The sequence below is a fragment of the Felis catus genome, chromosome F2 (assembly GCF_018350175.1).
Source record: "Felis catus isolate Fca126 chromosome F2, F.catus_Fca126_mat1.0, whole genome shotgun sequence".
Taxonomy (NCBI): domain Eukaryota; kingdom Metazoa; phylum Chordata; class Mammalia; order Carnivora; family Felidae; genus Felis; species Felis catus.
This window is the reverse complement of record NC_058385.1, coordinates 198,407-342,585: the sequence shown is the minus strand read 5'-3', so window position 1 is coordinate 342,585 and position 144,179 is coordinate 198,407. Positions and strand designations below refer to the sequence as shown.

Here is a 144,179-nt window from a genome sequence, read left to right as displayed (position 1 = left end):
CTCCTACCGTACACCCTTTACCAGGTTAGAAACACTCCTTACACTCTGGGTTTTACTCCCTACGAGATCATGTTTGGCAGGCCACCCCCTATTATTCCCAAACTTCGAGCTGAACTTCTTGCTGAGTTTAAAGATCAAGAACTTTTTCTTTCCTTGAGAGGGCTCCAGAGGGCACACGAGGACATTTGGCCGTGCCTCCGTGCCATCTACAAGGCTGGCCCAACTCCAACACCTCATCAGTACAGGCCGGGAGACTGAGTCTACATAAAGAGGCACCATCGAGAGACCCTCGAGCCACGCTGGAAGGGACCCTACTTCATGGTGCTGACAACTCCCACCGCTCTCAAAGTAGACGGCATCGCCACCTGTGTCCATCACATCCACGTTCAGCCAGTGGACCCCTCCTCAATCCAGAAGGACTTCATCACACAATGGGCCATCAATCTGGACAACACAACCCGCTCAAGGTCAAGTTACAGCACATTCGACACACCTGATATTGGTAACTCTGTTAACTCTGCTTGTCATTGTTCATGCTGCCGGGAGTCCCCACACACCCCCAAAACATTACCTGGCAGATCATAGACACCAGCTCAGGGACCGCGTGAGGGCCGTCCAACTATTGGTCCTCTGTGCTCAGTACAAGCCCCTAATAACAGGAGAGGACAAAATAGAAATGCAGGCAGTCCCATGATTGGGTCTGCAAGCTACATGACAAGGGGGGAATGAAAGAGCAGACCTAGCCCGGCCGACTCCATCTTGTTCTGTAAAGAAATTCCTGCTCAAACCTCAGACCATGCCTCCTCCCCTTGAGTAACTTCCCACTCACCTGTTTAAACTTCCCAATCAAACCACACCCGGCAACCTGTGTGAAGGCACTCTGATCCTTCTCCAGCCAATTGGCTAAGGCCACGATCCCTATAAAACCTTTGTGCTCTTGAAACCTGCTCTCTCTCCCCGGTATCTCACCGCTGCATCTGTGCAGGTAGGGGATTGAGCTCTAGCTAGCTCGAATAAAGGCTCTTTGCTTTTGCATCAGACTCGGCTCCCTGGTGGTCTTTGGGGATCACGAATTCTGGGCATAACAGGCCCCAACATGCCAGGCAAAATGTGGGGCACGCATCTTCCCAAAGGCAATGGCCTGTACAGAGGTTGCTCCAGTGAGGTTGGAGCCTTGCACTCAGGGAACTGTCTTACCCAGGGTTCCTACACTTTCTGTCTCCAACACTAAGAGCATCGTCACAGAGCCCCTCCTGCATGGCCCATCTCCCCCTCCACACACTGTGACCAGCTCCATCCTTTCCTCCTTGCCTCCTCTTTGTCTCTGCTTCTCTCTACTCCTGTCTCCCTCTGTTTCTTCCTCTCACTCCTTCAGACATGCCCAATTCCCCCATCACTGACTCAGTGTTTCTCTCCCTGTCTCTTTCTCTGCTTCTCCCCAGACCTTCATCCTTCTGTTCTATGCAGCCTTGTCCATGAAGCATGGCACCACATATCCTGTGTCCTCCTCTCTCCTGTCATGTTTAGCCCAGGCACTCATCACAGTGTATGCGAATCCTGTTACTGAAGTTGCTCATGCTGACCTGTACTGCAGCATTGTTGTTCCAAGCCACTCCTGGGAAGCATCTGGACAGCCAGACCTTGACCCCTTGGTGGCCCAGCCATGACGCCAAAGTTGCTGGAGGGCTGGTTGCCTCCACAACCTGGGAGGAAGGAGGGCCCTGCAGGCATCAGGGGCTCAAAAGCAGAATGCATGGGCTTTGAAGACCTGGAAAGAGCCTGATGCTTACAAAAAACTCTGCCTTGGTGATGAGGGAAGAAATGGTATCATGTCTTCGACCTCTGCCCTGCCCAGCTGTCACTAAGAAAACAGTTGGGGGGGTACCTGGGTAGCTCAGTCGGGTAAGTGTCTGACTTTGGCTCAGGTCGTGATCTCATGGGTTATAAGTTTGAGCCTCTCATCAGGTTCTGGGCTGACAGCTCAGAGCCTGGAGACTGCTTTGGATTCTGTGTCTCCCTCTCTCTCTCTGCCCCTCTCTCACTTGTGTTCTGTCTCTCTTTCTCTCCTGCTCAATAAATAAACAACCATTGCAAAGAAAATAAAAGAAAAAATAAACACTGGGAGGAATATGAGACACCATAAGTCTTACCCCAAAAACTACTACCATAAGTCTACCTCAGCTCCCACCTGGATTGGTGCTACTGCGAGGTAGCTGGTGGTTGGGAAAAGTCCACAACATCTGGATTAATGCAGGGTTTCCTCACTGCAAACATTGCAGTATTCTGCAAATATGTCTTCCCTGAGAATTCATAATATTTTTACTACATGAACAGCTGCAGTGACTCTGCAAAAGCACATTTCCCAGAGAAGGGAAAAGTGATGAATTATGAAATTTGGAAAAAAAAAATAACCTTTGACTAAGAGCATTCAAAATTGCTAAGCACATCTCAGAAAGTAGGACTTTTCATGTTTTTCAGTTAGTGAGGATCACAACCAATGTTCTAACCAGGTTAATGACTAACTGTACAGAAAAGGAGTAAAATAACAATTAAACTGTTTCAGTTTTCAGGAATATTCCCATGAAAAGAGGTCTGGAAGAAGCGAGTCAGGCCAGGAGACGTAAATTTGGAGTGAGATGTCATCCTCCTCATGTTATTTCCACAAACGCACAGTGACTGCCCTGTGGTCCTCAGCCTCTAAACACTTAAGGCTTCTGGAGGCACCACCAAAGATGACAAACTAAAAACAGAAAGGTCTGTAGGCTCTTGGGAAAGAGTTTTATTCTTGGTAAAGTAAATAACACCATCGAGTAAATACACCAAGTAAATACTTTACCAAGTTATTTACTTGGTAAAGTAAATAACACAACCTAGAGACAACACCAGGAGAGAGTGCTGTATAAAGAGACAAAAGATTCCAGAGAGAGAGTTACAACTGAATATTGTCACATCATTTCCCTTGACCTTCTCTGTGTCCATAATAGGGACTGAATTCTTGTTACTCACAGAAGCTGCACCAGGTTCTGCATTTGATAGAGGCCAAAGAAGGGATGGAGGTTTATTCCAGTTTGCATAGACTGCATGAAAAAACAAACAGAAGAAACCTTTGTGCCTTCCTCCACCATTTGCACTGCTTCCTACAATCAGGTCCCTTACCAGAAACAGAAGGTTTCTGTTAAGAGGGTTTCTGAGTCTTCTTGGGACTCAGGGGAGCCTTGAGGAAGGCACCAGAAGGCTTTGTTTGGATATTTTTTAATCAGCCAACTGCGGACAGGTCAGGGCTCAATTCACTGGAAATCAACACTAAAAGAAGGGTTTCCTTTTTTTTTAATTTTTTTTAATGTTTATTTATTGAGAGAGAGAGTGAGACACGGAGCATGAGCAGGGGAGGGCCAGAGAGAGAGAGAGAGACAGAATCCAAAGCAGGCTCCAGGCTCTGAGCTGTCAGCACAGAGCCTGACACGGGGCTCGAACTCACAAACTGCAAGATCATGACCTAAAGTTGGACGCTCAGCTGACTGAGCCACCCAAGTGTCCCAAAAGAAGCGTTTCCTAATACACATCATGGGAAACGTCAATTTGTCAGATTAAAAATTAAAATATGAATGGCTTAGGATAATGTCTGCAAATGTCACCATGAACAGCACACTGCCCTTTTCTGCAAGGCATGGGTGGGATTTTTCAAGTGGTGTACTGTATATATCATCTGCCTTATGTATCTGACAAGGGATTATGTAAGTATTCATGAAAAGAAATGACCTTGAAGAGACTAATACTGTAGTAATAAGGAAGGGAAAGGTTAATGCTATGTGGAATGAGCTGCAAAGTTTCAGAGTTACACTAATAAAACAACATTACAGGAGACAAATTTCACAAGACTTTTCTTTACTAATGGAGTACTATTGTTCACAATACAAAAAATAATTAAAGAATAAAGGGACCTCTAAACAGAGGAAGAAATGTCTGCTTTCTTTATACAAAGCATATTTTCTATGGGACATTTATCCAAAAGCCAATTCAAGAAAGCTCATCAGGACATACAGCTTCCAATTCATGCTGTTGTTCACGTTATTCATGAGAAACAAAATAAACAGCCTTCAACATTTTCTCAAGGTGGAAGAGGCGTTGACCCACAATCGTTCTAGCACCCTCGCTCCAGTTAAGTGTAATTGGGAGGTGGCAGCGGGACCCACAGTCGGTGGAGGGGTGTGAGCTTCACCACACACAAGAGACAGACCCAAAGAGCTCTGCTGGCTGGTGCGTCTGAGGGAACTAGTGTCATGTCACCACTGTGAGATAACATGTGCCCTCTATAACCACCTGGGACTCTTTGCATGAGACCAATGACACCCACTCGAAAAAGAAGCCGATTGTGTGGGTATTGCTGTGGAAGTTAAGCTACTGCGTTTCACAATGTGCTCTGTACCCCTCCACGGAGGGATCTCCTTGTCAGGTCCTCGTGTCATTGGTTTGTGCCTCCCGAAATCCTCTGGAAACCTCTGTCTTTGGATGACTTCCAGTCTTGAAGATCAAGATGAATCAGTTTCACTAAGAGTTACCACAACCAGGCCTCTATTGGACACCAAACGGTTTAGCCTTTTTTAAAAACATCACACTCTCTCCCTGGTATCTCACCGCTTCGTCAGTGCAGCTTGTGTAAAAACTGCATTCCATGCCAGGCCTGAAATGTCCCAAAGCTCAGTTCGCTATCAGCATCCCAGGTGGTGCAATTAATAAAGAGCTAGCGTGGGGCCACTGGCACAAACAAGGCAGCTCCTTAGAACCTGAACTTCCTATTTGTTCCACTCCTTGGGTAGATAACGCCTGTTAATTACTCTGGAGTATTTTCTTTTAGAAATTATTTTGGCGAGGAGAGAGGGAAGATGGCGGCGGAGGAGGACGCTGGGCTCACCGCGCGCGCCCTGCTGATCACTTAGATTCCACCTACACCTGCCTAAATCACCCAGAAAACCGCCAGAGGATTAGCAGAACGGAGTCTCTGGAGCCAAGCGCAGACGAGAGGCCCACGGAAGAGGGGCCCCTCCTGAAGTGGATCACCTAAGGAGAAGCGAGCTAAGCCTGCCCCTCCTGCCCCCGTGCACCTTGCCTACCCACCCCAGCTAAGACGCCAGATCCCCAGCACCACAAGCCTGGCAGTGTGCAAGTAGCCCAGACGGGCCACGCCACCCCACAGTGAATCCCGCCCCTAGGAGAGGGGAAGAGAAGGCACACACCAGTCTGACTGTGGCCCCAGCGGTGGGCTGGGGGCAGACATCAGGTCGGACTGCGGCCCTGCCCACCAACTCCAGTTATACACCACAGCACAGGGGAAGTGCCCTGCAGGTCCTCACCACGCCAGGGACTATCCAAAATGACCAAGCGGAAGAATTCCCCTCAGAAGAATCTCCAGGAAAGAACAACAGCTAATGAACTGATCAAAAAGTATTTAAATAATATAACAGAAAGTGAATTTAGAATAATAGTCATAAAATTAATCGCTGGGCTTGAAAACAGTATAGAGGACAGCAGAGAATCTCTTGCTACAGAGATCAAGGGACTAAGGAACAGTCACGAGGAGCTGAAAAACGCTTGAAATGAAATGCAAAACAAAATGGAAATGACGACAGCTCGGATTGAAGAGGCAGAGGAGAGAATAGGTGAACTAGAAGATAAAGTTATGGAAAAAGAGGAAGCTGAAAGAGATAAAAAAATCCAGGAGTAGGAGGGGAAAATTAGAGAACTAAGTGATACACTAAAAAGAAATAATATACGCATAATTGGTATCCCAGAGGAGGAAGAGAGAGGGAAAGGTGCTGAAGGGGTACTTGAAGAAATAATAGCTGAGAACTTCCCTGAACTGGGGAAGGAAAAAGGCATTGAAATCCAAGAGGCACAGAGAACTCCCTTCAGACGTAACTTGAATCGATCTTCTGCACGACATATCATAGTGAAACTGGCAAAATACAAGGATAAAGAGAAAATTCTGAAAGCAGCAAGGGGTAAACGTGCCCTCACATATAAAGGGAGACCTATAAGACTCGTGACTGATCTCTCTTTTGAAACTTGGCAGGCCAGAAAGGATTGGCACGAGATCTTCAGTGTGCTAAACAGAAAAAATATGCAGCCAAGAATCCTTTATCCAGTAAGTCTGTCATTTAGAATAGAAGGAGAGATAAAGGTGTTCCCAAACAAACAAAAACTGAAGGAATTTGTCACCACTAAACCAGCCCTACAAGAGATCCTAAGGGGGATCCTGTGAGACAAAGTACCAGAGACATCACTACAAGCATAAAACATACAGACATCACAATGACTCTAAACCCGTATCTTTCTATAACAACACTGAACGTAAATGGATTAAATGCTCCAACCAAAAGACATAGGGTATCAGAATGGATAAAAAAACAAGACCCATCTATTTGCTGTCTACAAGAGACTCATTTTAGACCTGAGGACACCTTTAGATTGAGAGTGAGGGGATGGAGAACTATCTATCATGCTACTGGATGTCAAAAGAAAGCTGGAGTAGCCATACTTCTATCAGACAAACTAGACTTCAAATTAAAGGCTGTAACAAGAGATGAAGAAGGGCATTATATAATAATTATAGGGTCTATCCATTGGGAAGAGCTAACAATTATAAATGTCTATGCGCCAAATACCGGAGCCCCCAAATATATAAAACAATTACTCATAAACATAAGCAACCTTATTGATAAGAATGTGGTAATTGCAGGGGACTTTAACACCCCACTTACAGAAATGGATAGATTATCTAGACACATGGTCAATAAAGAAACAAGGGCCCTGAATGATACATTGGATCAGATGGACTTGACAGATATATTTAGAACTCTGCATCCCAAAGCAACAGAATATACTTTCTTCTTGAGTGCACATGGAACATTCTCCAAGATAGATCATATACTGGGTCACAAAACCGCCCTTCATAAGTTTACAAGAATGGAAATTATACCATGCATACTTTCAGACCACAATGCTATGAAGCTTGAAATCAACCACAGGAAAAAGTCTGGAAAACCTCCAAAAGCATGGAGGTTAAAGAACACCCTACTAACGAATGAGTGGGTCAACCAGGCAATTAGAGAAGAAATTAAGAAATATATGGGAACAAATGAACATGAAAATACAACAACCCAAACGCTTTGGGATGCAGCGAAGGCAGTCCTGAGAGGAAAATACATTGCAATCCAGGCCTATCTCCAGAAACAAGAAAAATCCCAAATACAAAATCTAACAGCACACCTAAAGGAAATAGAAGCAGAACAGCAAAGGCAGCCTAAACCCAGCAGAAGAAGAGAAATAATAAAGATCAGAGCAGAAATAAACAATATAGAATCTAAAAAAACGGTAGAGCAGATCAACGAAACCAAGAGTTGGTTTTTTGAAAAAATAAACAAAATTGACAAACCTCTAGCCAGGCTTCTCAAAAAGAAAAGGGAGAAGACCCAAATAGATAAAATCATGAATGAAAATGGAATTATTACAACCAATCCCTCAGAGATACAAACAATTATCAGGGAATACTATGAAAAATTATATGCCAACAAATTGGACAACCTGGAAGAAATGGACAAATTCCTGAACACCCACACTCTTCCAAAACTCAATCAGGAGGAAATAGAAAGCTTGAACAGACCCATAACCAGTGAAGAAATTAAATCGGTTATCAAAAATCTCCCAACAAATAAGAGTCCAGGACCAGATGGCTTCCCAGGGGAGTTCTACCAGACGTTTAAAGCAGAGATAATACCTATCCTTCTCAAGCTATTCCAAGAAATAGAAGGGGAAGGAAAATTTCCAGACTCATTCTATGAAGCCAGTATTACTTTGATTCCTAAACCAGACAGAGACCCAGTAAAAAAAGAGAACTACAGGCCAATATCCCTGATGAATATGGATGCAAAAATTCTCAATAAGATACCAGCAAATCAAATTCAATGGCATATAAAAAGAATTATTCACCATGACCAAGTGGGATTCATTCCTGGGATGCAGGGCTGGTTCAACATTCGCAACTCAATCAACGTGATACATCACATTAACAAAAAAAAAGAGAAGAACCATGTGATCCTGTCAATCGATGCAGAAAAAGCCTTTGACAAAATCCAGCACCCTTTCTTAATAAAAACGCTTGAGAAAGTCGGGATAGAAGGAACATACTTAAATATCATAAAAGCCATTTATGAAAAGCCCACAGCTAACATCATCCTCAACGGGGAAAAACTGAGAGCTTTTTCCCTGAGATCAGGAACACGACAGGGATGCCCACTCTCACCGCTGCTGTTTAACATAGTGCTGGAAGTTCTAGCATCAGCAATCAGACAACAAAAGGAAATCAAAGGCATCAAAATTGGCAAAGATGAAGTCAAGCTTTCCCTTTTTGCAGATGACATGATATTATACATGGAAAATCCAATAGACTCCACCAAAAGTCTGCTAGAACTGATACATGAAATCAGCAAAGTTGCAGGATACAAAATCAATGTACAGAAATCAGTTGCATTCTTATACACTAACAATGAAGCAACAGAAAGACAAATAAAGAAACTGATCCCATTCACAATTGCACCAAGAAGCATAAAATACCTAGGAATAAATCTAACCAAAGATGTACAAGATCTGTATGCTGAAAACTATAGAAAACTTATGAAGGCAATTGAAGAAGATTTAAAGAAATGGAAAGACATTCCATGCTCATGGATTGGAAGAATAAATATTGTCAACATGTTACTACTACCCAAAGCTATCTACCCATTCAATGCAATCCCAATCAAAATTGCACCAGCACTCTTCTCGAAACTAGAACAAACAATCCTAAAATTCATATGGAACAAAAGGCCCCGAATAGCCAAAGGAATTTTGAAGAAGAAGACCAAAGCAGGAGGCATCACAATCCCAGACTTTAGCCTCTACTACAAAGCTGTAATCATCAAGACAGCATGGTATTGGCACAAAAACAGACACATAGACCAATGGAATAGAATAGAAACCCCAGAACTAGACCCACAAATGTATGGCCAACTCATCTTTGACAAAGCAGGAAAGAACATCCAATGGAAAAAAGACAGCCTCTTTAACAAATGGTGCTAGGAGAACTGGACAGCAACATGCAGAAGGTTGAAACTAGACCACTTTCTCACACCATCCACAAAAATAAACTCAAAATGGATAAAGGACCTGAATGTGAGACAGGAAACCCTCAAAACCTTAGAGGAGAAAGCAGGAAAAGACCTCTCTGACCTCAGCCGTAGCAATCTCTTACTCGGCACATCCCCAAAGGCAAGGGAATTAAAAGCAAAAGTGAATTACTGGGACCTTAGGAAGATCAAAAGCTTCTGCACAGCAAAGGAAACAACCAACAAAACTAAAAGGCAACCAACGGAATGGGAAAAGATATTTGCAAATGACATATCGGACAAGGGCTAGTATCCAAAATCTATAAAGAGCTCACCAAACTCCACACCTGAAAAACAAATAACCCAGTGAAGAAATGGGCAGAAAACATGAATGGACACTTCTCTAAAGAAGACATCCGAATGGCCAACAGGCACATGAAAAGATGTTCAACGTCGCTCCTCATCAGGGAAATACAAATCAAAACCGCACTCAGATATCACCTCACGCCAGTCAGAGTGGCCAAAAGGAACAAATCAGGAGACTATAGATGCTGGAGAGGATGTGGAGAAACGGGAACCCTCTTGCACTGTTGGTGGGAATGCAAATTGGTGCAGCTGCTCTGGAAAGCAGTGTGGAGGTTCCTCAGAAAATTAAAAATAGACCTACCCTATGACCCAGCAATAGCACTGCTAGGAATTTACCCAAGGGATACAGGAGTACTGATGCATAGGGGCACTTGTACCCCAATGTTTATAGCAGCACTCTCAACAATAGCCAAATTATGGAGAGAGCCTAAATGTCCATCAACTGATGAATGGATAAAGAAATTGTGGTTTATATACACAATGGAATACTACGTGGCAATGAGAAAGAATGAAATATGGCCTTTTGTAGCAACGTGGATGGAACTGGAGAGTGTGATGCTAAGTGAAATAAGCCATACAGAGAAAGATAGATACCATATGGTTTCACTCTTATGTGGATTCGGAGAAACTTAACATAAACCCATGGGGGAGAGGAAGGAAAAAAAAAAAGAGGTTAGAGTGGGAGAGAGCCAAAGTATAAGAGACTGTTAAAAACTGAGAACAAACTGAGGGTTGATGGGGGGTGGGAGGGAGGGGAGGGTGGGTGATGGGTATTGAGGAGGGCACCTTTTGGGATGAGCACTGGGTGTTGTATGGAAACCAGTTTGACAATAAATTTCATATATTAAAAAATAATAATAATTTAAAAAATAAAAAAATAAATAAAAACATCACAGCGCCCTTAAAAGAAATATGTCAAAATCCTGTACCTGCATTTCAAGTAGGTGACCTCCCTGCTCTGCTCCGCCACTGCCCTCTCCAGATCATGAGCCCTGAGCTCGAGAGAGAAACACATCCACATTTAGCTGTGGCAGGGTGTGCACAAGAGGAGGAGAGAAAATATTCTTACCCTGTTGTCCTGAAATGCCTTCTCACAAAGAGCAATGTGAAACCGTCAGCACATCAATAAAACCCATGTGGAGAGATTCAGTGTCCTGTTATGATCCTCTGCGTTAGATCTGCTGAAGCACTCAGGAACTACTAAGGCAGAGTGCAGGCTACCTGGTATCCGAAGGTGAGCTCTGACTGCTGCAGCTGTTCTTGTGTTTCTTCTACTCTTCTCCCGGGCGTGCAATGGCTTTCATCAGATGAAGCACCATGTTGAGGGTGTTGTTTGGCCCAGGTTCCCATTATAAGAACTGAATTCTCATACACATGACCCAATCATAGAAGATACATTTCACACGAGGAGGAGAGTACAGAAAGCTCAAAGCCATCACTCCATCATCTTGGATTTATTATTTAATGCCTGTGGGGCTCCATGTTGACATGGTCTCAACTGTGGTGACAGCTAATTCTGCAGTGAGGATCTTTCGTTGTAAAATTCAAATCTTCTTTACCTTGTATCCTTATCATATTTCTTATGGTTACAAGTGGGTCTCTAAAATGGGATCTTCATACTTGTCGCTGTGATTTGTCTTTGACCAAACTGCTTCCTGAGGTTTGTAATCATTTCCAGCATCTCCAGAAACATGTTCAGGAACCATTTCCACATAGTCTGGCCAGGATGGAGGATCAGGAAATCTTTAGTTACTTAACTTGTTTAGATTAATAGTTTTAACTTAACATGTGAAAAATGTCACATATCTCTTCAAGTCTCTATAGAAATGAATGTCTCCTGAATGTTTGTGTACATTTACGTGCTACATGGCTCTAAACACTGTACAAAGATTCAATGTAATACAATGGCTGCCGTGTGAGCTGCTGGTAGGAGCTGAACTCACTTGTAGTTCCGAAGCTCTTCTGCAGCTAATTTCCCTTTCTCCTCTGTAGCTGATAGCTGCTTCTCCCCTTCCACTGCTCCCATTCTTTCAGTCCCAGCTTCCTATGAGGGGAAAGAAACATATATTACCTGGTAACCCATGTAAAATTCTGCCTTTATCCCGCTCCCTGAAATCTAAAGGCAGGATTTAAATGTCCCCTCTCTCCTTCCCTGTAAATGCACAAACCAGGGGGAAGCAATGACGCCCCCCATTAAGGATCTAAACAAACGCAACTCCAGCATGGGGGCAAGACTTTGGCATCTCTGAACTTCTCTTCACAGCTCTCTATTCATACTCATCAATACATCACATAAATATAAAAAGCCCACATGAGATGCACTAAGAGCCCTTCCAGTCTCAGGCTCTTGTGATTGGGATGGCAAAATTGTATTTCTGTTCAATGTACAAAACTGAGCCTGGCCAACTCATCACAACTAAACACATAAGGATGACGCAGGGGTTTCTGACTTGACTGATTTCTCCAAAGAGCCTTGAACTTTCAATCAAGGCTCAGGCCATGACATTGCCATAGAGACATCTTTCCAGGACATGGTGACATTGACAGTGTACAATGACCTCCTGGATATTTCTACAGTTCACGAGGGAACTCCTGCCTCCTGCCTCAAATACACCAGTTGAGAAGAATGTAAAATACACTGGTGAAAAGAAAATGATGTGAATTGCACGCCTTCATAATATTGTCTGCTGGAAAAGGAATGTGGGGAAGGGAAAGAGGGAAAGGAAGGAAAACTGAGTTCACAGGTTTCAGTAATGCTGGCACTCCTGATCTCCTACCAGACATAACTCCCATATCATCTGCAGCAAGATACCATCACAGTACACCTGAATTTTCCTCCCAGTATTTCCTACCTTATGTCTAGAGTTTAAACAAAAAAATATATACATATGGCAGTCATGTTGCTACAATGGGGCTGAAATGTAAGAGACAATGAAAATGAACCCTGAGGTTTCCACAAAGTGAAGGAAGGTGCAGATCACAGAAATCAGGGGAGAAGGGAGAAACATAATTCTTTACTGATTACTACAGTAAAAGTATGGTTGGTGTTAAATGTGCGCAACGAAAGAAAATTATCCCCACTGTCTGACACATTCATTCTTACAACAGTGTTTGTAACAATTAACTCCTGAAAATCTTACTCTTCTGAGAGCCTCTGTCTTTGTCCACACATTCCATCACGAACGTCTATAGTCCTCTTCAGCGTGTCCCATTTGGTGTCCTTTGCCCCTTTCACACACCTAAGTGCATCACAGTTGTCCCCCAGTTGTCTTTTGCTGACTGTCAAGCACAAAACAGTTTACTTGAGTGTGCACACCTGTTTCCACGAGTGTGGCCATGAAGGGGGTGAGGAGAAAGGACAAGATTCCCAAAACAGGAAGCCACTTTTTACCTTCCCAGAGCAAACTCATTCTACCAAGTGCGGTTTTCTCCTCCCCAAAGCAACACCTATTTCAGGTTACGTTATGAGACGTCAAGACTCCCTGCATCAAATCCTAGATGCATGCAGTAGTATCTCCTGACTTTAAGACATATTTGAGAAAGGTGGAATGACTATAGAAGAACGTACAGTATAGCGAATGTACTTACCAATACTAAAATGTGCACTTAAGTGTTTATGATAGGAATCTTTCTAATGCATGTATTTTACCATAAAGAAGAGAAACTTAAGAAAGTAATGATATTCAGTTCTTTGATTTATATAACATTTGATAGTAAATTATGTTACCTGATTCCTTTGGATCTTAAGCTGAGCATTTTCTTTCTGCAGAGGCTGTTTTCAGATTTCGATTTCACTTCGCTGATATCAACTTCATTAAGGGAGAGGTGAACCTGAACAAAATATTCTCTCCAGTGAATTCTTCCCAAGATCACTCAGTAGATCACATATAAATCGAATATTCTAAGACATGAAGATTTGTTTTTCTTCAAAGCTAAAGTGTACAATTCTTCAGGAAATAGAGGGCATTTACTTCTGAAACTTCTGAAGTATTTACTAAATTAGCACCTTTCAAGTTCTTTGTAGATTTTTCCTTTCCCTGATTTGCAAGTAAGATAGAAACAAAACGTGTACTAGGCTTTCCAAACATACACTGGACAATGTGTCACGAGGAAGCATTGTCAATAGAAAATGCCCCACAGTCAGTCTCTGTATCATTAAAAACAGTCAATCCAGTTTGAGACAAAGGGAAAAGCCAGACACATAAATAAATGAAGGACGAGGAGAATGGTGGAAGGTGTAAATGTTTCAGAGCAACAGTCTTGAATTTGAGACAATGGAACTGTGACTGGATGACAATGAAAAAGTGAAGAAAGTGTAAAATCTTTCAAGCCAAACAACTCCAATGAATGACTTTTCTTTACAGAAGAGAAATTTTGTCACCAGATTCACTTTCAAAATTCTCGGAATTAAGAGGAACACAACTGTTCAACATGGCGAGAAACCTCTAGTGCTCTCTCCTGGAAGAAATGAATGATATAAAACTTAAGCCAGGGTTATGAAAACAAATTCTGCCTCACTCCTACCTAAAAGAGGTACTGTAGTGTTACTGCTTGAAACAGCAGTGAACAGCATGGAAGGTTGAGGGGCTCAATTCACCCAATGACCAAAAGGGCTGAAACATCAAATTATGGTAGGTCAGGAAGCCCTGATTCTTGACATTCTGATTTCTCTCAGACTGCAACAAAGCGTGCACACTTGGAACGATGTCCTAAAAAATTCATTAGTGCGCTCAAGTGTCTCACGGTTATTCTTCAACAAAACACATAGTCACCAGGAATACTTATTACTTTTACTTCCATTTTTAAAGGACAAAAAAGGGATTTTTATACATTTTTAAATTTATTTTTTGAGAGACAGAGCAAGCAAGCAGGGGAAGGGCAGACAGAGACAGAGGGAGAGAATCCCAAGAAGGATCCCCACCATCAGCATGGAGCCTGATGCAGGGCTCAAACTCATGAACCATGAGATCATGACCAGAGCTGAAACCAAGAGTTGGATGTTTAACCAACTGAGCCACCCAGGCGCCCCAGGACAAAGAAGGGATTTTTATCTTATATCTATGTGCTTCATAAGAGGGAAGATTATTTTTCCATATGGTTTCTTGAGCACATTTCTTTGCTCCATTGATCTACACAAATATGTAATAAAGGATTAAGAATTCAAAAACAATTATGCTGACATAAAAACCTATCTCTTGTGGGTAAGTCATTACAGAAATAAAGGATGTGGTATTTTACATAGGTGATGATTGCTTTCAATTTAGCCTGGTAGAGAATGGGTTGAAATCGGACATTAGGATAAAAGAGGAGATGGCAAAATCAGTGAACCATAAGTGAACGCACTTCAAGATGAAATCATGAAAATGAAAAAACGGGATGGGGGGGGGATGGTTATACGTGCTGTTCACAAATGGATATTTTTTTCTGAACATTTTGCATTTTCCTTCATGTAGTACTTAATGTTCTCAGAAATTTGAGCTAAATTAACCAAAAAGATTAATAAAGCAATTTCTTAAGATTATTACCAAAACCAGTAAAATCAAATTACCCATTGTGTCAACAGAAAGGCACATGATCCGGCACTTTGGTCACATATAACATTTTGGCATTTCTGTGGTCCCTGAAGAAAGCAAGTTTTAGTGACATTTTATTTTTCTTAATCTCTTTCTCTCCTTTCTCTCCTCTCTCTGTCTCTGTCTCTCTCTCTCTCCTCTTTCTTTTTCTTTCAGAGAGAGAGAGAACACATGAGTGGATGAAGGGTAGGGAGAGAGAGAGAAAATCTTAAGCATATTCCAGACTCAGCGGGAGTCCAAGTCAGGGCTCTATCCTATGACCCTGGGATCATTTCCTGAGCCAAAATCGAAAGTCAGATACACAACGGGCTGAGCCACACAGGTGTCCCCTAATATGCCATTATTAAGCAAGATTATTCTCAGAATATATGAACACTTCAAAAATCCCTGATTTCACTGGAGGAGAAATGGAGAAAATAAAGTATCATACATACTTATATTCTGTATTTCATGACCAAATAAACAAATCAGTGCAATTACTTTAAAAACAAAAGTCAAACAGAAAAAATAACCTACCTAATTTCATCCAGGTTTCCCCCCACTTTCACTCACACTTTAAAAATAAAGAGACTCCTGGGTGGCTCAGTCAATTGAGATCCAACTTCAGTACAGGTCATCTTTTTACCACTCACCAGTTTCAGCCCATATCAGGCCCCCTTCTGTCAACACATAGCCTGCTTCAAATCTTCTGTCCTCCTCTCCCACTGCCCCCTCCTCACTTGCACCCTCACTCTCAAAAATAAATCTTTTAAATAAATGGATACATAAATAACTATAACTATAACTATAAAAACAACAAGAGAGTCAGGCTTCTGGGTGCATGATCAGTTGATTTTGGCTCAGGTCATGATCTCACTGTCGGTGAGATTGAGCCCCATGTGAGGCTCTATACTGAAAACATGGAGGCTGCTTGCGATTCTCTATCTCTCCTTCTCTCTCTGCTCCTGCACCACTCGTGCACACAATTTCTTTTTCAAAATAAGTAAATAAGCATTTAAACAAATACTGAGAGAGAAATTATTCTAAATGTCACTTTTTTGGCACTAGAGGCCTCCAATGTTTTTCTGCTGTTCCACAGGGTCCCGTCCTTGGGACCCAGGGTGGGATGTTCAGGTGCATATGGCCTTGGAATCAAACACACTTGGGTAAAAATCTCAGCTTGACTACTTAGTAGCTAGAACCCTGGATAACTCCTCATGTCCCCAAATCACAAGATGATGAAAGCCCAAGATGCAAACCTTACCATCTGCGTTATTGGTAAAAACAGCATGCACGCAGGAAAAACTCACCTTACATGTGGATAGCATATGGAAAGCACCTAGAACAGGGCCCAGTACTCCAGAATCTTCTGACAGCCATTGAATTCTATTGTTTAGTCCTAAGCTGCAAGCTTACCTTCTATTTGTACAATGTGAGAGCTCTGCTGCCCTGAGATCACCCTTGTCTATACCAGCAGTGCTGTATTCTCCATAGCAACACCAGCAGTTGAGGACCCAGTATATGTCAGGTCACTAAGTCAGCACAGTCCATGAAGCCCATACACAATCCATTAGCCCCATTTTGCATCTTGTTCACTTCCACTCACTTTCCACTGGCATTAAAGACTCTCTCCACCTAGCACTCATAACACATGTTTACACCTCGCTAGTGACACACATGTGGCCTGGCAATATCTGACCTCTTCTCTAAGCCTTGAGCCTCTTGACAGGCTCAGATAGTACCTTAATCTGTATATTTCCCCCAGTAGGCAGGTCATGTCAAAATACTCCTGCCACTGGATTCTTAAACATTTCTGACCAGAGTTAAATTCATCCACTTCTTTTTGTCTGATTTTTTCCTCTACTTTGTCACCTGTCTCAGTTGCTGGCAAGTCAATCTGTGTTATCACATAGGATCCAAACAAGGAAAAGTCACTGTAAAGAGTTAAGGGACTAACTAGACCAGATATGTCAATGTCTTTACTTCTAGCTGAATTAGAAACCACAGTGAACAGCTGTATTAAAAAAAAGTTTAAGGGGCACCTGGGTGGCTCAGTCTGTTGAGCATCGAACTCTGTGGCTCAGGTCATGATCTCATGGGTTGTGAGATCGAGCCCCGCGTCAGGCTTTTGAATCTTTTAAAAAGAAATTTAAAAACAATAGATTACAAGGAAAATAGAAGCCTGAAATCTTACCTTCATATACTCGATTCTACCTAGAAGAGAGATAAAGAAAATTAAATTTGATGTAGAAACAATATTTTTTATAAAAGTATAACTCATGACAACAATGTCAAAATCATAATCCAATGTGCATTAAAATAAAGGGTGATTCAGCAAAATAATTTTTGTAACTGTTGCAAATGGTATAGTTAACATACAGTGTTATATTTGATTGGGTGCACATATCGGGATTCAACAATGCTGTACCTTACTCAGGGTTCATCCTGGTAAGTGTACTCTTTAATTCCCATCACCTATTTCTCCCATCCCCCCACCCCCCTCCGCTTTGGTAACCATCACTTTGTTCTCTAAAGTTAGGAATCTGTTTCTTGGCTCGTCTCTCTCTCTTTTTCCCCCTTTGCTCATTTGCTCTGTTTCTTAGATTCCACATATGAGTGAAATCATATGGTATTTATCTTTCCTGAGCATTATATCCTATCAATCTGTGTTGTTGCACATGGCAAGATTTCATTCCTTTTTTTGGCTGAGTAATATTCTAGTGTGTGTGTGTGTGTGTGTGTGTGTGTGTGTTAATGTATATATCACCTCTTCTTCATCCACTTATCTATGGATGGACACTTGGGCTGCTTCCACAATTTGGCTATTGTAAATAACGCTGCAGTAAACATAGGGGTATGTCATAGACTCTAAGTCTATACTTCTCTTTTGGCCAGCAAAAGAGCAGACGCAGGATTCAAACTAGAGATGGCTAATGTCCAGGAAAAGGACAAGAGCCCCGAATAAGGGTGCTTGCCCCACATTTATTCAGATCAGAAGGATTGCAAACGTGATGGGTGTGTACAAAGAGACAAAGAAACTAAGAACATTAACTGGTGGATGTGAGGGGGGAAAGGGGATTTTGAGGATATATAGTGTTTGGGGTTTGGGTCGACATAAAACAAAATCCAGGCACTGGGCAGATGGATAGATGGTTGTTAACAGCAGACAGGAAGTGCTGTGCCTGTTTATCTTTGCCAGGCTAGGGGATGAGACAGATAGGGAGAATAACCTCAGAGTTAATAAGCTGCCTTTTTTTTTATTAACCATCTCCACTCCGGGCTGCTTTGCCTGCATCGCAGTGGTCCAAAGTCCAATTCACCAATGTACCTATCCTGGCCCTATTCTGCTAGGAAAGCAGCTTTCTGCTATAGTAATAAATTTGGGGTGCTTCACCCAGAATATCTAATATTGTTATTTCTGTGTATTGGCCATCTTTGAGCCATTTCTGTTTCAGTCCTCTGCCTCTATATATTTTGGGGGCTCAGCACCCCCTCCCTATTTTAGGATACTTTTGCACCTTCATATTACCGGCACCTTTGTTCCTCCCTATTCTCAGGGTGTCTTTGCACCGCCCTCCCCCCCCCCCCCATTCTTGGAGTGCCAATCTGGTTTAACCAAACTCAGTTGTATTATATTGACTGTATTTCTTTGTGCCTTGTTAACCCATTGGTGTAAGCCCAGGGGATTCCTAAGCTTTTCCCATACAGGGGTACTTATATCCTGTAGAAGTAGTTTTTTTTCTTCTTTTGTATCCTTTGGGTAAATACCCAGTAGTGTAATTACTGCCTTAGATTAGTTCTATTAATTATCAGAGGAAACTCCATACTGTTTCAAAATGGCAACAGCAATTTGCATTCCCAGCAGAAGTGCATGAGTGTTCCTTTTTCTCCACTTCTTCGCCAACACTAGTTTTTTTCTTGTCTTATTGATTTTAGCTGTTCTGACAGGTGTAAGGTGATATCACGTGGTGGTTTTGACTTGCATTTCCCTGACCATGAATGATGTTGAGCATCTTTTCATGTGTTTGTTGGCCTTCTAAATGTCTTCCTTGTGGAAATGTCTGTTGGTGACTTTAGTCCATTTGTAGATTGTATTGTTTTCTGGTTGTTGAGTTGTATAATTTACTCGTATATTTTGGGTACTAGCCCTTTATCACCTATGTCATTTGCAAATCTCATCTCCCATTTAGTGGGTTGTCTTTCAGATTTATGATTGTTTCCATCGCTGAGCAGGAGTGATTTATTTTGATGTAACCCCAATAGTTTAATTTTGTTTTTATTTCCTCTGCCTCAGGAAACACTCTAAAAAAGTGTACCCATGACCTAGCATACTAAAACATTAGATGTAGAATAACCTATAGAAATAATTTCCTTTCTACTTGCTGATATTTCCACAACCATTTCTATGGAAGAGAATTAAGGTAGATATCTTATTTTTGACCACAAGCTCTGTTTCCATTCTATGAAACAGATACAAAACTACTAAACTTCAATAATGGAAATGGCAGACTTATTTTAATAACCAATGCACCATTTACTTCCAATTCTTTTTTGTCAAGTCCAGTAGCCATAATAAAAACAAGAACCACAAATATCTCAGAGATTCAGACAAAACAAAAGTAAAAATGTTTGGACTAAGAGATGCCTCTGACTCACCAGAAACACTGGAGAAGTGTCTGCTGCAGTTGGTTATTTTCTGAATTGACAAGCAATTCTGTCAAATCAGGTCCTATGATTTTCCCACATCACAAACAACAAAGGTTTTCAAATCAGAAAGGAAGTAGGAGATGGCTAGAGAAAACACACAAGCAACAACAGAAATAAAAACAAACGTTTCCAGAAAGTGCAAAAGGTGCTTCCTGGACTGGAGTCATTCCCTGAAGACATTATAAAATTAAACAGGTACTTGAGACGTTATCGAGAGATCTGAACAAAGTAAACAAAATCATAGGAAATATGTTCTCAGACCACAAATCACTCAAGTTAGAGATCAAAAACAAAAAGTTCTTAGTTGGACAATGACAAAAAAATGAGATTAAACAACCTTCTTAAAAAGACATGGATTCTAGGGGAGTTGGGTGGGGGGATGGCAGAAATAGGTGAGGTAGATCAAGAGTACACTTGTGAAGAGCACGAGAAATGCATGAAATCACTGAATCATATGGAACACCTGAAACTAATATTGCACTGTATGTTAATTATAGTTAATTTTTTAAAAAGTCCATATATTTCAAAGAAGACATTTCTGCAGAAATTTTAGCATATTTAGTCTAAATAATAATGAAAATTGAACTTATTAGAGGGAAATTTGTAATACTGAGTGAATATAAAAGGTCCAGCTAGTATAGAATTTTCTGCTTACTTATGATTACAGGTCTATCTGTAAGGCACTTGGGTATACACACAGCAAAACCAGTTCACCAGAGGTAAATTAGACAAGCATTAGTTCCCATGGAGGCAGGAATAATGCTATGTTTCCAGTGAATTTCAAACACATCACAGCCAAGAGGAAAATGGTCAGGCAAAATATGGACAGGCTGAAATAATATTGGAGATGATGAGGAATCTTAAAGACGTTTACAATATATCTCTCATAAATAATCATCCTTATAAACCCTCTACCAGCCTCCAGGAGGTTAATAAGCACACCTCTCAAATGTCTCCTCATGGAAGAGCCAGAGGACAGATGGCTTACAAAGGAACAGGAACAAACTTATGGGGGTGACGACTGCGTTTGCTATCTTACTGTGGTCATGGTTTCATTGCTGCTTACCATTTGTCAAATATCAATGAATTGTATTCTTTAAAAAGGTATTGTTATTCTATACAAAGTATACGACACTGAAGCTGTAGGAAAGATATAATTGGCAACACTGAGACGTTTTATTTTGCTGACAAACATATTGCAACTGTGTTTTAATAGTAAGAATTTGTAACCCAATGTAAAGTAGAATAATTAAGAAAATGCAAGTTTATAGTAGATAAGAAGTCAATGACTTCTATTGTACATTCACGAAATACTTGGGTAAAATCCTTTGGAATATCTCCAAACTATGCCCCAAATTCATGGAATAATGGAAGAAAGTAAAAACAAAAAATGTACTAGTGAGGCAAATGAGATTGTTCTAGAGAAAGATGTTTACAGATACGGATATATCTGAGAGAGATGGGCAACTGCTATTATACTAATATGTGATTATTTTTCCAAGAAGAGAACACATTATGGTTCACTTTTTGATGTTTTCTTTCAATGTTCACTTTGATTCTGAATCACAGCTGAAAATGTCAGATTTCCGAGGTAAAAAAAAATTTGCCTAATCAAGTTGTATATTTTGATAATATATGTGGGAATTTAAGTATCCTGAACACACATCTCCAGATAGCCAGTGAAAGGAATTCATGTTTCTATTTCATGGTATTGTGCTAAAATCAATCAATAGCAACTCTGAAAATTGATCTCTAAAAGAACATAGGGGCACCTGGGTGGCTCAGTTGGTTCAGCAACTGACTTTGGCTCAGGTCATGATCTCACAGTCCGTGAGTTCGAGCCCCACATCAGGCATTGTGTTGACAGCTCAGAGCCTGGAGCCTGCTTCACATTCTGTGTCTCCTTCTCTCTCTGCCCCTCCCCTGCTCACACTCTGTCTCTTTCTCTCAAAAATAAACATTAAAAATTTTTTTTAATAAAAAATAAAGAATACAAAATTCCAGGATATGGTCACCAAAACAACAGAACACTATCATTCTACAAAAACTGGACTTAGAAGAACTTTAGGAGCAAAACACTCACAATGCAATTCACACTAATTCTCAAACCAAGTTAATTTTGTTCAAATGAACATGTCTAGAAAGAAGCCTCTGAAACCTGTAACATTTTCATCTTCAGCTGTCAGAGGTGAGGTCACAAAAATGTGTAATGGTGGGAAATATACACTGTCTTTGTCTAGCCAGTGTCTGAAAGAAAGCAGTAGCTGTCAGCACAATGGTTGGTCATGGGGCTCAAATGCACCAAAGACACAGGCCATCTTGTCACGAAGGTAAATCATCTTCAGCTGTGGGCACTCTTGGCGCATCTGGCCACTGTCTGCCTACTGATATCGGTAGTTGACAGTGAACTAAATTAGATCCATTGGAGCCAATAACACTAGGTTTTCATAGTCAACGGCCATGAGTAGTTGGAGGTGGGAAATGCAAGACAAGTTAGTTGGTGGAAGAGTTCAGAGATGAGGTAAGGAGGGAGAGTTGAACCTATCTGTGAGAGGCAGGTACAGGGGGGAAATTCTAATAAAGACGATCAAGAATTTTCCTGCTTCGCAGTCTCAAAAGAAAGAGAATTGATTCCATTTAGATTGGAGGCATTCATGTGGAATGATTCTGTCTCAGTGCTAGGGTTATTCCTTACTACTGGGACTTTTCAGATCTCTCTCTACGGATCTGGTACATGCCAATCTAAAGAAATCTACTTATCTCTATGGTGTTCCCTGTCTGCCTCTCTCACTCTCCTAGGGGTACGAGTTTTGATTAGTCACACTGGGAACCAGGTATTTCATTTTATTTGGACTATCCCAAGGACATTCAAAATCCTTCTTGTTTTGAGTAAATCAACACTCTGCACATACTTAGCTAAAGAAAAGACAACAATTTATTCACTTCCTGATCATGTTGCTCCTAGCGATTTCCTACTGCAAATGTCCAAGCAAGATGCAGTCACTTAATTTCTGCTGGGCTTATAAGGCTCCCAACACATTTGGACACAGAGTCCCTGGGGGAAGCTTCTAAGACCAGAGGCAAAGGGATGACTCAGAAGTTGCTAAAAGTCAACACACCAGGACGTACAGAGCCCAAAGTCATTACACTTTTTAACACTCTAGTACTAACACCAATCCAATGATCATTGTTCCCAAGCCTACCAAACATCACAAATATGAACAATGTGTTGAAAGGAAAATGAACTACATATAAGATGGACCCTAAGCTTACAAAGCTTGAAGCAGGATCTTAACAGGGTTTTCAGGAGACAGTCCCACACCCTTAGTTCCTATTAAAGAAGAGTTTTGACATTTTTAAAAACAACTTTAATGAAATAATTCACATCATAAAAACTCCTATTTCAGTCAATCAACTCAATAGCTTTTAGTATCTTCACAAATCCTTCCTTTTTGACACTATAAACCTACTATGTTCGGGTTTACATCCTGTCCACACTGCTCTTTTTGGACCAAGAAGCACAGACAGGACCCAGAATTTGATGTGGACAGCTGTGGCCACAACCACTTCAGGCTGGTGGAGAAACCTGCCCTGTGGTCCTCAGTCTTCAGGAAGAAATGAAGTTCTTCTGAAGTTCCCATCAAAAGCCCCATAAAAAAGCTGTTGTTTAACCAAGGTGAAAGAACCCAGTAGGAAGGAAGAATCCACCGATGTCCCATGTTTACTCACATTTGTGTCTGGGGAACCCGGACACCCAGGCACAAGGAGCTAGAAACACAGCCTCTACACCTTCTTGTCCCTGTCCTTTAAGGGGACTCTAGGGTTCCAGGCAGGAGGTGGACATGGGGGATGGGGTGTCTGTGGGAAAGGGAGGAGTGGGGAAGGGTGGGAAACAGGGGAGGGTGGTATTTGGGGATGTGGGAGAAGTGTAAAAACAGGGTGGGGTTAGGGAAGGGGAGTGTCAGGAGAAGAAGGGGGTCAGAGACAGTACCAGGATCAGATCAAGTACAAGAGGGGAGGGAGGAAGGTTCAGACAGGTTAGTAGGTTAGCAGGTCAGTAAATCACTAGGTGAGCAGGACACATACAGCAGGTTAAGTGGACTCTCAAAATCAGGTAGAGCAGAGGAAGATCCTTGTTTTTCCAAGCTCTGACCTTTTTGGGTGTTGCCTTAGCAACCCGGAACCTTTATACTCTCTGGACAACCCAGTAGAGCAATAGAGACACCCCATGTGACCTCATTTTTAAAAAGCGACTTCCCACCTGGTGCATCACCACGTGCCATCCCAACGACAGTTCCTCTCTGGAAACTTGGCTGACCTTCTGGTTACCAGGCCCTCCTAACCCAGTTCCCTCTCACCTCTTCTGAGTGCTCTCTCGGTCCTTTCTGAACTCCCATCTCCCATGGGCAATAGCTGAACCACCGAGGAAGCAAAGGAGGACAGAACTGCGAGAACAATCAAATACGCAGACAGGAAGGTTTAACCCTCTCTCAGTAAGTCAAAGCAGATAGAAAATCCATAAGACAGAGATCTTGATAGCAAACCATCTGAATCCCATAGCTATATCCCTATATGTGTACACATGGACATAACACTGCAGAGGACACATTCACTTTAGGCACAGAGCATACAGTTACATTCACCCTATTTATTATGGCCATAAGGGAAATTTCAAAGGAATATAATGATTTGAGAAGAAGGAAATCACACAAAGCATGGTTTGGTATTAGAATGTGCCAGAAATCACTAAGAGAGGTAACTAGAAATTCCCATATGCTTAGAAATTGAAAAAATTCCTCTAGAAGTAGAATATGAGTCAAGAAATCCCAAAGAAACAGAGCTCTATTTGACCTGAATGATAGAAGCATGATAAAATTGTAATCCAAAATGTCTCCTGGCCTGCAATATTCTGGAATATTGGTGGGAGAAGACTGTCTCGTCCCCAAATCATCTCTGACCTAGACATTTTAACATCACAAACAGTAGATTTGTCACTTATCTGTGTGACCCTCCTACCTATTGGGATGGGCTGTAAATTATGAACTTTACAGGGGTGGAGGGGTCGTCAGAAGGGGTCATCAACTGACTCACAAGGGATCTCCTGCGATCTCCAGGAATGACAGCATTTTAAGAGAAATAGTTCATCTGCTTCTCTCTTGGGGGACCCACAACAACACCCAGATTGTTGGCAGCACCAGGTGTGATGGGCCGGAAGGGCCAAGCAGGTGGGCAGGGGCCAGGGACCCAGATGGCTAGACAAACCTACTCTGGTCATCTCTCCTGGGCTCTGTCCTGAACTCAGCTTCCTAGTTTCTCTACATGATTGACTCAATGATTACCCATCTGAAAATCATTGTTATAATTCCTTCACTTTAAATGAAGTAAATTGTAACAGGAATCACTCTGGCACTGCTAAAAGAGCAAAGCAAGGTCTCCAACCTAAGTATAAAGAAAAGATACAAAACAAGCAAAACCAAAACCAAAACAAAACAGGAGTGAAAAACCAATAGTGTTACATTCCCTTTAGATCCTGCTGTCTGCCTAAAGAGCCCCAGTGTTGGGCTGTCCTGGTTATACAAGGAGAGGCCAGTTCCAGAAGGGGTGGAGTCCGCCTGGCCCAAAAGTGAATGGGAGAGAGGCCTTGACTATAAGGGGACCTAGGGAATTCCAAGAGGGGTGGCCAGGGTCACCCTGATTATAACTAGAGGAGGTAACAGGGAAAGTAGAGGCAGTGAACAGAGTTGTGGCAGCCTTGAACAAGTGAGATCATTCATGGAGGTGTCCCCAAAGCCAATGTCAGCCTCCTATCTGGGGAGCCTCTCATTGCCCCTGGCAGCAGGGCCAGGAGCCTAGAGTTTGAGATCCAGTGTGCAGCTTACCATCTGTGTGAGCCTGGGCTGGTTTCCTTCAGTAAAATGGGAGTGTCCATGTCTATGTCCAGAACTGTGCTGAGGACAAGATGAAGCCACGTGCTGAGCACTAGTGGATATCAACGACATCACCTCCCTGGGGCCTGTGTCTTCCCAGTCTGGTGCCTTAAAAAATTGCACAGCTGTTAAAGGCAACAAAGGTGAAAACCGCAGTTCCCTCCAGTTGCAGGCCTGTGCCAAAACTTTGCCTTTGCAGACATCAGCGCTCAGGGCCCAGCGGCAGTACCATCTCTAACCCCTTGCACAGATGGGGTGTGGGACCCAAGGAATTTAACAAAAATTCCCTATCCCTTGACAAGCAGAGCAAGACTAACTCCATTTTGTGCTACACCCACCATCTTATGTATAACCCCCACATGACCTTATTGCTTAAGACACTCCCCCACCCTAGTCAAACCGCTGAGCACACCCTTACTGGAAACTGGCTCATATAGGAATGCGGAACCCCTAACCGCCAAAGAATGTAAACCCCGCCTCTTGCCTGCCAAACTTGCACGCCAGTTCTTAAACCCCGCCTTTTGCCTGCCAAACTTGCATGCCAATTCTGACCAGAGTGATAGGCTAGTTCAAACAGTTAGTATAGGGTAAATTGTAATTCAATTGGCCACCTGCGTGTGGACTGACATGACTATGCAACTTTCTCTGTGTGTTACAATCTCATTGGCCACAGGCCCCTAAAAAACTGCAACGCCTCTTAATCTAGGGTCCAAATCCCTGCTCCACTGTGTCAGGTATACTTGGGCCCAAGCTCGAGCTTGTAAATAAACCCTCGTGAGTTTGCATCGTATCAGCTCTTTGGTGGTCTCTCGGATTCAAAATCAGGGGCATTACAAGTGCAGCCCACTTTGACACACCCAAGGATTCTGGAGAGGCTTGTCTGTCTCCCTCAGTTGACCTGGCCCCATGCAACACCCCCACTCTAAGTGTACCCTGTCTCTACCCTGTCCCCTGTCCCTGTGTCCACCCTACCCTGGCCAATCTCTGGAATCCAGGCCTGGGCACAACCCTCCATAAAGCACTGACATGGGGCTGATGCCCAGGCAAGGGTTGGAACCAGGAAAACACCCTTTTCCATGACAACTTCGAGAGGACAGGTCATGCCAGGGTCTGGACCCCCTTCTTGTAATGTCCTGTCCTGGAGCGCCAGAGCTGTCCCAGAGAGAGAGAGAGAGCGTGTGTGTAATCTGCATTAAGCACCTGTGAGTCTGAGTTCTGTGTGGGTATATTGACTGTGGACATGAATTTCCTGTTATCTGGTTGTTTCCATGTTTTCTGACGAGGTTTTGGATGACAATGGGGTTCGTAGTGTCTGGAGCTGACGGCCAAGAAAGAATTCTTGGTCCTCTTTGTTGCAAAAAGGTGATTTCATTAAACCTCTGGGACAGGACTCTTGGCCAAAGGGCTGGCCAGACACCATGAGGAAAGACTAGTAATACATGGATCTGGGGGGAAGTCAAGTCCAGGGAAGTTTCCAATGAGACTTTCATATGCTAAAGGAGACTCCCAGGATACTGGAGGCCTATCTATTGTCAAACTAAGGTTGTTTGCCCTCTAGCAAAACATTAGCATCAAGACAAAGGGAGATCCTAGAGAAATGTTTTAGTCTGTAGGCCTCAAGTATCTGTCAATTGGCTGCAGGGTATAAGGAAATTTCATTCTCTCTGCCATTTCCTTTTGCCTTTGTTTCCTACATCACTATGGAGGGATGATGTTGGGGTTCTAGGAAACCAAGTCCATAGATTTCTGGAGATTAGTCTATTAAGATTGTGTTTTTCTCATGATTTATTAAGTTATTTGTAAATAGATGGAGAAAGGCCCTGCAGGACTATGATCTCTATCAGTTAACCATTTGTTTTTTCCTTTTCCTTTGTTCTTGGGCAGCCAGCAGTCCCCAGGGATATCACACATATACCACCTGGGGGTGGGAGCTGTGGTTTGAGGCCCTGCAGCTTGTCTCATGCTCCCTCATAATTTTTCTGTTGTTTGTATGCCTGTGTATCTGTGCCTGTGTCTCTGAATGAGCATATATCCACTATGCAAATCTCTGTATCTGTGACAGTACTGTCTCTTTTGGGTACATGTATCCCTGTGGTAGTATCTGTGTGTATCTGTGTTACATGTCTCTGTGTGTATTGGTTGCATGTGCGAATTTGCTCTCACTTTGGGTGTTTCTGATCAACAACCCTGTGTGTGTGTGTTTTCTGTGTGTCCAGTGTGTGTAGGGTGTGTTTCGTGGGAGAGTTGCCATGTCCTTGAATGTGTGTATCTGTGTGTGTGTGTGAGAGAGAGAGAGAGGGAGAAAGAGAGAGATCCTCTCAGGGTGTCTATGTCTGCAGTGGGGGTCTGTGTGTGAGCCTGTCCACGAGCCCCATACCTGAGTCCTCAGAGAAGGCTGTGCGTGGTTCCATGGCTGTGTGACTCTGTGCTTGTGGTGTCTGTTTCTTTCTCTGTGCATGTGTACTTTTGTGCACCTCAAAAATGAGCAGCTGCAGAGGGGACACCTCAAGAGTGACTCCTGGGGTGGGTGAGCAAGAGGCAATATGTGCTTCCCCAACCTCAGGCTCAGCTCCCTCTCCCCATTTTTCTCTCATCCTCCCATAATCTCAGTCTTCAAGGATAGACGGAGTGAAGGGTCAGCTCAGGATCATAGGCCAGCAGCTGGGAGAGCTGCAGATAGCAGGAGGAGGTTGTAACGTGTGTGTGTGTGTGAGAGAGAGAGAGAGAGAGAGAGAAAGTGTATGTGTGTGTGGTTATTCCCCCTTCCCCATCCACCCCAATAGCTCTGGCCCTGGCTTTACCCTCTGTTACTGTCAGGAGTTGTGCGGGGTGAAGGTAGGAGTTGGAGTACAAAAGAATTTTTGCAGTTTAAGGCTTTATTGGGAACTAAGGTTCTGGGCGAGGTTCCGTGACTCAAGGAGGGAGTCAGGGAAGTCGCGCTCGGGTATTTAGGGGTAGGGTTTTTAAGCTGTAGCAGTTCCTGGTTTAGGCTCGGGTGGGTCTTTCGTGCCATGTGCTGTTGCTCGGTAATTGGTTGACCTTCAGTTCGTTCTGGAGAGACGCTGGGGGCTTTCTGTTGGATTGTGCTGGTGCTCGGTGATTGGTTGACCTTCAGTTTCTTCCAGCACGCTGGCGAGAGGGTCGTCCCCTTCCAGGGGCATCCTAACACCCTCCATCAGGGCATGGGAAAGCCAGGCAGAGCCGGACACAGGAGTGTACCCCCTGACCTCTTTGTCCTAGTTTTTGTAAGGCATAAGGAGTCAGCCAGGGACCTTGGAACCAGGAGGGAGATTCTGGCCCCAGAGTCTTCTCCAATGGGGTTAGGAAGAATTGAGGGACAGCATTTATTGCCAGTTTATTCACAGAATCAAAGCACAAGGTCACCTTGGCTGCTGATGTCAGTGTTTTCTTGCCCAGGCCACATTTGACCACTTACCCAAGGACTTGGAGGACTTAGATGAAAAAGAACTTAAAATTCGAAACTCTCAATAAATTTGATATAAAAGGAATTTACTTCAACATAATAAAGGATATTTATGACAAGCCCACAGCAAATACCACTTTCAGTAGTCAAAGCTGTAAGCTTTTGCTATAAGATCAGGAGCAAGACAAGGGTGTCCACTCTCACCACTTCTACTCAACGTAGTATTGGAAGTCCTACCACAACAATCAGGCAAGAAAAATAAAATCTTCCAAATCAGGAAGGAAGAAGTAAAATCACCCATTTGCAAATAATATGATCTTATTATATAGAGAAATCACAAAGGCTCCAGCAGAAAAGAAAGAAAGAAAGAAAGAAAGAAAGAAAGAAAGAAAGAAAGAAAGAAAGAAACATAGTACACGCTGTTCATACATTTACCAAGTCACTGTATTTTAAGGGCAAATCCTGGCAATATGCCATTCCATCCATCCCAAGGCTCTACAGTAGTTGCACTTAATCTGCTGTATGTACTGCAGAGTCAGTTGCTAGGGCTTATACCCAGGCTAGGGATCAGCCTCCTGATTACCAGAGGGTGTCAGTGCGTTATGGCCTTGAAGGAGAGGGACACCAGCAGCTTTAGGAACTTAACCTGGTTTTGCATTCCATACATGTCGGCAGAGGGAAGCAGCACTGTTAGGCATGAGAAGATAGACTGGGGCAGAATATGCCAGACGAGGACCCCCATATTCTCCCCTCTTTCAATGTGGTATGCTCCATTACAGGTATAGTGAATTTCCATAGGTCTGCCTTTCAGCAGAACAACAGGATCCCATTAGAGATTGAGTAGATTCCCCTCACCCAGGGGTACAAAGTAACTCACCTATTATATGGGACATCCCATGGCAATTTCCAGTAGACAACACATTTTGGTGTTCTCAGCAGCATAGCATATTAATCCACAGTGAGAGTGGAGGCCATAACTATCTCCCTAGACTTCTATACCTTTAAAATATTGGGTGCCTCAGCAGGGGTTCCTAGTCTGGCATATGGGGGCACGGACCTTACTGTTTGATCATTCAAATGCATTAAAGTCTATGACAGAACATTAGTACACTGGGCCAACGTCGTTTTACCCGTTAATAATTTAATCTTCTCCTTTAATATTCTGTTTTTCCTTTCTACCAACCAGGGTTTTATGAGCCAGGACTTGGAAAACAGTGAGGATCATGTCAGACTCTTGCAGGTGAGCCCAAATGTCCTGATACCATATCCTGATACCACTGGGCTTAGTTAGAACCCAGTGTTCTAGATGTTTAGAACATCTACCTATCAGTGTAAAGGGTTAATTACTATAGCTCATGAGTGATCACCAGTGAAACCCTTCTGAGTTCAGCCCAGTGACTGCTTAGCTTGTTCCTGTTTCCATCTAGATGCTGTCAGTATTGGCTTGAATAACAACTTGAGTTCCTCTGTGTAGGTTTCCCCAACTATACCTGTCTGTGTATTAGGCATCAGAGGAAATGTCCCCCATTTCTTCTTTGGCCACAGGGGCCACTACACGAATAAGAGTGGGACACTTGAAGGATCTACATATTCTATAGGACCCAGTAGCACCCACATTTCTGGAGACAGTGGGCTGTACACAGAAACTTATAAAACTTTGATGAAAAATTATTGAAGACAGAAACAAATGAAAAGATATCTCATGTTCATGGATCAGAAGAATTAATATCATTGAAATGTCCATAGTACCTAAAGCCATCTTTAGGTCAATGCAATCTCTATCAAGGTTCCAAAGGCATTTTCACATAAGTAGAAAAAAAAACTTATAAAATTTGTATTGTTGCACAAGTGAATAAAATATGCCAAAGAAAGCTAATGGGGCTAAAATGGACTCTGTCTGGTCTCTGGCTTGGACACCTTTCCTCTGTGTTCTTCTTCCTTTGTTTGCTGCTCACGGGAAAGCTCCCACAGATGTGGAAGGTGAGAACTATAAATTATTCTCCCCACTTGCATTTGGTGCTCAGATTTTTGGAGAAAATCTCCTCTGAGCCCGCCTGTTTAAATAAATCTCCGATTACCAAGATCTCCAAGTGTTGCTTGGTTTTTCCTCCAGCGTTCCAGCCTGGTTCTTTAAGAGTATGGAACCACAAAAGGTTCCAAAGAGCCAAATCAATTTGAGGAAGTATATAAAGCTAGAGGCATCATGCTTCCTTATTGAAATTGTATCGCAAAGTTACAGCATCAAAACATTATGGTACTGGCATAAAAAAAGACACATAGACCGACAGAATAAAGAGCCCCAAAATAAACCCATGTATATGTGGTCAATTAACTTATAACAAAGAAGGAAAGAATATACATTGGGTAAAGGAAAGCCTCTCCCATAAATGGTGCTGGAAAAACTAGCTACAGGATGAAATGGAAGGATGAAACTAGAAGGATGAAATGGAACTCATATTTTATACTAGTCACAAAAATTAATTCAAAGTACTTCAATTTTGTACATGAAACTGTAAAACTCCTAGAAGAAAACCAACAGGAAAAGGCCCTTAATATTGGTCTTGACAACATTGTTTGGATGTAATACCAAAAGCACAAGCAATTAAAATTAAGTGGAACTACATGAAACTAAGAAGCATCTCACAGCAAAGGAAACTGTCAATAAAATCAAATGTAAACATACAGAATGAGAGAAAACATTTACAAATCATATGTCCAATTAGGGGTTACTATCCAAAATATATAAAGAACCCCTTTCACTCAATAGCAGAACCCACAAATAATCCAATTTAAAAAAAGGGCAACGAACTTTAATAGACATTTTCCCAAAGATATTTCCAAAGATACACAATGGTACATGAAAAGTGCTCAACATCATGAACATCAAGAAAGTGCAAATCAAAATCATAATGAAATATTGTCTCACACCTGTTAGGATTCTTATTACAAAAAAAGACAAGCAATAACAAGTGTCGATGAGAATGTACAGAAAAGGGAACCATTGTGCACTGCTGGTAAGAATATAAATGAGTATGTCCACTATGGCAAACAGTATGGAGGATCCTCCAAATATTAAAAAAAGAACTACCAGGGCACTTAGCTTACTCAGTCATTGGAGCATCCAACTCTTGATCTCAGGGTCATGAGTTTGAGTCCCATGCTGGATGTAGAGATGGCATAAAAAACAAAAAAACAAACAAAAAAACTTAAAACAAATAGAACTACCACATGATCCAGCAAACCCACTCTGGATGTACAACTAAATCTGTTTATTTTCTTAGGAAACAAAATCATTACTTCAAAGAGATATCCACCCCTATATGTTCATTGCAGTATTACTCAAAATAGCCAAGACATGAATGGATAAAGAAGATGTGATGTGTGTATATGTATGTATGTTTATATGTACAAATGTATATGTACACGTATATATGTGTGTGTTTAAATATATGTGTGTGTATGTGTGATTTATATATATATATATATATATATATATATATATACATACATATAATATGTCATATTTTTTTTTAAACATTTATTTATTTTTGAGACAGAGAGAGACAGAGCATGAACAGGGGTGGGTCAGAGAAAGAGGGAGACACAGAATCTGAAACAGGCTCCAGGCTCTGAGCTGTCAGCCCAGAGCCCGACCCGGGGCTCAAACTCACGGACCGTGAGATCATGACCTGAGCCGAAGTCGGACACTTAACCGACTGAGCCACCCAAGCGCCCCTAATATGTCATATTATATACATGATATATCATATGGATATATGATATGTAATATGAGTATCATATATAAAATGAAATATTCTTCAGCCATAACAAAGGAAATCCTCCTATATGTGACAACATGGATGGACCTTGAGAACATTATGCTGAGTGAAAAGTCAGAAAGACAAGTCTTGTATAATACCACTTATTTATGATTCTCAAAAAGTCATATTCACTCACAGAAAATGAGAGAAAACTGGTGATTGCTAAGGGCTAGGGATGGAAAGATGTTGGTCAAAGTGCACAAACCTTTAAAGTATAAGATTAGTAAGTTCTGGGGATTGTCCCACATGGAGACAACGGTTAACAAAATTGTACTGTGTAAATGAGAGTTGCTAATAAAGTATTTTTACCACCCCTACATACACAAACAGGTAATGATGTGAGGTGTTGGATGTGTTGACCAACCTTACTATGGTAATATATGTTTCACAATATATATGTGTACCAAATCATCACATTGTACATCTTGAACCTACCTGTTATTTGTCAATTTTATCTCAATAAGGCAAGAAAAAAAATCAGGTCAATCATCTAAGGTCAAAGACTAGCAAGGATGGGGGCAGATACTATAAGATCTCATAGGCCACAGGGTAATGACTTTGGGTTTTACTCTGAGAGAGCTGGAAGACAATGTAGAAATTATGAGTGGAAGAGTCACATAGTCATACTTCAGTTTTTAAAGGACCATTTTGGCTTCTGGGTTAAAATTATGATCAAATTATGAGTCAAAAAGGATAAAGCAGGATCACAGTGAGAAAGCAGCTACAATGCTCTAGATGAAGAATCTAGCTTGGACCAGGGTGGTCATTTCAGAGAGGATGAAAAGAAGTCTGATTTAGATATATTTTAAAGGTATGGCAAACAGTACCTGCTGACAGACTGGATATGAGGGTAGGGTATAAAACAAAGTGGGGAGTCAAAAAAAAACACTACAAGATATTAAAACCCTACACATGGAAAAATAGAATTTGTATGTTTTTAAAATTTTTGTAATGCTTCTTTATTTTTGAGAAAGAGAATGACAGAGTGCAAGTGGGGGAGATGCAGAAAGATGGAGACACAGACTCCAAAGCTGGTTCCAGGCTCTGAGCTCTCAGCACAGAGCCCAACATGGGGCTTGAACTGATGACCAAGAGATCATGACCTGAGCTGAAGTCGGATGCCTAACTGAGTGAGCCACCCAGCTGTCCCAGAATTTATATTTACTATGGGAAGAGGAATTTGGAATGAGAAGGTTGTAAGAGGATCACGATTTTGGTTTCGAATATAATGTGTTTGAGAGGTTTGTTAGTCATACAAGCAAGGGCATCAAGTGGAGAAATAGGAGATGGCAGTTTATGGGGAGGTCTGAGCTGGTGATTTAAATTTGAGGACCATCAGGGGAAAAAGTATTTAAGAGAGTGATAACAGTGAAAAGAAGAGCTGTAAGGTTTGAGATGGGGTTCTTCCAATATTTAGGGTTTGGGGAGACAACAGGAACCAGTAAACCCTGAGGTAAAAGGGACTTGATCAATGTGGTATATTGCAAGCTAAGTGATGAAGCTGATTCAAGGAGAGTGTCTTAGTCAGTTCTGATTAATATAACAGAATACCACACATGGGTGGCTTATAAACAATACCAACTTATTTCTCAAAGTTCTCAATTCTAGAGGACCAAGATCAAGGAGCATTGTGGTCAGGTTCTGGTGAGAGCTCTCTTCTAGGGTACATATTTCTCTTGTATCCTCATGTGGCAGAAGCAGAGGAAGGAGGCAGGCTCTCTCCTTACTCATTACAAGGGCACTAATCCCATCCCTAAAAACATCATCCTCATGACCGCATCTAATCCTAATTACTTCCTAAACGTCCCATCTCCTAATACCATCTTATTGGAGAGTAGAGTTTTAACATATAAATTTAGGGTAGGACATAAACATTCAGTCCCTAACAGTGAACATTTGCATTGATCTAAATATTATTGATAGGTCAAGTAAAATGAAGACTGGGAATAAAGAAAGAAGTCTAGTATTGCCCAAGGGACTTAGCAATATGGAGGTCTTTGGTGATGTTGAAAAAAAGAAACCTAATTTGACTAGCTTCTAGAGGTCATGGATGAGAGAAACTGGAAAAAAATGAATGTATCTCTGGTTTTGGGCAGAGAAAAGGGAATAGAAACATGGAATGGGATCTAAGAATGACCAATGGGATCAGGAGAGGAATATTTTTCTTAGGGGAAAAGCAATAACATGTTTATATGCTTTGGGGGATGATGCAGTCAAGAGGGGAAAATTGACCATGCCAAGGAGGTGAGAGTTGCCAACATCCTAAGGGGAAGGAATTGAAGGTCGTGAATCTAATGGGATCTAATGTAAGGCTGGAGGAGTTGGCATCGGGCAGGAGCATGGACAATTCCTCTCTAGGAGCAGCAAGATATACATACTAACTAATCTGCTTTTTCAGTGGAATAGAGAACAAAAGAATCAGCTGAGACGAATGATCAAGACTGATGTATTAGAGGGACACCTGGGTGGTTCAGTGGGTTAAGCAACCGACTTTGGCTCAGGTCATGGATCTCACGGTCCATGAGTTCAAGCCCTGTGTTGGGCTCTGTGCTGAAAGCCCACAGCATGGAGCCTGCTTCAAATTCTGTGTCTTCCTCTCTCTTTGCCTCTTTTCTGCTTGATCTCTCTCTCACTATCTCTCAAAAATAATAAACATTAAAAAATAAAGACTGATGTATTAGAGATTGGAGGAGTGAAGGAAGGCTATGGATCAGTCATGTAGGTGAGTGGAACAGAGAAATGCAGTAGGATAGCAGGGCGGCACCACCCCCTATTTAATATTAGCACGTAGGAATTTCAATGAGACCAAGCAGCTTGAAAAGACGGGGAAGGAACAGGCAAGAGTAAAGAGTTGGAAGATTTGTTGAACAGTATAAAACCCTATTAAGTATTTTATCCTCCAACCTACGAGATAAAGGGAAGCTAATCCTGCTTGTCAAGCAGAGCAATGGTATAATTTAATTGGGCTTACAAGAGAGAAAACTCTGCTGGGTAAGAACATCATGGGCTAAAAGTTTTTAGTAAAGATATGGGCTTTGTGGTATCTAAACCTTATGCTTATGACCAAAAAATTACAAACTTTGCTCTTTAAACCTAGCCAACTAGGGGAGGAGCTTAGATGGTGGAACAGCATGGAAGTTTTTTTGTGTGTCTTGCATCCATGAAATACAGCTAGATCAACACTGAAACATCCTGCACACCTAGGAAACTTATTTGAAGATTAACACAATGATCTGTATAACCTAAACAACAGAACTCAGCAGGTACACAGTGCAAATAGGTGAACGGGGGAGGGGGAAGTTGCAGAGTGCTGGGAAATGTTTTGGCTTCTGGAGAGAGGACAGAGATGGGGTGAGCTTACGGGAAAAGCAGCCCCTTCAAAGCAGCCAGAGAGATAGAGGAAAAGTGGAAAGCATCACAGGGACTGAACTACAAAGGGAGAAATGAGGGGGCTAAAATCCATTAACACTCTATAAACAGGGGGAGTACACAGTCTAAACTCCACAGCAAAATACCTGGCAGTGTTATGGTGGGAAAGGCAAATCCCCAGGAGCAGAGTGGGGTCTGGGAAGTCCTCGGGCCACCCATGGAGAAGCGGTTCCACTGCTGGAAGGACATTTGGTAGAGGCTGTGTGGCCACTTGGTCCCAGCAGACCCCAGTGAACAACCACATTCGCTCTTGCTGGAACAAGGTCATTGAGGGTGAAGTCTGGTGCCAGATGTGTGGTGATTTGCCATGATCCCTGAAATGTCACTGCTACAGGATTGGGTGAATGTTTTCTGGGGCGGGTTGGCACCCAGCCACAGATCTGGGCATTGGCAGCAACACGGTCCTGGGTGTGGCTGGAAACAAGCCATTGCTCGGTGAGACCATCCCCCAAAGGATCTGAGCAGATCAAAACTGCAGTGCCTCAGAGTGAGGGGTTGGGAAACAAAACTGTATCTGAGATGAAACTCAGGAGGGAGGTGGCGCCTGGAAACTTAAAGGCTTCGTCATGAATAATGTTAAATGGGGAGTAGACAGAAAATAGAGAGAAAGGATGGGTGTGCAATTGCCGGTCGGGAAGAGCACAGAGTTCCAATACTAGAGACTGGGTAGCTGGGTGAGAGCATTTTCAAATTTCACATGCATGTGCATACACACCAATAAGCACCACAATATTCCACCTCAGTAAGCTAAGCAGCACCATCTAGTGGAGAACAGATCCGTTACACTAAGCCCTGCCTGACTGGGCCAAACTCACTTTTCAGGAACAACACAAATCTCTCCACCTGCTTAGTTTATGGACTACAAAGTACTTCTTCGTTTGACTTTTAAGGGAAAACAATGTAATATCAATTGTATTTCAGTCTATTCGCTGGTCCATCTATTCAATTTTCTCTTTTTTAGAATCTTTTTTTTTCTTCATACAGAAAAAGAAAAATTTATTTTTGTTGTCATTTTTATTAAAAATATTTTTCGCTAATTTTCTGCTATATTTTTTAATTTTTGTAACTTTTTTTCAAATTCTATTTTACATCCCTCATTTCATTTTATTTCAATATATTCATTTTCTCAAATTTTCCAAAGATTTCCTTTTTCTCCTCATGTTTAATCTAATCTATCAAGTTCAATAGCCAGAAAAAAACACATCTAGGATCTAGCATTTTTTTGATTTGTGTGTGTGTGTGTGTGTGTGTAGTTTTTAATTTTTTTAATTTTAATTTTTTACCTTATTAATTCCTTTTCTTCCTTCAAAACAACAAAACGGGAATTCACCCCCAAAGAAACAGCAGAAACAAAAGACAGCCATGGACAAAATCAACACAGGAACAAGCAAGATGTTTGACCCAGAATTTAGTATCACGATAATAAGAATACCAGTTGAGGCCGAAAATAGGTTATAATCCCTCTCTGTGGAGACAAAAGAAGTAAAAGCTAGTCAGGATGAAATAAAAAAATGCTTTAACTGAGGTGCAATCTCCAATGGATGCCACGGCGGCAAGGATGGATAAGGCAGAACAGGAAATCAGCGATAGAGAGGACAAACTTATGGAGAATCCTGAAACAGAATAAAAAAGGGACACTAAGGCAAAAAAAACATTAACAATTAGAGAAATCAGTGACTCATTAAAAAGAAACAACATCAGAATCATAGGAGTTCCAGAAGATGAAGGGAGAGAAAAAGTGGTAGAAGGGTTATGTCAGCAAATCATAGTGGCTAACTTTCCTTACCTGTGGAAAGGCACAGACATCAAAATCCAGGAAGAACAGAGGACTCCCATAAGATTCAACAAAAACCAACCATCAAAAGGCATATCATATTCAAATTTACAAAATACTCAGGCAAGGAAAGAATCATGAATGAAGCAAGGGAAACTACAAGCAAAGTCCTTAAACTACAAGGAAAGACAGACCAGGTTTGCAGCAGTCCTATCCACAGAAACTTGGCAGGCCAGAAAGGAGTGGCAAGAAATATTCAATGTGCTGAATCAGAAAAATATGCAGCCAAAATTCCTAATCCAGCAAGGCTGTCTTTCAAAATAAAAGGAGAGATTAAAATTTTCCCAGACAAAAAAAATTTAAAGGAGTTCGTGACCACTTAACAAGCCCTCAAGAAATTTCAGGGGGACTCTCTGGGGGGTGAAAAAATGAAAAGAAGAAAAAAAAAATGACCAAGAACACCAAAGACTGGAAAGCACAAGAAAACACCACCACAAACTCCAAGTCTACAAGAAACATAATGGCAATAAGCTCATATCTTTGAGTACTCACTCTAAAAGTCAATGGGCTAAATATTCCAATAAAAATACACAGGTAACAGAGTGGGGGAAAAAAAACCAAGATCCATCTATATGCTGTTTACAAGAGACCCACATTAAACCTATAGACACCTTCAGGTTGAAAATAAGGGGATGGAGAACCATCCATCATGCTAATGGTCGCCAAAGAAAGCCAGAGTAGCCTTATTCATATTAGACAATCTAGACTTTAAAATAAAGACTGTAACAAGAGATGAAGAAAGATGTTGTATCGTACTTAAGGATGTTTGTCCACCAAGAAGACTTAAAATCTGTAAACATTTATGCTCCAAATGTGAAAGCACCCAAATATATAAATGAACTAATCACAAATATAAAGAAGCTCACGTATAATACCATAATACTATGGGACTGCAATACCCCACTTATAGCAATGGAAAGATCATCTAAACAGAAATTCAACAAATGAACAATGGCTTTGAGTGAGACACTGGACCAGATGGACTTAACAGATATATTCAGAACATTTCCTCCTAAAGCAGCAGAATATATATTCTTCTCCAGGATACATGGAACATTCTGCAGAATAGATCACATACTGGGACACGGATCAGCCTTCTACAAGTACAAAAAGATAATGATCATACTGTGCATATTTTCAGACTACAAGGCTATGAACCTTGAAATCAACCACAAGAAAATATTTGGAAAGAGAAATACTTGGAGACTGAAGAACATCCTACTAAAGAATGAATGGTTGAAAGCAAGCTGATGCAGCCACTCTGGAAAAGAATGTGGAGGTTCCTCAAAAACTACAAAGAGAACTACCCTATGACCCAGCAATTGCACTGCTAAGCATTTATCAGGGATACTGGTGTGCTGCTTCAAAGGGACACAAGCACCGCCATGTTTATAGCAGCACTATCAACAATAGCCAAAGGATGGAAAGGACCCAAATGTCCATTGATGGATGAATGGATAAAGAAGATACGATTATATGTATATAATCTTCTTTATATATCTATATCTATATCTATATCTATATGAGAGAGAGATAATTACTCGGCAATCAAAAAGAATGAAATCTTGCATTTTGCAAGTACATGGATAGACCTGAAGGGTATTATGCTAGGTGAAATTAGTCAGTCAGTGCAAGACAAAAATCTTGCAGGCGAGCTAAGCCTGCCCTTCTGCCCTGTGCACCTTGCGGATCTGCTTCGGCAAATACGCCAGATCCTGCAGTAGCATCACCACAAGCCTGGCAGTGTGCAATCAGCACAGGCTGAGGCCACACCACTCCACAGTGAGTCCTGCCCCTGGGAGAGGGAAAGATAAGGTACACACCAGTCTGACTGTGGCCCCAGTGGTGGGCTGGGGGCAGATATCAGGTCTGACTGTGGCTCCACTCACCAACACAAGTTACTCCAGACAGCACAGGGGAAGTGCCCTGCAGTTCTGCGCCACTCCAGAGACTATCCAAAATTATGAAACGGAAGAATCCTCCTCAAAAGAAACTCCAGGAAGTAGTGACAGCTAACGAATTGATCAAAAACGATTTAAGCAATAAAACAAAACATAAATTTAAAATAATAGTCATAAAATTAATCGCTGGGCTTAAAAAAGCATAGAGGACAGCAGAGAAACTATTGTTACAGAGATCAAGAAACTAAGAAACAGAAGAAGCCAAAAATTGCTATAAATGAGGTGCAAAATAAAATGGAGGTGACCACAGCTCAGATTGAAGAGGCATAGGAGAGAATAGGTGAATCAGAAGATAAAATTATGAAAAAAGGAAGCTTAGAAAAAGAGAGATAAAAATCCAGGAGTATGAGAGGAGAATTACCGAACTAAGGGACACAATTAAATGTAATAGCATATGCATAATTGAGATTCCAGAGGTGGAAGAGAGAAGGAAAGGTGCTGAAGTTATACTTGAAGAAACCATAGCTGAGAACTTCCCTGATCTGGGGAAGGAAAAAGGCATTGAAATCCAAGAGGCACAGAGAACTCCCTTCAGACGTAACTTGAATCGATCTGCATCACATATAGTCAAACTGGCAAAATACAAGGATAAAGAGAAAATTCTGAAAGCAGCTAGGGATAAACATGCTCTAATATATGAAGAGAGACTGATAAGACTAGTGACAGATTTATCTACTGAAACTTGGCAGGCCAGAAAGGAATGGCAGAATATCTTCAATGTGATGAAGAGAAAAACTATGCAGCCAAGAATTTTAATCCAGCAAGTGTCATTTAGAATAGAATGAGAGAAAAAGGTATTCCCCCCCCCCAAAAAAAAAACCAAAAAAAGAAGGAATTCATCACAACTAAACCAGCCCTACAAGTGATCCTAAGGGGTATTCTGTGAGTGAAATGTTACAAGGAAAACAAAGTACTAGAGACATCACTACAAGTATGAAACCTACAGAGATCATGACTCTAAACCCATATCTTTCTATAATAACACTGAATGTAAATAGACTAAATGCTCCAACCAAAAGACATAGGGTATCAGAATGGATAAAAAAACAAGACCCATCTATTTGCTGTCTACAAGAGACTCATTTTAGACCTGAGGACACCTTCAAATTGAAAGAGAAGGGAAGGAAAACTATCATGCTACTGGAACTCAAAAGAAAACTGGAGTAGCCATACTGATATCAGACAAACTAGACTATAAATTTAAAGGCTGAAGATTAATTTAATAAATTTAATTTAAGTTAATAAATTAAAGACTATTAATTTAATAAATTAATAAATTAAAGACTATAAATTAAAGGATGAAGAATGGCATTATATAATAATTACAGGGTCTATCGATCAGGAAAGCTAACAATTTATCTTTATCCCCAAAAGATAAAACAATTCATCACAATCATAAGCAGCCTTCTTGATAAGAATGTGTTAATTTCAGGGGACTTTAATACCCCAGTGACAACAATGGATAGATCATCTAGACACAGGATCAATAAAGAAACAAGGGCACTGAATGATACATCAGAACAGATGGACTTGACAGATATATTTAGAACTCTGCAAACCAAAGCAACAGAATATACTTTCTTCTCGAATGCACATGGAACATTCTCCAAGATAGATCACATACTGGACACAAAACAGCCCTTTATAACTATACAAGAATTGAGATCATACCATGCATAATTTCAGACCACAATGCTATGAGCTTGAAATCAACCACAGGACGAAGTCTAGAAAACCTCCAAAAGCATGGAGGTTAAAGAACACCCTACTAAAGAATGAATGAGTCAACCAGCCTTTCCTTAGAGAGGAAATTAAGAAATATATGGAAAAATATACATTTATATATATATAAATTTTACCTCAGTTCTTTCTTAGCACACATAATTATGACTTTTACTTATTATGTATTAGTTAAACAACTCAGAATTTCACCAAATTAAAAGCAACAATTATATCAGATATATGAAACCCAAAGTGAAACAGATAATATAAATAACCTTCCACAAGGAAGTCTCCCTGTAGTCATATGACGGCTGTGGGTTTATGGTAGGAATCACTAAGTTTCCTCTTGGAATAAGGTTTCCACTGAGCACTAAATTATTTTCAAAATGTCCATAATAAGGTGGTTCCAGGCCTGGACTCATAATAAGAGTCCTGAGTAAAGTTCGGTGCTGCTGTCTCTACACAAGAAGTTTTGTATTGCTCTCTGGCAGTCTCTCATTAGTCTGAAGATTAAAAACCACAAATACATTTTCTTTTTCCCAAAATATTTCCTAAATGCCTTATATTTTTTAAGTTTCTGTAATAGTAAATAGCATTTGCCATTGAACAGTGTTTTAACACTTAACATGTGACAGAGCACACCTACTATCTAAAATTATACTTTGAAAATTGTTCTAAAAAAATACTTATGTTTCCAGGGGGATTCCTAACTAACAATTCAAATCAGGGAAGGGAGAGAAGTGGCTATCAGTGATGTACATGGCTTAACAAATAATACTTGCTGTCTTCTGGAATGGCTGTACTGACAGGATCCTTCAGGATGCCATTATATATACATATATTTATAAACCTGTTTACAGATGTAAAACTAAACCATCCCTCAAAGACATTTTCAAGCGTTTGCTTTCACCACTCTTGTACTGAGCATTTGACACTGAGGAATCATTGAGACCAACATCTCTAGGGGAGATAGTAGATGGCAGAGGTGTGATCAGAAAGAACTAAAACAGCCACAGAGGCAATTAGCTTATAACAGTTACCGAGGCACTGGAGGCACTGGAGGCACTGGAGGCCCTTTCTGTCTTCAGTCTTCCAAATACCTCCCTCCCACCATGGTGCTCTTTTTAGCCACTTTGGGAATTATACTACCTTTCAGCCCTGTGTGAGTCTTTCTGTATTTCACCTGGATGCCTTCATGTAAAGTAGAAAAAGCATAAAGGATGGTTTGTCTCAAGGCGCACTCTAGTAATCATACCAAAGATCACAATCAAGAGAATAAATGTACCAAGCTGCCAGGATGAGTAGTAGTAGTACTTGACCTTTTAGGTTAAAGATGTAATCTTCCAAAAAGAAACTCATCGACATTTCTATTTAGGGTAATTCTGACAAGCAATTTTATAATAATATGCTTCTAAATGAGAAAGCTTCAAACAATGCACTTAAAGACTAGCAGATCTGATCGATGGAAAATATACAGGGCGGGGGGTGAGGTGGGGTGGGGGAAGAGTCCCTGTAAAACCGAAAAAAAGAGGAGGGATGCAAACTGTCCTGGACTAACATTTCAAAGGTGAGTTCACTTAGAAACATCATTTTCCAAAATTACACGATCTAGTTGGCTTTCACTTCCTACTCATCTCATGATCTTGGCTCCACAGAAATTATGCTTTAGAGGCAAATTAATAAGCTAAATTTCTTGTCTATGATTCTGTTTTGACTTACGTGTTCAGCTTATTTCTCAAGGACTTTCTAATTCTTCTAGGTAGAGCTGCCTGTAGGTTTCCAACTCTGTTTTACTTTTTTTTTTTTTAAACATTTATTTATTTTTGAGACAGAGAGAGAGACAGAGTATGAACGGGGGAAGGTCAGAGAGAGAGGGAGACACAGAATCTGAAACAGGCTCCAGGCTCTGAGCTGTCAGCACAGAGCCCGACGCGGGGCTCAAACTCACAGACCGTGAGATCATGACCTGAGCTGAAGTCAGACACTTAACCGACTGAGCCACCCAGGCGCCCCTCCAACTCTGTTTTAGTAGAATCTTCTTGAGAAGTCTTCATTGTAGAGATCTGAGATTCCGGATCTTTAATTCTAAGTTCCATTTGACTTCTCGTTGAAGCATGACATTTTCCCTTAACTTGTCCAAGTTTTCTTGAGCTGCTGCTTGTGCCTAAAGCAAATTAACAGGATGGTTTTAAAATAGCTATAATCTGAATAATTAATTATACATGTTTCCTTTAGTTCTGAGTCAATGATTTAGAGAGCAATTTTATTTAAAAAAATTTTTTTTTCAATGTTTATTTATTTTTGGGACAGAGAGAGACAGGGCATGAACGGGGGAGGGGCAGAGAGAGAGGGAGACACAGAATCGGAAACTGGCTCCAGGCTCTGAGCCATCAGCCCAGAGCCTGATGCGGGGCTCAAATTCACGGACCGCGAGATCGTGAGATCGTGACCTGGCTGAAGTCGGACGCTTAACCGACTGCGCCACCCAGGTGCCCCTCAGAGAGCAATTTTAAATGAAAAAAAGCTCAAGCGTAAAATATTTATCATCAATGTCAACTGAATTAAATATGATTTATAAAACTAAAGTTCAATCATTCTTGTATTAGTATTCACACAATCTGATAATTCAAATAATAGAATAAATGACAAAATTTTAAAAGTCAACAATAAACTTAAGAATAATCCAAGTACAGTGCAATTTTTAAATCACAATTTTTCTTTTCCTCTTAATAGTGAGACTAGTTGTTTAAATTATCATTTTTTCTTATCCTCTCGATTTAGTAGGAATAAAGATGAAAACAAATCTTTAAAGGCAGGAACAAATGCCTCCAGAAATCTACAAATTACCATAAAGCAAGTAGAGGAAACACATACAATACATATATCCAAAATGTAATTTTCAGTGAAATGAATTAAAGCACATTACAGATCAATAAATTAACCTGTAAAAACAGGTTGACTTCGTGTAATTTTTCTATGTAATTTTTCTGGACTATGTCAAGTCATGCTCTTTCTTCAATATCCCGTTTATACTGTTCCACTTGACTGCATTCTACCATATTCATTTCCATAAATTGTTTCCATTTGACTACTTCTTGCTGTAACTTCTTGTTATTGCTCACTTCTTGTTATTGCTCTCTAGTTTTTCACGTTCTTAGAAAGATTTCATTGGTAATAACTCTTGTTGAAGAACTTGATTTTTTGCATCGAGGTGCAAAACTCATTTTTATGATGTAGTTTCCAGTTCTGTTGTAAAGACATCAGCCTGCATGAATAAAACACTATAGTTTGGAATTGGAATGAAACCAGTCTCTAACTCAAAACTACTATCAAAATTTTTTTTCAGATTTTAAGTAATCTCTATGCCCACTGTGAGGCATGAACTCACAATCTCAAGATCAAGAGTAACTGAGCCAGCCAGGGACTCAAAATTTAAATAAACTCATTTGCAACAAAATTTTACCTGTGTTAGAATGTGGAACCTTAAACAACTCAGAAAATCAAGAGACATGTTAAAGCCATCAGGTGTTACTGAAATAGATCTTTGCTATCATTGTCTTTACTACACAATATTTGCACTTCATTCTATACTTTTATTTTTCTATGATTTTTTCATATCTTTCTTTCATAAAATAAGTCCCCTCTTAGGAGAAAATCTCTTAGCCCTTCCCCCATCTTAACACTCCATAATTTTTAAAGAAGTTTTAGCAATATCATATTGACTTATGTATGCCCAAGTCAAAAAATACGTCCCAAGATAAGACTCTGGAAATAAGACTAATTCATGAATCTATAAGTAATGATTCTAATGCCACGACTTGTTTCTGAACTGCAAATGTTTATGCTAATTTGAACTGCATTCCCAGGAGAAATGATTCTCCAGGATGTGTTAAGAAATCACATCTCCCAGTATAAAACTTTAATTGGATGATCCACATATGTTTTTGAGGCAAAAAAAATTTTTAATTCAATACTGTTATCTTGTAATCCTTTGTTACTTTCTAGAAAATAAGAGATCATACTAAACAAAAACAACAACAACAAAACTGGCTAGAGTTTCAGTGATGCTGAGTTGGGAAGGACTTCCGTCCATTCTACATGATTGGTAAGACAAGGTGAGTGGATGTGGTGGTTTTATAAATTTGTTGATACTTCTGTGAAAATCCCTCCCCTTAAATATATGCTGGCTTCAGTAACTCATTTCTAGTGAACAGAATATGCAGAACTGCTGTGATTTTTAAGGCCAGGTGAGAAAATGTGATACAGCTTCCATCTGACTTTCTTTCTCTAGGGACCTCACACTTAGAACGCAGCCACCATGTTGTGAGGAATCCCAGGCTACCTAGTGAGTCTTCATGTAGATACTCCAGCTGAGACTAGCCAACGTCCTAGCCAAAGGCCAGCCTCAACAGCCAAACACGTGCATTAACAAGCCTTTAGATGATTCTAGTCTTCAGCTTCCAGTTATGCCAGCTGATGCCAAATGAAGAAGAAATGAGTTGCCCTACTCTGCTTTGCCTAAAGATTGGTGAACAAGATAAATGCTGTTTTGAACTACTAGGTTTTGAGGTGGCCTATAATGCAGCAGTAAATTGCTACCACAGATACTGATACTAAAAATGGTGTGCTGCTATTCAAAAAAACCTAAAACTAAACTTCCTTTGAACCAGGAGGTAGGTGGAACCTGGAAAGATGTAGAAAAGCATAAGAATGAGACCCAAAAAGGGCCTCCACAAGACTCTTAGTGGAAACCTGATGGCCTGTGAAGAGGCTGACAGCAAGGGTTTCTAAGCAAGTGAAGAAAATGACACTGGAGGAAAGGGAAGTCATGCTACAAAATACCTGAAAGTTAAACGGATAGGAAAGAGAAACAAAAGAAAGACTATGCAACTGAAAGGAACCAGGACTTACTGGGTTCAAGTATCTGTTTCTCATTTACAGCCTCTCTACATGTTGAACTGTCAAATAATGCTAAAATAAAGAAATGGCTTTTGGGTTAAGAGAAAATCCAGGGTGCTACCAGGAAAACAGAAAGATTTAAGGTATGCCTCCAATTTCTTTAAGGATCTTAAGAGTATAAGATTTTTTTTAAAGTGGGTTCCATACCCAACATGGGGCTTAAACTCAGCACCCAGATATCAAGTGTCACATGCTCTACTAACTGAGCCAGCCAGGAGCCCCAAGAGTAGACAAAGTTTAAAGGCATTGTCCTGTAAGAGCTTCACAGGAAACCTGAAGCGAAAAACTTATCTCAAAAGGACTTGGGAGGGTCGCTTTGCTAAAACACGGCATGAAATCCAGTAATATTTACAAAAAACTAAAAAAAAGGTAAGAGATTTATAGTAGCAAACATACTATTTGCTACCTTGGACTAAAAGAGACCAAATAGTGCAAAATGAAAAGAGGCCTTTGGGTCTTAGAAGTCCCACAGAGAGAAAACAGGATGAAAAAACAGCTGCAAATACAGGTCATTCCTTATGAAAAGGAAGGAACCAAGAGCTCAAAGAGTAAAGAAAGGGAAGAGACATGGAGAAAGTATTCCCGTGGTTAGGACTAAGTCCTAACTTAAGAACTGACAGCATGCATCAGGCTGTATTTCAAAACTCCTATGGACTAGGGTGCTTCCCATCTTCTTTTTCTGAATGGGAGAGTCTTCAGCAGTTGACTAGAACGTTGCATTTGTGAGTGGTAAATAACTGTCTCTTTCGTTCTCAAGTCCTCATATTGAGAACCCTTGCACTCAAGGAGCTATACTTGAGATACCATAACCCAGGCAGCTTATCCCCACTGCACCTGATTAAGATGGTAAGATCTTGGACTCAAGCCTGAACTTGATGCCATGATAACTGAGACCTGCAGGAGGTATTGCAGGGGGAGGGGATTGAATGTATTTTTCAGGTGGGAGGAATACAAACAATTGTGGCCAGTGGGTAAATTATACTGCTTTTTAAAGGTGTCCATAGGTTTTAAATATTAATTCCATTAAAAAAAAAAAGGTCATGGAACAACCTTAGTGACTTGCTCCTAATGAACAGAATATGTGACTATGATCCTGTGTGTATTCCAAGCCTAGGTGACAAAAGGCGATACAGCTTCTGCCTTGCTCTGTATCTCAGGCTGCTTACTTGGAATCTAGCTCCCCATCTAGTGAGGAAGTCTAGGTCACAAAGAGGGTCTAGGTGTGTCAGTTTAAGTGTTTCTGCTGCCTCCTGAACTGAAGTCCCAGGCAACAGCCAGCATCAACCACCAGACATTAGTGAACAAATCTTCAAATGGATCCAGCCCCAAACCTTTCAGTTGCCCCACCTGAAGCTGAGCGGGGCAGAGACTAGCTGTCCTGGCCACACTTTTCCTAACAGATTTGTGGACAAAAAAAAAATCTAACCTTTGGGGAGTTTGTTAAGAAAAAACCAAAAATGATAAATTGAAATGTGTATGAAAAAAAAAAAAAGAGATAAGACACATAAACTTGTATAGGAGAAATTGGTCTCCATTAAAGTAGGATGTAATAAATGTTAAGATTAATTTATTAACAACCAATGGTGCTAATGAGAAGAAGCAGATAACTAGAAGCAAGATCTAAGAAGTTTTTCTCTCAGTTTTCCCCCAGTTAGGATCATATTAGCTGCTCATTTTCCATATATGGCCTTTATTATGTTGAGGTATGGTTCCTCTAAGCCTACTTTGTTGAGGTTTGTATCATGAATGGATGTTATAGCTTGTCAAATTCTTTTTCTGCATCTATTGCAATGATATGATTTTATGCTTTTTTGAAAATTAATATGAGGTATCACATTCATTGATTTGCAAATATTGAACCACCCCTGCAAACCAGGGATAAATCCTATTTGGTTATAGTGAATGATTTTTTTAATGTTTGTTTATTTTTGAGAAAGAGCACAAGCAGGGGAGGGACAGAGAGGGAGGGAAACACAGAATCTGAAATAGGCTCCAGGGTCCAAGCTGTCAACAGAGCCTGACACTGGGCTCAAACTGACGGACCATGAGATTGTAACCTGAGCTGAAGGTGGATGCTTACCTGACTAAGCCACCCAGCTGCCCCTGCCCCCGGTGAATGATTTTTTAATGTATTGTTGGACTCAGTTTACTTATTTTGTTGAAGATTTTTGCATGTTCATCAGAGATGCTGGCCTGTAATTCTCTTTGTGGTGTCTTTATCTGGTTTTGGTAGCAGGGTAAAGCTGGAATAGAATGAATTTGGAAGTTTCCCTTTTATGTTTTTCTGGAACAATTTGAAAAGGACAGGTTAAACTTTCTTTTTTCTTTTTTCTTAATTTTTTTTTTAACGTTTATTTATTTTTGGGACAGAGAGAGACAGAGCATGAACGGGGGAGGGGCAGAGAGAGAGGGAGACACAGAATCGGAAACAGGCTCCAGGCTCCGAGCCATCAGCCCAGAGCCTGACGCGGGGCTCGAACTCACGGACCGCGAGATCGTGACCTGGCTGAAGTCGGACGCTTAACCGACTGCGCCACCCAGGCGCCCCTAAACTTTCTTTTTTCTTTTCTTTTCTTTTCTTTTTTTTTGTATTAGCTGTTCTTTACATGTTAAAATTTACATCTGAAGTCATCTGGTCCTAGACTTGTGTTTGTTGAGAGTTTTTTGATTCCTGATTCAGTTTCCTTGCTGGTTATTGACTTTTTTGAAATTTCCTATTTCTTCTTGTTTTAGTTTGGTAAGTTATATATTTCTAGGAATTTATTCATTTCTTCTAAGTTGTCCAACTTGCTGGCATACATTTTTTCACAATATTCTCTCATAAATGTTTGTATTTCTGTGGTGTTGGTTCTTATTTCTACTCTCACATTTGTGGTTTTATTTATTTTGGTCTTTTCTATTTTCTTGTTGATTACTCTGGCTAACGCCTTATCAGTTTAATTAATTTTTACAAAGAACCAGCTCTAAGTTTCATTGATCTGTTCTAGTTTTATCTGTTTTTTGTTTGTCTATCATTCATTTCTGCTTTAATCTCTTTTTTTAATTTTATTTTGAGAGACACCACACATGAGTGGGGGATGGGCAGAAAGAGAGAGAGAGAGAGGGAGAGAGAGGGAAGGAGGGAGAGAGAGAATCCCAGACAGGTTCCATGCTGCCAGCAGAGAGCCTAACACGGGGCTTGATCTCACAACTGTGAGATCATGACCTGAGCCAAAATCGAGAGTCAGACACTTAACCAGTTAAGCCACCCAAGGGCCCCCTGCTCTGATCATTATTACTTGCTTTCTTCTGCTGGCTTCAGGCTTCATTTCTTGTTCTTTTTCTAGCTCCTTTAGGTGTAAGGTTAGGTTGTTTGAAATTTTTCTTGCTTCTTGAAGTAGGCTTATATTGCTATGTACTTCCCTCTTAGGACCACTTTTGCAGCATCTCAAAGGTTTCAGACCATTGTTTTTCATTTCCATTTGTATACACGTATTTTTTTTTTTAAATTTCTTCTTGTATTTCCTGCTTAACCCATTCCAGTGTAGTAGCATGTTCTTTAACCTGTAGGTATTGTTTTTAATAATTAAGGCCTATTTTTTGTTTGTGATCCATTCTTGAGAATATTCCATGTACTCTTGAAAACAACATGTATTCTGTTTTAGGATGGAACGTTCTGAAAAAATCTCTTAAGTCCAATCTGGTCTGCTCTGTCATTCAAAGCCATTGTTTCTTTTTTTTTTTTTTTTAATATATGAAATTTATTGTCAAATTGGTTTTCATACAACACCCAGTGCTCATCCCAAAAGGTGCCCTCCTCAATACCCATCACCCACCCTCCACTCCCTCCCACCCCCCATCAGCCCTCAGGTTGTTCTCAGTTTTTAAGAGTGTCTTATGCTTTGGCTCTCTCCCACTCTGACCTCTTTTTTTTTTTCCTTCCCCTCCCCCGTGGGTTCCTGTTAAGTTTCTCAGGATCCACATAAGAGGGAACACATATGGTATGAGTCTTTCTCTGTATGGCTCAAAGCCACTGTTTCTTTGGTGATTTTCTGTTAAAATGTATTTTTTGGTGATTTTTTTTGTTAAGATCTATTGATGTAAATGGGGTGTTAAAGTACCCTATTACTGTCTTATTATCAATTAGTTCCTTTATGTTGGTTATTGTTTTATGTACTTGAGTGTTCTCATGGTGGGTGCATAAATATTTACAATTGTTAGATCTTCCTATTGGATTGCACCCTTTATTATGATATAGTAGCATTCTTTGGCTCTTGCTACAGTCTTTGTTTTTGGTTGTTTATTTATTTTGAGAGAGACAGAGTTGGGAAGGGACATAGAAAGGGGGAGAGAAAATTTCAAGCAGCCTCCATGCTGTCAGCATGGAGCACAACATGGGGCACAAAGCCACCAGCCATAAGATCATGACCTGAGCCAAGACCTAGTCGGTCGCTCAAATGACTGAGGCACCCAGGTGCCCCACAGTCTTTGTTTTAAGGACTCTTGTCTAACAAAAGTATCGCTATTTTTTCTTTTAACGTGATAAATTTTTCTCCATCCCCTCACTTTCATTTTTTTTAATAGAATTTATTGTCAACTTGGCTAACATACAGTGTATACAGTGTGCTCTTGGGTTTTGGGGTAGATTCCCGTGGTTCATCACTTATAGACAACACCCAGGGCTCATCCCAACAAGTGCCCTCCTCAATGCCCACCACCCACTTTCCTTTCTCACCCACCGCCCCCCCCATCAACCCTCTATTTGTTCTCTGCATTCAAGAGTCTCCTATGGTTTCCCCTCTCCTTCTCTGTAACTATTTTTCCCCTTCCCTTCCCCCACGGTCTTCTGTTAAGTTTCTCAAGTTCCACATATGAGCAAAAACATATGATATATGTCTTTCTGTGACTTATTTCATGTAGCATAATACCTTCCAGTTCCAACCACATTGCAAGAGATAGCACGATTTCACTCTTTCTCCTTGCCAGGTAGTATTCCAGTATATATATATAAACCACATCTCTTTATCCATTCATCAGTTGATGGGCATTTAGGCTCTTTCCACAATTTGGCTATTGTTGAAAGCACTGCTATAGACATTGGAGTACATATGCCCCTATGAATCAGCACTCCTGTATCCTTTGCATAAATTCCCAGTAGTGCTATTGAGGGGTTGTAGGGTAGTTCTATTTTCAGTTGTTTTGAGGAACCTACGCACTATTTTCCAGAGTGGCTGCACCAGTTTGCATTACCACCAACAGTGCAAGCATCCCCTCACTTTCAATCTGCCGGTGTCTTTATGTCTAAAATGAGGTTTTTATAGGCAGCATACAGATGGGTCTTGTTTTTTAATCCATCCTGTCACCCTAGGTCTTTTGCTTGGAGTGTTTATTCCATTTATATCCAAAGCAATTATTTATTGTCATTTTACTACTTGTTTTGTGGTTGTTTCTGGAGATTTTCTCAAATCCTTTATTGTTTTCCTCTCATTGATGTCTTTCTAATTTGCTTTAAGGATATATTTGGATTTCTTTCTCTTTATTCTTTGCATGTTTATTAGTGGGTTTTGGTATATGATAAGCATTAATTTGTAAATCACCTCTTCTGCGTGTAGCAGTCTATATTAAGTTGATGGTCACTTAAGTTAGAGCTCATTTTTTTTCTCCTCCCCGTGTTTTGATAAGCTATTATATTGTATATCCTTTTTTGGGGCATTCCTTGACGATTTTTTTTACAGAAATATACATTTTTACTGCTTTTACATTTCCTGCCTTTATACTGTCACTTTTGATCTCTCCTTTCCACTCAGAGTCCCCGATAATATTTCTTACAGGCTGATTTAGTGGTCACAAACTCCTTCCGTTTTTGTTTGTATGAGAAATTCTTTATCTCTCCTTCTATTATGAATGATAGCCTTACTGGATAGAGTATATTTGGCTGCAGATTTTTCTCATTCAGCACTTTGAATATATCATGCCATTTCCTTCTGCCTTGCAAAGTTTCTGTTGAAAAATCTCCTGCTAGCCTTGTGGGTTTTCCCTTGGAAGTTAATGACTTGTTTTGCTGCTTTTAAGATTTGTAGCAGTGGGGTGCCTGTGTGGCTCAGTCGGTTAAGCATGACTTGATCTTAGCTCAAGTCGTGACCTTGAAGTTCATGGGTTTAAGCCCTCCAGTGGGCTCTGCACTGACAGCACAGAGAGTGCTTGGGATTCTCTCTCTCTCTCTCTCTCTCTCTCTCTCTCTCTGCGCCCCTCCCCTGCTTGTGTCTGCGTTCTGTCACAGAAAAAAAACAAATAAACAAAACACTAAAAAAAAAAAAGATGTTAGCAGTATATTTTGCAAATTTAATTACAACATATCTTGGGTGTTGATTTTGATGGAAGTTCTCTGTGCCTCCTGGATCTGGATGTCTGTTTTCTTCTCCACATTAGGGAATTTTTCAGTTATTGTGTCTTCAAATCAATTATCCATCCCCTTCTCTCTGTCTTCTTCTTCTGGGACTCTTATCATATGAATGTTTTTACATTTGATGGAGTCACCGAGTGCCTCAAGTCTATTCTTGCATTGGATAATTCTTCTTTGTCTTCTTCAGCTTCACTGCTTTCCATTACTTTGTCTTCTAGGTCATTAATTTGTTCATCTGCTTCTTCCAGCTTGCTTTTCATTTTTACTTCACTCTTCATCTCTGATTCTTCAACTCTTTTATGTCTGTGGTAAGGGTCTCTCGGATGTCTTCCATTATTTTCTCAAGTCCAGTGAATATCCTTATGATCATGGTTTTAAATTTTCCATTAGGCGTGTTATTTACATCTGTCCCATTTAGGTCTTTGGCCATGGCCTTATCTTGTCCTTTCATTTGGGATAAATGCCTCTGTCTTTTCATTTTGTCTAAGTCTCTGCCAGCTTCTGTGTGTTAGAGAAGCCAGTTATGTCACCTGCTACCGAAAGTAATGGACTTAGGAAAAAGACGTCATGTAATGCCCAGGGTCTAGCACTTCAGGGAGTGCCACCAGTGTGTGCTGCATGTATTCTGCTGTTGTGTTCTGGCTATGCTATCCTTCAGGCCAGTCATCTGCAGAGGCTCTCCTTGCCTGGTCTGGTGAGTGTTTGGTCCCTGGCCTGAATGTAGCGAGTTTTCACTAGATGTACTCTGGTCTGCTTATGAAATGAGACCTGTCACCACCTCTACTGGAACTGAGGCCAAGGGAAACTCTCTGGTTGGGAGATGTGGTGTGGACAGGCATTTGTCTTGGTCTGGGGGACGGGTCTGCTGTGCTGGAACTCAAGCAAGAGTGATTGAGAAAGGTAGTTCCACCAGAGTGCAAGGGGGTGGTGTTTGGTGTAAGCAAGTTAGGTAACCAGAGCTGGCAATGCACTGCTTCCTGCAGGTGGCTTTATGTTTGTGGTTAGGGGCAGGAGAAGGAGATGGTGCCACCCAGCGGCTTTGTTCCTACAGACAGGTCTCTCTGAACTTTGCCTCTGAGGGATGTGCTCTGAGAAGAGCAAATAATCTTCCCACTGTGTGCCCCAGGCACACTTCAGACCACTGTATCCATGCTGTATGCTCCCACGTTGTTTGCCTGCCCTCTGTCCAAGAGCAGTGCAGTACCTCAGGGCTCTAACCCAGCTAAACCGGATGCCCTTTAAAACTCCAGACTTTAAGCACTACTGGTTGCAAGAACTCAAGAAATGCAGCCCCTCTTGTTTTCCAAGCCAGTGGGTATGGGGATATGTTCTCTTTGTGCATTCCCCTGTGCGTTCCTCTCTCTCATCCTTACCCACAACCTCGACTCCCTCCCCTCTGCAGCAGCCAGGATATGTTTCTCTTCTAGGCGACACTTCTGCATCAAGGACCTTCTTTGATGTGGCCTCTTTTCTCCCTTTTGTTGTGGAGTATGTTCTGTCAGTCTTCAGGTCGATTTCTGGGGTATTTAGGGTGAGCTGACTGTTATCTAGTTGTATTCGTGGGATGAGGCAAGCCTAGAGTCCTCCTACTCCTCTGCCATCTTCCTGTCTCCAAGATCTTTTGCTAAGATTCCCTTCAATTTCAACAATTCTTACAAGTAGGCAGGAATGCCTCTTTAGAATTTCCCCTCAAGTTAAGGTAGAAGCACAGAGACATACGATTTGAAGCACAATAGTTGAAAAACTGAAAGAGTCAATTTGATAACCAAAACTGGGCCTTTGATCTGATTTCAATTAAAGGAAATAGGCAGCTTTGAGTATTTTTTAATCCATTGAATACTCAATCTTCATTCTCCTTTCCTCAGTGAGGAAATAAAGAGACTGTTATGGAATCATTTTTCATCTTTTCAGTAGCAAAACAAATGTACTGTCCTTTAGCACTACTTAAATTAACTGCACATTCTCCTTTACCTTACTCCAACCTTGTTTGTGTGGGGAGGTAAGACAATTTCATCTTTGTGTTGTCCCGCAATGCTTCTCCATATCATACAAGTTGGCTTCAAAAATTTTTTTGTCATTCAAATTACCAATCTACTATTTGTTTCTGATAAATCAACTTAATACTACCTCACTTTGTACAGCTGTATTATTTGAATGATGTAATGTTTATTCCGTTAGTTATACGCTGAGCTATAACGTCTATCTTATCTTATCTTATCTTATCTTATCTATCTTATCTTATCTTGCATATCTTTCTATTTAAGTGAAAGAAGGGGATACAGGCTACTGTGTTTTCCAAGAATGTAGGATCTGTGCCAAGAACAGGATTAACACCAGTGTTACACACAAGAACCAGGTCAGAAGAGGATCTCATTGTGAGTTGCAAGATGATGGATTAGCAAGATTGCTTAACAGGAAAGAGGAATAGCCCAGAGTTAATCTTTTCCTTCCTAGATGGTGAAAACTATGGATGCCTCTATGCATTATAATGAGATAATAAAATATAATGAAGTAAACGGTAGACTGAGTCAAGAGATCCTATGGCCAAGATTTGATGGAAATGAAAGTGGGCAGCACTGACTGAGACACTAAAAGTTTGCACAGGCAGGGAACCTGGGTGGCTCAGTCAGTTGAGCCTCAACCTCTCAGGTCATGATCCCAGGGTCATGGGATCAAGACCCCTGTCAGCCTCCACACTAAGTGTGAAGCCTGCTAAAAATTCTCTCTCCTCTCTCTCTCTCCCCACACACCCCCTCGTCCTGCTTGTGCATGCTCTAAAAAGATATATAAATAAATAAATAAATAAATAAATAAATAAATAAATAAAAGTCTAAACACACTAAAGAAAGAGCATTTTATCTTTTTGAGCCTGACTTCACATCGAGTCATGGGGTCAGCAAGGCATAGGCTGGTGAAAGGGTCCTTCAAGAAGCAAAAATCTCTATAGGAGCAAAGTTAAGTTCTACCACATTGACTTTTCATTATTACACAAGTGACTGGTAATTTGCAAGATAACTAGGAAACAGTTTTCATAAAATTTGATATGGTAGTGGCATAAGGACAGACATATAGATCAATGTATTAACATTGAGAATATAAAAATAAACTCTCACATTATAGTGAACTGATTTTCCACAAGGGTGACAGACAATTAAATGGAATAAGAATAGTCTTTGTAGCAAATGGTACTGGGACAAATGGATAGCCACATGCAAAGTAATAAAATCAGACCTCTACCCCATAGCATATATACAAAATTAACTTAAAATCTAAGAGCTAAAATGATAAAACTCTTAGAAAAAAGCTTACGTGTATATGTTTGTGACTGGATTTGGCAATGATTTCTTGGACATGACACCAAAAGACAAAAGCAGATTAAGTTTACTTCATCAAAATTAAAAACTACTATGCCTCAAATATCACCATCAAGAAAGTGAAAAGGCAAGTGACTAAATAGGAGAAAATACCTGAAAATCCCATATCTGCTAAGGGATTTGTATGTAGGATATTTAAATAACTCTTCCAATAATGAAAAGACAATCCAATACAAAACGGGCAAAAGAATGGATTAGTTCTTTAAAGATGATACAGAAATGGATAATAATCACGTTCAAAGGGAGATGTTCGAGGTGCCTGGGTGGTTCAGTCAGTTAAGCTTCTGACGGGCTCAGGTCATGATCTCACGGTTCGTGGGTTCGAGCCCCGATCAGGCTCTGTGCTGACAGCTGGGAGCCTGGAGCCTGTTTCAGATTCTGTGTCTCCCTCTCTCTCTGCCCCTCCCCTGCTCACAATGTCTCTCTCAAAAATAAAAGAGACATGTTCAACATCATTAGTTCTAAGAAAATGCAAACCAAAAACCACAAGATGCCATTTCATACCCACTAGAATTGCTATCATAAAAGCAACAGATAATGACAAACATTGGCAAGAATCAGGAAAATGGGAACTCTCAAAAACTGCTGATGAAAATGTAATGTTGCTGCCACTTTGGAAACAGTCTGGCGGTTCCTCAAAAGGTTAAACTAGAAAAACAATTGTTCTAAACTTATTTGAGAGTGCACAAGTGGGGTAGAGGGACAGAGGAGAGGGAGGGAGGGAATCCCAAGCAGGCTCCATGCTCAGAGCAGAGCCCAATGTAGGGCTCGATTCCACAACCCTGAGATCATGATCTGAGCTGAAATCAAGAGCCGGCCACGCACCCGGCTGAGCCACCCAGGTGCCTGCCCCTCCTCAAAAGGTTGAAAAACCAAAACAAAAACAAACAAAAAAGGTTTATTTAGCAGAGTTACCATATGAACCAGCAACTGTATTTACAGGTATATACCCAAGAGAAATCAAAACATGTTCACATAAAAAGTTGTTCATTACACAAAAAATAACCTCACAATGGATGAAAGACCTCAATGGAAGACAGGAAGCTATCAAAATCCTCAAGGAGAAAGCAGGCAAAACCCTCTTTGATCTTGCCTCTAGCAGCATCTTATTCAAAACATCTCCGGAGGCAAGGGAAACAAAGGCAAAAATGAACTAGGGGGACCTCATCAAAATAAAAAGCTTGTGCACAGCGAAGGAAACAATCAACAAAACTAAAAGGCAACTGACAGAATGGGAGAAGGTATTTGCAAATGACACATCAGATAAAGGGTTAGTATCCAAAATCTACAAAGAACTTCTCAAACTCAACACCCGGAACACAAGTAATCCAGTGAAGTAATGGGCAAAAACCATGAATAGACACTGCTCCAAAGAAGACATCCAGATGGCCATACAAATCAAAACCACACTGAGATACCACTTTGCGCCTGTCAGAATGGCTCACATTAACAACTCAGGCAACAACAGACATTGGTGAGGATGCAGAGAAGAGGATCTCTTTTCCATTGCTGGTGGCAATGCAAGCTGGTGCAGCCACTCTGGAAAACAGTATGGAGTTTCCTCAAAAAACTAAAAATAGACCTACCCTATGACCCAGCAATTGCACTACTAGGCATTTATGCAAGGGATACAGGTGTGCTGTTTTGAAGGGACACATGCACTGCCATGTTTAAATTTTTTTTTTCAACGTTTTTAATTTATTTTTGGGACAGAGAGAGACAGAGCATGAACGGGGGAGGGGCAGAGAGAGAGGGAGACACAGAATCGGAAACAGGCTCCAGGCTCCGAGCCATCAGCCCAGAGCCTGACACGGGGCTCGAACTCACGGACCGCGAGATCGTGACCTGGCTGAAGTCGGACGCTTAACCGACTGCGCCACCCAGGCGCCCCTGCACAGCCATGTTTATAGCAGCACTCTCAACATCAGCCACAGTGTGCAAAGAGCCCACTCTCCACCGATGGATGAATGGAAAAGAAGATGTGGTATGGGGCGCCTGGGTGGCTCAGTCGGTTAAGCGGCCGACTTCGGCTCACGTCATGATCTCGCGGTCCGTGAGTTCCAGCCCCACATTGGGCTGTGTGCTAACAGCTCAGAGCCTGGACCTGTTTCAGATTCTGTGTCTCCCTCTCTCTGACCCTCCCCTGTTCACGCTCTGTCTCTTCCTGTCTCAAAAATGAGTAAAACGTTAAAAAAAATAAAAAAAAATAGATGTGGTATGTATGTATGTATGTATATATATATATATATATATATATATATATTCATTCCATGGAGTATTACTTGGCAATCAAAAAGAATGAAATCTTGCCATTTGCAACTACGTGGATGGAACTGGAGCGTATTATGCTAAGTGAAATTAGTCGGAGAAAGACAAAAATCATATGACTTCCCTCGTATGAGGACTTTAAGAGACAAAACAGATGAACAAAAGGGAAGGGAAACAAAAATAATATAAAAACAGGGAGGAGGACAAACACAGGAGACTCATAAATATGGAGAACAAACTGAGGGTTGCTGGAGGGGTTGTGGGAGGGGGGATGTGCTAAATGGGTAAGGGGCCTTAAGGAATCTACTCCTGAAATCATTGCTTCACTAAATGCTAACTAATTTGGATGCAAATTTTAAAAAATAAAAACTAAAGATACAACAAAAAGAATAACGCCCTGCGCACCACCAAAAAATTTCTCAATCCAGGAAGCCTCTGGTTTGGGGATTCAGGAGATAAGGACCTTCTAGAGAAGTCAGAGCTATGGACTGAGTTGGCTGAAAGATAAGCTTTTCACAGGGAAGACCTTAAAGTGGCAGATAATTTCATGCCATAACCTTAATTCCTTTCTATAGGGATCTACAGAAAATCCCTCGTTATTCTTTAATAAGCTTCATCAGTTTTACATATTCTTACAAATTTTAGTTTTTGAGACCTTAATGATTTCTTTAGGACACAGTAGCAGGACAACGCCTAGCACTCTCCTTCATAGAAGACTGATCAACAGAGTGTCATGTTACTCGCATGAAAATTCCCTAATACAATGTGACTCATTTATAAGAGGTCTAGAAAAGAAAATAATTTTCAGTGTCTCTTCAGCCACAAAAAGGACCAGAATGTTCTAGTTCCCCTGACGGGTATAGCTGTCTAATGAAACTTGCATGTATATTATATAGCTTGTGTGACTGACAGAAACTAGTTGGTCAGTGTATCTACCTCATTGCTCCCACTTAGGATTTACAATGTGAATCCTACAAAGGAGGGTGAGAGTGGGATGACATTAACTGTTCCGCTTAGAAAACAGTTGGGGTTTCACTACATATCAATAAATTAGAATCCTGAATGACACATTAGTCTTTTCTGAGATTGAATTGTGAAATCTCTGAAAGGCTAATTAACTCAAGTGAATGGGAAAAAAATGAGTTTCTGAACTTGCAGTGGTAGGAGCACTATGTTACTAGGTAAGGCCCTGAGGGAGCAGACATTTCTACTTTTTCACTGGCATTTCTTTTCCTTTACAAAATCCAACAAAGAGAAAAGTCCATTCCTTTGAGAAGGACATTTGCATAATGACCTGCTGGTCATTGTTGATGAAGAGAATAAATTGCAAACTTGTAATTACAAATTACAACAAATCATTATTAAAATAACCCATTCTCAAACTCTCACTGAAGGGATGAGATTACAAGAGAATGTCAGAATTCAAGATCAAATGATCACTCAAAGATTGGGGACATTTGAAACACGCTGAAAAATATTAGCAGGGACTCACACATCTGTATGCCAACGTTCACAGCAGCATTATTAACAGTAGCCAAAGGTGGACTAAAACTGAGTCTCAGTGGCATATAAAAATGTTGCTTTTTTAGACTGTCACAATGTTTTTATGAAAATCTCACTATAAACATCATTACTTTATGAGTTTAATCAACTTCGTCTATATAGAAGAATTACATCACTAGTAGCAAGTAGGAACAATATCAACCAAACGTTTGGAGCAGTGAAATTTTCCATAGGATCCAAAACATTCTTATGTACTACTACTAGTCAAATAAGGATTCCTTTTCAGTAGGACAGACATTAAGAGACCGACTTACCAAACTTGTCTTTATCACATTGCTCTCAAGATCTTGAATTTGGGCCGTTTGATGTTTGATGGTTTCTTCTTGCCTGGCATTTTTAACCTGTAGCCTAAAATTCAGACCTTAAGATAATTATTCTCACACATAAATTAAAAAAAAACACCATACACTTTCTGAAAAAATGAGCGTATTACAGAAATTCTTAAAATTTTGTCAAGAGGAAGATTTGGGAATTGTGCCATTTTTCTCATTGTGTTTTGTGGATAAGGTGCAAAATTGAGAGATAATATGCCACAATTCTGCATTTAAAAATAGCTCTATGCTGGAATTTGTATCCGGCTTAACAATGATATACTGGCATAACTAATACATTTCTCATACTACACTGTTTATTTGCTTTATAAATAAACAAGTTATTTTCTGTGAGGTTTAAATTATACTTTTGCATATGATCTTTCATCTCCTTAGCATATCTTACTGCCTTTGCATGTCATTCCTGTTCTTGCAACTAAAATAAAGAAAAAAATAACTTTAACTACTGAAAATCTAGTAGAACACCATCACCTGTTTCTGTAACTGGTTTTTTTTTATTTGAGAGAGAGTCAGAGAGAGAGAGCATGCAGAAGTGGGGAAGAGAGACAGAGGGAGAGACACAGAAAATGGTAAACAGGCTGCAAGCTCAGGGCGAAGCCTGATGTGGGGCTCGATCTCATGACCGGTCTCATGATGTGGGGTTTGGGATCATGACCCGAGTGGAAATTAAGAGTCAGGACGCTCAACCAACTAAGCCGCCCAAGCGCTCCTGTAAGTAAAATCTTTTTGGAGCCAGCCACACTCTCCTCTACATGCTGATTGATGGCTACTTTGAGGTCATAAGAAAAGAGTTCAGCTTCTACAACAGAGACTATGGCCTATAAAGACTAAATGTTTCAATACTCTTACAGAATAGTTTACCAACCTTACTCTCCTACAAAAACATTACACTGTTAATGTTTTTAAATTATATATGATCAGATAAATGTACAAATGTATCTACAGGTCAAATGGAGGAAACAGGAATTTACCTTATGGTAAACATTTCTATTTTCATATTCCAAGCACCACATCAACTATGATTTTACATATTCACATAGGTGAATGATGTTGCTATTCTCATGATTAGAAAACTGAACATGCTGTTTTCAGTGACAACAAGATATTTCATGGAAGAATTTGAGAAGCAATATCCGAGTAGGGGCCAGAATGCCTGGGTCTGAATTCCCAGTTCTGCTCATTATGAGCTGGATGACCTTGAGCACACTACCTAAAACTTCTGTGTCTCAGTCTCTGCATCTGTAAAATGAAGGTAATAACAGCACCTACTGGGGTACCTGAGTGGCTCAGTCGGGTCAGTGTCTGGCTCTTGATTTCTGCTCAGGACATGATCTCAGGGTCATGTGATTGAGCCCCACATTGAGCTCTGCATGGACAGTGAGGAGTCTGCTTGGGATTCTCTCTCCCTCCCTCTCTCTCTCTCTCTCTCTTTTTCTCTCTCTTCCTACATGCCCTTCCCAACAATCTCTCTCTCTCTCTCTCTCTCTCTCTCTCTCTCTCTCTCTCTCAAAACAAAGGACCTGTGGACAGGTCCACATTGTCTGTGGGCAATGCTCACAGACTACGGTACAAATAGCACCTCCTTGACTGAGTAGTAGATCCTTTACATGACCATCAGAGGCAAGGGAAAGCCACTGACATGGAAATAAACGAGTCTTGCTAAAGTTCCTCAATCATTTCATGTCCATACTCTTTACGTTAGGCTGCTTTAGCATGTACTCTGATGAAGAGATTAAGGCTTTGTGGTAACAGCATAGCAGAAAAGCTGTCCCCAGATATTTGCAGTTGGTAAAGTGCTATAAATGTGTAAATCCCAGTCCTGGCTGTGTAATGAAGGAAGACAAATTTAGCGTGCTTTATCATAGTGAGAGGGAAAAAAAACTAAACATTTGATTGAACATTTCTCCTCTATTTGATTAAGTGCTTTCGTTAATAGTTTTACTTATATAAGCGTGTGTGTGTGTATAGAGATATACACACATCTTTTTAACGTTTATTTTTTGATACAGAGCATGAGTCTGAGTGGCGCAGAACGTGAGGGACCCAACGGATCCAACGCAGGCTCTGCTGACAGCAGAAAGCTCGATGCAGAGCTCAATCTCAAGAACGTGGAGATCATGACCTGAGCCAAAGGCAGACTCTGATCGGACTGGAGCCAGCCAGGCACCCCTCAATTTAGTATTTCATTTCTTAGCATACATTCAGAATAAAAGCTTTGTTATACCAATGTTTCCAAGAAGAATTTATTGATACAGTATAAATTACTTAATTTTATCGGAAAAAGTGTCAAGTTAAAATATTTTCAATTTATACAAGGATAAGTACCACATGTATCAAATATTATTATCCCTTAAATTTATACTTAGGAAGACGAAATTACCTGTCATGAAAAAAATAAAAACAATGTCAAATAAAGGACTAAATTGTTCTGCACAGGCTAGATGACAAGTGTCAAGAGAGTTAAAACTAATGGGAGTTAGGGGCGCCTGGGTGGCGCAGTCGGTTAAGCGTCTGACTTCAGCCAGGTCACGATCTCGTGGTCCGTGAGTTCGAGCCCTGCATTGGGCTCTGGGCTGATGGCTCAGAGCCTGGAGCCTGTTTCCGATTCTGTGTCTCCCTCTCTCTCTGCCCCTCCCCCATTCATGCTCTGTCTCTCTCTGTCCCCAAAAAAATAAATAAACGTTGAAAAAAATTAAAAAAAAAAAGCTAATGGGAGTTAGGTCAGAGAAAGTTCATTGGAAAGGAGACTGTGAGCCAAGTCTGAATAACATAGGTTTACTCAAGAGGAACAGAAACTAAAAAGACAGTAAGGACAGCATGAGTAACGGCTGAGAGATGGTGACATCAACCCAATTAACTCCGAGGATAAAATCTGATGGCAGAGACATTAAAAATGGATGTCCACACAGGAACTACATGAATGTTCATAAGCAGCAGTATTAATAGGCAAGAAGTGGACACAACCCAAAGGTCCATCAACTGATGAATGAACAAGGGCCTTAGCCCACAATGGAGTACTGGTTGACAATAAAAAGAAATGAAGCACTGATATAAGCTGTAACCAACACAGATGAACCCAGAAAACATTAAGTGAAGCTAGCTAGTCCCAAGGGACCACACGTTGTGTGACTCCATTTATATGAAATATTCACAAGAGGCAACGCCATTGAGAGACCAAGTAGTAGACTGGTGGTTGCCTGAGGCTGTGGGCAACGGGTAAGGGTTTCCTTTCAGGGTGAGGAAAACATTCTACTTGATGGCAGTGATGGTTGCACGAGTGTACACAGAGACAGTGAACTGTGCGTGGCAAATGGGTGACTTTCATGGTATGTGTATTGTACCTCAAAAAAGCTTTTAAAAAACCCAATGGCAGGACACAGAGAGTGTTCTTAATTCTCGCTTTTGGGCATCCATACTATACATGATCTGAATATTTCCGTGCTTTGACAATATGTCTAAAAGGCAAAGAAAATGAAGGAAATGCTTAAGTTCAAGTGGTTTGTTAAGTGATCTTTCTGTACAAGTCATCCTGAAATCAATACACATTCTTCCCAAAAGGGAAGATGAGAACTAAGACAATTATCTGAAACATTCCATTAAACATTATCTTCTGATCTGATCCAGCTCGCCTCATCATGGTAATAGAGATATCGTTAAAAAACATTGTTTAGTAGGGGACAAAAGTCTCTTGGGGCACCTGGGTGGCTACATCAGTTAAGCATCCATTTCTGGCTTTCAGCTCAGGTCATGATCTCACGGTTTATGAGACTGAGCCTCACATTGGCTCTACACTGACAGCATGGAGCCTGCCTGGGATTCTCTCTCTCTCCTCTCTCTGCCCCTCCCCTGTTAACATGCATGCACACACTCTCTCTCACTCTTTCTCTCTCAAAAAAAAAAAAAAACTGTGAAAAAAATTTTAAAGAACGAAAGAAGTCTCTCAATTTCTGTGAGGAAGGATACAAAAGCCTCAACTTTCCTAAGAGTATTATAAGAAAACAACGTATAACACAAATAGTAGAAGGGAAGGCAGAATTTATGAAATAAATGCATTGTAAAGATACTAAAATCATAATAAATTAATTATAATGAAAATACCAAAGAAAGCGGTCCATGGACATTAGTATCCTAAAACACTTTATATTATTTAACCAGCTGTAAGTTAGCTGTTGACAAGTTATATTTATTACATACCTGACTTCTGATTTGACCTAATTTCTTCTTGAGAGCCCGTGTTTCATCTTCCAGACGAAGATGGGATGTAACCTCTGGGGAAGCCTCTGACATAGACTGTTTCTTCAGAGTATCAGCCAGTTCTTGTTGAAGTTGTCTCGCAACTACCTAATAAGACATTTCTGTTACTGATTTTCTAAATCATCTTATTATTAAATGTTAATAACAGACAACTCTCACATACGTACTTTGAGAAATATCAACACATACATCAATTCACCATCTTTTTGTAACACACACATTCCTGTTCACTGAATTCAGTTAAAGACACAAAAGGTGTTATCTCCCTGCCTAGTTCTGATTTTTTATGGTGTCTCTTTCTAGTCTTAGCACGACAATTTCATCCTGCAACATGTGGTTTTTATGCAACCGATCTTGTGTTTTCTCATGATTATCAGAATGCTAAGTAAAATAAAGCACATTTTCAGATAGCACTCAATAAAATGGCATTATCATGATTTTCTTTGAAATGAGAGTATAATCTATGTTTAAACAATGAAAAGGTTGCAGGGGGTGCCAGGGTGGTTCAGTTGGGTAAGTGTCTGACTCTTGATTTTGGCTCAGGGAATGATCTCACATTCTGTGAGTTAAAGCCCCGCATCAGACTCTGTGCTGACAGTCAGGAGCCTGCTCAGGATTCTCAATCTCCCTCTACCTGCCCCTCCCCTGCTTGCATTCTCTCTCTCTCTCTCTCTCTCTCTCTCTCTCTAATGAGTGAAGAAACATAAAAAGAAGGAAAGGTAGGAAGGAAGGTTACAGTAAGTGAATATCCAACTGGAAAAAAATAAAGTTGGCTCCAAATCTCACATTTTATACAAGCATAAGTTCCCAAAAGTTCAGAACTTTAACTGAAGATAATGAAGGCATGAAAGTAAAAAAGAATTTGTGGGAAAAGTGTTCAGAATCTCAGAATTGGAAAAGCCTTTCTCTGATTTACAACAAACCCGAAGGCCTGAAATAAAAGATTAATAAATCTGACTACACTTAAAAATTGAGTTTATAGTAGATATCGAATACAGCTACCTCACAGTAAAATCCTTAGCTCTGCATATACTAGGACAGATCAAATTTCCTAAAATTCTTCTTTCCTGAGAATATTTCATAGATATCTACTTTGCTACCATTTCTATAGTCAGTTATAAGAATTATATCTATTGATAACTGACAAATCTAGGCACTGTACTATAATAGAGACACTTCTACATACATCAATGAACTCATTTGGTTATCACAATTCTAGAATGGAGAGATTAAAATGGTGAGCTGCAGGACTCTCCCCAGGTCTTCTCACTCCACAATTAGTGCTCTTGCACCAACCACTGCCACTTCTCTAGTGTAAATACACAAGTACGAAAGAAGTCTTGTATTTCAAAACACTGATAGGAAATAAGGTGACATTTATACATCTCTTAGAAAATCATGAGATTATTTACCACTGCAATAACTTGTATTTCCTCTTCATGTTGAAAACAGTAATAAATATAAAAGAGGGGAAGTACACTCAACTATTTTATTAGGAATAAAATACCTAGCAATAAATTATCATTAAGTATATACCACAGCATACCATTGTTATCAAATGTTCCTTGTAATGAAATAGGATGCTACTTGAAGCAAAATTACTTTTCTCAAAAGTAGGAGACTTGATACCGAAAATATGATCAGTGAACTGGCTACACTCGTCCTCCTGTCCATTAGCGGAAGTGTTCAACTAACCTATTAATATATCAAGGCAGTGAAGTAACTGTTCAAAACCAAAACACATGTTGCTAGTAGCAATAGTTTTGAGATTAGGGAAAGCTCATCGATTCCTACAGAAAGTAATACAAGCCTCTCCCTTGGATGAGGACATTATGAATGTCACTAGTTGTTGCAGACAAATGCATTTAATCAAGAATATTATTTTATCCAGTGAAGCAAAAATGCCACCGTCCCCCATGCCCCTCCGCAAAATATATGTGCTTTTAAAATCCTCTATAGTTTCCGTGATGAACAGAGTTCAGTTTCATATGTACATATATATATATATATGTATATATATATATATATAGACACACATACACGGAGATAAAAATAATAACTAAAAAATAGAATGCATACAAATACATACACACAGGTACTTCAAAATAACTAAAGAAGACATTTTAGAATTAGTTTTCTTATGAGCCATTTCTAGCTCCTTTTGCTTGCAAAGGTGATTGTTTAGACTTCTATCTTGTAAGACTCTGGCCTTCTGTTCTGGAGAAAGTTGCCACTCAGTGTCACTGCACTCTTCTACAACCTGGAGACACATTTCATTATGATTCTGGTCTCATACCGTTAAAAAAAAAAAAAAGGTCAAAAGCTGAGGAGGAGAACTTTAAAAAAATGTTCAAAGGAACATGATCCCATGTTTTAATTTATTTTAAACCTAAATAATATATATTGAGTCATAGGGATACTATAAAATATATATGTATAATATACCAAACTATGTAATATTGATGGAAATACAGTTTTTATCAAAAACTGATCTACCTGATTTTTTGCGGCCTTCAATTCCATGTTTAGCGTTCTCAGAGCGAGTTCAACTTGTTGTTTTGTTTCAACTTCTTTCTTATATTCATCTTCTTTTCTTCTTAACTTTTCCCTAATTTTTTCATATAACATATCAGCATTTCTTCTTTCTTCTTCTTCTTCTTGTTTTAAGGTACATCTGCAATTACATGTGCTTCTTTTAAAATTTGCTTTGTTAGACATAAAAAGTTCATTTTATGATCTGGTTCCACATAAGTTGGCTTATTATCCAAATGAAAAATTTCTATGTTCTCCAACTGTTTTCCTTGTAGGGCTCATGTTTTTAATTTCTCAGTTCAATCTCTTCCACACCATATATACAGTTGAAAAGAAGCCAGGAGAAAGCATTATGCAACTTAGTTTCAGTCAGTAATAACTCTGATAGATGTTGTAGGAAAGGAAGTTTGAAATTATTCAGGAAAGTTAGAGTTGAAATTTACCCCTTTTCCCACAGGTATAACTATTCCTCCATAGGATAGATAATTCAGTTACTCATTAAAAAGAGAAGTTGCTGTCTATAAGCAAGTTTATCAATTCACTGGAAATAAAATTTCCACTTGACAAAACCTTACAGATACCTCTAAAAATGATGTGCAGTGAAAGACAGCATCTGTGGATGTTGTTTCCACAACATACACGTGTAGATTACTGTCATCCAAGACTAGGCTGACGAGTCTAATATCTGTTGCCTATACTTTTTGTTTCTTCTTCCACAACACTTGCAACTTACCTTGTTGATGATTACCTACTTTAGGAATCACTTAAACATCCCTTCTAGAACAACACAGGATACGTATTAATTAAGTAAACAATAAAGAGTAATATGACCTTTCAGCATACCCTTTTGAAATAATTTTATCTACCTATGACAGAGATGTTGAAAAACTTCTCAGTAATCACTTTCTTTATTACTTTTTTTTAATGTTTATTCATTTTTGAGAGAGAAAGGGAAAGCCCACGCAAACAAAGGAGGGGGAGAGAGAGAGAGAGGGAGGCAGAAAATCTGAAGTGGGCTCTGCACTGACAATACACAGCTCGATGTGGGGCTCGAACTCATGAACCCTAAGATCATGACCTGAGCCAAAGTCGGACGCTTGACTGACTGAGCCACCCAGGCGCCCCCATTTTACTTTGTTTAAATTTTTTATTGAGACAGAGATGATGCAAGTGAGCGAGGGTGGAGAGAGAGCAAGAGAGACAGAATCCCACGAGGGGCAGACAGAGAGGGAGAGACAGAGTGTGAGAAGAGGAGCTCACCCGAAGCGGGGCTTGTGCTCACCCAAAGCAGGGCTCGAGCCCACCCAAAGCGAGGCTCAAACTCACGAGATCATCACCTGAGCGGAAGCCAGATGCTTAACCAGGTGAGCCATCCAGGCACCCCCACTTTACCTTTTAACCCCTGCATGTTAAGAAGCAAATGGAATCAATTTTGGGGAATTTTACTGTCTTGAGAAAAATGACCATTGTATACTCTGTTGGTAGGTACAGAAAGTAATATAAACTTTCCTGAGAACAATTTAAAAATATGGATCAAAGACCTTTTGTAAAATTTTTATACTTTAACCAGATTATATTATATTGAAGAATTGATTCCAAGTAAGTAACCAGACATGTAGAAACAGATTTATATAAAAGACATTCCTGACAGCATTAATTAAAATACAGAAAGATGAAAAACAAGCAGAATTCAATCTCTTAAATAATGATGTTTCTTGGACTATGGTGGACTTTTATATGGCCATTAAAATTGTGATTTGGAATACACATTAAATTATTATAAGTATTCACTGTTAAGAACTTGCTGTGTTATTGCCAAGAATCGCACACCTCATAACACTAAACAAGAATTCTTTCCAGGAAAATCCCATAAGGTAAGTCAGCAATTACAAAACTGCCCCTACACATCTGTAGTATAAAAGGAAAGAGCTGAAATATTTCCTTAAGGCCAAGATGCTATACCTCAAACTGCAGAATTCACATTCCCATTCCACTTTTTGATGCTCTAACCGTGATATCATGTCTTTGGCTTCTCATAGCTCATTTTATAGTGCACTAACCATTTTTTCCATTTTTGTCATTTTTCCTGTAAGAAGTTTACAGTGATTTTGTTAAGTTTCCGTAATTTCTCATAGGAAACAAGTATATCTTGGATTTTCAAGAAGCCAGCAGAATCTGCATCAGAGAAGAAACAGAAATAAAATATATGAGTACTTTTTGCATATACAGGACTGTGCATCTTCAATTCACTCATTCACACATTGAATAAATATATACCTTCAATGGAAGATGTTATACTCAGCTCTACAGATACAATAGAGAAGAGCCTTGGCTCTCAATTAGCCTAAAGTCTAGTGAAGGAGAAAGACAACTCAAATGGTAATTCTAAATTCAGATAGTTCCCATTAGAAGACAGAGTTCTGTGATCATAACTTGATCTAGATTGGGCCCAAGGAAGATAGATTTCCCTGAGAAAGAGATAACTATACTGAGGAATGAAGGATGAGCAGGAGGCAATTAAGCAAAGGAGGAAGACAAGAACTCTCGACAGTCTAGAGCATGTGCCGAAGTTCCACTGTAATCTGCTTCTGGCCAAGGTGGGGTAACATGTACTGGTTGATCTTCCTACCTGAAGCAAGCAAAAACAAAACAGACAAAATACAATTTTAACATGATTTTCAAGACACGGAACTTCAGACAGTGAAGGACAATGATCCCTGAAAACAAAACACGTTAGCCTAACACGTATGCCCAAGCTCACTGCCTTGAGAGAGTTTTCAGGCTATGACACAGGAGACATAAATTATTTAAATAGATTTCACCAGACTCCTTGAGTCGAGGTGGCAAAACTGAGAGTCTGGTGAAGTCAAGGCAGATAGAGATGACAGGTCAGCATCCAGGAGAGGAGAAAGCAGGACACAGAAAGAACCCTGGGCATCTGCACAGGGTCCCCTTTGGCTATTCAGCAGAGTAACAACCAGTGCATACATGGAAGGAAGTCATCAAGGGAAAAAGATCTGAAAAGAGTAGAGGAAACACTGCCTGGTGCTCCCACAGCACAAGGGACAGTATCTATTCACATTAGCTAAGATCGAAAAACTCATAATTTGCCTTAGGCTGATCACCACTCTGGATTCATCCAATAATTCGTAAGAGCAAGACTAAAGGATCCAACTGTTTGTAAGTAACTTAGCTATATCTCCAAACAAAGCATGAAAAGATAACTAGAGGCATAGAAGCTATTGTTTTCAAAACCAAATAGCACTTACAGAGACGTAAATTATGTTAGCCATGAACAATACGATGGATAGGAACAAACACATATTAGACCTCACCAAAAAAAGACTGAAGTTTAACATTGGAAACCTGGGAGAAAACTTCAAGTGGGAAATACACAATTGCCCAAAGAGGCAGGGGAAAGGGACAGGAAAAAAAACGGCCCAAATCTTCCTAAACTTCATGAAAATTATAATCCCACTGACCCAGGAAGGATATGTCTAGGAAAGAAGAAATGGAAGTCAACTCTTGTGATTTGCCTAAACTCTATACGATGTGGTATAACATTACTGGAAGGGAGACTGTGATGCTGAAGCCATAGACTATAAACCCTAAACCAACCACTAAAGCAGCAAAACTGAAAAGTTCTAGCTAGGAAGCCTAAATAAATAAGTGAATAAATGAATACATGAATAAATGAATACATGAATAAATAAATAAATGGATAAAACTGAATCATAAAAATTACTCGATTAAAAGAAAGCGGGGGGCGCCTGGGTGGCCCAGTCGGTTGAGCGTCCGACTTCAGCTCAGGTCACGATCTCACGGTCCGTGAGTTCGAGCCCTGCGTCGGGCTCTGAGCTGAAGGCTCAGAGCCTGGAGCCTGCTTCCGATTCTGTGTCTCCCTCTCTCTCTGCCCCTCCCCCATTCATGCTCTGGCTCTCTCTGTCTCAAAAATAAACATTTAAAAAAAAAGAAAAAAAAAGAAAGCGGAAAAAGAAGAGAATGGTAACAAGGAGCAGATAGGACAAAAGTAAGTCAAACAGCGTGACGACAGATTCAAATCAACTATCTCAAAAATCACAGTAAATGAAAACTGTCTAAAAGCCTCAACTAAAATTCAGACTGTCAGAATGGATAAAAAAGGAAGACTCAACTATATGCCACCTATACAAAATGCACTTTAAATGTCAAGACAGAAATTTGTTCGAAAGACAGAAATATGATACACCACACTAACACTTGACCAAAGAAGGCTGAGCTAGAGTGGCTCTATGAATACCAGACAAAACAGTTTCAAGCAAAAAATTATTACCAGCAATAAACAACAGGTCATTGTATAATCATAAAAGGGTCAATTAAGAGCAATCTTAAATGTTCATGTATCTGTTAATAGCTTCAAAGTACATGAAGCAAAAATTGATAGAACTGAAAAGAGAAATAGGCAAATTCACAATTATAGTCTGATATTTCAACACGCTCAACATCAGCAAGGGCATAGTAGACTTGGCCGCCACTATTCTTCTCAAGGATCTATGGAGCACTTACCAAAAAAGACTATGTTCTGGGTCAAAAATAAATCTTAATAAAAGGAAGAAGTCAAGAGGCCTGAAGTCATAATAGTGTGTTCCCTGACCACAAAGCAATCAAATCAGAAATCAAGCACAAAAATATCTCTGGAAAATACTCAACTATTTGTGAAGTACAGAACACATCGAAATATCCCCTGGGTCAAAGAAGTAATGAAAAAAGAAAAAAAAATTAGAAAGGATTCTGAACTGAATGAAAATGAAAACATAGTAGAATTTGTAGAGTCCTGCTTTAGTAGCACTCACATGAAGACTGATAGCACTGAATGTATACATTAAAAAAGAAGAGGGAAGTGCGATGCTCCTTGCTGCCTTTGTGGCTCCTCCCCCAGCTTCCCGAGAGCCCCGCCCTGCCCCGCCCCACCCTGGCAGTGGCTGGAGAGCAGGTGCTTTGTTCACAGGCCCACAGCAGGCACTTGGCAGGGTGGGGGCGGGGTCCGCCACCTGCCGGGAATTGAAGGTCGGGGAGTAGCTGTAGGAGGCGACCCCCCTAGACTGAGGTGGGCATGGGCCGGGCCGGGGCTCTGCTGGAGCGGGAGGCGGCGGCGGTGGCAGAGGCAATGCCCTCTGGAAGGGAGACCCCAATGCCTGTGCACCTGTCTCCCTTCCCTTCCTCTCCGCTCCTGCCATGAGTTGTGTGTTCTAGCTCCCCATCTTTTTCTCACTACCTACATCATCACCCTTCTTCCGACTTCGCTTCCCAGCTTCTTGCTACCCTTTCTCTCACTTAAGCTTCAGTTACTCAGGCTCTTTTCACCCTAGTCCTGCCGGAGACTTCATATGCCAGCAGTCTCTTTCATGGGATGTCCCCATCCTTCCCCTCTCCCCACATCCTATTCTGGGCTGATGGCAGCCAGAAATCCTTCCTACTGCGTTTACCGGCAGTTTCCACCTGGCCCTGAAGCTTGGCGCAGATCAAGTCCACCACACACATGCTGAGAACGACCCCTAAGAGAACCACTTGTCCCATAGTGGTATCGAACAATATGTTCTCGATTTTCCTCTGGTTGCTCATTTTAGTCTGAATATTTGTTACTCTCTACCGCTATACTTTACAAACGTATGTTTTGGTTGCATGACAAGGAGTTAGAAATGAGCCAGAGACCATTCGCAGGTAAGGAGAAGATTTAGACATTTAGGATTAAAGGAAGAAAGGAGAAACAGAATGTTAAGGTTAGATTCCTCAAAGTATTTTGATATCTTTTGTGATCTGAGGAAGTGGAGATTACTGAGCCTACACAGATTGACATTTTGGGAGAAAATTTCATGATGCTTGATTCGCTCTTGGAGTAATGTAAACACAAGTTATCAAACCTGCATATTCTCTCAGTTGGAACCAGCTGTATATCTGAATGTTCACTTCCATCAGAACTTGTATCAGAGAAAGAATGGGAGTCTGGTTCAACAAAAATGACTACGTCCGGGACCTGAAAAGGGTCATTCTGTTTCCTAATAGTGTATATGGCCATTTTAGTGGGCACAGATCAGGATTTTTACAGTTTACTTGGAGTATCCAGGACTGCAAGCAGTAGAGAGAGAAGACAAGCTTTCACGAAGTTGACATTGAAGCTACATCCTGATAAAAAACAAAAAACAAACAACAAAAATGAATAACCCGGGGCGCCTGGGTGGCTCAGTCAGTTGAGCGTCCAACTTCCGGTCACTGGGGTCATGATCTCACAGGTCGTGGGTTAGAGCCCCGCGTCGGGCTCTGTGCTGATGGCTCAGAGCCAGGGGCCTGCTTTGGATTCTGTGTCTTCCTTTCTCTCTGCCCCTAACCCACTTGCATTCCATCTCTGTCTCTCTCAATAGTAAATAAACACTAAATAAATAAATAAATAAATAAATAAATAAATAACCAACCAACCAACCAACCAACCTACCAACCAAATGAATAATCCTAACGTACAAAGTGATTTTCAAAAACAAATAGAGCATATGAAGTGCTCAAAGATGAAGATCTGTGGGAAAAGTATGACAAATATGGAGAAAAGGGACTTGCAGATGATCCAGAAGGTGGTCTGTATGAAAGCTGGGATTATGATCATTATGATTTTGGGTATTTATGATGATGATCTTGAAAGCATGACATTGAATAGAAGAGAATTGGATGCTGCTGTTCATTCTGGAGAACTGTGGTTTGTGAACTTTTACTCCCCAGGATGTTCACACTGCCATGAATTAGCTCCCACATGGAGAGACTGTGCTAAAGAAGTAGATGGATTACTTCGAATTGGTGCTGTTAACTGTGGTGATGATAGAATGCTTTGCCGAATGAAAGGAGTCAATGGATCTCCCAGCCTCTTCCTTTTTAGGTCTGGAACGGCCACAGTGAAATATCACAGGCACAGATCAAAGGAAAGTTTGGTGAGTTTCGCCATGCAGCATGTTAGAAACACAGTGATGGAATTATGGACGGGAAATTTTGTTCACTCCATAGAAACTGCTTTTGCTGCTGGTATTGGCCAGCTGATTACTTTCTGTTGCAAAGGAGGAGATTGTTTAACTTCATAGACACGACTCAGGCTCAGGGGCATGTTGGATGGTCTTGTTAATGTAAGATGGATGGTCTGTGCCGCCCAGGACAAACTTTGTGAAAGTCTGGATATTATAAGTACTACTGCCTATTTTCCTCTGGCGCCACATTAAATACCAGAGAGAAAAGCAGCGTTTTGTTCCTTAACTCATTGGATGCTCGAGAAATATATTTGGAAATCATGCACAGTCTTCCAGATTTTGAGCTACTTTTGGCAAATACACTAACGGATCGATTGGCTCATCATCGGTGGCTCTTATCGTTTAGTTTCAGAAAACATGAAAATCCAAATGATCCTGAGTTGAGGGAACTAAAAACTCTACTCAAAAGTGAACATATTCAAGTTGGCAAGGCTGACTGTCCCTCTGCACCAGACATCTGTAGTAATCTCTCTGTATTTCAGCCATGTCTAGCAGTATTTAAAGGACAAGGAACCAAAGAATATGAAATTCATCATGGAAAGAAGATTCTATATGATATACTAGCCTTTGCCAAAGAAAGTGGTAATTCTCATGTTGCCACACTTGGACCTCAAAATTTTCCTGCCGATGACAGGAACCATGGCTTGTTGATTTGTTTGTGCCATGGTGTCCACCATGTCAAGCTTTATTGCCAGAGTTACCAAAAGCATCAAAGCATCCGTGTGGTCAGATTAAGTTTGGTACACTAGATGGTACGGTTCACGAGGGACCCTGTGACACGTATAAGATTCAGGCGGATCCAACAACAGTGGTATTCAACCAATCCGAGGTTCATGAATAAGAAGGACATCACTCTGCTGAACAACAGATCTTGGAATTCATAGAGGATCCTAGGAACCTTCAGTGACCTCCCTGACACCCACCACTTTCAATGAACTAGCTAAACAAAGAAACCATGATGAAGTCTGGATGGTTGACTTCTACTCCCATGGTGTCATCCATGTCAAGTCCTAATGCCAGAATGGAAAAGAATGGCCCGGACACTAACTGGACAGTTACCGTGGGCAGTATAGACTGCCAACAGTATCATTCTTTTTGTGCCCAAGAAAATGTTCAGAGATACCCTGAGATAAGATTTCCCCCCCAAAACCAAATAAGGTTTTTCAGTATCACAGTTACAATGGCTAGAAGAGAGATTTGGGGTCCGGGATTTCTACCTCAAGCATCCACAAATCTAATGACTCAGACTTTTGATGAAAAAGTTATACACAGGAAAAATCACCGGGTGATTGAATTCTATGCTCCTTGGTGTGGACCTTGCCAAAATTTTGCTCCAGAGTTTAAGCTCTTGGCTAAGACGATGAAAGGAAAAGTGAAAGCTGGAAAAACAGACTGTCAGGCTTAGGCTCAAACATGCCAGAAAGCTAGCATCAGAGCCTATCCGACTGTTAAGTGTTATCCCTATGAAAAAGCAAAGAGAAACATTTGGGGAGAGCAAATAGATGCCAGAGATGCAAAAGCAATCGCTGCCTTACTAAATGAAAAATTGAAAAATCTCCACACTCATGGAGAGAGAGATAAGGATGAACTTTAATGATGATGAGAAAAAAGAGAAAAGGAATTCTAACCCATGACATCAGAGGATCATCTTTGTAGGATGTCGCTACATTCTGGGTCAGAATGAAGGAACATTATCTCGGAATTGTAATTGCACCGTCTGAATTCTGTACAACATTGGTATAAATGAAGGGTCTGCAAGATTTTTCTGTACAATGCCAAAATGTAAATATTTTAACCTTTGTAGACCATGTACTTTTGTCACATAGTACTTTGTTTTTGCTTTGTTTACAACCCTTTAAAAAATATAAAACTTTTCTTAGCTCAGGGCCATACACAAACAAGCCAAGCCACATTCAGTCCATGGGCCATAGATTGGAAATGATACTAAAACTGCCTGGCTCAAACAGGAGCCTGCTTTGTCATGTACATACATGTCTAGGGTCTATTCCTTAAAGTTTTGTGGCTGGCCTGAAACGAAATAACTTGGTATTTAGTTACCTGTCTTAAAAATTGTGTGAAATGGATTGTGGCCATAGTTTCATTAAAAAAAAACCACAAACACACACACACACACACACACACACACACACACACACAGAATGTGGCAAGCAGATACCTTATTTTCATGGTGTATTATAGTGAAGAGATTTTCTTCTTTTTTCTTTCTAAAGGTTGAAGAACTGATTTTAATTTTTCACAATTGAGAAAAATTTTGGTAAAATAATGCCAATAGATTTCTATAGCATCTAGAAGGAGAAGAAGAAGCAGCAGCAGCAGGAGAGGAGGAGGAGGAGGAAGAGGAGGAAAGAGGAGAGGAAGAGGAGGGAAGGAGGAGACGGAGAGGGAAAGGGAGAAGAAGAAGAAGAAGAAGAAGAAGAAGAAGAAGAAGAAGAAGAAGAAGAAGAAGAAGAAGAAGAAGGAGGAGGAGGGGAGGGGGGAAAGAGGAGGAGCAGCAGAAGACGAGGAGGAGAAAAGAGGAGGAGGAAGAGGACAGAGGAGGAGGAGGAGGAAGAAGAGGAAGAGGAGAGAAGGAGGAGAGGGAGATGGAGAGGGAAAGGGAGAAGATGATGAAGAAGAAGAAGAAGAAGAGAAGAAGAGGAGGAGGAGGAGGAAAGAGGAAGGGGAAGAGGAGAGAAGGAGGAGAGGGAGAGGGAGACAGAGCGGGAAAGGGAGAAGAAGAAGAAGAAGAAGAAGAAGAAGAAGAAGAAGAAGAAGAGGAGGAGGAGGAGGAGAAGGGGGGAGAACGAAGAAGGAGAGGAGGAAGATGAGAGGAAAAAGAGGAAGAAGAGGAAGAAGGGGATGAGTAAGAAGAAAGGTCTGAAATCTATGCCATCGGGTTTCATCTTTTGAAACTAGAAAACGAAAACAAATTAAACCCAAACCAAGCAGAAGAAAGGAACTCAAAGACAAAAATCACATGAAAGAAAGCAGAAAAATGATAGAGAATAATCAGTGAGACCAAATGCTTTCCGGAGGTGAAAAAAAGGGATCAATTTCTACCAAGACTGATCCCAAAATGAAGAGAAACAAGGGAAGTATTAACAATATATCAGAAATTAGTAAATGTAGCATTACTGGAGATTCACAGATACTAAAAAAGGAACAAAGTAATATTATGAACTTTATATAATTAATTTGACAACTCAGATGCAGTGGGTAAATCCCATGAAAGACAGAAATTATCAAAGCTCAATCAAGAATAAGGGGTGCCTGGCTGGCTCAGTGGGTAAAGCTTGTGACTCTTGATCTCTGGATTGTGAGTTCAACCCCCACTTCGGGCTCTGTACTGACAGCTTGGAGCCTGGAGCCTGCTTCAGATTCTGTCTCCCTCTCTCTCCGCCCCTCCCCAACTCATGCTCTGTCTCTCTCTCAAGGGTAAACATTACCAAAAAAATTTAAATTTAAGATATATTATTTACAACTGCACTGAAAATAAAAAATAATCACAGTTAATATCATAAAAGACAGAAAGACCTATACATTAAAAACTACAAAAACTACTGAGAAAATTTTAAAAGACCTATATCAAGGGAGAGATATATACTCTGTTCAGGGGTTAAAAAATTCAATACTGTCAAGAAGTCATTTATGTGTGGGACATAAACCCACACATATGTGGCCAACTGATTATGACAAAGGAGCAATGGCATAAAGTGGAGAAAACACAGCCTTTTCAATAAATGGTGCTGGAACAACTGGATATCCATATGCAAAAGAATGAACTTGTATCCATACTTTTTTTATCATAAATAAAAAAGAATATAAAATGGGTCACAGATCTAAATGTAAGACCTAAAACTATAAAACTTCTAAAAGAAAGCATGAGAGAAAAGCTTTGTGAGCTTGTGCTATGCAAATATTTCTTAGATATGAAAACCAAAAGCAACAATCATACAAGAACAAATGAATGTGTAAATGACTTCACCAAAAAGAAAAACTGCTCTTCAAAAACATGGTTGAGAGAAGGAAAAGTCACAGACTGGGAGAAGAAAAACCTTGCAAAAAAAGAGAGGTGAGAAAGGAACTGTATCTAGCCCTTTCCACCATCTTTCTGTGCCACCATCATGATGCATGTGAATGTCGTGGCACATGCTCCCCAAAGCATCACAATACTGAAGAGAGAAGCAAACGCCAGGTCCTTACTAGGCAATGCTCCAAAGACATTGTCCACTTTCTAACTGTGATGATGAAACATGGTTACACTGGTGAACTTAGATTCATTGATGACCACAAACTTGGGAAAATTGTTGTGAACCTCACAGGCAGGTTAAGCAAGCATGGAGTGACTGGCCCCAGAATTGATGGACAATGCAAAGATCTAGAAAAATGGCAGAATAATCTGCTCAGTTTGGTTTCATTATACTGACCTCCTCAGCTACAGTCATGGACCATGAAGAAGCAAGATGAAAACACACAGAAGGGGAAATCCTGGGATTCTTTTTCTAGGGATGTAATACATATGTGCAAATAAAATGCCTCAGTGGAAAAAACAACAACAACAACCACAAAAAAAAAAAAACAAAAAGAAAACAAAATAAGGAACTGTGTCTAGAATATACAAAGAATTCTGAAAACTCAACAACTAAGAAAACAAACAAACAAATTTTTAAAACAACCAAAGATTTGGACAATTCAAAGAAGATACACAGATGGCAAACAAGCACATGAAAATATTCTCACCATCATCTGTTATTAGGGAAATGTATATTGAAACCATAATGAGGTACATACTAAATGTCCATCCAAATGGCTAGGATTTAAAAAGCTGACAATACTAAGTGTTCATGAATATGTATGCAGGAATTGGTGCTCTCACAGACTGCTGGTGGGAATGGAAAACCATACAACTCCTTTAAAAAACAATTTGGCAGCTTCATAATAAGGGACTATAAAGGGACATGAGATTTTTAAGGGCGACGAATATGTTAACTGTCTGGATTATGGTTATCGTTTCATACATGTAAACATATGTCAAAACTATCAAATGACACACTTCATACATGTGCAGTTTACCTAACTAAAGCTGTTGGAAACAAAAAGCTCTTTCACAGGAAGAAACATCTAAAACAGTGGATAAGACACAGATGGAAAGAAGGATGTAAAACCATACAAGATGAAGCCAGAGGACTGTGGCCTTTAACCTAATAGCAATGAGAAGTAATAGCTAAGCTTTAAGCAAGGGGGTACCATGATGAAAGACACTTTTTAAAACATATACTAATTATGGTTGCAGTGTAGACCAAGGTCCTGAGAGGTAGAATGGCAGGGAAAACAGTCCTGAGGTTATTTCAGTCATCTAGGAGAAAAATAATGACCTGACCTGGGTGAAGGCACAGAAGAGAAGCAGAGTTAAACATATTAGATGTGCCATTCCCACTAAGAAAGGTACAGTAGAAATGATGACTCTCTGGCTGGGAGGATACAATAGTTCTCCTTTTATTTTAATATAAAACATATTTCTGAGATGAGCAGCTCTATAATACAGCAGTGCTCTATGGGGCAGTAGTAGGCAGGTGTGCATGTATTACTACAGCAATATACGTAAAAAGGCTTCCTACCTTTACAATCCATGCCAAGTTGTTCAATCAGCAACATGAAATTCTTAGAGTAAGACAACTCACAATGCTCTGAAGCTGTTTCAGATGACTGAATGAAGCCGACAAGGTCATCCATAGAAGTAATTTGCTTTTTGACCTACCAATGAATAATACCATTTCAAAATGTCCCCCAAATATTTATAAAATATACTAGGTGTAGAGAAGTGATAAATACCCGTCTTTTTATAAAAGCAAAAACAGGGGCATCTGAGTGGCTCAGTCGGTTGAGCATCCGACTCCATTTTGGCTCAGGTCATGACCTCAGGGTTCCTGAGTTTGAGTCCCACGTTGACCTCCACAATGACAGCATGGAGCCTGCTTGAGATTCTCTCTCCTTCTCTCCCTTGGCCCCTCCCCCACTTGTGCGTGCTCTCTCTCAAAATACATTTTAAAAATAAGTGAATAAACATTTAAAAGCAAAACCACAGAGACTTTAAAAGAACAGATTTTTATCAAAAAGACACTGTTATCCATAGCTAGTATTTTTTTTTTAATTTTTTTTCAACGTTTATTTATTTATTTATTTTTTGGGGGACAGAGAGAGACAGAGCATGAACGGGGGAGGGGCAGAGAGAGGGAGACACAGAATCGGAAACAGGCTCCAGGCTCTGGGCCGTCAGCCCAAAGCCCGACGCGGGGCTCGAACTCACGGACCGCGAGATCATGACCTGGCTGAAGTCGGACGCTTAACCAACTGTGCCACCCAGGCGCCCCAGTATAGCTAGTATTTCTAAGCAACTTTTTCACAGCAAATGTCTCTACAACAAAGGAAGATTTTCTATTTTTTCACTACATCTTTCATAAAGTATTTTTTTGCCACTGAACAATATTCCTAACAAATATGTATCAAAATAATATAATAAAATAAAAATAAAATAAATAATAAATAAAATAAAATTACAATGTCTATTTTGCTTAACTTGTTCTTTTTCTTAGAAATTTTCTTCACAGGTCTGAAAAAAACCAACAATTCTTTTCAGGCAAATAGTAAAGACTTAAAATACAAAGCATATCTAAACCTATTGTTTCTGATATAAAATCTCTGCACTTGAAACTAATTTTCTACAAAGGGGATTAAACAACAGAGTAACATTAAACAACATAAAAAATACACTACTGCTAATATTAACAAAGGATTAGGTGTATCCAGTTGTAGTATATGTGCTGCTGAAGCGAGCACAACAAAGTACTAAAGTTAGATAAAAACTAACAAAAGCAAAGGAAAATCCTAATGCTACTTGCATTATTTGATAGGAATGATACCATTGTTTCTCTTGTTGTCATTTTACTAAAAATAAGCTTTTATTGGCACTAAAACCTACTTGGAAAGTGCAAGTTAAGTCCCTATGTGAAAGAACCCCTTTTTAACAGTCATGATATTAACATGTTGAAGACTCACTATGCAACTACTCTCTAGGCATTACTATGAGCACTTTACATGTCTTCAAGGTATTTGAAGGCCCACAACAATCCTATGAAGTAGGTTATTATATTAGGTATTTTACACAGGAAGAAAATGAGGCACAGAAAGTCGAAGTGACTTGCCCAAGAAGCCCTAATCTCTGGCTAAGAACAGAACCTGAATTCAAACCCAGGAATGTGCCTTCAAAGCATATGTTTTATACTATGTGGTTAAAGTAATACTCCAGTGTTTCTAACTAATATGACAGCAAATGAATCTATATTATGATTCGATTTCTAGCTATGGTGATACATAACAATTTCTGAATCTTACACATTTTTTTTTAATTTTTTTTCAACGTTTATTTATTTTTGGGACAGAGAGAGACAGAGCATGAATGGGGGAGGGGCAGAGAGAGAGGGAGACACAGAATCGGAAACAGGCTCCAGGCTCTGAGCCATCAGCCTAGAGCCCGACGCGGGGCTCGAACTCACGGACCGCGAGATCGTGACGTGGCTGAAGTCGGACGCTTAACCGACTGCGCCACCCAGGCGCCCCGAATCTTACACATTTTTTAAGAGACTTTATACTTGGCAAGATGGGAAATCTACTTTCAATAAACTAAAGATTTGCTTCTTCTAGAGAAGTTCCTCAACAGGCATTCATTCGTTCATTCATTCATTCATTCATTCATCCATTCATTCCACTGTTTATACCCACATTCAACACATACTTATTGAGCATACAATCTGTGTCAATGGCACTGTTGGTACAGGAAGCATGGTTTTGGTAATTTAGAGCTCTCTAGTCCAAAAGGAATAATCTGTTATGGATTACTAGTTTCTTTTCCAATTGTAAATAAACAAAATCTTCCCCTTTCCCCAGAACCTAAATAATATTAACTTAATAGAACCAGAAACTTTAAAGTCCCTAACAAAATCATAGCTATTTGTGATATTATCAAAGGCACTGGATATCTAAAATCATCAAGGAAGGATTAGCTTTATTCAGAATGGCCTCAGTGTTTGCATACATTTATGATAAGTGTGTGTGTGTGTGTGTATGTATGTATATATATATATATATATATATATATATATATATATATATATACATACACTTATATATACATATAGAACTCATACACATATACTTATATATACATAGAGAACTTACACAGCCATATATATACATGTATATGTATATATATATGTATATATACTTGCATACATACATATATATTTTTAAATCTGCACATTCAATTGTATGAGAATACCCCATTGTGGAACCAATTCAGAATAAACCAACTTCTTCCACAAAATTACATGAATAAGAGTACTAAAGACAATTACTATAATCTTTAAAAGAGAATGTAATACAATCAACAAACTTCCTAATGTTTGGAAACGCAAACAAAATTAAATTAACTAACCATGTCTATCTCTATTGATCATTTCCAACACTACACATACTCTAAAAGCTCCCATCTTAAAATAAAAAGAGAAAGAAAATGCCTTTGTAATTCACATTCTTTTTCAGTTATCATCCATTTCTCTATTACTTTTCCCAATTAAAATGCTCTAAGGAGTTGTTTACACTTGCTCATCTTCCATGCTTCCATGGTGACTACTGAAACTGCTCCTTGACAAAGTCACTTACCCTCATCACAACTTTTCAAGCAGTGTGTTTGATATGTTGAGTATTTCTTGCTTTAGCTTGGACCTACCTACACTACAGCATTTTATTTCCACAAAAGGTAATCACTGCTAAAATTCCTTCACAGGCACATAAAGAATTTATAGATTTTACCTGCTTTCATGCTGATCCTTTTCACTGAAATGGCTGCCATCATTCTTTTGTAGTGGACTACCAGTTAGGGAATCTGCCTTCTGCAACACTGGTGTGATCACAGATCCTTTTGATGTCCCTTTTTCATTTTCACCTTTATTTATCTTCTTCATATGTAAACCAGGTTCCCTCCTTAAAAAAAAAAAGCCATTAAAAAGCCATAAAAAAGCCAATGTTTTCTAATAATTTTACTGATAAAGAATAAAAAGACAATTTTCATCAAGTTCTGAATTTTACCCATCTGACTTAAGTTGATTACTTCAGAGAACAATGCTGAAGTACCAACCATACACAAGGAAATACTCATCTGTTGCTTCAAACACAGATAAATATACAATTAGAATACAATGTGATTTGTAAGAATGGACATGTGAAAAGCTGCAAGTGAGGACAAGAAAGGCTTTACTGAAGAGGGAAAATAAACAGCAGAGGTCACCAGGGAAAGAAACGGGAGAAAACCGTTTTCTTAGAGATTAGAATGTGAGCACAAAGATTACACAGATGGCATCTAGGTGCCTTGAAAGGAAAAAGTATAAGCTTTTAGGAACTTGGAAAAAAGCATAAAATACATGGAAGCAAGTAGTAAGAGATCAGTCAGGAAAGAAACTCTGAAGAACCTTGAAGGTTACACTAAAAAGTTAGAGTTCATTTCCTAAAGGCAGTGACTCTTAGACATGGGAGTAATAACTAGATTTATGCTATATTTTCGGCTTTGCTTTTAAATATAAGAATGCTTAATTTCAACAAAGTTTTAAAGCAGCATGAGGTCCATATAACATGAAAGAAGAAATCAAGGAAATATCTTAGGGGAAAACTACTTTTAAAATACCCATATGTCAGAGCGATATCAGTATCATAGCTGAATAAGATGTACCTTGTTGCGTCTCCCCACCTACAACTGGCATCTTATCCACCCACAGGCAAAACTGCCTTTGCAGGAGCTGTGGGAATCTAGCACCATTTTCCAAGGGACCGAGGAAAAGTCTTGCCTACCCGTGCATCAGGTAACAGGCATACGTACTACAGTCTAATCTGTGGACCTAGCAATAGCCCATAAAGTGCCTCCAGCTCCTCCCTCTCAGCCACATCTGGGAGTCCCTCCCTAGAAAACACTGTCTAGGATAATAGCCCGTGGATGAGAGAGCCTTTTTGGAAAACCAGGTGTCCTGCAGAGAATTTCCAGCATACCACTGGAGCAAAAAAATCAGGTTTGGACACACTGAAGAGGTAGTCGTTAAAGACTGGAGGAGGTAACTGCTACTTCAAATGCAAAGACAGCAATGCAAAATTGCAAAGAATATAAAATATCAAGGAAATATGATACCATCAAAGGATCACAATAATCTTCCAGTAATCAATCGGAAACACATGGAGATCTGTAATTTATTCAAAAGAGAATAGCAATTTTAAGGAAACTCAGTGAGTTACAAGAAAAACACAAAAAGCCAATTCAGTAAAATCAGAAGAACACTCTATGAATAAAATGAGAAGCTTAACAAAGAGCTGGAAATAGTAAAAACTAACTAAACAAAAATCCTGGAGCTGAAGAGTATAATGAAGGAGATGAAAAAAGCAAGAGTGATCACTGACAGGAAATGGATCAACCAAAAAAAAATGTGAATTGAAAGACAGGAACTATCAAATTAGCCAGTCAGCAGAGAACAAAGTAAAAATAATGAAAAAGAGTGAGGAAAGACTATGTGACTACAAGCGAACCCTCATAAGGCTATTCGCAACTTCTCAGCAGAAACCTTCCATGCCAGGAGGCAGTGGGATTACATATTCAAAGTGCTAAGAGAAAAAAGACTACCAATCAAGAATACTTTACTCAGCAAAATTATCCTTCAGAAATCAAATCGAATAAATACATTTGATACACCGCATTAACAGGATAAAAAAAAATTATATCATCATCCCAGCATGTGAGGAAAAAGCATTTGACCTAATTCATCTTTTCAGGATAAAAACTCTCAACAAAGTGGGTACTGAATTGTCACACCTGGACATAATGAAGTCCAATATGATAAGCCCATAGCCAACATCATATGCAGTGGTAAAAAACTGAAAACTTTTACTCTAAGTTCAAGAACAAGGCAAAATTTCCCACTTGACCACTCCTATTCAACAGGATAGAGGAAGTCCTAGTCAAAGCAGTCAGGCAAGAAAAGGAAATAAAAGGCATCCAAGTCAGAAAAGAAGAAATAAAACTGTCTTTGTTTGCAGATGATATGTTCTTATATATACAAAATCCTGAAGATACCACCAAAAAGCTCTTCCAAGGATGAAGCATAAAAAATCAACATAAAGATGCAGGGGTGCCTGGGTGGCTCAGTCAGTTAATCTTCTGACTTCGGCTAAGCTCATGATCTCGTGGTTTGTGGTTCAAGCCCCCTATTGGGCTCTGTGCTGACAGTTCAGAGCCTGGAGCCTGCTTTGGATTCTCTCTCTCTCTCTCTCTCTCTCTCTGCCCCTCCCCTGTTCACACTCTGTCTCTTCAGCCTCTACTACAAAGCTGTGATCATCAAGACAGTATGGTATTGGCACAAAAACAGACACACAGACCAATGGAATAGAATAGAAACCCCAGAGGTGAACCCACAAATGTATGGCCAACTAAACATTGACAAAGCAGGAAACAGTATCCCATGGAAAAAAAAGACAGTCTCTTTCTTCTGGGAGAACTGGACAGCAACATGCAGAAGAATGAAACTAGATGACTTTTCTTACACCATACACACAAATAAACTCAAAATGGATGAAGGACCTGAATGTGAGACAGGAAACCATCAAAACCCTAGAGGAGAAAGCAGGAAAAAAAACCTTTTTGACCTCTGCCACAGCAATTTCTTACTTGACACATCTCCAAAGGCAAGGGAATTAAAAGCAAAAGTGAACTATTGGGACTTCATCAAGATAAAATCTTCTGCACTGCAAAGGAATCAATCAACAAAACCAAAAGGCAACCGACAGAATGGGAGAAGATATTTGCAAATGACATATTGGATAAAGGAAGGGCTAATATCCAGAACCTGTAAAGAACTCACCAAAATCCACACCCACAAAACAAATAATCCAGGGAAGAAATGGGCAGAAGACATGAATAAACACTTTTCCAAAGAAGACATCCAAATGGACAACAGACACATGGAAAGATGTTCAACGTCACTCCTCATCAGCGAAATACAAATCAAAACCACACTGAGATACCACCTCATGCTGGTAAGAGTGGCTAAAATGAACAAATCAGGAGACTACAGATGCGGGCGAGGATGTGGAGAAACGGGAACCCTCTTGCACTGTTGGTGGGAATGCAAACTGGTGCAGCCACTCTGGAAAACAGCGTGGAGGTTCCTCAAATAATTAAAAATAGAACAACCCTATGACCCAGCAATAGCACTGCTGGGAATTTACCCAAGGGATACAGGAGTGCTGATGCATAGGGGCACATGTACCCCAATGTATACAGTAGCACTTTCAACAATCGCCAAATTATGGAAAGAGCCTAAATGTCCATCACCCGACGAATGGAGAAAGAAGATGTAGTTTATATATACAGTAGAATACTACTTGGCAATGAGAAAGAGTGAAATCTGGTCATTTGCAACAACGTGGATAGAACTGGAGGGTATTATGCGAAGTGAAAATAAGTCAGGCAGAGAAAGACAGATACCATATGTTTTCACTTATATGTGGATCCTGAGAAACTTGACAGGAGACCATGGGTGGGGGGGGGGGACGGGGGAAAATAAGTTACAGAGAGGGAGGGAGGCAAAAAATAAGAGACTCATAAACACTGAGAATAAACTAAGGGTTGATAGGAGGTGGGGGAGAGGGGAAAGTGGGTGATGGGCATTGAGAAGGGCACCTGTTGGGATGAGCACTGGGTGTTGTATGGAAACCAATTTGACAATAGATATTTAGTTAAAAAAATTACAAAATCAGCATCAAGAGATCAGTTGCATTTCTAAACAATGCATTTCTAAACAATGCATTTCTAACAATGAAATAGCTGGAAAAGAAATATAAGGAAAAAATCCCCTTCCCCAAAACACCAAAAAGAACAAAATACTTTGGAAAAAATTTAATCAAGGACTTTCTGAAAGATAGGTACAGTAAAAACTACGAGGCATTGGTAAAAGAAACAGCAGAGACACAAACAAATGGGAAGATAGCCCATTGTTCATGGATTTGAAAAATTAGTATCATTAAATATCCACATTACCTGAAACCACCTACAAAGTCAATGCAATCCTTGTCAAAATTGCAATGACCATTTTCACAGAAATAGGAAAAGCATTCCTCAAATGTGTAAGGAACAAAAAAGACCCCAAATAGCCAAAGCAATCCTAAGAAAGAAGAAAAAATCTGGAAGCATCACACTTGCTGGTGTCAAACTATTACAAAGTTATGGTAATAAAAACCATACGAAGTTGCACAAAAACAAACACAAAGATGAATGAAACAGAATAAAGAACCCAGAAATAAACCAATGCATAAAGTCAACTAAAAACCCATGCATAAAGTCTTTTTGTTAAGAGACCCAAGAATACTCAAAAGAGAAAAGGTAATCTCTTCAATACATGATGCTGAGAAAACTGGATATTAACATGCAAAAGAAGAAAACTGTGCCTCTACCTTATACCACTCACAAAAGTCAACCCAAACTCAAATAAAGACTTCTATATAAAATCTTAAATCAAAAAAGTCCTAGAAGAAAACATAGGATAAAAGCTCCATATTTCAGACAGACCCAGTCCTGGCAATGAAACCACTGGAATAAAGGGATGACCTACCTGACATATTTTTCTCATGTTATATTATTTATTTTTGACAGTGATAGAGACAGAGCACAAGCAGGGGAGAGGCAAAGAGAGAGGGAGACACAGAATCTGAAGCAGGCTCCAGGCTCTGAGCTGTTAGCACAGAGGCTGACGCAAGGCTCAAGCTCGTGAAGTGCAAGATCATGACCTGAGCCGAAGTTGGACGCTTAACCAACTGAGGCACCCAGGTGCCCCGACATATTTGAAATTTGGAAATACACTGCTAAATCACCTTTCAGAAAGGAGTTACCAATTTCATCCAGCCACAGTGTCTAAGAATGTCATTTTCCTCACATTTCCTAACTTTGGTTATTTTTTTTAATAAAATATTTATCACTATGACTGCAAAAAATGGTATCTCATTGGTATTTACATTTTTCTCATTAGCACGTAGGATGAAATATCTCCACGAAAAATACGAAAATTGTTCATTATGAACATTAGCTCAAACTAGAAAAGTTTGTTGCATAGGAAAATAACAATTACCTACTATTTAAATATTGCTATATAGGCTTACCTATCAGAATCTTTATTTTCTGTAATAGGCAATTGATGGTTATCAGTTTTTCCATTCTGTCTTTGTGGAATTAATCCAGCAGCCGCAGCATCATGTATGTTTCTGATACTTCCATGTCACTTCTTCTGTGCTTCTTTTTTTCTTCAACCTTTAATGGAACTTGATACTAAAGGTAATTGTTACTTTAGTCAATAAAAAGTTTTTTCATTCATTTTATCAGTTGACAGTTTGTCATAGATTCAATGGAGGAAAATATTCTGTGTTTACTTTATCATTACAAGTAATTGTAATTTTTATAAACTCGGCTTCATTTCTGTTGGAATTTTAAAAAAAGCAGAAGTTAACAAAATTTCTAAAAGGGCTTTCTTAATTTTGTACTCTTATTCATATCCACACTTTGCTACCGAGAATTCCCCACCCACTCCCACCCCATCTGACCAAGAGATACAAAGAAATAAAAAGACGAGACAAAATTTATCCTTTTCTATCCTTACCACCTGGGTTTTACACAACAGCCAGATTTAAAACATGGGACATGGAGGTGCTCCAGTAACAAAAACAGGAAGCTTTCCTTTTTCTGCACGGAGCTATTCTTTCCCTGACTGCCTTTTACAGTTCTTTTTCTTTTGGATCCTAAGGTTCTCAAAAAAAAGTGACAGTGTCCCCTAAATTTATGAACCAAAGTTTGCCACAACACAAAAGGAACAAAGTGAAATGGACGTTAGGGTGGAATTCTGAGAAATTAGTAACGCTCTCCGAATCTCACATTCAATAACCCTAAAACTTTATAGGGAGAGGGTATAAAAGTAATGATCACCTTTAATCCCATTTGCTACTGATAACATGAGTAAAACTCAAAAAGGTTAAATGATTTGTCCCAAGTTCCTAAAGTGGCATTCCCTAGCATTTTATGGCACCAAAAGAGATGATACGATTCTTGAATGCTGAATCAGAGAAATGACCACAAATTCATTAAATTAATCAGATGCATGAAAAGTGTGACTTTGGCACAGTAAATTAATACCTTGATAGGGGACGAGGAGATTAGCTACTTATTCTTTCAAAGGAGGGTATCTCTAGATTTTGTCTATTTCTAAAGTCCACACATCTCAAAAGTCAGTTTTCTCCCTTGGAGTTAAATACTGAAGGTTTGCTGAAGGTTTATGCTACCTACATGGTAAAAATCATACAGGCCAGGGGCGCCTGGGTGGCTCTGTCGGTTGAGCGTCCGACTTCAGCTCAGGTCATGATCTCGCGGTTCGTGAGTTCAAGCCCCGCGTCTGGCTCTGTGCTGACAGCTTGGAGCCTGGAGCCTGTTTCCGATTCTGTGTCTCCCTCTCTCTCTCTCTCTGACCCTCCCCCATTCATGCTCTGTCTCTCTCTGTCTCAAAAATAAATAAACGTTTAAAAAAAATCATACAGGCCAAAAGGTATCATATTTTATTGAACATAAAGTGAAGGTTTGACTCAACAGAAACATCTGAGAATGATGATTAAAAAATGTGGAAAAAAGGGGTTGACAATACAAATAGCTGTTATTAAGCCTATCTCAAAGGGGTCATGTAGAAATTCTAAGTTCCAAGATTGTGAGTAAAGCAGACAAGACTGCATATATTTGTGGGGAATAAGCTTAGGAATTCCCTGAGACTGCACTGATGGGTTAACCAGGTGTAAAAAATTACAAAGCCATAGGATGCTCACACCCAAGTTTGGGTAAACAAGATTAGGTATCTAGGTATAGAGAGGGCGGGGCAAAGGCTCTAAGACCAAGGTGTGTGAGGTAAACAAGATTAGATATTCAGGAGGACACACTCCCCAATTTAGTACTATGGCAGAAAGCTGCTTTCACAGGAAGGAAGGACCAAATTAGGTAAACAGGTAAATAGGGCTATAGGCTGTAGGCTGCAGGGTGAAGATGCCCAGAGGGGAGCTAATTAGCAAAAGAAAGGTGCCTTGTGGATCCTGAGGCAGCATCTGTCTTCTCCCCTAGACTAGTTAAGATCAACAGAGAAGGTGCCTCAGGTCGGCTGTTAACAACCATCTGCCAGGGGCCAGGCTTTTGTTTTATATTGACCCAAACCCCTAACACCCTATATCTTCAAACCCCCTTTCCCTCATGCCCATGAGTTCATGTTCACAGATTGTCTCTTTGTGCACATCCATCACCATGTTTCGAAGCCTTCTGATCCTAATAAAAACAGAGCAAGGACCCTTAATCGGGGCTCCTGTGTTCTCTGGGACATTAGCTGTCTCTCCCATTGTAATCCTGCATCTCGCTGCTGTCTTGCTAGACAAGCAAGAACCCTAGACCCAGAGTCTACAGACACATACTGAAGCAATAAATAGATTGCTTTAGCTAGGAACATTTGTTTATATTCCTTCTCTTAGTTATTGCTTCTTTCCCATTTTATTGTTTATGGAAATGCAATTTATATTTAAGTCAATGTATTTTTTAAAAACCTGGAGATTATTATGTTTTTTAAGCAGTTTCCTTATGGTTATTCTGGTTCATGAGGTCACATGGTACTTATATAGCTAAGTTAGTTTCCCAGTTCATATACTACTTGGAAGACTGACACAGAAACTTTAAGGAAAACAAATCATACGAATGTTTTCCTGAACTCCTATTTGTTAGATAGCAGAAATAATCTATTTCCAGACACAATTACTTATTTAGACAATTCCATTTTATGCAACTCTTGTTCTCTTAAGTGGAAAATCAGAATGGATTAGATAATTGCTAAAGAGAAAAAAACAAGAGTAACAGCAAGGCAGACCTCCTTCTCTTTTGGAGGTTGAACTTTCTCTCTTTCCAAAGACAGGAACTCTGAGACATGCTTATCTCATTCTTAAACCTTTGCATATCTTGATGTAATTCTTCACTTAGATATACTTCAGATGCTGGAAAACTAGATGCTGAAGAAGAACTCACAATTTCTAATTCAGAATCAATACTTTTATAGTTAGGAGTACTGTCATTATATGCATATAAAGCCTTCTGGAAAAAAGTCTTGTACTGGTTTTGTTTTCTCGTGTTTGTGACAGCAGAAATATCATGCCTTTTTGTTTGAACCATGTGTTTCATCACATCGCAGCAGACAATCCACAAATGAAAAAGGCTCTCTGAATCACTAGACTGAGGTCTAGTTTACAATTGGTGGTATTTTGGTCCATATTTTTTGCCATTTGCATGTCAAACTCTTGGTCTTCCTTCACTTTAAATGTAACTAGTGGTTTCCTTGCTTTTTTATTTTCTATATCATTTTAAAAATCCTCATTGTTGTTAAAAAGATGCTCAATGTCTGGTTTGTTCTCATTTTCATAGTCTGATTTACTTTCTTTCTTTCTGTAATATGAAATTTATTGTCAAATTGGTTTCCATACAACACCCAGTGTTCATCCCAACAGGTGCCCTCCTCAATGCCCATCACCCAGCCTCCCCTCCCTCCCATCCCCCATCAATCCTCAATTTATTCTCAGTTTGTAAGAGTCTCTTATGGTTTGGCTCTCTCCCTCTCTAAGGTTTTTTTTGTTTTGTTTTGTTTTCACTTCCCCTCCCCCATGGTCTTCTGTTAAGTTTCTCAGGATCCACAAAAGAGTGAAAACATAAGGTATCTGTCTTTCTCTGTATGGCTTATTTCACTTAGCATCACACTCTCCAGTTCCATCCACATTGCTACAAAAGGCCATATTTCATTCTTTCTCATGGCCAAGTAGTATTCCATTGTGTATATAAAGCACAATTTCTTTATCCATTTGTCAGGTGATGGACATTTAGACTCTTTCCATAAATTTGGTGATTGTTGAAAGTGCTGCTATAAACATTGGGGTACAAGTGCCCCTACACATCAGCACTCTTGTATCCCTTGGGTAAATTCCTAGCAGTGCTATTGCTGGGTCATAGGGTAGATCTATTTTTCATTTTTTGAGGAACCGCCACACTGTTTTTCAGAGTGGCTGCACCAGTTTGCATTCCCACCAACAGTGCAAGAGGGTTCTTGTTTCTCCACATCCTCGCCAGGATCCATAGTCTCCCGATTTGTTCATTTACCCACTCTTGACTGGTGTGAGGTGATATCTCAGTGTGGTTTTGATTTATATGTCCCTGATGATTTGCTTTCTTTTAAAGAAAGCTTAGAAGATGACTGGCGAGCATATTCTGGGGACCCAGAGTATGAATAAGAGAGAATGACATTTTCAAGACTAGGCTCATTTTGTTCAGGAAATGCCTGAAATACTACCGAGACAGACACTCCAAATGCATCTTCTTCCTCACAATCAACTACAGTATCTGTCCAATTCAAAGGTATCTCCTTTCAGTTGGTTCCTTCTTAGAGTGACCCCGTGGTGGTTCTTCAAGATGAGTAGGAATGCTGTATTATTAACAAATTTCAACAACTTCAGCTTTCATTCACTGGTGATGAGTTTTAAGCTATTTTTCCAGTCTAATTTGTCTTATTTGATCCACATTTCCTCAAAGTTTTGCATAGAAGCATGTCTTAAATATACAGATATATCATGCTCCCTATCACATTCCTTATTCATTGCTGGTTCTTGAGTCATTTTTTGCAGTTGCAAAAACGGATGGTTAATTTCCTTGTTTTGATTTTCACATGTCTTTTCTGCCAGGATACATGTTTGTAAAAACACCTTATCCTTAAGTAATCAAGTATGGACAAAGAAAAATGAGAAAATAATTACAATTTAACTGTTAACTTTCTTAACCTATGTTTAGCTGTTCCCAAGTCACTGGATTGTAACTTCCTGTAAGAAGTGAAAACTAACTTGCCTTAGCCTAAGGCAGAAGAAAAATATGACTCATAAACTTAACCTTGTCAGTTTTTGGAACTAAAAAATCCATTACGTGTTAAATCGACCAAAAAATAAGTTAGATAATTTTTAATGTCACAAACCTTAAAAACTATTTAGCTTACCATCCCTTATAACGAGCACTAAAGTACATTTGAGTACTTTTTAAAGATTAATAACTAGAGAATTGGAAAACTTTAAAGTATTAGCAGCCAAATCAATTAATATCAAAGAGAAAGAAATGCGCTGGCAGTGTGAATCGGCTTAAGATTCTCTCTCTCCCCTGCCCTCACCGACCCACATGCTCTGTCCTCTCTCTGTCAAAAGAAATAATTAAAAGAGAAAGAAATCATAAGGAACAGAAAATACATTTACAGGATAGTACTCTATTTATTGAAAAATATCTGTGTGTAAGTGGACTCCCACGGTACAAACCCACCTGGTTCAAGGGTCAACTGCATACCTGTATGATGTCTCCACTAAGAGATTACCAGAACTTAACATTAGAGCCAAATTAGAAAATCAAAACCCCGATCCTACTTTCCCATTCTTTTCTGGACACTATGGCCATTTTATTGGCCTTCAGACATCTACACATTTCAAACAAGTATTTTCTTGGGGGGCCTGGGTGACTTAGTCGATTAGGCGCCCAACTTTGGCTCAGGTCATGTTCTCAATTTCATGAGTTCGAGTCCTGCATTGGGCTCCTTGCTCTCAGTGCAGAGCCTGCTTCGGATCTTCTGTCCCCCCACCCCGCTCTCAACAATAAACAAACATTCACCAAACAAAGTATCCTCAATATATAGTAAGTCACTAAAAGCCACTGTGATCATTTTGTCTTCTATTTCTATAACACGCTTTATAGTTTACAAAACGTTGCCACATTTGTTCATTCCACATAACCAAGAGGTGGGTATTGGTGCCATTTTTAGGAACAAGGTCATTGACATTCAAGCAAGTTTTTCCAAGATCCCACAGCTAGGAAGTGACGGAACCAAGATGCTAGCATGTCTTTTGATTTCAAATACAGTGCTTGTAGCATTATGCAGCAGCTGCCTGAGCCTAAGAGATCAGGACCTTTGCACCTCCTTCCCTAGTTGTCACCTTAGAATAGGTCATCATTACTTTACTTACATTACCACAAGTAGGACTGCGAAGTTATTTTAATTATCCAAAATGGGTTTTACTTATTGAAGCACCACTAAACCAAACTGTGGTCATCATAATCCCAATGCTCCTTGTAGATCTACTTGACAATCCAAATACATTATCATCAAGTCCCAGGCCTTATCTTTGGAAGGTTCAAGTTGTAAACACCATAATCCAAACTCTTTCTGGATGTCAGTAGGAGTCTGACACATGATCCCGTATACACCACAGGATCATACACTTGGCCATAGGTTGATCTAGAGTAATTCTTTAGTGTTTCAGATAACTTAACTTCAAAACCCAAACTCATTCCCTCCAAGCCTTCGTTTTCTGCACTAATACTACACAACTTTCATTACATCTGCAAATTAGCAGAACTCTACTATGCTGTATGCTCATAATTAACACATAATTATTTTATCACATATAGGAAAACATAGAAGGAAATCATTTCTGTGGGCAAATGCAGAGATGAGAGAGTGAAGTCAAAGCATCTCTTGGACGTTTTAACATCACTCCATGCTTATACTTAAAAATAAGAAGAAGACAGTACCTCAGGAAGAGAAGGTGATTCTACATCTTCCTCTTCTCCTAATTCTAATGCTGACATCATATCTAGAGAATACGGTCACAGATAAATTAATGAAAACATGTGTTACTATGAACTTTAAACACATACACAAGTCTATCTCCATTCATGAATATTTCAATAAAATAAAAGCAATAGCAGAAAAGATGTTCAGGGGGTTCAAGATTTTCCAGAAGTAAAAGGGGGTTGTACTTGGGATACTTATAAAGAAAGATAGCAACAGAAAAATATCTTCATGAAAAAAGGATAATATATTTGGATCTACATACTTTTAGATTTTTCTCATACTAGCATTGAATCATAGGAAAACAACTCACAGAGATTCACTAGCTTACCACTTCTGTAATTTTTATGCACTCCACCAGCAGAAGTCACACTGTCATTAACTGTTTGCTCTGGTGGCACATTTTCAATAATACCAACACCATCTTCCTTTGCTTCCATCGCTGACTTTGCTGTTCCTTCCCAGAAAAACAGCACAAAACAAAAACCCAACTTCAGAAAAACATCACATTAATTCATTTGGTCATGCACTCACCCACTCAGAAAGACAAGCACATACTGTATCTGTCAAGTCACAGCCACGATCCGGGGAGGAGCTGGAAATAGAAATAAAAGACAGAGTCTGTTCTATATGCTAGTAGCGGTAGAGATGCATGAAAACAGGTAAGGACAGAAAAATACCATCCTCTAGTTCTACAAGGGAAGTGAATAACATACAGTGAATGCACAAAGGAGGAAACACGTACATTTGGGAAGCTCAGCACACGTTGGTAAGATAGGGCTGTATCTTAAAAGACAAAGTGCACGGGGAGGGTGTGAAGGGCATTCTAGAAGGAGCAAAAGGATCAAGTATGAAATAACATAGTAAGTGACAACACCTATGCAATATGGCAAACCTGGAACAGAGTTATTGGGAATGAGATAGACAGATATTACTGGAACATCAGGATGAAACAAAACAAAACAAAAAAAAAGAGCAGTGTTATGCTAGAACATGAATTTTCTCCTTCAGGTACTGGGGATCCATTGAATAAGCAGAGGAGTGACATTGTCCCAAGTATATTTTAGAAAGGTCACTCTGGCAGCAATGGAGGATGAACGTAAAGACAGCAAAACCAGAAGAGTACTGCAAAATTATAGGTGAGAGAGTGAATTACAGGAATAACATATGAAAAATGGTATGCAGGTACAGACTATCGAATGTGGTGAGTGACAGCATGCGGTCATTTCAGGGAAGTTTGGAGTCCAGGACTTTTCCTGTTTCAGGAATGCTATTTATTAGACTAGGGAACACAAATGACAGAGCAGATTACAAAGAGTCAGGAAAGAGGAAAGGGAAAGCATCAGAAACAATGTCTTTAAACGAGGGCATATTAAATTTAAAGTACCCAGTGGACGTAGGAAGAAAATGTTAGGGCCGCCTGGATGCCTCAGTCAGTTAGCACCTGACTCTTGATTTTGGCTCCGGGCATGATCTCACAGTTCATGGGTTCAAGCCCCCCATCTGGTTCTGCACTGACAGTGCAGGGTCTGCTTGGGATCTTCTCTCTCTCCCTCTGTCTCTCTGCCCCTCCCCATTTGTGCTCTCTCTGTCTCTCTCTCCAATTAATAAATGAATAAACTTAAAAAAAACAAAAAGACAGAAAATTCAGATCAATACAGTTCAAGTAAGAAAAAAGCCCATCATAAATATCTATAAAACATATTAAACTGATATAATAATGCAAACCTACACAGAACTCTGAAGTTGTGAAAAGGAAAGTAAAAGGAGGCAGGAGGAGTTAAGATGGCAGGGGAGGGGGATCAGAATTTCCCTTGTCCCTCAAACACAGCAGTATTGAGGTCACAGCACTTGGAATGCCAGAAATACAGGCTGCAGAAGGACAGAAAAATCTCCACAAGTGCAAACAGACAGCTTGGCGGGACAGAAGTGTGTGTATGTGAATTGGAAGAAATAAAATGGGCAGCACAGGCATAGAGTGGGGGAAGCCCTTTGGTGGAGAAATGAAAGGAAGATAGAGAGAGAGGCTGTGGGAAGTGTATTTGGATAAGAGAAAACCTGTCCGGACCACAGACCAAGGAGAGGTTCAGAGAGCCAGTTTCTACTTTGCAAAACATCCTTAGAAGCCAAAAAACAGAATTTTCAAGGTTGCCAGACTTTCTCTAGACCAGAGCTACCACCTCCCATGCCTGGTGGGGAGGGAGCTGCCCCTAGACTTGGTAGCAATCCCAGGGCTACACTGGGGGAGAACACCTTGAGTATGGTGGAAAGAGGAGGTATTGCAGCCAGGTTGCTCTCACACCCCGGTTTACAACTTTAATTACCTTTCCCCATACAAGACAACATTGGGCAGATTCCAAGGATTAGAACATGAGTATCTTGGGGGGTGGGCATTATTCCGACACAGATAACATTGCCCAGGAGTGTCTGGGAGCAAGTACTATTTGAATGTAGAAACCCCTCCCTCCATAGGTACCCAGGGAGAGAATAAGAGACACTTGGCCGTTGGGGGGGGGGGCACTGGAGTCTCAGGGGGGCAGAACCATTGAGTATCTGCACCATGTCCTGTGTTCCTTTTGCCCTTGTCCTCCTCAGTCTGCACAGGTGACAGCCGACCTGCCCTGGGTGGAAGATTTGTGGGGGACCTCTCAGCCCTGTTCCACCCCATCACTCCCCTGGCTTTCTGTTCCACCTGTTCCTTCCCATGCCAGGGTGTGTGTGGCCCAGGCAGGGCTGACTCAGCCACCCTCTGTATCCAAGAGCCCAGGACAGATGGCTACCATCACCTACACTGGAAACAGCAACAGTGTTGGCAACCAGGGAGCAGCTTGGTTGTAGAAACACCTGGGCCATGTTCCCAAACTCCTGATCCACAGAATTATAACAGATTTTAAGGGATCTCAGAGAGATTCTTAGGCTCCAGGTTAGGCAGCCCAGCATCTCTCTCTCTGCGGCTTGAGCCTGGAGATGAGGTTGAGTATTACTGCCCAGCACAAGGCAGTGGCTTGGGGCCTGCATTGTGCTCAGGGCTCACAGGGAAGTGAGATTAAAACCCATGGGCTGCCTGCACCTATTCACTGCCCAGAGCCTTCCTTGTCACTGTGCTTAGTGGGGTAATTGGCTGCTGAGTTCCAGGGATGTGTACGTGGGGTGGGGTAGTGGAGGGTGGTCACGCATGGCCATCCTTTCTCTTATGGTCTCCTGGAACTGGGTGTGTTGCTGCACCTCCATTTCTAAAGTCCTGAGTGTGGCCTGCTGACTCAGCCGTCCTCACTGTCTGGGGCTCTTGGTCAGAAGATCACTCTGTCCTGCACTGGAAGCATGTTAGTTCCTAGGACCAGCTTGCCTAGGGAAAAAGCTCTCCCCTCAAAACTCTTGCTCACTCCCAGTCTCCTGCTTCTATATGTACACCCCCAAAGAGTAGACCCAGTTGATCCCTGGGTCCGATCTTAGGCTGAGGGTAACTGGCTTGTTACAAGGAGGGCTCAAGTCTGCCAGAGTGGAACACCCATGAAATATGCTGAGAGCTGTCTCTCTGTCCCTGAGGACACATCCTTGCATTGTCCTCTCCCCCTAGTCAGGGATGACAGCATGGGAGGAACTGCAGGGTGAGGTGAAGATTGTCCACCCCTCATGACTGCCATAGTGGGAAGCTGGTTGGTCTTGGCCAGTCCATCACTGTCCTTTGTCCTTCTGATGTCCTCAATCTGGAACAAGTGTTGTCTGAGCACGGCTTCCCTCTGGCCCCCCTCTACAGGGATCTCCACCATGGAGGCCATTTCGCTGAGGTCAGGGCTTCACCACGGAAAAGAGGCTGCAGCCTGAAGAGGAAGCTCGTGGGCAGTAAGGAGACCCCTGACTGTGAAGAGGGGGCAGTGGACAGAGCATGGGGTGCAGTTCTGTCTCTCCAGGGTCCCCTTTGTGTAGGTGCCTCTGGCCCTCAGGCAGCAGGGGGTGCGGTGGGCCTGCCCTGCTAGAGCCCCTGGGGCACAGTCCTGGCTCAGAGCTCGGATGGGGCTCCCTCCAAGGGTAGGAGAAGGATCTGCATGTCCCATTGAATAGGGCAAGTGGGTTCCTCAGGAAGCAGAGCTCCAGGGGCATGTCCATCAAAGCCTACGAGCTCCCCTCCCCTCCTCCTCCCTCTCTGTCCAGGTGATCTGCTGTCCATGAATCAGGGGAGGCTCAGTCATTTCCTTCTTATCTGAGGGCACAACAGGACAATGACTTCAGCCTCACCATCCCCGTGTCTCTCTGCCTTTATTGCAGGGCCCTGGGCACAATCTGCACTGTCCCAGGAATCTCAGTGGTGGGGTATCCTGGCCAGAGAGGTCCCTATCTTGCACTGGGCAGGGCAGCATCTTTAGACTGTGCTGTGCAGGCTGGTATCAACCGCTCCCTGGTGCTGCCCCCAAAGCTGTGATGCCCAGAAGTCCTTGGTGCTCACTTCCTTCTGGGATTATGGTTAGGCTTGCCCACTTCAATTAGCTGTGGAGTGAACCATCTTGCATTCGATGGAAAACTCTGAGTCTGTTTAGAATGATATATGTTCATTGAAGGAACGACGTAGGAAGTGACCACTAAGGATTCAAGTGTGAGTTCTGTTCCTTAGGAAGTTGTCTTGGTGACTTATCCCATGTCTTCAGTGACTGTGGGGCTAAACAGGCTTTTCTGCCTGGTTTTGGACGAGAAATTTACTAACCTCTCTTCAGACAGGCTGCGGGCATAGGTGACTAAACTCACTTTACAAGTTTGGATTAAATGGACAATTGCCAGTTAAGTGCTGGGACACGTGGGCGAGCATGGGGGGGGGGGTTGTGTTCTTTGGAAGAACCTGAGAGACTGTACAATGAACGTGCCAGGAGGGCAGGGACACCACAGCACTACTGTGTATCCCATGTCCCCAGTAGACATCCAGCCCCTAGACATCTGTGCTTTAAGGAAAACAAAAGGCAGGCACACAACGTAGAACTGAGAAAAGAATGCCCATGATAGAGGCTGACTGGTACTGGCACGAAAACACTCAGATCAATGGAACAGAATAGAGAACCCAGAAATGGACCCACAAACGTATGGCCAACTAATCTGTGACAAAGCAGGAAAGAATACCCAATGGAATAAAGACAGTCTCTTCAGCAAGTGGTGCTGGGAAAACCGACAGCAACATGCAGAAGAATGAACCTGGACCACTTTCTTACACCATACACAAAAGACAGAGTTTGGGATTGGCTGTGGCAATGGCGGGGGGGGGGGGGGGGGTGACAGCTGTGGTGACAGTGGTCCTAGCATGGACCTCAGAGCTGCATGGAGGCTCAGGCCTGCTGAGTGAGGTCGTGACCCAGTAATGCGGGGCCAGGCCTCCACACGTTTAGTGATAACAGGACAAGCACCTTGCGAGGACATTAGGCAAATACTACTTCTGTCTTCACAAGCACCCCTTGAGGATGGTACTGGAATGACTGTCACTCCTATTTTAGACATGAGGCAAGGGACTCCTAGAGAGGTTTGTTGAGCCTGCCCTGGGTCATGCGGTGTGAAGGACAGAGCTGGGCATGGAGCAGGCTGCGCAGATACAGATCCTGCACCCTCCCCCATGTACACCCATTGTCCTGTCTCTGGGGAATCTCTGTCCTGTTCACCAGGTGCAAGGGGGTGTGTGCAGCATGCCTGTGTGAGTAAGAACTTTGCAGTCTCTGCCTCCATCGATCCTAATTATTCTCTGGAAGATACATATGAAATAAACACACAATAAAAAGTCACCTAGGAGGAGATCCCTGAAACAGATCACCTGAGCACAGCTCTAGTCAGGGAGCACTTGGGTGGCTCTCTTGGAGGGGCTGACTAAGCCCCCAGCTGAGGAATGTATTCAGCGTAACTGGGGTGCAGCATGGGTCACGGCTGGGGTGAGCAGTGGTGGAAGCAATGTCTCCTGCAGAGGAAAAAGCATATGGATGGAATCAGAAGGTGACAAGGAAAATTTGAGAAGGAAGTGATGGGAGGCCTATGTGACAGGAGCTTTACCTCAATCAACAAGACAACTTGTAACCAACCCAGCAAACTGCAGGGTGTGCTTAGACACAGCTCAGGGCACAGAGTCAGCTTGAAGCCACAATAACAGTGTCCTGAGGCTCAGACTTCCGTGATAGGAGATACAGTGAGAATCTGAGTCCTCCCCAACCTCTGTGCCATACACACATCTGTGTGATACAGGTTTGGAATGGTCTCTAGGAAAACAGGATACAAAAATCAGCTGCATCCTCTTGGCTGCTATAGACAGCTTTGAGCAGTTTGGAGCAATTCTGCATGTATTTTAAAGATGCAACATGGAGGGGCACCTGGGTGGCTCAGTCAGTTGAGAATCCGACTTTGGCTCAGGTCATGAGCTCATGGTCTGTGAGTTCGAGCCTCGAGTCAGGCTCTTTGCTGACAGCTCAGAGCCTGAAGCCTGCTTTGGATTCTGTCTGTCTGTCTCTCTCTCTCTCTGCCCCCCCCCCCCACTCATGCTCTCTCTCGCGCACGCACATGTGCACTGTAAAAAATAAAAACATTAAGAAAAAATTTTTTAAAGGATGCAGTGTGGATCTCCAATGCCTGGAAGCTTTACGTTGTATCTTGGAATCCCTGGATATGTTCACATTTCTTTTCCATATATCACAAGTCTCATCAAGATAGTTTTTGATAAAACATTCCTGGCCAAAAGTAATTATTTTATTTTATTCCAAAATATCCATCTCTGTGACTGTGAGGATGAGTGAAATTTATAAGTGAAAGAAATCATAAATATCCAAATTTGACCACTACAAAATAATATATATAATAAGCTTTGAACAATTGTTTACTTTTTCCAACCTAAAAACAACACAACAAAACCACATCTAATAACCTAAATTCAACTGGAGGATACTGTCAATATTAGCCACAGGTGCTGGGTTACACTATTCAGTATACCGTATTAAGAAAATTCCTTTTATTCATTTATTTATTTTTAACACTTACTTAATTTTTGAGAGAGAGGGTGAGCATGAGTTGGGAAGGGGCAAGAAAGAGAGGGAGACAGACCATCTGAAGCAGGCTCTGCACCGAGAGCACAGAGCCTGACAAAGGGCTCAAACTTATGAACCGTGAGATCATGACCTGAGCTGAAGTGGGATGCTTAACCAACTGAGCCACCCAGGTGTCCTTAAGAAAGTTCCTTTTAAGCCGGGGTGGAGGGGCAGCCTGCTGGCAAAGCAGAGCCCCCGAGTCTGGCTTGCAAAAACGGAGGGGCCGGACGGAGTGTGTTCTGACAGCAAGCAGGATTTAACATCTGGAAGGTTATAAGTTAACAGATCTGCTCGGAGAACGAGGCGGGGGGGGGGGGGGGGGGCTGGAGGACAACGGGAGGGAGAGTTGTTGAGCCCCGGACAACAGAGCGCAGCTTGGCTGGGAACAAAGGTGCTTGCCAGCGCCATCTCCCTCACCCATCCCCCAGCCAAAATGCCAAAGGGAACCGGTTCCTGCCAGGGAACTTGCTGGCACCCCACAAACACCCAATGCTGTGCTTCTGTGGATCCATCCCTCCGAAGGTCTGACTCCTTCCCGGTGCCGCAGGGCCCCTCACGAAGCGGATCTCCAAAGGAAAAGCGAGCTGAGCCTGCCCCTCCCGCCCCTGTGCACCTTGCCGATCCACCCCAGCTAATATGCCAGATCCCCAGCACCACGAGCCTGGCAGTGTGCAAGTAGCCCAGACGGGCCACGCCACCCCACAGTGAATCCCGCCCCTAGGAGAGGGGAAGAGAAGGCACACACCGGTCTGACTGTGGCCCCAGCGGTGGGCTGGGGGCAGACATCAGGTCTGACTGCGGCCCCGCCCACCAACTCCAGTTATACACCACAGCACAAGGGAAGTGCCCTGCAGTTCTGCACCACTCCAGGGACTACCCAAAATGACGAAACAGGAGAATTCCCCTCAAAAAAAATCTCCAGGAAATAACGACAGCTAACGAACTGATCAAAAACTATTTAAACAATACAACAGAAAGTGAACTTAGAATAATAGTCATAAAATTAACCGCTGGGCTTAAAAACAGTATAAAGGACAGCAGAGAAGCTATTGCTACAGAGATCAAGGAACTAAGGAACAGCCAGGAGGAGCTAAAAAATGCTATTAATGAGCTGCAAAATAAAATGGAGACAACCACAGCTCGGATTGAAGAGGCAGAGGAGAGAATAGGTGAACTAGAAGATAAAATTATGGAAAAAGAAGAAGCTGAGAAAAAGAGAGATGAAAAAATCCAGGAGTAGGAGGGGAAAATTAGAGAACTAAGTGATGCACTAAAGGGAAACAAGTACTAGAAGAAATAATAGCTGAGAACTTCCCTGATCTGGGGAAGGAAAAAGGCATTGAAATCCAAGAGGCACAGAGAACTCCCTTCAGACATAACGAATCGATCTTCTGCACTACATATCATAGTGAAACTGGCAAAATACAAGGATAAAGAGAAAATTCTGAAAGCAGCTTGGGATAAATGTGCTCTAACATATAAAGGGAGACCTATAAGACTCGTGACCGATCTCTCTACTGAAACTTGGCAGGCCAGAAAGGAATGGCAGGAAATCTTCAATGTGATGAACAGAAAAAATATGCAGCCGAGAATCCTCTATCCAGCAAATCTGTCATTTAGAATAGAAGGAGAAATAAAGGTCTTCCCAAAAAAAAAAAAAACTGAAGGGATTCATCACCACTAAACCAGCCCTACAAGAGATCCTAAGGGGGATCCTGTGAGACAAAGTAACAGAGATATCGCTACAAGCATGAAACCTACAGACATCACAATGACTCTAAACCCGTATCTTTCTATAATAGCACTGAATGTAAATGGACTAAATGCGCCAACCAAAAGACATAGGGTATCAGAATGGATAAAAAAACAAGACCCATCTATTTGGTGTCTACAAGAGACTCATTTTAGTCCTGAGGACACGTTCAGATTGAAAGTGAGGGGATGGAGAACTATTTATCATGCCACTGGAAGTCAAAAGAAAGCTGGAGTAGCCATACTTATATCAGACAAACTAGACTTTCAATTAAAGGCTGTAACAAGAGATAAAGAAGGGCATTATACAATAATTACAGGGTCTATCCATCAAGAAGAACTAACAATTATAAATGTCTATGCGCCGAATATGGGAGCCCCCAAATATATAAAACAATTACTCACAAACATAAGCAACCTTATTGACAAGAATGTGGTAATTGCAGGGGACTTTAATACCCCACTTACAACAATGGATAGATCATCTAGACACACAGTCAATAAAGAAACAAGGGCCCGGAATGATACATTGGATCAGATGGACTTGACAGATATATTTAGAACTCTGCATCCCAAAGCAACAGAATATACTTCTTGTCGAGTGCACATGGAACATTCTCCAAGATAGATCATATACTGGGTCACAAAACAGCCCTTCATAAGTATACAAGAATTGAGATCATACCATGAAAACTTTCAGACCACAATGCGATGAAGCTTGAAATCAACCACAGGAAAAAGTCTGGAAAACCTCCAAAAGCATGGAGGTTAAAGAACACCCTACTAAAGAATGAATGGGTCAACCAGGCAATTAGAGAAGAAATTTAAAAATATATGGAAACAAACGAAAATGAAAATACAACAATCCAAACACTTCGGGATGCAGCGAAGGCAGTCCTGAGAGGAAAATACATGGCAATCCAGGCCTATCTCCAGAAACAAGAAAAATCCCAAATACAAAATCTAACAGCACACCTAAAGGAAATAGAAGCAGAGCAGCAAAGACACCCCAAACCCAGCAGAAGAAGAGAAATAATAAAGATCAGAGCAGAAATAAGCAATATAGAATCTAAAAAAAAACTGTAGAGCAGATCAATGAAACCAAGAGTTGGTTTTTTGAAAAAATAAACAAAATTGATAAACCTCTAGCCATGCTTCTCAAAAAGAAAAGGGAGATGACCCAAATAGATAAAATCATGAATGAAAATGGTATTATTACAACCAATCCCTCAGAAATACATGCAATTATCAGGGAATACTATGAACAATTATATGCCAACAAACAGGACAACCTGGAAGAAATGGACAAATTCCTAACACCCACACACTTCCAAAACTCAAACAGGAGGAAATAGAAAGCTTGAACAGACCCATAACCAGCGAATAACTGGATCACTTACCAAAAATCTCCCAAGAAATAAGAGTCCAGGACCAGATGGCTTCCCTGGGGAATTGTACCAGACATTTAAAGCAGAGATAATATCTATCCTTCTCAAGCTATTCCAAAAAATAGAAGGGGAAGGAAAACTTCCAGACTCATTCTATGGAGCCAGCATTACTTTGATTCCAAAACCAGACAGAGACCCAGTAAAAAAAGAGAACTACAGGCCAATATCCCTGATGAATATGGATGCAAAAATTCTCAATAAGATACTACCAAATCGAATTCAACAGCATATAAAAAGAATTATTCACCATGATCAAGTGGGATTCATTCCTGGGATGCAGGGCTGGTTCAACATTCGCAAATCAATCAATGTGATACATCACATTAATAAAAGAAAAGAGAAGAACCATATGATCCTGTCAATCGATGCAGAAAAAGCATTTGACAAAATTCAGCAACACTTCTTAATAAAAACGCTTGAGAAAGTCGGGATAGAAGGAACATACTTAAACATCATAAAAGCCATTTATGAAAAGCCCACAGCTAACATCATCTTCAATGGGGAAAAACTGAGAGCTTTCCCCCTGAGATCAGGAACACGACAGGGATGTCCACTCTCACCGCTGTTGTTTAACATAGTGTTGGAAGTGCTAGCATCAGCAATCAGACAACAAAAGGAAATCAAAGGCATCAAAATTGGCAAAGATGAAGTCAAGCTTTCACTTTTTGCAGATGACATGATATTCTACATGGAAAACCCAACAGACTCCACCATATATCAGTTCTGCTAGAACTGATACATGAATTCAGCAAAGTTGCAGGATACAAAATCAATGTACAGAAATCAGTTGCATTCTTATACACTAATAATGAAGCAACAGAAAGACAAATAAAGAAACTGATCCCATTCACAACTGCACCAAGAAGCATAAAATACCTAGGAATAAATCTAACCAAAGATGTAAAAGATCTGTATGCTGAAAACTATAGAAAGCTTATGAAGGAAATTGAAGACGATATAAAGAAATGGAAAAACATTCTGTGCTCATGGGTTGGAAGAATAAATATTGTTAAAATGTCAATACTACCTAAAACTATCTACACATTCAATGCAATCCCAATCAAAATTGCACCAGCATTCTTCTCAAAGCTAGAACAAGCAATCCTAAAATTCATATGGAACCACAAAAGGCCCTGAATAGCCAAAGTAATTTTGAAGAAGACCAAAGCAGGAGGCATCACAATCCCAGACTTTAGCCTCTACTACAAAGCTGTAATCATCAAGACAGCATGGTATTGGCACGAAAACAGACACATAGACCAATGGAATAGAATAGAGACTCCAGAATTGGACCCACAAATGTATGGCCAACTCATCTTTGATAAAGCAGGAAAGAATATCCAATGGAAAAAAGACAGTCTCTTTAACAAATGGTACTGGGAGAACTGGACAGCAACATGCAGAAGTCTGAACTCAAGCTGTAGGCTGGGAAAGAGGTGGGGAATTATCCCTCTTCACCACTATCTTGCTTTCGCTATTTTTCTGGAAACCCATGGCTTTCCTTGGCTCATATCAGCAGTTCTTCTATCTCTGCCTCAGCCAGCACATGACATGGCCTTTGCCCCTCTGTCTGTGTGTCCAAACCTCCCTGCTCTGGTAAGGACAACAGCCTTTGCATTAGGACCAGCCCCAATTCAGGGTTGATGATATCTGGGAAGACCTTACTTCTACTTTCACAAGTACTGGGGGTTAGAGCTCTGATACATACTTTGGGATGGGATACAGTTAAATGCGCACCAGAGCTGAACAGCAGATTTGAACAAGAGGAAGACAGAACCAGCAAATTTGAAGGTAGGAAAATTGAGATCCAGTCTGATTGACAGCAAGTTAAGAAAAATAAAAATGGGGGGTGGATGAACAGAGCCCCAAAGACCTGTGTAATACTATCAAGCATACTAACACACTAACTGAGAGAGAGAGTCCCAGAAAGACATAAAAGAGAGAAAGGACAGGGAGAATATGCAAAGTAATAAGAGCAAAAGTCGCACTGAATTTGATGAAAACATTAATCAAAATATTCAAGAAGTTCAATGAACACCAAATGGGATAAACTCACATCCCACTAAAATGGTTCAAGGCCACAGACAAAGGATTGTGAAAACAATACAAGAAAAGTGATTATGTATAGAGTGTCCTCAGTAAGTTTAATGGCAAATTTTCATCAGAAACCATGGAGGCCAGAAGGCAGTGGGATGATCTACTGAAAGTGCTAAAAGACAAAACCTGTGCACGAGAATTCTGTATCTAGCCAGGATGTCCTTCAGCAATGGAAGAAGACATGAAGACATTCCCAGGTAAACAAAATATGAGAGAATCCATTGCTATCACCAGCCTTACAAGAAACCCTAAGTCCTGGGGCACCTGGGTGGATCATTCCATTTCATATCTGACTCTTGATTTTGGCTTAGGTCATGATCTCATGGTTTGTGAGTTCAAGCCCTGCATTGGGCTCCACATTGATAGTGTGGAGCCTGCTTAGGATTCTTTCTCTCTCTTTGCCCCTCCCCTGCTAATGCATTATCTCTTTCTCAAAATAAATAATAAACCTACAAAAAAAAAAAAAAAAGAAGTCCTGAGTCCTTCCATCTAAAATGCAAAGACATTTATTTCTACATGAATAGTTACATAGGTAAATATAAAAGAGTACAAATGTGTAAGTGCATAAGCACAAGTGTATTAGCACATAAACTATATACAGCCTAAATATATAAACAATAGATTTTCTTCTAATTTAAAACTGTGAAGTTAAAATTACACATATATATAAATTGCATATATTATAAATACATAAAACGTAAATATATATGTTAATGAGCACAGGCTGTATAAAGAGGTAATTTGAGTGAAAATAATGGCAAAAAGAGAGAACATCAATTAGATATATTAAGAGTCAAGTCTCTAGGGGCACCTGGGTGTTCAGACAGTTGAGCATCTGGCTCTTGATTTCAGCTCAAGTCATGATCTCAGCATCAGGGGGTCAAGCCCAGAGTCCACAATCAGTGCAGAACCTGCGTGAGACTCCCTCTCTCTCTCTCTCTCTCTCTCTCTCTCTCTCTCTCTCCTCCACTCCCCCACTCATGCTCTCTCTTCCTCTAAGATAAGTAAATGAAAAAAATTTTTAAAGGGGTCAAATCTCTGTATGCCATTGAAATTAATCTGGTATGAATCCAATTAGAATGTTGGAAATTTAAGACATTAGTTGTAATCTCCAGTGAAACTACTAAGTATTCCCTGAATATATAGTAAAAGAAACAACATGGGAATTTAGTTGGTACACTAGAAAATAACACAAAAGAAAGCAGCAATGGAGGAATATTAGAACAATAAGATATAACATATACAGAAATAATGAAAAAACAATAGATTTTGATGCTGATGAGTAATTAAGGGTACATGGATTTTACATCCAATTAAGAGGCAGATATTGACAGAATGGGTAGAAAACAACAATCTCTCTCTATGCCATCTACAGGAGAGTCATGCTTTAAACCTAAGACACAAAGGCATTGAAGGTAAAAAGGATGGAAAAATATATAGCAAGCAAATAGTAATCAAGAGAGCTAGACTGGCTTTGTGAAGACAAACTTTATGACAGTTTTTTCTAGAGACAAAGAAGGACATGGTATAGTGACAAAGTGTGCATCCTTCAAGAGATCATTGTAAACACTTTGCACTCAACAGGAGAGCGCCAAAATACATGGTGAAAGGGCAGGCCTATGCTGGCGGACTCCATCTTGTTCTGTGTCCTTCACCTTGACCACACCTCCTCCCCTTGAGCCACCCCCTCCCCCACCTGCCTAACAGAACTCGGACCCTTCCCCAGCCAATCGGCTGAGGCCATAGCCATTACCTCACCAACTGCCCCTAGGCCCCAATAAAACCTTTGTCCTTTTGAAACTCACTCTCTCTCCCCGGTATCTCACCGCTGCCTCGGTGCAGGTAGGGGATTGAGCTCGAGCTAACTCGAATAAAGGCTCTTTTGCTTTTACATCGGACTCGGCTCCCTGGCGGTATTTGGGGATCACGAATTCTGGGCATAACAATGGAACTGACAATTAAAAGGAGAAACTGCTCTCTCAACAATAAAACTAGGAGACTTCAATATTACACTTCTAATAGTGAAGAAAACCTGTTAATTCTGGTGATGCTCATGAAAGGACTGTGGGGTGGGCAGAGAAGGGGCTGGGACCTATATTTTATGGTTCAGGGCATTGACATTTAGAGAGGTTAAGTGGCTCACTCGAATCACAGCACTGGTGACTTATGGTTCAGAGGCGGGGGATACAGAGAATTCCCTGAGGACAGAGATCTCTGATCACCTGGATAGGAGATCATGCCCTGCACACTGAAACCAAGCCCTTTCCTCACTCCCTGGCCCATATCCTTTGGCCCCAAGGTTGCTGAAGGGAGACAGCTGTCTCCCTAAGGAGGTACTGGCCCAAGAGAATGGCCCAAAACCCAACCCAACTCCCGCCTATTTCAATCCCTGACCCAGAAAACAATGCCTTATCCCCCTGATGGATGGGGTGTGAGAACAAAAAAACACATCCCCATCTCCCCATCCCATGCCCCCCAGTGCTTGATGCTACTAGCTGCCTTGCTGGTGGCCAGGTGACCACCCTGAATGACCACTTGTCTGTTTGACTCCCAACTGTCTCAGAACCCAGAACATTCCAAACCAACTGCCCACAGGACAGTTGCCCAGTGATTAGCGTCATCTTCAACTGACCAAACCTGGGTGATGAGCAGTTGATAGTAGCTAGGAGAGGGGTCTGCTAGGTTGGTGCTCTGGCAGATGAAGTCTAGAGGCCCCAGTGTCTCCCTGACGAACGATCTGACCCACCATTTGAGCAGCCTGGACAAAGCCATGGCTAGGAGCGGGCAGGGGCTCCCTGCCTCTGCGTGTACACCTTCCCTGCTCCTTCCATCCTCACCAACATCCAGTCTCCACTGTACAAACTACCCTTACTCCTCTTGAATCTACTTGCTGATTTTATACACACACTAACGTCTTCAATGGAGTAGTCATTCATTGGAGTGGTATTTGTGGCTCGACCCTGTTGTTTGGAAAGATGTCCATCTTGATGCTGCTGAAGCACTGCTGGGGAAAGCCAGTAGATTGTCTTGAGCACAGATGCCTTTCTTGTGAGTTCTGTGTTTGAATCCCTTAGGATCCTCTTTTTGTAATCTGAGCCATGATCCTAGAAAATACACTAAAAAGGGAGAGAGCTGTTAATATGCACCTGGAATATTCATGCATCCCTAGGTCACACTCCCATTCTCCTTGTTCACCAGTGACTGGGGAGCCAGCTGAGTCTGAGCTGGGCTTAGAAGAGGGGTACTGCGATGTGGTATGCACTTACCACCCCCAGCAGACTTGTGCCTAGGGACCTGACATTAGATGAGACCATGCAGAAAGGACAATACAGAGGACAGTGACGGAGAGCCTGGGAGCTGGTGCCTGATAACCTGTATCAGATCATACTAGAAACCACACATACCTGGGAAAGTTACCTAACCCCTCTGACCTCAGTTCCCTGTTCTGTGATATGGGACCTACTTACTAGTATTATACAGCTTACTATAAGAAAATCCAAATAATGCCTAAGGAAAATGATAGGGACCGCCTAAGGGCTCCATATGTGACCCGATATTACATGTCTGGAAGAACAAGCAAGAAATGTAGGAGTGGTTGCCTGCAGAGAGGAAACCTGGATGGCCACAGGGCAAGGGTGGGTGGAAGGTAACCCTTCCGCCTTAAGGTGGGCATGAGGCTTTCCTGCTCGTGGAGAGTATCTGCCATCATCTCCTGTGATCCCCATCAGACTCCATGGAATGCACAGGGCAGGGTAGTAACCCATATTTGGTAGTTCATGACACTGAAATTCAGAGATTTTAAGCAACTAGAGTGAAGAAGCTGATGACAGGACAATCTGGGACAGGAATGTAGTTGGTTTCTAGGGACAGAGATCCTGGATACCCCAGAGTTCTCTAGCTCCTGTTTTCCCTCTGATCCCCAAACTCTCCTGCCGTGAAACTGCAAAGGGAGCACATGCCTGCCTCGGCCTCCACCCGTAGGTTTCGATCCCTGACCCAAAAGCGATGTCGCTTTCCGCAAAGGAAGTCCCTTGAAGGGTCAGGGTGTCCAATCTAGGTCTCTCCGCCTGCAGCATCTTCACACATCAGCTGTCCAATGTGAGCTCCTGGGCATCTGACCAGTGGTCTACATGCCCCCATGCAGCTCAGAATGTGGGCATTTCCAAGCCCACTACTCACATGACAGCTCTCTAGTGATGAGCTTGGTCTTCAACGGCCAACCCTGGATGAACAGCACTGATTCATGAGGGCATGACTTGCTGGGCTGGTGTTTGGTGCTTTAATGGATGAAGCTGGCATGTCCCCCACTACCTACTGACCACTGATGTGAGCAACTGTCAGAGCAGCCTAGCTGAGGGAGGGCAGGGGCTGCACTGACTCTGAGTGCACACCTTTCCTACTTCCCTATGTGACAAACTCTCTCCAGACTCCTTGTCCTTCTCTGGCCCTGGCAGTGGAAGGGGACAGAGTCCCCTGTCCTCTTAGAGGGTCCCCTCCATAGCCACAGCCTGTGAAACCCACCCCAGGGCTCTCCCTGAGAGTCACTCAGATTCTCCTTCCCTCTGTCATCAAATATTTATTCCGCCAACCCGATGGCACTGTCCCTTCTCACCACCCCTGGGGCAACACGCAAAGTGCCACTGACTCTGTCCACATCCCCCCATTGGAACCCCACTGTGAGATCTCAGTTGGCTTCCCAAATCTCCAGATTTATGCTGTATGGTTTTGGATTTTGACATCTACATCCAGGAGAGTTGACCTGTGTGTCCCCCTTTCCTGTCATGCCTACTGCTGGGGTGGCATCAATTTTCTTCTGATCCAATGAAAGCAATGTGGGCATATTCCCTCTGTATCTGTTCTCTGGAAGAGTGTGTATTTCCGTGTCTGGATGGAAGTTTCTCTCGAAGAGACAGGCATATTTCCATCTTCGTTTGTTTGAAATTAAAGGAAGCCACCTGGGCTTGAAGTGCGCTTCATGTGAAAATTTCTTATATTGCCTTTTTTTTTAAATGGCTGCTTTATCTATTGTATGTATAGTGCACACATCTTAACTACAGCTTTATGGTTTCTTATAAACATATCTGCTGCGAATCCTAGTTCCACATACAGGATGGCTCTAGCACCCTGGCAGCCTCCTGGAGAAGGAGATACAAAATAACTGCTAACTTATTAGGGTAAGGAATGAAATCGGTTACCATGTATTTCCCAAGCATGATGATTATACATAATTAGGGCACAAAAGAGTGTGGTGGCACCCTGGGAAGGTAGTGGAACAAACTGGGGAGCTGGGAGGATCCCATTTCCACTGTGCAGCACGGGGGCAGGGCAAAGAAGCTGGAAGACGCTTCTCAGAAGCATTTGTCTGAATCTCCCTACTTCGCAATGAGAAAGAATGAAATCTGGCCATTTGTAGCAACGTGGATGGAACTGGAGGGTATTATGCTAAGTGAAATAAGTCAGGCAGAGAAAGACAGATACCATATGTTTTCACTCATATGTGGATCCTGAGAAACTTAACAGAGAACAATGGGGGAGTGGAGGGGGGGGGGAATTACAGAGAGGGAGGAAGGCAAACCATAAGAGACCTTAAATATACTGAGAACAAACTGAGGGTGGATTGGGGTGGGTGGGGAAGAGGGAAAGTGGGTGATGGGCAGGGAGGAGGGCACCTGTTGGGATGAGCACTGGGTGTTGTATGGAAAGCATTTTGACAATAAATTATATTTAATATAAAAGAAAAAATAAAAAAAAAACTAAAAATCTATTAAAAAAAAAAAAGAGAGAAGCATTTGTCTTTCACAGAGGAAAAATCACCACTACAAAGTGTGGTGCCCACGGTAATTCAGCTTCTGCTACCTATGCATCATGTGCTTTTGTCGGTTTTATTTTACATAAAAACGAGTTCAAGATAAAGCAGGCAAAAGATAAATTTTGCTTGATGTAAAATCCTCCAGAATTAACTATAAAATATATCTCTGCAACTAAGACAGAATCTATACAATTCACATGCTCAGAGGCTGGCACTGAGTTAGTGGGTAGCCCTTTGTCCATGACCTCCTGTCTTCTTCTTAAGGTTCTAGACACTTAGGTGCTCTGAGACCCCAGCCGACACTTGCTTGGTGCTTCCTTCACAGGTGTCAAAGCAGCAGCAAACACAGGTGCCCTATTCCCTGCAGAGGCACAGAGGTGGAGGGAGGAGGGGTGCCTGGGGTGGGTGTGTGGGACCCCAAAGACTCCTCCAGTCTTGGAAGGTAACCTTGGGCCCAGACACCCCCAGGGGCCTGTTTGGGGCTCTTGGCTAAGGGCATTGCTGTTGGCTGACAGTGTTAAGTGTCCTCCAGGTGAGATTTAACCTGGGCATGTGGCCGTGCAGCCCTCAAGCGTCTGGTCCCTTGAACAGGGTATTGGAGCAGAAGAAAGGGGAGGCTCCGGACTGCAGGAGGAAAAGCCCAAGTCCCACCCCTGGCATGTGAGGAGCAGGAGGTCTGATGACACAGGGCTGGAGGGGGGAGGTGATGATCCCCTCATCCACCTGTGATAGGGCCTAGCATGACACCTGCACCATCGAAGTGACACTTAGAGGGCTTCCCTTTTCTTCCTCAGTATCTTTTCTCCCCATTACATCCAAATGCCTGACATGTGCCTTTCCTTTTAAAGAAGCTTATGATGAGGTAGTAAAAAAATAATAATCTTTATGGCTTAACGTGTTTCAATGCGAAAAGGCTACAGAAGACACTACTGTCTAAGATGTAATGAAACCTAAAAAAAAATAAAAATAAAAATAACACAAATGGAATTAAACCAGTTATATTTGAATTAATTTAAAAAATTGAAAAATAAAAGAAACATAAGCAATTTGCAATTCTACCTCCTTACAAATTCCCTAATGGACACTGCACTGAATTTCCCTTCATTTCCATGTGTGTTTTGATTTTTACATATATATATATAAACAAAATTTATATATATATATATTAAAACAAGAAATTATAGAACCCCAGTTTGAAGTGATCCAGGCTGTCCACAGGGCTCCGCAGAAGCTGACTACCCCAAGGGCTTGGGCTACTCCCAGCCCGGGCTGGAGGCTGCGGTGGCCCCTACTTGATGCCCAGGCTGCTGTGTGGTCACGGGTCTGCAGATCTGGACCTGGGGAGCCGCCGTGCTTGCATGCCAGGGAGCGCAGGGCCTCTGTCTTCACTTTTCCCAGGAGGCCCGACTTGGGCAGAGTCAGGGCCATGCACCCCTGGAAGTATGGAGCAGGTATCCGTTTCCAGGAGAGATGTGCTCAGGGCATCCCTCCCCTTCCCTGTGCTGGTTCTTACCACCCTTCCATCTCTCCCTTGCACGATCACGTGCAATATGGCCGCCACAGGGCTCCCTTCCCTTTGGTTGCCTTTCCCAAAGGGCCCAAGACAAAGTCAGGGAAGCCACGGAGATGTGGGCCCTTATTTGCCTTCTGCTTTTCCTCCCGTCCTCTCCACATTCCACATTTCCTCTTACTCTTCCATTTTATCGCCTCTCACCTTCTTCACCCACCCCCCTCTTGAGCCTGGGGGAAGAGACTTTCTGACCCCTGCCAGCTGGTGGGAAGAGAAGGATCGAGTCTGTCCAGAGCACCACACCCGTCCCTGGGGCAGGAGAGCACCAATTGCGAGGTTCCTGGAACCCCCAGTCTTCTGGGGGAGCCTCTCAGGCAGGTGGGCTCATCCATCCTCTGCCCCCACCCTGCTCCCAGTCCACCACTCAGGGTGGCTGAGCAGGATCCAGGAGTGCAGACTCAGGTCTGGGCCCAAGGCTCTGCTCGGAAAGCAGGTGAGGGGGTGGCGGGAGATCTTACAGACACTGGAGATGTGAGGATGTCCTGTGCCTGGACAGGACCAGGTTCTTCAGGATGAGAATTGTTCAAAGAGGGAGTGGTGAAGAGCCACAGAAGAAGGAGCTTAAGGATGGGAATGCAAGAAAGTGAAGGACATGACAGAGGAAAGAAATTAGGTGCAGAATTCTGCTCTCTTTTTCTGAGTCTTCATAATCTGCAATTAATCTTTGGCATGGACCATGGCAGCTATGGCCCGGAAGGAGTGGCCTTGGGAAAGGACAGGGGACAGTGAGAACTCATACTCACTGCTCCTGGCAGGATAAGGGCTGATCTCAGGCCCCATTCTGACCTCAGCTCTGCACTCCTCCCTGGGACCACAATGAGGGACTGGGTCTCTGATCTCCAGTGTACCTTTCCAGCCCTCACATTCCATAACTGTGGCCTGGAATGAACACTGGTGTCATCTTGTCCTTCTTAGGAGGCAGCCGCTGTCTCCATGCATTTCTGTGCGTGATGTTGCCTTCCTCAGTACTCACAACCTACTGCTTCCCTTCTATCTCCCGTGATCAGTGTCCTTTCCCTTTTCCTGTCACCTCCACCGACCAGACTGTTGTGTCATACGGGTGGAGAAGGGGGAATGATCACGGGTATACTGCCAGCCTCCCTAACCAATCAGTTGATCAAGTAACCAATGCAGCCACCACCCCCCACCCCGGGATACCTGCCACAGGTCTGGGGTTGCGCTGGGCCCTGTCAGAGAGAAAGGCAACCCTTGCCACACACACAGAGTGTCTGTCCTGTGCCTGGGGCGACCTTAGGTACTTGGAGATACTTAATCCTCAGAACCCTGTACCTTTCCTAGCCCTAAGAGGATAAACATGAAATTAAAAGTACTTGGTCCAGGGGCGTCTGGGTGGCGCAGTCGGTTAAGCGTCCAACTTCAGCCAGGTCACGATCTCGCGGTCCGTGAGTTCGAGCCCCGCATCAGGCTCTGGGCTGATGGCTCGGAGCCTGGAGCCTGTTTCCGATTCTGTGTCTCCCTCTCTCTCTGCCCCTCCCCAGTTCATGCTCTGTCTCTCTCTGTCCCCCCCCCCAAAAAAAACAAAAAAAAGTTGGAAAAAAAGTACTTGGTCCAAATTCCCCTAATCCACAAGCAGCGTGACAGGGGTTCTATAGTAGGTGAAGCCACATGAACACTGTCCCTGCCAGCCTTTGCCTGAGCCCTGGAAAGACTGGGGGGAGACCCCGGGCAGGCCTGAACGAAGGTCACAGGATGGGCCAGGACTGTGTGGCTGGAGCAGCAGGTTGTGACAGGGGCAGGGACTCCTGTCTGCTGCTCGGAGTCTCTGGGCCTGGTCAGTCCCAGGAGAGAGCTCAGTGGGGGCCATGAGAGCCAGGGTGTGTGGCCAGCCCAGCAGCCTTCACACAGGCTTCGAGAATTCCCGCCAACCAGGGAGGGTCTCAGGGCAGCTGCACACAGGCCTCTCTCACATGGACTTACATGTGCAGGATTTATTCTGATCCTGAGAGAAATGTGCTCCAGGGTGCACCTCCCACCTCACTTCTGCAGGAGGCTGAGAGGGTACATTTTCTGTGATGCCCACTCCGGGAGCATCCTTTCACCCAGGGGCAAGGCTGAGGGTGTCCCAGGCAGGTGCTGGTCTGAGACCTGAAGGTGCAGAGAGAGGGTCCCCACACCCCAGCCTCTGGCTCACATGGTAGCACTTGGTCTCCAGTTCAAGTATGTGTGACAGTGTATCTCCCCAGACTTCTTCTGTCACAGGTCATACCAAACCCAATGTAGTAACTTCCCTGTTCAATTCACAAAACGTGCAAACCAAATGTAATTGAGGCTTTGATGCTCAGTGGAGGAGAAGCAGAAAAGAGCTGGTCTTGGGGGAAAGATAATCTTGAAGAGCAAAACACACTTGAAGCCCACACCCAGTATCTCCTACTGTTATGACGCTGACATATGAAAACCAGAACAAAACAATGCTTCACACATATTTCCTCCTTCTCTTGATTTCATACCCCATTCCTCAGTCTCCAAAGCAGCAGGGATATTCAACTGCTTGAATGTTTAACTTCATTTACGTTAATTAACTTAAGCATAAGCAGGCACATCTGATCAGTGGTTGCTCCCCTGGATGGCGCAGTTAGGGACACTGGTGTATGGATTTCTGTAGAACATGGTCACGGTGATGCACGACATTATGCATTTGTCAAAATTCATAGAATGTCAAAGCACAAAGAGTGAATTTCAATGGAAGCTGCGACTTTAATGAAAATGTATCATTATGATTTTGCTAATTATACCAAAGGTACTACACTTGTGTTAGATGTTATCAATTGGGGAAACTGGAGGGGTAGAATATGGGAACTTTCTACGTTATCTGTTCAACTCTTACATTCATCTAAACCTCCTGTTCTAAATAATGCCCATTGAGGTTTTTAAAAATCTGTAAACACTGTTTCAGGAAGAGATCTATTAGAGCCAATGTTCACAAGTCAGCTAAAGGTCTATACAACAGCGAGAGATGTTGTTTAGTGTAAAACGTGTGCCCAATCTTGAGTTAGAAATGTATCTTGACTTCTATACAGTTACAGCACAATTGATTGCCTTGATCATTCCCCTTTGCATACAGAAGAATATGGTTTAGATTTTATGGTTTTCTATTAAATATGGGACACTGACTAAAGTAGAATCCTTCTTCTTGAATGAGCTTAATGAGTGAATTTTCACATACCTCAATGGGGTCATTTATAGAGTACCCCCTGTTGTTTGCCAGATGTGGAGTTTTCTGAAGCACTGCCTGGTGCCAATTGATATTCTTGACCTCAGGGGAACATTTCTTCTTCTTCATCCTTGAAACAAGATCCTGGGAAATGCATTGCAATAGAGAGAACTGTTGACACCTTGCTGTAGAAGTCCATAGGGAAATCAGCGATAATGTATTCACAATCAATCTTTTGATTCCATTATTTGCCAGCTGACCAGCAGAGCCTCGTGAAGCCAAGTTGGACGTCTGGAGATTGTGCAGATGGGTGTACGCTTAGAACACCCAACAGACAGATCTTGTGAGCAAATAGCTTTATTTCCCTGAGGCATTGTAGAAGCACAGCAAGTACACAGTCCATGACTGACGGCCTGGGTCAAAACTCTGCTTAGAAGCTCCACGTACCTGAGAAGGTTGTATAGACCCCTCTGTGACTCGTTTCCCTGTTCTGAGATACTGAAATGTTAATAGGGCCTAATTTTTAGTATTAAGTTGTGAGCTCAAAATGACTAAACACAAGTAAAATCTTCAGAACAAGAAGTGGTGTTTCATAACTTCCCTAGGTGTTCAATCACTGAGCAAGGTAGACCCTTGGTAGTGGTTGAATCCAGAGAGGGGATGTGGCTGGTTCCACAGCAGGGGGGGATATAAGCTGCCTGATAGCCTTTATATGGAGAGATGCTCTACACCTCAAAGAGAGTATCTGTGATCTCCTGTGGTTTCTGTGTCAGCCCTGTTGAGGTGGGAGGCGGCAGAGCAGGGCCTGTCCTCTGTATTTTACAGTGGGGGCGTTCAAATTTAGAGAGAAAAAGTGATTCGCCAAAAGTCACTACACTGTTGAGTTGGGTGTTCAAGACAGAAATTTAGCTAGTTCCCTGGAGAGAGAGATCTCTGAACACCTGAAATCATGCCCTGTACCCCTAACCAGGGACCCCTAAGTCTCTTCCTCAAATCCTCCCGCCCCATTTTCTGTGAAGGAGACAGTTGATGCCTTGCAGGAGGTGCCTGAGCCAAGAGAAAAACCCAGATCCTAACTCAGTCTCCCATCTCTAGGTTTCAATCCTCGACCCAAAACACAATACAGTTGCCCCCAAGTGAAGCCCCTCTGAAGGATGAGGGGAAGCCCAACGTGGGCCATCCTTCTCCGGCATCTTCACACCATCAGCCATCTCACGTGGTGCCTTCCAGGTGACCAGTTGAACACCCTCAGTGACCAGGGTTGTTTGGCTCCCAAGCTGACTCAGAAGCCAGGACATTCCAAACCAATGGTCACATGATGGCTCTGCTAAGAATTAGCTTCCCTTCAACTGACCAGCTCTGGCTGAGCAGGTATTGTGAAGAAATTGGGAAACTGGCCACCTGGGCTGGTGCTTTGGTGGCTTCATAAATTGTCTGTGGCCTTCCATGTCTCACTGGCTATTGACTGAAGTGTCTAAGCTGCATGGACTAAGCCTAGACTTGGCTGAGAATGAACACAGGGCTGTTCTGGCTCTGAGTATCCACCTTCCCTGCTCCTTCCTTCATCCCTCAGATCCAGTTTCTACGGACTCATCATCCTTTTGATGAGTCTAGACCCTTTTGTGGCAGGGGACAGAGCCTTATCTCCTCTGGGAGGGCCCTCCCCATAACCACATCCTAGATACCCCCTGAATACCCCCAAATAGCACACAGTGCTCGAGTCAAAGGTCCCCAAAAGCAAATGAATAGGATGCCTATCAGGAGTTGTTTTTTCCTGGGGATGTGTCTCTCAAGACCACTTAGGGTGCAGACTACAAAATTCCTCACCCAAGCAAGAAAAATTGCTACTCAGGAAAAGATCCTATGACACTGTTTATTAGCAGGATTGGCAATGCCAGCAGTTAATGTCCTCTTTATCAAGTTACGGTTGGCAAGAGACAACCACTCACCAATCTCCCTACCAGGGAATGTAATGCTATCATGTAAAATGTACATTGTCCTATGTCACCGAATATGACTGGAGATACTCTAAGTAATCAACTTGTCTTCCATAGGCAAAGACAGGCAAGTTCACCTCAGCAACACCTTGGTGTCTTCTTACACGAACGGCCCACACTTTTTCCTCCTTAGGGACACCTAGAAGGAAACAGAATATACGTCAGTACATTGTTGGCACTGCTCAAGAATAGCTCTGGACTGTTCTTTAACATGAACATGGGCCAGAGCATATGGAGGCTTTGCCTCCATGGAATAAATGTTACTGCTGAGCCACGCTCAGCAATAATCCTTATAGTGTGCAGTATGAGGAGTTTTTTTGAGAATGTAAACATGAGTCTTGTCAAGTGTCCATGGCACATATCTACTGGGGAAAACACATGTCTCTGTCACCTCACTCTCTCACGAGTGTGTCTCATACTCTGTGTGTGTTTCCCTTTACCTCATTTTCTGTCTCTCTCAAACACACACGTGCATGCACACACACACACACACACACACACACACATACAAAACACACAGTGAATACATGGTCTTCCTCACACTGTAAATAAACATGCACACAGGTTTTCCCCTGGGAAATCTGTCTTTTCTCCACACCCTCAAGCCTCTGTCCTACAGGGAACCTGGAGTCAGGGTAGCTCTCTAGACTGATGCCAGCAGGAATATCCCAACTTCCTGACTATTTAGATTATTTCATCGGCAGGGGACTGAACCCAAAAAACATACCATATTCCATTGCTCCCGTGGCGACCTGAATATAGAGAAAAGAAACCCCATCAGGGTCAGATCATGATGAACACGCATTGCACTGGTCTTTGGTTCTCCTCTTGACTTTCGGGAACCAGATGCACACGGTGCTCGAGTCAAAGGTCTCCAAAAGCAAATGAATAGGATGCCTATCAGGAGTTGTTTTCTCCTGGGGATGTGTCTCTCAAGACCACTTAGGATGCTGACGACAAAATTCTTCACCCAAGCAGGACAGATTGCTGCTGACGAAAAAGTCCTAGGACACTGTTTATTACCAGGTTTGGCACAGCCAAGTGGTTAATGTCCCCCTGACCAAGGTGACAGCTGGCAAGAGGCAACCACTCACCACTGTCCCCATCAGGGAAAGTAACAGGATCCTCGAAAATGTAGACTGTCCTATTCACAGCAGAAGTTGATTGGAAAGACCCTAAGAAAGCACTTGTGTTCCTCAAGGAAAGACAGGAAGCTCACCTCAGCAACAGCCTGGCGACTCAGGACAGGAAGGGACCGCTGCTTTTTCACCTTAGCGACACCTAGAAGGACACAGAATACGTGTCAGTACCTTGTTGGTGCTGCTCAAGAATAACTCAGGGACTGTTCCGTGCTATGAACATGGGCCAGAACATATGGAGGCTTTGGTTACCTGCATGGACTGACTGTTACTGCTGAGCCACACTCAGCAGTATTCCTTGAAATATGCAGTAGTATGAGGAAATTTTTGAGAATATAGACATTGGTTATTCGGCAGTGTCACTGGCGCATATCTCCTGGGGAAGGACACATCTCTTGCTGTCTCTCCTCTCTCCCTGTCTCTCTAATGAATGTGTGTGTCCCTTTCTCTTAGTGTGTTTCCCTGTCTCCTTCCCTGTCCCTCAGTTTCTGTCTCTCTCAAACACACACACACACACACACACACACACACACACACACACACACACAAAAGCACAGTGAATACATTGTCTTCCTCACACTGTAAACATGGACATAGGTTTTCCCCGGGAAATCTGTTTTTTCTCCATACCCTCAAGCCTCTTTCCTACAAGGAACCTGGAGTCAGGGTAGCTCTCTAGACTGATGCCAGCAGGAATGCCCCATCTTCCTGAATATATGCAGTCTTTCATCAGGAGAGACAGATTCCAAAACACATACCATTTTCCATTGCTCTTACGATGACCTGAATGCAGAGGAAAGAAACCCCATCAGGGTCAGATCATGATGAACACGCACTGCACTGGTCTTTGGTTCTCCTCTTGACTTTAGGAAACCAGATGGCACACAGTGCTTGCGTCAAAGGTCTCCAAAAGCTAATGAAATAGGTGCCTGTCAGAAGTTCTTTTTCCTGGGGATGTGTCTCTCAAGACCACTTAGGATGCTGACGACAAAATTCTTCACCCAAGCAGGACAAATCGCTGCTGACGAAAAAGTCCTAGGACACTGTTTGTTACCAGGTTTGGCACTGCCAGTGGTCAATGTCCCCCTGACCAAGGTGACAGTTGGCAAGAGGCAACCAGTCACCACTGTCCCCATCCGGGAAAGTAACAGTATCCTCGAAAATGTAGACTGTCCTATTTACAACAGAAGTTGATTGGAAAGACCCTAAGAAAGCACTTGTGTTCCTCAAGGAAAGACAGGAAGCTCACCTCAGCAACAGCCTGGCGACTCAGGACAGGAAGGGACCGCTGCTTTTTCACCTTAGCGACACCTAGAAGGACACAGAATACGTGTCAGTACCTTGTTGGTGCTGCTCAAGAATAACTCAGGGACTGTTCCGTGCTATGAACATGGGCCAGAACATATGGAGGCTTTGGTTACCTGCATGGACTGACTGTTACTGCTGAGCCACACTCAGCAGTATTCCTTGAAATATGCAGTAGTATGAGGAAATTTTTGAGAATATAGACATTGGTTATTCGGCAGTGTCACTGGCGCATATCTCCTGGGGAAGGACACATCTCTTGCTGTCTCTCCTCTCTCCCTGTCTCTCTAATGAATGTGTGTGTCCCTTTCTCTTAGTGTGTTTCCCTGTCTCCTTCCCTGTCCCTCAGTTTCTGTCTCTCTCAAACACACACACACACACACACACACACACACACACACACACACACACACACACACAAAAGCACAGTGAATACATTGTCTTCCTCACACTGTAAACATGGACATAGGTTTTCCCCTGGGAAATCTGTTTTTTCTCCATACCCTCAAGCCTCTTTCCTACAAGGAACCTGGAGTCAGGGTAGCTCTCTAGACTGATGCCAGCAGGAATGCCCCATCTTCCTGAATATATGCAGTCTTTCATCAGGAGAGACAGATTCCAAAACACATACCATTTTCCATTGCTCTTACGATGACCTGAATGCAGAGGAAAGAAACCCCATCAGGGTCAGATCATGATGAACACGCACTGCACTGGTCTTTGGTTCTCCTCTTGACTTTAGGAAACCAGATGGCACACAGTGCTTGCGTCAAAGGTCTCCAAAAGCTAATGAAATAGGTGCCTGTCAGAAGTTCTTTTTCCTGGGGATGTGTCTCTCAAGACCACTTAGGATGCTGACGACAAAATTCTTCACCCAAGCAGGACAAATCGCTGCTGACGAAAAAGTCCTAGGACACTGTTTGTTACCAGGTTTGGCACTGCCAGTGGTCAATGTCCCCCTGACCAAGGTGACAGTTGGCAAGAGGCAACCAGTCACCACTGTCCCCATCCGGGAAAGTAACAGTATCCTCGAAAATGTAGACTGTCCTATTTACAACAGAAGTTGATTGGAAAGACCCTAAGAAAGCACTTGTGTTCCTCAAGGGAAGACAAGAAGCTCAACTCAGCAACAGCCTGGCGACTCAGGACAGGAAGGGACCGCTGCTTTTCCTACTTAGGGACACCTAGAAGGACACAGAATACGTGTCAGTACCATGTTGGTGCTGCTCAAGAATAACTCAGGGACTGTTCCTTGCTATGAACATGGGCCAGAGCATATGGAGGCTCTCTCTGCCCCTGCCCCCGCTTGCACTCTGCCTCTCAAGATAAAATAACGACATAAAAAATTAAAATAGATAAACGTCTTATTTATTTATTGTGTGTGTGTGTGAGAGAGAGAGAGAGAGAGGGTAGAAGGGTAGAAGGAGAGGGGGAGAGAGAATCCCCGGCAGGCTCCATGCTGCCAGCGCAGAGCCCAACACAGGGCGTGAGCTCACAAACCATGAGATCATGACCTGAGCTGGAATCAAGTCGGACGCTTACCTGACTCAGCCACCCAGGTGCCCCAACACCACCCTCTCCTTAACAGGAGTCATTTATCTGGCATCATTTTGGCCAGTCTTAAGGGAGAACAAGAGGGCAGCCGAGTTCTATGCCCCATCCACAGACGTTATCCTGAATCTCCTCCTCCAAACACCCACACCATACTCGCTGCCTGGCAGCCTGACCCTCTGTGTTCCCCATGAGCCTGTAGAACTTCTCACCGGCTCCCTCTGCTTTATCCCAAGTGGGGTGTGGCGGAGGGGGGGGGTCCTCTCCAAGCCTCACAAATACAGGACGCAAATTCACCTCAATGACATGTGGAGATGGACAGCCAACATTTACTGAGCACCCAGTGTATACCAAGCCTGTCTCAGCTTTACCCACACTGTCTCAAGTTAGCCACTCATGCCTGCAGCCCCATGATGGAGCACTGCTGCCCTGGGTCATGAACGTTTTCCATGTTTTCCTGTACCTGAAGTGTGGATGTATCTTACAGCAGGTGGCATCTCACCATCGTGACACAGTGGTCATTGCCTGACCTCCTGCAAACTCGGTCCTAGCTGTTCCTATGTTGTTACTTCACATGCGGAGAACAGGTGCTATTTTAAGTGTCTTCAGAAAGATTAGACTGTGAGTCATCTTCGACTTAAAAGGTTTTTGTGTATGCAGAAACACGGGCAGCAGAGAAGTAGAGCACTGATTTGATATTGGCAAAGGAGACACATTATTCACCACTACAGCCATGCCCACAATTCCAGATGGCCTTGCAGAGCAACAACCAAGGACATGCACTTGTGAGAAACGCTGGGCCTCCTACACTCCTGATCAGAGGTCAGCAAGCTTTTTGTATAAAGGGTCAGACGGGGAGTAATTTTGGTTCTGTGAGACATACAGACTCAGGTGCGACCACTCAACTCTGTCATTACAGTGTGAAAGCAGCCATACACGATAGGTAATGGGCATGGCTCTGTTACAATAAAACTTTATTTGCAAAAACAGGTGGAGCGCTGCATTGGGCCCATGGGTTATAGTGTATTGACCCCTTCTTTGGATGAACAGTAAACAGTATTTGGGGGTCCTTGGGTGGCTCAGTTCAGTTAAGTGTCTGACGCTTGATTTTGGTGCAGGTCACGATCCCAGGATCATGGGATCAAGCCGCACATCGGGCTCTGTGCTGGGCACGGAGCCTCCTTGGGATTCTCTCTCTCTCTCTCTCTCTCTCTCTCTCTCTCTCTCACTCTCTCCCTCCCTCCCTCCCTCCCTCCCTCTCTCTCTCTGTGCAAGTGCACATGCTCTCTCTCACAAAGAAAAAAAAAACAGTATTTACTAGAAAAATACAAGCAGTGATGACTCTAAGTCAAAAGTGATATAGAAAATTAAACCCTGAAATGTGAAGAAATTCTAGGACTGTCTTAACTAATGAATGTCAGTTATAAGTTCCCTTATGCATAGTTAAAAAAGCAACGTATGATTTAAAAAAAACCCTTTTACTTTTTTTTTTTAAGTTTATTTATTTACTTCGAGAGAGAGAGAGAGTGAGCTGGGAGGGGGCAGAGAGAGAGAGGGAGAGATAGAATCCAAAGCAGGCTCCACACTGCCAGCCTAGAGCCTGATGCAGGGCTCGATCCCACAGACCACAAGATCATGACCTGAGCCGAAATCCAGAGTCGGACACTCAACCGAGTCACCCAGGCACCTGTAAAAAAAAAAAAAAACTCCTTTTATCCAAATCAAAGAGCTCAAAGAGTTCTTTCAAAAAGTTTCAAATAAAATTTCCAAGTAATGAGAAAACATTTTCTAGAACTTAGTATCGTTTTTTTACTTCCTGATGGTTATGTTTAAAAATGGAGCATCTTAAATCCATAGCTTCTTAGATCTGAGGAGATAGGATCTTGTACCCATTGTGATGTGGACATTAAGGCTCACAGGGAGAAGTGACTCGCTCGGGGTCACCTCGTGATCACAACTGCGACCACAGAGCTAGAGCGACTGGCAGCTTCCTCTGCCTCCTCCCAGCTGAGCCCAAACACCACACTGATCCACACAGTCTCAGGAAGGGAAAGGCAGAGGGGTATCTACTCCATGAGGGTAGGGGTTTCGTGTGCCTGGCTCACCACCCATCTCTGGGGCTTGCACCAGCCAGGCCTAGAGGTGATTGATAAATGATTCAACTCCCACATCAGGCAGCCTGAATTCAAAGCATGACTCTGCCACTTACTACCCCCTGTGCACATCTCAGCGTTATCATCTTGGATGATACTACTTGCATCAAATAGTTGCTGGGAGGTTAAATGAGTTAATATAGTTAAAAGCACTTATCATGGTGCTTGACACAAAGAAAGCACTCCATAAATATCAACTGTGAAGGGGGCGCTGGGGTGGTTCAGTTGGTTGAGCATCTGACTTCAGCTCAGGTTGAGATCTCACAACTCGTGAGTTCGACTCCGCATTGGGCTCTCTGTCAGGGTGAAGCTCACTTTGGATCCTTTGTCCCCCTCTTTATGCCCCTCCCCATGAATGTTCTCTCAGAAAAATAAACATTTAAAAAATATATCAACCATGAAGATACTTATCCTGATATCCCAAACATCCAGCACAAGGAAAGTTCAGTATAAGTACTTGCTGAATGAGTGAGTGATAACAAAAGAGAATGGATGGATGGACAGCTAGGTGGACAGGTGGGTGGAGAGATGGACTGGAAAATAAATGGATAATTAAATAGATGGATGGACAAATGGATGGATGCAGGTAAAGATGGGTGGATGGATGGATGGGTAGATGGAAGTAAACATGGGTAGGAAGATGGATTATGGGTGGATGGATGGATGGATGGACGGACGGATGAGTAGATGGATGGGTAGGTGGATGGACGGAAGTAAACATGGGTAGGAAGATGGATGGATGGGTGGATGGATGGGTGGATAGATGTAAAGATGAGTGGATGAATGGATGGATGGATGGATGATGTAAAAAAGGATGGATGAATGGATGGGTGGGTGGATGGAAGTAACATGGGTAGGAAGATGGATGGATGGATGGGTGGGTGGATGGATGGATGGATCGGTGGATGGATAAATGGATGGATAGGTAGATGGATGGATGGAAGTAAACATGGGTAGGAAGATGGATGGATGGGTAGACGGATGGATGGGTGGGTGGATGGATATAAAGATGGATGGATGGATGAAAACCTGGGTAGGAAGATGGATGGATGGGTAGATGGATGGGTGAATGGATAGATGGATGGATGGGTGGATGGATGGATGGATGGATGGATAGATAGATGGATGGATGGAAGTAAACATGGGTAGGAAGATGGATGGGTGGGTGGGTGGATGGATGGGTGGACAGATGGATGGATGGGTAGTTGGATGGATGGAAGTAAACATGGGTAGGAAGATGGATGGATGGGTGGGTAGATGGATAGATGGATGGATGGATGGATGGATGGATGGATGGGTGGATGGATGGATGGGTGGGTAGAAGTAAAGATAGGTAGGTGGGTGAATGGATGGACTGATGGATGGATGGATGGACTGATGGATGGATGGATGGATGGAAGTAAACATGGGTAGGAAGACGGATGGATGGATGGGTGGGTGGGTGGGTGGATGGATGGATGGGTGGATGGATAAATTGATGGATAGGTAGATGGATGGATGGAAGTAAACGGGTAGGAAGATGGATGGATGGGTAGATGGATGGATGGATGGGTGGGTGGATGGATATAAAGATGGATGGATGGATGGATGGATGGATGGATGGATGGATGGATGGATGGCTAGATGGATGGAAGTAAACATGGGTAGGAAGATGGATGGATGGGTGGATGGATGAGTGGATGGATAGATGGATGGATAGGTAGAAGTAAAGATAGGTAGGTGGGTGAATGGATGGGCAGATGGATAGAAGTAATGCTGTCACATGGAGGAATGGATGGAGAGATGGAGATGTGGACAGATGCATGGATGAATGGATGAACAACCTGGAACCAGAGGGAACTCCTCCTGTATAACTGGAAGCCAGACCCCCTGTGGAAGATCTGGGTCCCAGATATCTCTCACCGGCTGAACCAGAACATTGTTCTTGCCATAGAGGAGCGTGGCCCGGGAGTTCTGGTGCAGGGACTCAACACAGTCACGGGCAGAAAGGGATGGTCGGTCGTCCATGCTGCCACTTTAATGTCTCTTCTGGATCTGGAAGGGTGACGGGAGGTGGAGGGTGAGGCCTGCGGTGACCCTCAATGTCCCATTCCATTCTCCACCTCCACACCAAGTGTGGCACTCAGCCCAACTCTCTCCCAGGGCCCCAGAGTCCACCCCTACTCGCACAGAGGGCTGGACGCTTGGTGGGTGAGTCCTGCCACAGGTGCGAGCTGTGGATGCGGTGCCTCTGGACAAGCTCGTCGGCCGAGGAGTCAGTCCAGAAGTGATCTGCAGTCTTCATCTTGTGGTACTCCAGGGCACGGGGCCCCACCGTGGAGCATACAGGGGCTGGGAATCCATAGCCCTGCAAGTCCACCCTCCTGTCTACCCCCAGATGGGCCACCAACTTCACTGCCTCTCCCCTCCAGCCAGTGAGTATGCCCCAGGGTCCTGCTAAGGAGAGTCCAGCACAAGAGCCTGAGAGCAAGAGCCAGGGAACAGGTAAGTTTTGATGGAGAAGGCTAGAGGAAAACGAGAGAGGCCCTTAGGAGGTACACCAGTGAGCCAAGATCAGAGATCCAGATGAAGCTCAGAGCCCTGGACCACTTACCCAACAAAGACGCAAGGATGGGGCCATCCACCGGGTCCATCAGGAGGGCTTCCTTCTCATAGTATTTACTAGCAAGAGAAAAGGACAGGCAGGTCTGGATGGGAACCAGCAGAGGGCGCACAATTGACACTGACCTGATGCTTAAGAGCAGACTGAGTTCAGCCTCCCTCTTGTTACCCAGTTAACGCTGTAAGCCTCAAATGTCCCATCTGTAAAATGGGGGTAATAAAAACGTATATCCTAGGGCCGTCAGAAGGACTTTAGAGGGGCACCTGTGTGGTTCAGTTAAGTGTCTGACTCTTGATCTCAGCTCAGGTCTTGATCTCAGGGTCGTGAGTTCACGTCTCACGTAGAGCTCCATGCTGGGTGTGAAGCTTACTTAAATTAAAAAGAAAAAAGGGAATTTTGAAAGACAACAGACGTGGGCACTTAGTACCATGCTTGGCACGTAACTGCTTAATACATGGCTGTGATACAGCCTTAATGAGAGTAACGGGAATAGTAATTAGAAGGCTGCTTCTGGCTGCTTCTATCAGCTTCTATCACATCTTCCATTTCAGGAGCCAAGTGGCTTGGGAGCTCAGATGATGTCAGCTCTTCTAATATTATTGAGGCAATAAAAGGCTTTCTAGCTGTGGTGTGCACGGAAAAGCTATATTAACAGGACATCCTGCGCGGATAACTATGTGGATGACGCTGGCCTGACGTGCTCGCAAGCGCCCCCTGGCTTCTGGCTCTTCAAAATAACTTGTCATATGGGCAAGACAATGTTTGTGCTGAGTGTTTTCGGGTTTTGCTTCTTTGTTTGAGTTGTTGTGTAGTGCCTTCTAATTCTCTGCCAGCTCCTACAAGCCTGGAACCGAATTTTAGAGTTGGAAAGGACCTTGTTCTACCTTCCCAAGGGATGTCAGGCTCAGAGAGGGTAAGTGACCTCTTGGAGGCCACACAGCAGGTGGATGCAAGCTATACCCAGCCGGCATGGGTGTTCCCATCCTACAGTAGGGGTCGAAGAACACAGGATCTGCAGCGAGGCAGACTGAGTGGGAGCCCAGGTCGGCCAATCCCACTCTCACTGTGTGTCCCTGGGCATGTGACAACTACCCTCTCTGAGCTTTAGTGTCCTCAGCTATAAAATGACAAGAATGACAGAACCCACCTGCCCAGGTTGTTGGGAGGATTAAATATTGACCTGCTTTTACAGCAACAGCACAGACTCTGACACCAGTTCTTGCTAAGGGGTGGCAACATCACTGTAATTTGACCCCAGAGGAATCGTCTATCCACCAGGATACTGGCTGAAGCCGAATGGACATGCTCTGTGTGTTCTCAGCAGCAAGTTTATCCATTCTGGTGTCAGATCTGAAGGCAAAACTTCAAGACACTTTCCACTCTGCCACTCAGTCTCTGTGCTGAAAACCAGCACTGTTGCATGATCATAAACCCTGGAAATAGTACCTTAAAAACTAGCAGGTGGGACTGGGGGCAAGATGTGACCATCGAGGGTAGCTCGAGGGAACTTCTTTGGGGTGGTAGGTTTCATTGGAACAGTTCTGTGTCGTGACTGTGGTGTTGGTTATACAGAAATATAGACTGTATTTATACTAGGAGTATAATACATATACATATGTAATTTTTATTAAATAGTTGAATACATATTTAATTAAATAATACATATATGTATTTATACTGAATTTAACTATGCTAAAATTCCATAGAACTAGACAGAAAAAAATGAGTGTACGTAAAAACTAGTGAAATCCAAATAAAGCATGTAGTTTAGTTAACAGTATTGTACCAATGTCAATTTCCTGTTTTGGTATTTGTGCTATGGTTATGTAGGATGTTATCACTGAGGGCAGGCGAGAACTCTTTGTGCTAATGCTACAACTTCTATGCGAATCAAAAAAATAAAAAGTTTAGACACAAAAAATAAAGAGATAGTTTGGCATTGCTGCTCAAATAAATTACTCATTCCTTCTACCGACTCATTCAGCAGAAAACACAAGGTCATATGCCAAAGGCAATAGCTACAGAGGCCCGCACCCATGCGAGGGCACGGGGCAGAGACGTATCACATTTTACTAGAAGGTGAAGAGATTAATTGGACTCCAGAGCCTGGATTTCTTCCAATTTGTCTCCTGCCTCCTGGCTTTGCACCTGCTATTCCCTTGGCTGGGAACACTCTTTTCCCTACCCACTTCACCTGGTTAATGCCTACATGCCCTTCGAACTCATGATTAACTGCCATGTCTTCCAGGATTCTTTTCCGGACCACCCAGAGGAAATTAAACACCACCCACCTGACTTGGAATACTCACCACATATTACCACAATTACTATTTTCCTGTTTTCCCTGCAACGATGTGAGGTTCGTGAGAGGAAGGACTCTGCTCTCTCCTTTCATATATATTTTCCTAGCAAACAGGCAAAGAATAAAAGGTAATCATAATACCCACTGCATGTGAAGATGTGGTTAAACAGGCACTTTCATATACCGAGAGATGAGGAGATTCTCAGATATTTCCCTCATCGTCTTTTCTCTTTCCCACTCCCCCTGTCTATCTCTGTCTCCCCATCTGTCTATGGCTGGAAGGAGTGTTAGTCATGAAGAGTCTCAGGTTATACAAAAGCCCACATTCTTCACTGGCTCCTCTGTGCTCTTAGTACAATATCCAAGCTCTTAACATGACACTTAAGACCAATGTATCTCCAACATCTCGGTTAGTGCCTGGCACATGGTAGGTGCCCAGCAAATAGTTACTGGATGAATGAATGCATGGATAAATGCTTGCCAAGAGTACTCATAGTCTAAAACCTTTACACCAGGTTAATCTGAGCTAGAAGAGAAAATGTAAAAAAAAAGTATCATACATTTCCAAAACACTGTGTAAAAAAAAAGTATCATACATTTCCAAAACACTGTGTACTCACTAACTCCCCTTCTCACCTCTTCTCCCGAATGGCAACAATCCCTGTCCCATTTATTAAAAGAGCAGCAAAGACACAGAGAAGCTACATGACTCTTCTAGGACCACAGTTAGCAAGCAGACTGTAGGCTTCATTCATGGGAGGAAAAAGATCCCTAAGATTGCAAGATCCTTGTTCCTCATTCCAAATTTGAAGATCCTATATTAGCAGGAAGCACCTGAATAGTCCCAGGTTCTAAGCTGGGCTCATTTAGAGGCAAACATCCAGAAGGCCTTTATCTAATTGCTTTCAAATCAAGTGCACATCAACAGGAGAGAAAAGAAGGTTGCTTTGTGCCATAGGGTGCAGTTCCCAAAATGGGAAGAAGGTGGCACCAGAGCACGCCACGGCAGCTGCTCTCTCTCACTCACCTGCTGTTTTCCACCAGGTAATGCACAATTTTGTCCAGGACCTTCTCAAACAAAGCAGTGCGGATCCACAGGTGCTTGATGGCAAGTGGGGATGGGCTGGGCAGCTTCGGCAGCTTCCGCACATTCTCCTGGAGGCCCTGAATCTGGTTTCGCCTTCAAGACCAGGACAGAAGGAGGAGGAATATTCGCAAAAAAGGAGATCCAACAGGACCAATGTGCAAACAGCAAAATGCCCAACCTCTCGAGGGAATGAAGGAACGGCGACTAAAACAACAAAAGCCCACATCGCTCCTGGCAAGTGGGTGACGTGTTGAAAAAATAACACCCAGTGAGTGTGAAGATGCGATAAAACACCTTCATATACTGTTGATGGGCAAGCCAGATTCTCATAGCGATACTTCTCTTCCTCTCTCTCTCTCTCTCTCATTCCCTCTCTCCCCTTCCCTCTCTCATGAATGAGCGACTGCATGAATGAAATGAATGGCTCTCCCTTACCACCTGGCATGGGTATCTCTAATTCCTCCATGAGAAAGTCATTCCCGATATTATGGAAGGCCCATGGAAATCGCTCCCTTTCGGAAGTTATCAGCAAACACTTGGGAATTTAGCATACGGACTGGAAGGCACTTTGAAGGCCAAGTGGCTGAGGAGTCTGATTCCGAAAGGGAGGCGGTGACGCTAAGTCCACAGCCTTGTCCGTCCCACAGTTCTGGCCAGCAGCTCTGGGCTGGCACAGCCTGCAAGGGAGGGAAAGGACCATCTCCCACCTGCTGAGGAGGAGTGATCACCCACGGCACACACAGCACGTGCGCCTCTCTCTCCCTTCTCTTGCCCGTCACACACACGGCGAATCAATCCACACATTCTTTCCCGTGAAGCCCAATCACGGCTCCGGAATCTTTCACAACAAGGTCCTGTGGGCGGCTGCTAGCACCAACGGGAGCTGAAACCTCTTTGCCAGCCCTGACCAGGCTCCAGACCGCGGCTCTGGCGTAGAGTCAAACTGTGCGGTCGGGACTCTGGTGGGAGGTTCTCACGTACATGCTCTCAGGCCCTGAGCCCCCACCCCCCCGCCCCCCAGGAAATCAGCCCTCCAGACCTGTGAGTGAAGTCACCGTTCCCCTTGTTGCCTCAATGTCAGCATCTGGTCCATGCAGATGAAGACCACAGTAGTTTCATTAAACCTGGTCTTCCTGCATGCGGAATGGGTTTGGCTAACAGCAGACACTTACTCATTCAACATTTCTTGAGCATTTTACCAGGTGCTGGGCACTGTCCAGACACTGGGGACAAAATGGGGAATAACAGATTTTAGTGGCCTGTTCTCATGGAGTTCAGAGCCAAGGAGGAGAGATAGACAACAATCAAGTGAAAAGTACACAAAGGAATGAATAATTAGAGGTGGTGATAACCACAGAAGAGAAAATAAGCAGTGATATGTAAGAGAAATGGGGTGAGGGTTGGAGTTTACCCTTAACTGGGGAAAGGCCTGAATGATGACCAGGCACCAGCCCTGGAAGGTGAGGCGTGTGAACCGGGTGGTAGGTAGAGCATGTGAAAAGGCCCCGGGGTAGGAAAGAGTCTGGCGGGTTTGAGGAGCGAAAGCAGAGTGCAGACAGTGCCAGGAGGTGCGGGTTCTGGCAGAGCTCAGGGAGGAGCCTGGACTGTCCCCTGCGGAAACGCTCCAGCCCATGCCCCAGGCTTCGCACTCACACGCTCTCGATCAGCTGTTCCAGGTCCTGCACCTTGCAGCTCAGCTCTTCGGCCGGTGGGAAGTTCTTGCCCACTTTCATGAAGAGAGCTGCAATCTTGTTGCTGTGCAGAAAGCCAGCCGCCCGCCGCCGCAGCCCATGCAGGACGCAGGCCTCTACAGCTGCTGCAGGGACACAATGGTCAGCAGGCCCTGCCCTACCCGTGCTCCCCAGCACCCAGCCCAGCTCAGGTCTTCAGCCACACAGAGGCGCCTTGGAGAGCGGGGCGCCCCAGAATCGCAAAATCCACGAAAGCATCAAAGGAAAATCACGTACGTCTGTCTGCCTTCCACTCCCTCAAAAGGGAACAGGAGAGCTTAGCAGTGAACCTGTGTTTGCTGCCCAAGGTCAGACTGTCTGTGTTCATATCCTCTCCCAGACACTAACCGGCTGCGTGACCTTGGGCAATGACTTCCTCTCTCTGTGTCTCAGTATCCTCATCTGTGAAATGGGAAAGTACGAACAGGCATCTGACATGGTTGCAGCAAGCGAGGTGGGGAAAATGCATGGCAAGCGCTTCACATGGTTCGGCACATAGTGAGCGCTTCAGGGACGTTAGCTACTACTCCTGTCAGTGGGGGAGGGGAGGCTGACCACACGACTGGTGGGCTTTATCTGGGCTGAAGAATCACATGATCGGCACCACCATTGTGACTCCAGGAACAGCTAACATTATGGATCCCGTTCCATCTCTGCCACAGCCAAGGAAGAAAAGGAACGCCATCTCCAGTTCTCAGATGTGGAAACTGAGGCCCTAAGAGGGGAACTGAATTGCCCAGGGCCACCCAGACGAGCTGGGATCCAAAGCCAGGTCTGAGCCCAAGGTGTGCTCACAGCACTTGTGCCGCCACAAAGGATCTGAAGAGAGGACTGTCATCATCTTCCCATGTCTGTGTTTCCCCTGGACACCCCGCCCAGCCCTGCTCAGAGCAGGAGACCTGGGCAGTAGCCTGGGCTCTATCACTAACTTGCTGTGTGACCTCAGGCAAATCGCTTTCCCTCTCTGGGCCTTAGTGTCCCCCCCACCCCCCTCCCCCTGGGAAACAGTCCCTGTGCAGGCCATTCGGATGGCCCCAGTCTTATTTCTGGTACTTTCAGCAGCACTTTATTGAGTATTTTCTTATCTTCTGTCTTACACAGCAGACTGGGAGGGAGCTCACTCTGGTGTATCATATGCGCATAATCGATGTTGATGGAAAAACTGAGCATCTTATAAGGGCTACTCTTTATTGGGTATCCGCTGGGTGTGAGACCAGTGTTAAGGTTTACCTTACCTAATCCTTGTGGAAAAAACCCAAGAAGTGAGAGTTCTAGTTACTGTGACTCCACAGAAGGAATACTCCAGCAGCCTGAGGGTTAAGAGCCTGGCCCAGGTTATGCTGCACACAAGAAGAAATACCGAGAGGTTTGGTGCAATTGCTTGTCTTGGTTTGTTTTTGTTGGCAATTATTTGACTTTTTTCAAAACCTTATGATTATACTTTTTCTTTTAAGGAGGCTCCACGCCCAACGTGGGGCTGGAACTCACAACGTTGAGCTCCAGAGTCACGTGCTCTACTGAATGAGCCAGCCAGGTGCCCTGATTACGTGGCTTTGAACGGATGCCCACCCTACTGCCTAATCTGCCCATAGGTTTAATATATTCTGGGTGAGCATCTCGGAAATATCTTCATTTTTGCTTGCACACACTACACTTTGGTTTAGACTGCAATAAGTTAATTAACTGTTCAAGCACTGGAGACAGGCCTCGCGTCTTTCTGACAATGGCTCATGAGGCGCAATGGAGCAGAGACACCACAGGGAGCCCCTGCAGGCCTCACCCTGCAGTGACATCACCCTTCCTCCCTCATCCAAACACTGGGGTTGGAGGTAGAGAATCATGATTTTTATCCTGTTCTGTTCCTCTAAATCTTCAACGGGTGAGCATGGTCACACACTCTGAAGTATGCCTATTATTTTCTTTGCAAATAGAGATGTCCAGGATAAAAAAAAAATTAGGCATATGTACATTCTCACATTAACATTTATGCATATATACACATGTACATATGCAGACATATATATATATATATATATATATATATATATATATACACCTATATATACACATACAAGTATATAAACACACACACACACATATATATGTAATTTAAATAAACACATCTCACTTTAAAAAGAAATTTGGGGGCGCCTGGGTGGCTCAGTCGGTTAAGCGTCACCTGAGGTGACTCAGGTCACCATCTCATGGTTCATGGGTTCGGGGCCCGCATCAGGCTCTGCGCTGACAGCGTAGAGCCTGCTTGAGATTCTCTCTCTGTGTCTCTCTTCCTCTCTCTCTCTGCCCTCCCTCTGCCCACACACTCTCTCTCCAAATAAACTTAATTTTTTTTTTTTTTTTTTTTTTTTTTTTTTTTGCCAAGGTCACCCAACAAACAAACGGCAGAGGAGGGATTCGAACCCAGGTCTGCCTGGCTGCAAAGGGGCTAACCTGACAGCAGTGGGCTCCCAGGTCACGGCATGTGCTCCCATGGGTAGTGCCTCCAGCCATCTGGATGAAGCTGAGGGCCGACCAGGTCTCCTCGCTCTGGCCTCTCCTCGGGGCCAAGAGCGCGAGATGGGAGACGCAGCACGTCCTCCATTGCCAGACACTCCAGTCATGGAATGAAAAGGTTTTCAGGCAGAAAGAAACATCCCTGCTTATACATACACATGGATTAGAAGCTGAACCCTGACTGTGGGGACACGTAAAACATGTGTCTGCAGCCATTGTGGAAGGACAGTTAAGAACCTGGCAGCACGGTTATTTATTTCTGGAATCTCGTGAGCACAGCTGGTTCAAGAATACAAGTCAAGGGGCGCCTGGGTGGCGCAGTCGGTTAAGCGTCCGACTTCAGCCAGGTCACGATCTCACGGTCTGTGGGTTCGAGCCCCACGTCGAGCTCTGGGCTGATGGCTCAGAGCCTGGAGCCTGTTTCCGATTCTGTGTCTCCCTCTCTCTCTGCCCCTCCCCCGTTCATGCTCTGTCTCTCTCTGTCCCAAAAATAAATAAAAAACGTTGAAAAAAAAATTAAAAAAAAAAGAATACAAGTCAAGCTCTGAGCCCTGGGCCCACCTCCTCTGCTGAGCCAGCTGGACATGATCCCTTAGCATGGATCAATGGCTCCCGATTCCCTATGTCTTTAAAGCCCATCCATCCTCCCCCTTCATTTGGCAACAGCCACAGGCAGGGTGAGGAAAGGGTGCAGAGTCTGTCGTCAGATGCACGACCAACGTCACTAGGGGGATGGGTAGCCGTGAACTGAGCCCACAGGAGGGGAAGACAGTCCCTCCAGCGTCAGCAGTGACTAGCTCTTGCTGGGTACACAGGCCATTCTTCCTTTCTTCTCTCGGCTTCTCCGTGGTTCCAAATTCCCTCACAGAGCCCCCCGGGAATCCAAAAATAACTTCAGAGTCACAAAGTCAAAACACGGTGTGAGAATCCTGGCACAAAGACGCCACTCCCCCAAGGCAGCCCACAGAGAAAGAAGCCCCTTTCCAGGTCAGGGTCCACGGACTCCCCACAGAAGGAGATGATGTGGCTGCCGTCCTCATGGACGAACTTCCGTGTGGCTGCCTCCTCCGTGATCTGCTTCACCTAGAAGGGCAGAGGCAGTTGGACGGGGAGACCCATACGCGACCCAGGGTGCGGTCATCCCCAAGGGCCGTGTCGCCCTTCCTGGCCCTCTGAGGCCATCTGGGGTGCTTTGATAACTTCTCTCCTTCCATGCCCTCCTCATGGCGCCTTCTGTAAGTCTGAGGCCTGGGGCCTGTGAGAGCATCATGTTTTACTGAATTATTTCTTCGGGCTCTCTGCCTGGCTGGTTCTTCTCAGGTGTCACACGAAATGTCATCTTCCTTGAGCCCCTTATCTGACACAGCCCTCCCCTGACACCACTCACACACCGTTACAGTCCCTTCTGGGTACATATGCTATTCCTGTCCTGTTTACTTGCTTACTATTACCTTCTTCTAAGATATAAATTCCCTGAGGCCAGGGCCTCACCTATCTTGTTCACTTCTGTATCCATGGAGACTAGAACAGTGCCTGGCACAGAGAAGGTACTCAATAAATATTTTTGGAAGGAAGGAGAGAAGGAGAGAAGGAGAGAAGGAAGGAAGGAAGGAAGGAAGGAAGGAAGGAAGGAAGGAAGGAAGGAAGGAAGGAAGGAAGGAAGGGGAAACAAGTATATAAAAGAATCAGGAAGGTATAGTGATAAATCAGGCCTGGAATCTAGCAGCTCTGGGTTCCAATCCCTGCTCAGGCACCTCCCAGTTGGGTCTGTGACCTCAATTTGGGAAACCAAGGCTCAGCAAAGTGAAGCAAACTTGCCCAGAGAAGTAAAGCTGGCCCAGAGCAGACACCGAATTCCAGGCTGTCTGACTCCCTGGGGGTGTGTTTTCCTACTATCCTCACACGCTCAACAAATCTTTTTTGAGCGCCCCTGATGCACCAGGAGTGAAGGACACAGTGCTGAAAGGGCAGCCGTGCCTCTGCTCACAGAGATGACTCTCCAGTGGCCTGAACACCCTTCTGCTTTGCTGGATTCTGGCCCCTGGTCTGCCCAGCCCCCAGTCACCATGGGGCTTTAGCCATGCATTTCTTCTCTCTAGAGGCTCAGTTTCCCCACCTTGAGGTTGAGGAGACCAAGAGAGATGACCTCAAAGGCCGGTCCCAGCTCTACATCGCCAGGGCTGCGACATGGGGTAACAGGAGCAGTTCTGAATCCAACCCATCCATGAGCAGCGGCTCCCTTCCTGGCTGCCCCGTGACCTACTCGGCCTCAGCCAGGCCAGCTCAGCAGTGCACCCACTGGAGAGCGATCGCAGGCTCTCCCATGCCCCTCTCCCCTTCCTTGCGGGTGCCTCCTGGAGGGGAAAACAGAACTCAGAACATCCCTGGCCATGCCCTGCAGTGTCTGCCCCACACAACCGAGTCAGCACTCGCCCCGTGAACAAAGCTGACCTCTGAGCTCAGTGAGCTCTAAGCTGGGCTTCACCAGCAGCATTTCCAAGTCTGAAAACTATCTAGCCAAAGCCCTGGAACCGGCCCTGTTTACAGGTGTGGAAACTTGAGGGTCGGGAGGCAAACTGGCCTACTGAAGGCCACAAAGCTAGGAAGCCATGGCTGGACTTTTGGCTTAGGACTTTTTTTTCCCCCATCTCAGCTCCAGCTGCCATATCCTGGCCACTGTGGCTACTGATTGTGTTTCCACAGTCAAATCACATCACCTCTCTGAACCTTAGTTTTCTCGCTGGGTGAAGGGCGTACAGGAACAGCACCTGCCTCATGGGGCTATGGGAAGACTGAACAAGGTAACGCACACCATGTGCTGAGCACAGAGCCTGGTGCACAGGGTGCCTGCAGTGTTACTTGCCTAAAACCTCACCTGGTCTCTCTATTCTGGCTGAAACAGTAACCTGTTCAGAAGAATAAAATTCCCCTGCTTCAAAGGTCCCCACAGTGGCTGCTCTCGAACACCCATCAGATTGATAAGCACAGAGCGGGGCTTGAACCCATGACTGTGAGATCATGACCTGAGCCTTAAGACACTCTTTTTTTATTTTTATTTTTTTAATTTTTTTTTCAATGTTTATTTATTTGTGGGACAGAGAGAGACAGAGCATGAACGGGGGAGGGGCAGAGAGAGAGGGAGACACAGAATCGGAAACAGGCTCCAGGCTCTGAGCCATCAGCCCAGAGCCCGACGCGGGGCTCGAACTCACGGACCGCGAGATCGTGACCTGGTTGAAGTCGGACGCTTAACCGACTGTGCCACCCAGGCGCCCCAAGACACTCTTTTTTTAAAAAACGCTTATATATTTTTGGAGAAACAGAGCACAAGTGGGGGAGGGACAGGGAGAGAGGGAGGCACAGAATCTGAAGCAGGTTCCAGGCTCTAAGCTGTCAGCACAAAGCCCAACGTGGGGCTCGAACTCACGAACCATGAGATCATGACGTGAGCCAAAGTCAGTCCCTCGACTGACTGAGCCACCCAGGTGCCCCCATGACAGACTCTTAAATTCAGAGAACTGAAGGTTGCTGGAGGGGAAGTGGGTGGGGGGATGGGCTAAATGGGTGATGGGCATTAAGGAGGGCGCTTGTTGGGATGAACACTGGGTGTTGTATGGAAGCCACTTTGGCAATAAATTATATTCAAAAAAAAAAGAGAGAGAGACACTCAACTGACTGAGCCACCCAGGTGCCCCAAACCATACACAGTCTCCAACAACCAACGGGTCAAAGAAGAAATCACAACAGAAATCAGCAAGTATCTTGAGACAAATGGAAAGGAAAAGGCAACGTATGAAAATCCAGGGGATGTAAAGAAAACAGGGTACAAGGGGCATCTACAGCTGGAAGTGCTTATGTTCAAACAACAAGGAAGGTCTCCAATCAACAGTCTAACTTGACACCTCGAGGAACTACAGAGGAACAAACAAAACCCAAAGCTAGCAGAAGGAAGGTCATCACAATGTCACAGCAGAGATAAACAAAAGAAAGAAAAGAAATACAAGGGTAGGTTTTAACAAAACCAAGAGTTGAGTCTTCCAAAAGATCAGCAGAATTGACAAACCTTTAAGCCAGACTGACTAAGAGCAAAAAATGAGAGAGACAGAGAGAGAGAGAGAGAGAGAGAGAGAAAGACTTGACAAAAATCAGAATTAACACCAATCCTCAAATTCTTCTAAAATAATAATAATAATGGAAGAGGAGGGAATACTTGCGTTGCATGAGGCCGACTTACCTTGGAAAGCAAAGCCAAGCAAGTCATGACACAAACACTGGAGACCAATGTCTCCAATGAGTGACTCCATCAGAAGGCTCAACAAAACACTGGCAAACAGAACTCGGCAGGATCCGGAGAGCTCCACATGCGCCATGACCAAGTAGGACTTTCTGCTAAGATGCAGCGAGGGTTCAAGGCACAAAAACCGACCAACGCAAGACACCAGCATTAACATAACGAAGAGAAAAGTACCACATGGGCATCGCGGCTGATACAGAAAAAGAATGTGGCAAAATGCAACACCCGTTCACCATAAAAACTCTCACCAAACTAAGAACAGGAAGAAACTACCGGTCACGTATGAAAGTCATGTAGGAAAAACCCAGAGTTACCATCCCATGTGATGGTGGAAGACAGAAAGTTTTTCCTTCGAAGTCAAGAGCAAGTCAAAGACACCTCTGCTCGCCTCTTTTACTTCACGTAGCATTGGAAGCTCTAGCCAGATGAATTAGGACAAGGAAAAGAAACCAAAGGAATGCAAATCGGAAAGAAAGAAGTGAAATGATCTCGGTTGATCTTATGTCCGGAAAACCCTAGAAACGCCACAAGAAAACTGTTAGCAGTCATAAATAAATTCAGCAATGTTGCAGGATACAAAATCCATACGTGAAAATTAGTTGTATTTCTAAACACTACCGATAAACAATCCCAAAACAAAATGTTAAATATTCTGTTTACAATAGCATCAGAAACAGGGGTGCCTGGGTGGCTCAGTCAGTTAAGCGTCCAACTTCAGCAGAGGTCGTGAGCTCGCGGTTTCTGAGTTCGAGCCCCGTGTCGGGCTCTGTGCTGATAGTACGGAGCCTGCTTCGGATTCTCTGTCTCTTCCTCTCTCTCTGCCCCTCCCCTGCTCATGCTCTCTCTCTCTCTCTCTCTCAAAAATAAAGAAACACTAAAAAAAAAGTAGCATCAAAAAGAATAAAATACTTAGGGATAGGATAAACTTAACCAAGGGGGTGAAAGACCTGTATATTGAAAGCTACAGTAAACCTGCTGAGACCTTTATTATTATTATTATTATTATTATTGTTGTTGTTGTTGTTGTTTTTAATGTTTATTCATTTTTGAAGGAGAAAAAGACAAAGCATGAGCAGGGGAGGGGCACAGAGAGAGAGGCAGGCTCCAGGATCTGGACTGTCAGTACAGAGGCCGATGCAGGGCTCGAACCCACAAGCTGTGAGATCACGACCTGAGCTGAAGTTGGATGCACAACCGACTGAGCCACCCAGGCACCCCGACAGAACTTTTTAAAGATGCAAATAAATGGAAAGGTTTCCCATGTGTTCAGAGATTGAAAGACTTAATATTGTTGTCAATAAAACCCAAAGCAATCTATGTGTAATCGCCATCAAAATCCCAATGGCATTTTGTTGATGTTGTTTTGGTGTGGTGTTTTTGTTTTTTGTTATTGGTTTTGTTTTTTTTTTTGCAGAAAAAGGAAAATCTATCCTAAAAGTCATAAGGACTCCCATGAATAGGCAAAGCAATCTTGAAAAGGAAGAACAAAGCTAGAAGTTTGGTATTTCCTGACTTCAAACCTCATTATAAAACTATGGTAATAAAAATACTAGCACATTTTGAGGTACCAGCATAAACACAAGTGGTGAAGAACAGAGAGCCCAGAAATAAACCTTCACGTTGGAACGATTTTGACAAAGATGCCAAGACCATTCAGTGGGCGGGGGGGGGGGGGGGGGGGCAGTCTCCTACAAATGCTCTTGAGAAAACTGTATGTCCACATGGAAAAGAATGAAGTGAGACCCTCACCTGTACCACACACAAAAATCAACTCGAAATGGATCAAAGGCCTAAATGCCAGAGCGAACACTACAGAATTCCTCAAAGAAAACATAGCAGAGAAGTGCCAGATTTGGCAACGATTTCTTGGCTGTGACACCAAGAGGAGAGAAGGCAAAAGTAACATGAAATAAACTGGACCACGTCAAAGTAAACAAACTTCCGTACATCAAAGGACACAATAAACAAAGTGAAAAGGTAACACCCATGGAATGGGTGAAAATACCTGCAAATCGTGTACCTGATAAGGACCTAATGTCTAGACTGTATGATGCGTTCCTACAACTCCACAACAAAAAACAACCTGATTCCCAAATGAGCAAAGGACCTGGACAGACACGTCTCCAGAGAAGATAAACAGATGGCCAACAAGCACATGCGACGATGCTCAACATCATTCATCATCAGGGAAGTGCAAAATCAAAACCATGATGAGATACTGACCGCCTCACACCTATTAGGATGGCTCCTATCGAAAAAATGGAAAATAACAAGTGTGGGTGCACATACGGAGAAATCGGAACTCTCGTGCATTGCTGATGGGGACGTAGACTTGTGCGGTTCCTAAGGAAAATAAGATGGCAGGTCCTCAAAAAATTAAACAGAAAATTACCATCTGATCCAGCAGTTCTCTTCTGGGTATATACCCCAAAGGACTGAAAGCAGAGTGTTGAAGAGAGATTTGCACACCCATGTTCACGGCAGCACTATCCACAACAGCCAAGGGCAGAAACAACCCAAGCGTCCATTGATGGACAAATGGATAAACAAAATGTAGCAGACACATTCAAGGGAATATAACTCAGCCTTAAAAGGGAGGAAGTTCTGGGGCACCTGTGTGGCTCAGTTGGTTGAGTGTCCGACTCTGGATCTTGGCTTGGGGCGTGGTCTCATGGTTTGTGGGATAGAGCCCTGTGTCGGGCTCTGCACTGATGGTGTGGAGCCTGCTTAGGATTCTCTCTCTCTCTCTCTCTCTCTCTCTCTCTCTCTCTCTCTCTCTCTCTCTCTTCCTCCCTCCCTCCCTCCCTCTCTGCCTGTCCCACCCTCTCTCTCTCTCAAAATATACACATAAAGTTAAAAAAAAAAAAAAAGGAAGGGAATTCTGACACCTGCCACTACATGCGTGAACCTTGAACATGTCACGCTAAGTGAAACAAGCCAGTCACAAAGACACAAAATACTTATAAGCGGTGCCTAGAGGAGGCAAGTTCATAGAGACAGAAAACAGAATGGTGGTTGCCAGGGGCTGGGGGGAGGAGAGAAAGGGAAATTATTACTTAATGGGTACAGAGCTGTAGTTTTGTGAGACGAAGAGACACTGACCACACAACAATGTGAATTACTCAGCACTACGGAACTTAAAAATCATGAAGGCAAAATTTTATGTTGTGTATTTTACCACAATTTCTACAAGTGTGGATACTATGTGTTAATATAGTGTAAATAAATATTTTGC

The 144,179-nt window shown here is 42.4% G+C and overlaps 1 protein-coding gene, 3 long non-coding RNA genes and 2 pseudogenes across 14 annotated transcripts; 3 read left to right on the top strand and 3 right to left on the bottom strand.

Moving 5' to 3' along the window:
* Positions 1 to 10,441: 10,441 nt before the first annotated feature.
* LOC123383130 lies at positions 10,442 to 17,274 on the bottom strand. The gene is made up of 4 exons (XR_006592532.1): positions 17,253 to 17,274; positions 13,234 to 13,337; positions 11,450 to 11,550; positions 10,442 to 11,223 (listed from the first exon to the last, which is right to left on the bottom strand). It is a non-coding gene; the product is annotated as an uncharacterized LOC123383130 (long non-coding RNA).
* Positions 17,275 to 44,336: 27,062 nt separating this feature from the next.
* Positions 44,337 to 101,832, bottom strand: LOC105261322. Of its 7 annotated transcripts, XR_006592423.1 has the most exons (12): positions 96,773 to 101,832; positions 95,944 to 95,980; positions 95,717 to 95,842; positions 95,346 to 95,407; positions 88,835 to 89,000; positions 83,459 to 83,629; positions 80,209 to 80,344; positions 69,510 to 69,722; positions 67,512 to 67,689; positions 64,956 to 65,102; positions 60,684 to 60,777; positions 44,337 to 45,148 (listed from the first exon to the last, which is right to left on the bottom strand). It is a non-coding gene; the product is annotated as an uncharacterized LOC105261322 (long non-coding RNA). The 7 variants fall into 7 exon arrangements; XR_006592421.1 differs by having other exon boundaries at positions 95,944 to 101,832; XR_006592418.1 differs by having other exon boundaries at positions 95,717 to 95,980.
* Positions 73,522 to 76,184, top strand: LOC123383081 (annotated as a pseudogene).
* Positions 78,361 to 79,223, top strand: LOC123383080 (annotated as a pseudogene).
* A 7,710-nt stretch (positions 101,833 to 109,542) lies between the features above and the next one.
* Positions 109,543 to 129,033, bottom strand: LOC123383245. 5 transcript variants are annotated; one of them, XM_045050271.1, is made up of 10 exons: positions 129,012 to 129,027; positions 128,347 to 128,452; positions 123,218 to 123,370; positions 122,659 to 122,720; positions 122,168 to 122,192; positions 121,490 to 121,551; positions 120,998 to 121,022; positions 120,348 to 120,409; positions 118,286 to 118,417; positions 109,543 to 110,838 (listed from the first exon to the last, which is right to left on the bottom strand). In XM_045050271.1, the coding sequence occupies exons 2-10, from the start codon at positions 128,423 to 128,425 to the stop codon at positions 110,827 to 110,829; spliced, it is 612 nt and encodes a 203-aa protein (XP_044906206.1). In that variant the 5' UTR covers positions 128,426 to 128,452; positions 129,012 to 129,027; the 3' UTR covers positions 109,543 to 110,826. The 5 variants fall into 5 exon arrangements, with proteins under 5 accessions (XP_044906206.1, XP_044906210.1, XP_044906208.1 ...); XM_045050275.1 differs by lacking the exon at positions 109,543 to 110,838 and having other exon boundaries at positions 117,793 to 118,417; positions 123,346 to 123,370; positions 129,012 to 129,033; XM_045050273.1 differs by lacking the exons at positions 109,543 to 110,838; positions 129,012 to 129,027 and having other exon boundaries at positions 117,793 to 118,417; positions 123,346 to 123,370; positions 128,321 to 128,459.
* LOC111558586 lies at positions 128,760 to 130,959 on the top strand. Its single transcript, XR_002739657.2, has 2 exons — positions 128,760 to 128,902; positions 129,572 to 130,959. It is a non-coding gene; the product is annotated as an uncharacterized LOC111558586 (long non-coding RNA).
* Positions 130,960 to 144,179: the final 13,220 nt, after the last annotated feature.

What these genes read in the sequence shown, in the direction of transcription:
- LOC123383245 (XM_045050270.1), bottom strand. Translation starts at nt 128,425, where the DNA reads ATGGACGACCGACCATCCCTTTCTGCCCGTGACTGTGTTGAGTCCCTG. An exon ending in CCGGGCCACGCTCCTCTATG is followed by an intron (nt 123,371 to 128,346) that starts GCAAGAACAATG and finishes CTCTGCATTCAG; the next exon opens with GTCATCGTAAGAGCAATGGA. An exon ending in TGTAGGAAAGAGGCTTGAGG is followed by an intron (nt 122,721 to 123,217) that starts GTATGGAGAAAA and finishes GTGTCCTTCTAG; the next exon opens with GTGTCGCTAAGGTGAAAAAG.